This window comes from Salvelinus sp. IW2-2015, linkage group LG13 (genome assembly GCF_002910315.2).
Source record: "Salvelinus sp. IW2-2015 linkage group LG13, ASM291031v2, whole genome shotgun sequence".
Lineage (NCBI taxonomy): Eukaryota > Metazoa > Chordata > Actinopteri > Salmoniformes > Salmonidae > Salvelinus > Salvelinus sp. IW2-2015.
In genome coordinates, this window is record NC_036853.1 from 18,596,215 (window position 1) to 18,740,393 (window position 144,179).

The 144,179-nt window shown below is 42.3% G+C and overlaps 1 long non-coding RNA gene across 2 annotated transcripts; it reads left to right on the forward strand.

The window, feature by feature from the left end:
• Window positions 1–15,072: 15,072 nt before the first annotated feature.
• On the forward strand, window positions 15,073–19,422 carry LOC139028526 (uncharacterized). Of its 2 annotated transcripts, none has more exons than XR_011480779.1 (3): window positions 15,073–15,226; window positions 15,258–15,423; window positions 19,380–19,422. It is a non-coding gene; the product is annotated as an uncharacterized lncRNA (long non-coding RNA). The 2 variants fall into 2 exon arrangements; XR_011480778.1 differs by lacking the exon at window positions 19,380–19,422 and adding an exon at window positions 16,084–16,093.
• The last annotated feature ends 124,757 nt before the right edge of the window (window positions 19,423–144,179 follow it).

The following is a 144,179-nucleotide window of genomic DNA, read 5'->3' on the forward strand; positions in this document are numbered from 1 at the left end:
AATTGTGTTTGCTAACGTGGCAGTGGCGCTAGCTGCGCTAGCTGCAAGCTAGCTGTGAGGATCAGAAGTAGTGGCTCAGGGATTACGGCAGGAATCCGGTGTTGTTGTCGAGAGACAGTCCGATGCTGGTAAATTGGTGAGTAACATCCAGGCTAATAACAGGGCTGGTGTCTGTGCAGAAGTTAAAAGCTGCTAGCAGCGGCAAAAAATGGCTAAATTAGCTTGTAGCTGATTTAGACCAGTTGTGATGGATTGGCAGGGCTCTGTGTCGGCAAAAAAAGGTCCAGGCCAATTGGCAAAATATGTATTGTAGCACAAGAATTAGCCGGAGGACCTCTTCGGCTAGCCGGGAGATTGGCCTAGCTCGAGGCTAGCTCAAGGCTAACTGTTGCTTGCTTCGGGACAGAGACGTTAGCCAGGAGTAGGCACTCAGATTGCAGCTAGCTATCTGATCCGGTGTAAAGGTCCAGAGCTTGCGGTAGTAATCTGGAGATTTGGTAGAGAAAAAGCAGTCCGATATTCTCTGGGTTGATATCGCGCTGTGCAGACTGGCATGTATTGACCAAGCTGAGGCTGGCTGGTGTCCGAGTTAACGGTAAAGACCACTAGCAGTGAATAACTGATAACTAGCTAGTAGTTAGTTAGCTGGCTAGCTTCTGATGGGGGTTCCGGTTGTAAAGTATAAAAATAGCAGATCCGTACCACATTGGGTGTTGGGGGTTGCAGGAGAGTATATTCAGTCCGTAGATGGAAAGTGAGATTAAAATATAAACGGAAAAAACGAGGAAAACGATTATTTACACGGGACGAGACAAAAACACACGTCCGACTGCTACGCCATCTTGGATTATCCTTGTCTTGCTGACATTAGGGAGAGATTGTTGTCCTGGCCCCACACTGACAGTTCTCTGATCTCCTCCCTGTTTGATGATGTAATAAAATGAAATGTATGCACTCTACTGTAAGTCGCTCTGGATAAGAGCGTCTGCTAAATGACTAAAATGTAAAATGTAAATGTAATGATCAGGCCTACCACCGTTGTGTTATCAGCGAACTTGATGATGGTGTTAGAGTCATGCAAGGCCACACAGTCGTGGGTAAAGAGGGAGTATAGGAGGAGGCTAGTCACACACCCCTGGCAGGCCCCAGTGTTTAGGGTCAGCATGGTGGAGGTATTGTTACCAGTGGTGGAGAAAGTACCCAATTATCATTCTTGATTAAAAGTATAGATACCCTAATAGAAAGTTACTCAAGTAAAAGTGAAAGTCACCCAATTAAATAGTACTTGAGTTAAAGTCTAAAAGTTTTTGGTTTTAAATATACTTAACTATCAAAAGTAAATGTAATTTCTAAAATATACATAAGTATCAAAAGTAGAAGAAAAAGTATAAATAATTTCAAATTCCTTATATTAAGCAAAGCATACAGCACAATTGTATTGTTTTTAAAATGTACAGATAGCCAGGGGCACACTCCAACATTCAGACATTATTTACAAAATATGTTTTTGATGTTTAGGTGAGTCCGCCAGACTAGGCAGTAGGGATGACCACGTGTTCTCTTGATAAGTGCATCAATTTCACAATTTCTCTGTCCTGCTAAGCATTCAAAATGTAACAAGTACTTTGGGTTGTCAGGGAAAATGTATGGAGTAAAAAGTATAATATTTTCTTTAGGAATGTGGTGAAGTAAACATAAACGTTGTCAAAAATATGAATAGTATGAATAGTAATACTAAATATGTAAAGTACAGATAGGTAAAAATACTTCTTAAGTAGTTTTTAGTGACACTACCTACAGTGGTTCCTCCTTTCAAAGTTGCGTCATACTGTGGCACACCTTGTGTGCTGCCGCAGCATTCTGTGGCACGTCATTTAATTCTGTCATTTTTTTTCTGTTACTGCAAGTTATTGCTAGTTTGACCACCAGAGGGCATATTTGAGAAGCATTTGATGCTATTCCGTATTGGCATTACCAGAGAATTTGAAACTTTTTTTGTAATAGCATAGTATATGGGATTGATTTTAAGAAATTTTGCTTAATTAATTTGATTAATATTACGGTGTTTCTATACAGAGAAAAACGAAAAAACGAAACCCTCAGGGTTTCCATTAGGATGGAATGGAAAATATGCCGCTGTATAACGTGACATCGGGAGTAGGCTACAGGATTTGAGGATCCTAAATTGTTTGCCGTCATTAGACAACTTTGTTCCAATATTTCTGTAAATCAGTAATTTATTCCCATTGTAAATTGTTATGGATCCATAACTAAATCAACATCTGCATTTTGAAAGAGTATTTTTAATCATTATTTTCTTAACCAAATGTGTTTATTTGTTTATTAGGCTACTGTGCAGTATACAATACATACTATAGTAAACATGGGAAAGTGCCTAATTCCTTACATAAGCAAGAGCAGGCCATGTCTGTACTACAGAATGCGGGGCACACGGGAGATCGGGGTTCAAATCCCCGTTGGGGAGGAAGGAGTAGGCTGTCCTTGTAAATTAGTTATTTGTTCTTAACTGATTCCATATGTGTTATTTCATAGTTGTGATGTTTTCACTATTATTCTACAATGTAGAAACTAGTAAAAATATAGAAAAATCCTGGAATGAGTACGTGTGTTCAAACTTTTGACTGGTACTTGCTGGAATGGAAAATGATGGCAGTACAGTACTGGGCTATTTACGAGGAAGGAGTAGGCTGTCCTTCTAAATAAGAATTTGTTCTTAACTTCTCTAGGATAGGGGGCAGCATTTTCACGTTTGGATGAAAAGCATACCCAAATTCAACGGCCAGCTACTCATCCCCAGAAGATAAGATATGCATAGTATTAGTATATTTGGATAGAAAACACTCTGAAGTTTCTAAAACTGTTTGAATCATGTCGGTGCGTATAAAATTACTTATTTAGCAGGCGAAACCCAGAGGACAAACCATTCCGGATTTTTTTCTGAGGTCACTCTCTTTTCAATGAGGTTTCATTGGGAATACAGATTTCTAATTGACCTTCTTGCAGTTCCTACCACTTCCACTGGATGTCAACAGTCTTTAGAAATTGTTTGAGGGTTTTTTCTTTGTGTAATGAAGAAGTACGGCCATTTTGAATCAGGGTCACTTGTTGTGTCCTGTTTTTAGAATCGCATGACCAGAAGGCTAGCTACAGTTTGTTTTAATCCTGTATTGAACACAGATCATCCCGTCTTCAATTTTATCGATTATTTACGTTAAAAAATACCTAAAGTTGTATTACAAAAGTAGTTTGAAATGTTTTGGCAAAGTTTACAGGTAACTTTTGAGATATTTTGTAGTGAAGTTTCACAAGTTGGAACCGGTGTTTTTCTGGATCAAACGCGCCAAATAAATGGACATTTGGATAAAAATCGACGGAATTAATCGAACAAAAGGACCATTTGTGATGTTTATGGGACATATTTGAGTGCCAACAACAGAAGCTCGTCAAAGGTAAGGCATGAATTATATTTTTATTTCTGCTTTTTGTGTCGCTCCTGCAGGGTTGAAATATGCTTCTCTCTATTTGTTTACTATGGTGCTAACTCAGATAATAGCATCGTTTGCTGTCGCCGAAAAGCCTATTTGAATTCTGACATGTTGGCTGGATTCACAACCAGTGTAGCTTTAATTTGGTATCTTTCATGTGTGATTTAATGAAAGTTAGATTTTTATAGTAATTTATTTGAATATGGCGCTCTGCATTTTCTCTGGCTTTTGGCCAAGTGAGACAGTAGCATCCTGCCTAAACTCAGATTTTTGGATATAAATATGAACTTTACCGAACAAAACATACATGTATTGTGTAACATGAAGTCCTATGAGTGTCATCTGATGAAGATCATCAAAGGTTAGTGATTAATTTTATCTCTATTTCTGCTTTTTGTTACTCGTCTCTTTGGCTGGAAAAATGGCTGTGTTTTTCTGTGGCTATGTACTGACCGAACATAATCGTTTGGTGTGCTTTCGCCGTAAATCCTTTTTGAAATTGGACATGTTGGCTGGATTCACAACAAGTGTAGCTTTAATTTGGTGTTAATTTGCGTATATTCATGAAGATGATGAGCAATAGGCAAAGGCAATCTGTAATCTGCTGGCATCACGGCACGACATCAACATCACTCTAATTACAGTCAGAAGACAGTTGAAGAAACTTACGTGGACTTATGGAAAGGCTCGCTGAGAAATGTTTTTATATATATGTATATATATATATWTWTTTWTTTTTATTATAAGAACATTAACCATGTGTGATCGCTTGTTTTGTGCTGTTCCGTAGTTTCGACCCAATGATTTGTCTGACAAACAAAGAACTGTAGCCTTCACCTTGCGGACTGTGTTCCACAATAATTCACTCTTGCCTCCTTTTTCAGGTATCATGGCTCAAGATTTCTTTGAGGAAGAAATRATCAAGAGATATGCTGGACCCTATGTCAGAGAGGTMTTTCTGGGTACACATCGTTTCTTTCAAGGTAGGATTATAACAATATTTTCTTAAATTTAGGCCTATTTACATGTATATTTCTATCATTTTACCTAATTTTGTTTGTTTAGCTAAATATTTTTTTTTCTTCCCCAAATGCAGACAATGACCCAAAAAACACTGCCGCCCGGGTTTGCATTGCAAATGAGGGCATAAACTAGGTCAAGACGCCAGCAGAGTAAGTAGACCTTTATGTAGTAAAATAAAGTTCAAATAAAAATAAATGAATAAAAGCCCTACACCACCTTCGGTAGGCCTTCAGTATATCTATAAATATTTTTTCATCTCCATTTGTAGGTCTCCTAACTTAAACGCGATCGAATTTGTTTGGCATCAACTGAAAACATTCATCCATAACTCTGCCATGCTGACAAGCAAAGATGAACTGGTCAAGGCCATCAAGTTTTGGCTAGAGAAATTGAAGATACAACAATGCAACAAATACATTGATCATCTCAGCAAGGTTTTACCTGTGGTCGTGGAGCTGGGTGGAAGTGCGACTAAAATTTAGTTAATATAAACATCCGCATTTGAATGTGCTTTTTTCCCGCTATTTTATTAATGAAAGCAGGAAGATGTCGAATACATTGCAAGTTGAGGGATTTTCACAACAGTAGCGAGGCTATAAAAAGTCTATTGTCCTGCTAATAGGAAACATTTGCATGACGGGCTACATTCTTTATTGTAACCACAATGTTGCACATCATTTGTATCTACCTTTACAATTACTTGTAGAGTTTGTGAATTACAAATGTGCGCTTTCTTTTTAGTTACATTGTTTTAGTTCGAATGTGGAGACTTTTTCTTGAAATTATTGTTTTATGTAGGATGCCACATTTTTGACCAGTTGCAATTGTAAGTAGACCGAATAAAAAAAAATCCTACTTCTATTAGTCTGTTAAGCCTCATAACTGGCAGAGGTAGGCTAAGTTATTTTATATAGGTCTAGGCTCCGAAGAAATAGACTCCAATTAAGCCCTCTTGTTGTTTGTAAAGTCAAATAAAAAATTCTAAAGGCACTCGCACATCTGAGCTATCTTTTTTGCAGGTACATGGCAACAGACGGATAATATGAGGAAAAAGAAGAAGGATCCCGCACACTGCTCTTGATCGCATCACTGATCTTTAATAAGCTTTACGCATCGGCCTCACGGCCTTCGTCAGAGCTTTTGAGATTTAAAAAAAATTAGCACCCTTACGTAGACTTAGCCACAACCACATCCGTTCCATGAATCGAAAGGGGTTGGAGATTAAGGAAAAACAAATAACTGCTACCAAATATAACAATATGCATTTCATAAATATTCAAATAAAGTGTGTACATAAAACGTATTAAACACGTCTGTAAAACCACAATAAGGACATCGACCTACAAAGCAAGTTTCATAAATCATTGGTTGCAGTGTAAGAAAAAAATGACAGAGTAATCTGAAATAAGGGCATAATTCATGTTCAAATTTACAACATAACATACATAGGCATTTCATCATTAAGACCTTTAGGAAATAATGTCTGAAGGGTGAAAATCCCAAAACATTATTTTACTCAGAGTATTATTTATATCACCTCCCCTGTCTGATATCTTAACTTTCTCTATGCCACAAAATTTAAAGGTAGAAATGTCATGTTTTAGGTCATTAAAATGTACTGCGACTGGATAATCCCTGTCGCTTCTCCTAATTGAACCATTATGTTCACTGATTCACTGTTTGAGAGAATGAGAGGTTTTACCTACATAGCACAGCCCACATGGACATTTAATAATGTAGATAACATGGGTGGTGGAGCACGAAATAATGTCATTTATTTGGAACCGTTTTCCTGTATGTGGGTGGCAGAAATATTCACACACATCATATTGTTGCACTGTGTGCAACCTCTGCATTTATAGATACCATTTGGAAGAGGGCGTAAAAGAGCCTGGCTGATTTTCTTTTGTGGCTGGCAGTTGGCATGGACCAATTTATTGCGTACATTGCAACCTCTCCTATATACAATAAGTGGTGGATTCTTAAATTCAGCAGGCAAAGCTGGGTCCGATTATTAAACATGCCAGTGTTTCTTGACCGCATCTCCCACTTTTCGCGAGTTCAAAGTATTTGTAGTTGTGAACATTACAGAGTGTTCTTTAGCTTTAGCGGGTCTTTTTTGTAGCAGTTCATCTCGTGTTTTTCCCCAATGCCAAATTAAGAGCTTCATCCACACATTGTGGAGATTAGCCTCTTCTTAGAAAACTATTGCGCATCTCTGCTGCTTTTTCTAGATAGTCCTGAAAACGATTTGTTGCCACTCGATATGATTAGTCATATAAAATCCTTGGGACCCAAATGCATAATGAGTGCTCTAACTCCCCCTTGTGGCGGTCTGGAGCAAAGAAGCCATGACGCTGGGTACCTCTAAATCCCGCGGTGTAAACTCTCAACTTTTAAAGGAGGAACCACTGTACTACAACCACCTGGGGTCGGCCCGTCAGGAAGTCAAGGATAAAGTTGAAGAGGGAGGTGTTCAGTCCCAGTTTCCCGAGCTTGGTGACGAGCTTGGAGGGCACTATGGTGTTGAATACTGAGCTGTTGTCGATGAACAGCATTCTCACATAGGTATTCCTTTTGTCCAGGTGGGAGAAGGCAGTGTGGAGTGCAATTGAGATTGCATTGTCTGTAGATTTTTTGGGATGGTATGCAAATTGGAGTGGGTCTAGGGTGTCTGGGACGATGGAGGTGTGAGCCATGACCATACAGGGAGCACCCAATTGATCAATCATTCTGTCTTGAGATGATTGATGAGTTGGTCTGATCACAGTAGACATCTAGAACATGGCTCTCATGCCTGATGTGGAATTGTTTATCCAATCTGGTTTCATTTCAGGTTTCTCATGCAGAAGACGGATAAGGAGTTAGCATACATGTTCTGTTTTCCTGGCCTGTACATTAGACTAAAGTCATAGGTAGACAACGCAGCAAGCCAGTGATGGCCAGTAGCATCCAGTTTTGCTGATGTTAAGACTTATGTCAGGGGGTTGTTGTCATTTCTAACCTCGAACGTTGCTCTATTCAGGTAATCGTGCAGTTTATCAACAACAGCCCACTTCAAAGCTAGAAATTCCTACTTATGAGCAGGGTAGTTGCGTTCAGATGGGGATAAACTTCTACTGATTAATGCGACTGGACGCAGGTGTTGATCATGGTCTTCTTGGTACAATACTCCACCTAACCTTTCAACGCTTGCATCGCCATTTAGTACTGTTGAGGTTTTGCTAAAGCCAGGACCGAATCTCTAGTGAGGCTGTCCTTCTGTTTCTCAAAGGCCATTTCACACTTCTCATCCCACCTAGATCTGAAGGGTTCTGAGGGCTTGAAGAACACTGTCTTTTTCTTCATTCGTTTTTTCCCCTTTCTTGGCTGAGGGAAGGTACCCATGCAGGAGTTGATTCAACGGATAACTCAATTTTGATCAGTCTTTTACGAACTGTCTGCAAAACCCACAGAATCTGAGGGAAGAGCAAACAACAAACACAGTGTCTGGTCTTGGCCATGTGGTTCCTGCTTCAATCATTGATGGATCTGTAGCCACTCCATCCTGGAATACTACATGTCCAACATAGTTGACTGATGTTCAACAGAATTTACACTTTTCCAAAGACAACTTCAGTCCTTAACACTGAGAATCCTCCCTTCATATTCTTCTATTTTCTTCCCCCAGAAGACTATCAGGTTGTCTAAGTACATTAGAATTTGAGCAGTTTCATTTCTCCAACAGTCTTTTCCATGAAACTTGAAAAGTTGCCGGTGCTCCAGACACACCCTGAGGCATCCTCTCAAACTAATATAATCCAGCGGGACATATACAGGCAGTCTTCTCTTTGTCAGCTTCACTCATCAGAGTTTTATAATATCCACATCTGAGATCCAATACGATGAACCATTTGCTTCCATTCAAACTTGTCAGGGTGTCTTCAAATCCTTGGAGCTGCGTATTGGTAAGGAACTTTACGTCTGTTGAGTGTTGTGTAGTCCACACACATCCATATGGTTCTGTTTTTCTTCCTCAACCACTACAATCGGCGACACTTAGAGGCTTCTCGACAGAGATGATTTCAGCATTTTTCAGGTTCTTCAGATGTTTTTTTCACATCTTCCACATCAGCTGGGGTCAGACATCAGTGTCTCTAATTCTATGGTGCAGAGTGCGATTCACGGGGTAGCCAGGGGAGCTAAACTCCCCTGAATATGACATGAGCTCCTCTAAAGACAACAAAAATCAAACATATTTTTTGGGGGGTAGGGGGTCTTTAAATATTGATAATTTGACCGAGATTCGCGCCGCCAGACAAGATCATCTATGGCACCGGAATATGCATCCAAGTGTGCGAAACAGCAGCCCTCTGTACTATTTTTTGCCAAACAGCATCAGATACATGGTCTACACATACAGAGGGGCGCTGTTTRGCTTGTTCGGATGCTTTCTCCTCTGATGAGATGCTTGTTGACTTCAGATTTTATTCACCCTCACTGTCACTCGATGTCGCCGGTCTACTATCCACTGGTCCTGGCACCATCATTAGGCACACCTAATGATGTGTGCTGAGAGTCGGGAAGCAAGTTCAGAGAGTGAATACATTTAATAAATTAAACATGTAACACCAACAGCGCACTGACATGCAACAGAAACAGATACAATGACGACTAGGGAAGGAACCAAATGGAGTGACAAATATAGGGCAGGTAATCAAGGAGGAGATGGAGTCCAGGTGAGTGTCATAATGCGCAATTACACGTAACGATGGTGGCAGGTGTGTGCCATGATGAGCAGACTGGTGACCTAGAGGCCGGAGAGYGAGAACATGACATACTGTTAGCATCTGTGGTTGCAGCAGGAACTGTAGTGACATCTGATGACGTAACAATACTAGTGGGAACAGTCCTGTCTTTAATCATATCTTCGTCCACCAGTGCCCGAGCACCTGTCTTTTGCCCTCCTATGAAAAAGTGTCCTCGCAGCAGGGTGGAATATTCAAAAAATTTATGAATGACTTTTTAAACTTACTTTGAGTCTCTTTTCAATTTTTGCTTTAATGTTATGAATTGCACATCAAGCTAGCTATTTTTATAAACTGTTGAATCTCCGAAAGTTCCCCCACCAACCCGCCCTAAGATTGCACTCGTATGACTTGCGAGCAGTGGTCACTGGCTARGGGGGCGTCGGGTGAGGAGACCTGAATAACCTACTAATAGGAGACTACTTTTGAGTTTAATCTGTCATGGTCTCTCACTGTTAAGGACAAAGAATGGGGCAATTTTATCACTTGTTAGTAAGAGGCATTTTTCAGCAGCAAGACAAAATCAAGTAAAGTTGATAGCATAGCTGACTAGCTAGCTAGCAGATTCACTATGATAAACTGATAGCTACTCTTTTCCCAATGTCAATGATCTCCCGTCATCTCTAGGCCTAGGAGTCACTGGCACTACCTTGCTTACAATGTGTGATGAGTGACTGTAGAAAATAAATAGGTCTATACAGTGCCTTGCAAAAGTATTCACAGCTTTGGCTTTTTTCCTATTTTGTTGCATTACAACCTGTAATTTAAATACATTTTTATTTGGATTTCATGTAATCGACATACACAAAATAGTCCAAATTGGCGAAGTGAAATAATTTTTWTTTTTTTWAAGTAAAAAACGGAAAAGTGGTGCGTGCAAATGTATTCACCCCCTTTGCTATGAATTTTATTAKATTTTTTATTTCACCTATATTTAACCAGGTAGGCCAGTTGAGAACAAGTTCTCATTTAGAACTGCGACCTGGCCAAGATAAAGCAAAGCAGAGCGGCAAAAACAACAACACAGAGTTACACATGGGACAAACAAACGTACAGTTAATAACACAATAGAAAAATATATTGTATATTGTATGTATATTGTATGTGTGTGCAAATGTAGCAAGATTAGGGAGGTAAGGCAATAAATTGGCCATAGTGGCAAAATAATMATAATTTAGCATTAACACTGGAGTGATAGATGTGCAGATGATGATGTGCAAGTAGAGATACTGGGTGGCAAAGGAGCAAAATAAATAACAATATGGGGATGAGGTAGTTGGGTGGGCTATTTACAGATGGGCTGTGTACAGGTGCAGTGATCGGTAAGCTGTTCTGACAGCTGATGCTTAAAGATAGTGAGGGAGATATAGGTCTCCAGCTTCAGGGATTTTTGCAATTTGTTCCAGTCATTGGCAGCAGGGAACTGGAAGGATAGGTGGCCAAAGGAGGTGTTGGATTTGGGGATGACCAGTGAAATATACCTGCTGGAGCACGTGCTACGGGTGCGTGTTGCTATGGTGACCAGTTAGCTGAGATAAGGCAGGGATTTACCAAGCAAAGACTTAAAGATGACCTGGATCCAGTGGGTTTGGTGACAAATATGTCGCGAGGGCCAGCCAACGAGAGCATACAGGTCGCAGTGGTGGGTAGTATATGGGGCTTTGGTGAAAAAATGGATGGCACTGTGATAAACTACATCCAATTTGCTGAGTAGAGTGTTGGAGGCTATTTTGTAAATGTCATCCCCGAAGTCAACGATTGGTAGGATAGTCAGTRTAACGAGGGTATGTTTGGCAGCATGAGTGAAAGAGGCCTTGTAGCGAAATAGGAAGCTGATTCTAGATTACATTTTGGATTGGAGATGCTTAATGTGAGTGGAAGGAGAGTTTACAGTCTAACCAGACACCTAGGTATTTGTAGTTGTCCACATATTCTAAGTCAGAACCGTCCAGAGTAGTGATGCTAGTCGGGCAGATCGGTTGAAGAGCATGCATTTAGTTTTCCTAGCATTTAAGAGCAGTTGGAGGCCACGGAAGAAGTGTTGTATGGCATTGAAGCTCATTTGGAGGTTTGTTAACACAGTGTCCAAAGAAGGGCCAGATGTATACAGAATGGTGTTGTATGCGTAGAGGTGGATCAGAGAATCACCAGCAGCAAGAGCGACATCATTGATATATACAGAGAAAAGAGTCGGCCCGAGAATTGAGCCCTGTGGCACCTCCATAGACTACCAGAGGTCCAGACAACAGGCCCTCTGATTTAACACACTGAACTCTATCTGAGAAGTAGTTGGTGAACCAGGCGAGGCCGTCATTTGAGAAACCAAGGCTATTGAGTCTGCCGATAAGAATGCGTGATTGACAGAGTCGAAAGCCTTGGCCAGATCGATGAAGACGGCTGAAGACGGCTGCATAGTACTATCTTTTATCGATGGCACTTATGATATCGTTTAGGACCTTGAGCGTGGCTGAGGTGCACCCATGACCAGCTCGGAAACCAGATTGCATAGTGGAGAAGGCACTGTGGGATTCGAAATGGTCGGTGATCTGTTTCTTAAACTTGGCTTTCGAAGACTTTAGAAAGGCATCGCAGGATGGATATAGGTCTGTAACAGTTTAGGTCTAGAGTGTCTCGCCCTTTGAAGAGGGGGATGACCGTGGCAGCTTTCCAATCTTTAGGGATCTCAGACGATACGAAAGAGGTTGAACAGGCTATTATTAGGGGTTGCAATAATTGCTGCGGATAATTTTAGAGAGGGTCCAGATTGTCTAGCCCAGATGATTATTTCCAAGATAAATGTCTTGGAATGGCCTAGTCAAAGCCCAGACCTCAATCCAATTGAGAATCTGTGGTATGACAAAGATTGCTGTACACCAACGGAACCGGTCCAACTTGAAGGAGCTGGAGCWGTTTTGCCTTGAAGAATGGGCTAAAATCCCAGTGGCTAGATGTGCCATGCTTATAGAGACATACCCCAAGAGACTTGCAACTGTAATTGCTGCAAAAAATGGCTCTTCAAAGTATTGACTTTGGGGGGGTGAATAGTTATGCACACTCAAGTTTAATGTTTTTTTGTCTTATTGTTTGTTTCACAATTAAAACATATTTTGCATCTTCAAAGTGGTAATCATGTTGTGTAAATTAAATGATACAAACCCCCAAATAATCAATTTTAATTCCAGGTTATAAGCCAACAAAATAGGAAAAATGCCAAGGGGGGTGAATACTTTCGCAAGGCACTGTAAATGTGGACATTTTGGTTACAGAGATAGTTGGTATGTTGTGAATTTCGAATTATGAAAATTGTTTTTAAGGGGGGGGGGGGGGCTGGCCTTTTTTTTGAGAACCTGCCCTCCCAAAAGGTCTGTGCACGACCATGCTCTTCCGTTACCTCGTGAAGCAGCTCAGAAGGCATGTGGATCACGCAGCTTGTAGGTTATTCATATGCAAAGAGCAACCATGTCGTGTGCTAGTGCACCTCTCACAACCTGTTCAATGCATTTTCAATTAATCTCAGACAGTACAATTTCACTTTTGCGAACCACACTGTGCAGCAGTTTGTTCAACCTCAGCAGATATAAAGCTTCTCTCTCTCATTCTGCAATATGTTTCTGAACCTTCCCATCAGATCAGATGCGCTCTCAGTGGTTCCGAATGCAGTTTCAAMAGCTTTCATGTAATCAGTAGGAGTAGCTGTGGGATTTCTGATCTTAAAAAAKCTCAATGTCAGCAGCAGGACCCTTTAGACTTTCACCTATTCTCTGCTTCTTCACATGATCAGTACATTGCACAAAATCCCTTCAATTTTGTTAAGAAAGTAGTGCAAATTTCCAATATCCCTTCCTCATGAAAAGTCTGTCATAGGTATATGGAGGGATYTAAGTTGATGATCAGYGTGCATTCGATCATCAATCAATACTTGTTTTCACTTTTAGCCCCATAGAAAAGGATACCAGAAAAGAATCAATCGACTACCTCCTCCAAGTATATATCTTATGAGATCAGCCTCCAAATATGATTCAGTTATAACGGGTCCATAGTATTCATAATCTCTTTGTGTGCCAGAGGGTGATAGTTGGTAGTATGATTGCCTTTTCGGTCTATTGATATCCTTCAAATTTTGTTGCAGTCCCCTACCATTATAATATATATTTTTTAAATCCTGGAGACTAATTTGATTATTATAAATATTTTCTAATTAATTTAGATCGTCATTACTGGGTCCAAATAGATTCATAAACCTTCTGTTTATCATCAAGTAGTAGAGTGCACTCAAAATATTCAGACCCCTTTACTTTTTACACATTTTGTTACGTTACAGCCTCATTCTAAAATGGATTACGTCCCCCCCCATCAGAAAATCCGTCAGTATCTATTTTTGGCATAAATATTTCGGTTGTGCAAACCCACATACCCATCAGCTGTCCGAGTGGCTGGTCTCAGATGATCCTYCAGGCAAAGAAGCCGGATATGGAGGTCCTGCAGTTGTTAGGCCGGTTGGACGTACTGCCAAATTCTCTAAAATGATGTTTTTATGGTAGAGAAATTAACATTAAATTCTCTGGCAACAGCTCTGGTGGACATTCCTGCAACCAACAAGTCAATTGTACACTCCCTCAAAACTTGAGAAATCTGTGGCATTGTGTTGTGTGACAAAACTGCACATTTTAGAGTGGCCTTTTATTGTCCCCTACGTAAGGTGTACTTGTGTAATGATGGATTATGAGAGAACCTGTTACTCCTGAGAGAACCTGTTACTCCTGAGAACAAAGACAAATTGTCAGGCCTACATGTGTCAGTAGCTCAAACTTTAATTAATGTAAAATCCTTCTAGTTTTATAGTTATTTTAGCACGCTAAGCCTAGCAAAACCCACACTTTATGTATCTATTGATACATTTCTGGCATCTTTTATTTCAGCTCATGAAATATGGGACCAACACTTTACATGTTGAGTTTATATTTTTGTTCAGTGCAGTTAAGTGGATCGCTCATTAAAGAACTCAAACCAGCAGTGCCTCTGAAAGCGGAATCCTTAATGGTGAAACAGCCGTGACCGTTGTTACAACAACTATTATTTTATTACAACAACTATTACAACAACTACTGTAAACAACTAACACGGTGGTAGGGTTGCGGGGAATAATAATAAAGGTTAAAAAAAATCAACAAAAAAACACGCTGTGTTTTACAATCGGACATCATTGTAAGTGCAATAGAAGAGCACAAAACTGCCCTAACAAGCAAAAAGGCAGTAACTGCTCATAGCGTGGAACTGAGAAAAAATGATTTTATTTACCTTGGTTTCACAGTAATTTAGGCAGTTACTTTTAACATGACCCCCATTTTCTCCAACCACAATACAATAGAGGCAGGATACTAGTCCACATGATTAACCTGTTTGGGCTATAGGGGGCGAATTGGAAAAACTGAAAAATATGCGCACATTTTCAAACGGCCTTTTAATCAATTTCTGCTCTTACAATATGCATATTGTTAATAGTATTGGATAGAAAAGAGTCTCAAGTTTCTAAAACCGTTTAATTTTTTCTCTGAGTGGAACACAAGTCCTTTGGCAGCACTTTCCCGACCAGGAAGTAAAATGCAAGATGTTTATGCTCGCTTCAACGCTCTGCCTATACATGGTCATGCCCTTATGACCCGAAACACATCTCGTACGCCTTCCTCTGGTGTCAAGAGGACGTCAGAGGAGAAATCATGCGTTTATCTTGTTCTGACGTGAATAAGACCTTTTCTTTGACGTGACCGTCAATTTCAGGAAGTCAGAAGCGTGCGACTTGGGAGAGATATCATGTTTTGTTTTGCTGCCGTTTCGGATGTGAACTATCTCCAGCTCGGATTTGATTTGATAAATGAGACCATGTCATCGTAATGTATGTTTTTTCAATATGTTTATCAGATTATTTGAATTTTTTCGGGAGTTTTGCCGTGTTCCGTAATGTTTACTTTGTTTACGTTGGAGAGTTCCGTGCCACTCGACGAGTACCCCTGCTAAATGAAGATGGAAAGTTGCCATTCTGAATGGATTGAACGACTCTTCTGGACTAAGGACAACTTGATCAACATTCTGATGAAAGATCAGCCAAAGTAAGACCAAATTTATAATGTTATTTCATATATCTGTCGTGCATGTCAACTGGTCGCGCGCGCGCCAAGTGTGTCTGTCTGGCGTGGCTATGCTAATTTAGCGCTACATTTAGTTTTCGATGTAAAACATTTAATAAATCGGAAATGTTGTCTGGAATCACAAGAATCCTGTTTTTCAATTGCTGCACAGTATGTATTTCTCAGAAATGTTTTATGAGGAGTAATTAGGTATTTGATGTTGGTGTCTGTAAATGTTATGGCTGCTTTCTGATTGTAGCTGAAATGTAATTTATGATTTATACCATAAATATACACATTTTTCAAAAAAAAAATATGCTACACAATAAATATGTTATCAGACTGTGATCTTATGAAGTTGTTTCTTGGTTAGTGGCTATATATATCTTCATTTGGTCGAATTAGTGATAGCTAGTGACGGAGTAAAAAACTGATGCAGTTAGAAAAGTGCTCTCTTTTGCTGACGTGGTTAGCTAATAGATTTACATATTTTGTCTTCCCTGTAAAACATTTTAAAAATCGAACATGGTGGTTAGATTCACAAGATGTCTGCCTTTCATATGCTGTATTGGACTTGTTAATGTGTAAAAGTTAAATATTTAAAAAAAATGTTTTTTTGAATTTGCCGCTCTGCCTTTTCAGTGGAATGTGGAGAGTGCTAGCGGCACCCCTGGCTCAACAGGTTTTAAGCATGTATTAATGTAGCAAAAATGACATTAACTAATTTTCGACAAATGAGCAGTTACTGCCTTTGCTTGTAGGGCAGAATAATTCACACATTTTTTTTTCTACCATGCCGGCGCGACTCTCCTCAGATCAGCATCAATAACAATGGTGGTGTGACTGTTTCCCCCTACTGCGGATTCCATGTTAATTAATTTTGCAGATCTTGCAGGTGTCAACAAACCATAATGTTATTACTGAGAAGCCATTTTAGAACATAAGAAACGAGAAACAAGTCGGTGGTCATATTTGATGCACGTTTTTTATGAAAAATATAGATTTTAGCACAAAAAGAAAGAACGCAGTTACAACAGGACAAATAGCTACACAATAGGCATTAAAGATTTGTCATAAGTATCAACTGATAGTGGCCCTTTTAGGTTGGTGCTGCACTCTCATGGAAGCCGTACGAACTTATCTAAAATCCTTAGCTAATAGTTACCCAGGTTGGCATTTATTGTCATGAATCTTACCTGAGTTGCAGCTCTGCAAAGTGGTCACTAGCTGCGAAAGTCACACAAAGTCATAGAATTTTATTTGTGACCTGTATCAGAAAACCAGGCATATGTCGCGCGTCACTATTCACAGGAGAGCCGTTTGAAAGTAAACTTTATTTTTTTAAATCAAAATGCGTTTTTTGGCAGAAATGGCTGAACCATGTGGAACTTTCATGTGCCTTAAAAACTTCTTGGATATCAGGGGGTGCTTATTTTCGCATTGCATAATTTGCTCTACAGATTAAACTGCTCTTATTCAATTATTGCTCTTACTATATGCATTATAAAATACCATTGAAGAAAACAATCTCTAGTTTCTAAAACCGTTTCAATTTTGTCTCTGAGTGATACAGAAGTCATTTCACAGCACTTTCCATGACCAAGGAACATAAAATCAAGATGTGTTATGCTGGCTTCAAAGCTCTGCCTATATTGGTCGTGCCCCTATGACCAGAAACACACTTCATTCGCCTTCCTCTGGTTGTCAAGAGGACGTCAGAGGAGAAATTCTTTGTTTATCTGGGACTGACGTGAAATGGAGCCATTTCTTTGGCGTGACCGACAAACTCCGGTTTACTGAAATCGCTCGAATTGGAGCTGCGATTGTGTACTGTTTTGCTGGCGTTATGTATGAAAACTATCTCCGTGTCGATTTTGTTTGATACACATGTTGACCATATCATCGTAATGTATGTTTTTTCAATATAGTTTAATCAGATTATTTGAATTTTTCCGGGAGTTTGTGCGGTGTTCGTTGTCTGATTTTAGTATCGTTTGAGAAATCCGTGCCACTCGACCGGCTACCTGTGCTAAATGGAGTGGGAAAGGAACATGTCTGAACGGAACCAACGACTCATCTTGACAAAGGACACTTTGATCAACATTCTGATGAAAGATCAAGCCATAGTAAGACCGCAATTTACGATGTTAATCATATTTGTTTTGCATGTGAACTTGCCGTGGGCGCCCAGCCGAATCTGCCTGGTATAGCTATGCTAATTTGCGCTACATTTTGTTTCGTTATAAAACATTTATAAATCTGAAATATTGTTTGATTCACCAGTGTTGGGGCTTTCAATATCTGTACGCTGTGTTATTTTTCTGAAATGTTTTAAAATGAGTAATTAGTTATATGACGTTGGTCTCTGTAATTGTTCTGGCTTGGTCGGCACCTTTTCGAATTGCAGCTGCAATGTAGAACTGTGATTTATACCTGAAAAATGCACATTTAAAAAAAAAAAACTAGTGCTATACCATAAATATGTTATCAGACTGTCATCTTATGAAGTGTTTCTTGGTTAGTGGCTATATACTATTTTTATTTCGTCGAATTTTGATAGCTACTGACGCAGGAAAAAGCTGTTGGGAGTAAAAATATCGTGTCCTTTGCTAACGTGGTTAGCTAATAATTTACATATTGTGTCTTCCTGTAAAAACATTTTAAAAATCTGAAATTGGTGGCTTTACTTCACATACCTGTATCTTTCATCTGGTGTCTGTAGACTTGTGATTTAATGATATTAAGATGCTACAAGTTTACTTGTGACGCTGTTGCTAGCTATGCTACTCAGTGGGGTGGGGGGTGGGGGCTGCTACCGGATCAGGGTTGGTGATCGTGAGAAGTTAATAACACACTTGTAGTCATCTGTAAATATGAAATAAAATAGTTAAATTACGAGCCTAGTTGGTTTAGCCATAGAAAAAAGCCAGCAACCTTCCCGCTAGCCATGATTGGGCTCAGATAATGAGTGGGCTGGACATTGCCGAGAGATGAGTTTGGATTGGTCTGCATATAGCACGCTCTGTCTATTTGAACTGGTCAGTATTTCTTGGTAATCCTGTCTAACGGGCTTTAAAAATATATATATTGCGTATTAAAACTGCATAAACCTAATGTCAAGTTAAAGTGTACTGTTAGCTAGCTAACATTAGCTGTCTGGTCACTAGCTAAATGTTATGTGTATGCTCTCCACTTTCTGGACGACCGAGTTTGAAATCAGTGGAATTCGAATATGATAGCTAAGGAGATGGAGAAACACCTGTCTGTGGATTACATCTTTAAACTAAGGCAACCATGGCATCCGACAGGAGACACGTCCATCTAGGATGTATATGCGGGTAAGAAAGTCTTCCTAGCTACATTTTCAGATATTACCCATTTCTAATTTGACAGAAAGTTGTTTCATTTTAAGTTAAAGTGTACTGTAGCTAGCTACACTACGTGTATGATCATATTATTCATATCTCATATTATTCATCATCTCAGAGCCATTTCCTGACCCCTCCTGTCTCAGCTCCAGATTTATGCTGGCAGTAGTTTATGTGTCGGGGGCTAGGGTCAGTTGGTTATACTGGAGTACTTCTCCTATCTATCCAGTGTCCTGTGTGTTTAAAGTATCTCTCTCTTAATTCTCTCGTTCTCTCTTTCTTTCTCTCTTCCGGAGAACCTGAGCCAGGACCATACCTCACGGCAAACCGGGCATGATGACTCCTTGCTGTCCCCAGTCCGCCTGGCCTTGCGCTGCTATTCAGTTTCAGCTGTTCTGCTGTGGTTATGGAACCCTACCTGTCCCAGACCTGCTGTTTTCATACTTAACGATCGGCTATGAAAAGCCAACTGATATTTATTCCTGATTATTATTTGACCATGCTTGCATTTATGAACATTTTGAAAATCTTGGCTCTCTCTAATTCTCTCTTTCTTTCTCTCTCTCGGAGGACCTGAGCCCTAGGACCATACGTCAGGACTACCGGGCATGATGATCCTTGCTGTCCCAGTCCGCCGGCTTGCTGCTATTCCAGTTTCAGCTGTTCTGCCTGCGGTTATGGAACGCGCCACCTGTCCCAGACCTGCTATTTTCAACTCTTAATGATCGCTATGAAAAGCCAACTGAAAATTATTCATGATTATTATTGACCATGCTCGTCACTTATGAATATTTTGAACATCTTGGCATAGTTCTGTTATTATCTCCACCCGGCACAGCCAGAAGAGGGACTGGCAACCCTCATAGCCTGCGTTTCTCTCTAGGTTTCTTCCTAGGTTTTGGCCTTTCTAGGGAGTTTTTCCTAGCCACCGTGCTTCTACACCTGCATTGCTATGCTGTTTGGGGTTTTAGGCTGGGTTTCTGTACAGCACTTCGAGATATTAGCTGATGTACGAAGGGCTATATAAAATAAACTTGATTTGATTTGATTTGACTGGTTACAGCCTAATGTTAGTTAGCTAACATTGAACCTGGTTGGTTAGCTACCTGCAGATTCATGAAGGGTAGTAACATCATGAGTTGGGATTAGGGTTCATTGTTTAGCTAGCTAGCTAGCTATATTTCTTAACAAAAGACTCCACTATGCAAGTATCCATTTCAATAGAATGTCACTGCAACAACTGTTGATAGACGTACTAGCTGGTAAATTCGCTCTGGCTATCTACTCCGATTTCAGACCACGGGTAAGATAGTCTAGCTAGCTACATTTTCAGATATTACACGTTTCTAATTTTGACYAAATATTTTCATTTCAAGTTAAAGTGTACTGTTAGCTAGCAAGCTAACGTTAGCTGGCTGGCTCACTAGCTAACGTTATGTGTATGATGTTATTATTTGTATCTCAGAGCCATTTGCTTGACTATTTAGAGCCTAATGATAGCTAGCTAACATTTAACCTGGTGGTTAGCTACCTGCAGATTCATGCAGGGTAGTAACATCATGAGTTGGGATTATGGTTCATTGTTTACCTAGCTAGCTAGCTACATGTCTTAACAAAAAACTCTCGCAGAATAACTGATGAATTTACGAACGCTCAACACTCGTTGAATATGTCCGATGTCAGTAAACGTCWGCAAAAAAAATGTCATTCAATTGTTGCAAGCAGCACAGTTAGTCACCAATGCCCCGGATAACATCAAAACAGCCGTACCAGCTCTGTGAGGGCAAGTCAAATTGTTAGAGTGGGGTGTCCTCTTATTATGTGTCTGGAAGTAGSTAGCATCTAACCAATGTTAGCTTAGGTGCTTGACTGCCGTTGTGATGTCAGAGCATCCAGTGTGCACTCTGAACACTGCGAGAGCAAAACGCTCAGAATTTACAAACTGACATTCTGACACACAGTTGCAGTCTGTACTCTGGATAACATAACAGCCTAACCAGCTCRGCTAGGGTGAGTAAAGTTTAGTGAGCTGTTCTCTCATTAGTGTCTGGAAGTAGCTACTGTTGCAAGTTAGCTTGGATTCTTGACTGTTTTTATAATTTTTTTAATGTTTTATTATTATGAACAAAACAAATACAAAAACAGAAATATACAAACAAGATACATGTTCAATATGTCAAAAAGTTTAATGGTACATACATATCTTRTTATGGCTGAAGGGGCAGTATTGAGTAGCTTGGATGAAAGGTGCACAGAGGTGCCCAGAGTAAACGGCCTGCTCCTATGTCATAGTTGCTAATATATGCATATTATTAGTAGTATTGGATAGAAAACACTCTGAAGTTTCTAAAACGGTTTGAATTATGTCTGTGAGTATAACAGAACTCATATGGCAGGCAAAAACCTGAGAGGTTCCACTTCCTGTTTGGATTTTTTCTGGGGGTGGCAGATTTTCAACCAAGCTCTCGTTGAAATTACAGCGAGATATGGATGAGTTTTCACTTCCTACGGCTTCCACTAGATGTCAACAGTCAATGAAACTTTGTCGATGACTCTAATGTGAAGTTAGGCCGAAGGAGACAGGAATGAGTAATCATTGAACAGGCGCGTTCACGTGAGAGGGAGCTCCGTTCCATCGGTCAACTGAAGTCAATGTAATTTTCCGGTTGGAACGTTATTCAAGATGTAGTTAACAACATTCTAAAGATTGATTCAGTACATCGTTTGACATGTTTCACTGACTGTTACGGAACATTTGGACATTCGTCACGTTATAGTGGACGCGCTTTGTGACTTTGGTTAGCGCGTTTGGTAAACAATTCCAAAGTAGCTAATTGGACATAAATAACGGACATTATCGAACAAATCAAGCATTTATTGTGGACCTGGGATTCCTAGGACTGCATTCTGATGAATTTCATCAAAGGTAAGGAAACATTTATCATGTATTTTCTGGTTTCTGTTGAGTCCAACATGGCGGCTAATTTGGCTATTGTTCTGAGCTCCGTCTCAGATTATTGCATGGTTTATATTTCCGTAAAGTTTTTTTGAAATCTGACACAGCGGTTGCATTAAGGAGAGGTATATTCTATAATTCCATGTGTATAACTTGTATTATCATCTACATTTATGATGAGTATTTCTGTTGAAACGATGTGGCTATGCAAAATCACTTGATGTTTTTGGAACTAGTGAATGTAACGCGCCAATGTAAACTCAGATTTTTTTTATATAAATATGAACTTTATCAAACAAAACATGCATGTATTGTGTAACATGAAGTCCTATGAGTGTCATCTGATGAAGATAATCAAAGGTTAGTGATTAATTTTATCTCTATTTCTGCTTTTTGTGAAAGCGATCTTTCGCTGGAAAAATGGCTGTGCTTATTGTGGTTTTGTGGTGACCAACATAATTGTTTGCAGTGCTTTCGCTGAAAAGCATATTTGAAATCGGACACTTGGTGGGATTAACAACAAGATTATCTTTAAAATGATATAAGACACATGAATGTCTGAGGATTTTAATTATGAGATTTCTGTTGTTTGAATTTGGGCCCCTGCACTTTCACTGGCTGTTGTCATATCATCCCGGTGACGGGATTGCAGCCATAAGAAGATATTGCTTTTTGTGTTTAACACTTACTGATAATTTCAAAATAGAATTGAAATACTATCTTAAACAATGTGAAGAGGGGTTTGTTCTCCGGCCACTTCATTTTATGGATAAAGAATCTGCCGTGAAAAATAAACAAATAAAAAAGGAAAATGAAGTCCAGTTCCATATAATTTGGATCAAAATAAAACATAAATATCGGAGTCTTTCAATTAACTTAATAGTAGTTTATTTTAAAATAAAATATTCTAATTCACTCCAAAATCTTCTGATATAAGAACAGTTCTAAAATAAATGGTCAAGAATCTCTGGGTACAACCACAAAATACACATTTGTTATCAATAGCTATTTTGAATCTGTGTATAATAAAGGTTTTACAGGGGTGCTTGACTGCTGCTGTTAGTACAGAACGCTCTGATCAACCCTTAATTCTTGCAACTATAGGGGTGCTGTTCCGCATTAGCATATTTGTGTCTCCAAATTAAACTGCCTCGTGCTAAATTCTTGATCGTACAATATGCATATTATTGTTATTATTGGATAGAAAACACCTTCTAGTTTCTATAGAAGTTGGAATTTTGTCTCTGAGTGGTACAGAACAATTTCTACAGCACTTTTCATGACAGGGTTCAGATTTCAGAAAATTTTTACCCTGATCTGGGTCTGTTTTTAAGGCGACAGTGAATGCTATGAAGAAACCGACACTGCCTACGTCTTCCTCTGGGTGTCTGTACGTCATCACGTTTTGAATGAAATCGATGGACATTCACAGCCATTATAAAACCACAAAATGTTTAGGGACCGCCCTTTCTCGTCGTGCGCCTGAAGCGTGAAGGCCATCGGACTTGCCTCGTTCCAAATCGTTTCTAACCAGCAATATTTCTCCGGTCATGTTTTCAGTCGTTATAGTTGTTAAAAACATCATAATGTAGTTAATTTGAACCGTTTATAGCAATTTATATCCGTTTAGTGCGATTTTGAGGAATTTCTTTTTGGTGCACTCTGAAAGTTTGGACACGTTTGTGGGTGTCGGTCGTTGGTGGTGGACATTTCGAAGGACAGAGGACATCTATCGACCAAAAGACGTTTATAACATAGAAAGGATACATTGCCCAAGAATCTGATGGAAGAACAGCTCAAAGTAAGCAATATTTAATATGATAAATCGTGTTTCTGTCGAAATATTTTAAACGCATATTTCGCCATTTTGTTTGTATAGCTTCACTTGGCCAACCCTGTATTGAAAAGTAAGGATAATTTTAAAAATGTAAATCAGCGGTTGCATTAAGAACTAATTTGTCTTTCGATTGCTGTCAACCCTGTATTTTTTAGTCAAGTATATGATTAGCTTTCAATTAAACTAGATCACTCTGATAGATGACGTCAGACATATTGAGGCTTGATTTCCTAGTATTTTTATTGTGTAACCACGGTTTTGTATGGCTAAATATGCACCTTTTCGAACAAACTGTATATGTATATTGTAAAATGATTTACAGGAGTGTCATCGGAAGAATTCTGAGAAGGTTAGTGAAAAAATTAAATATTTTGGCGGTGATTACGTTATAGCGCTCTTTGGCTGGAATCGATGCTCTGGTAACGTTTGCACATGTGGTATGCTAACTTATCGATTTATTGTGTTTTCGCTGAAAAACGCTTAGAAAATCTGAAATATGGTCTGAAATCACAAGAACTGGGTCTTTCCATTGCTATGCTTTGTCTATTTTTATGAAAATGTTTTATGATGAGTAAATTGGTCATACACGTTGCTCTATCTAGTAATTCTAGTCGATTTGTGATGGTGGGTGCAATTGTAAACTGTGATTTCTACCTGAAATATGCACTTTTTTCTAACAAAAACTATCCTATACCATGAATATGTTATCAGACTGTCATCTGAAGAGGTTTTTTCTTGGTTAGTGGAATATCAATATCTTAGTTGGGCCGAATTGGTGATAGCACCTGAAGGAGTAAGAAACTGATGGAGTTAGAATAGTGGTGTATTTTGCTAACGTGTTTAGCTAATAGATTTACATATTTTGTTCTTCCCTGTAAAACATTTAAAAATCTGAAATGCTGGCTTTATTCACAAGATCTGTATCTTTCATCTGGTGTCTTGGACTTGTGATTTAATGATATTTAGATGCTACTATCTACTTGTGAAGCTATGCTAGCTATGCTAATCAGTGTGTGGGGGGGTGGGGGGTGCTCCCGGACCCGGGGTAGAGGCTCGTTAGAGGTTAAAGAGATGGGTGGGTCTACAGCTTGAGTGTGTGAACAATGCTGAATGGGTGTAGACAAAGGGCTCTCCAGTAGTAGTACCAAAAATATTCAAAGGTTTTTTTCTCAAAAGTGAGTTTAAGTTTAGCAACTTTCAAAGCAATATTGCATTCCCATTGTTCCTAAACTGTAGTGTATGATATACCATTTTGTAGCTCTGAGTCTCTACTTTTATCCAATGTAAAAAAACAAGGTTTCAAATTTTGACATAAGACCGATTTGAGCCGGTCGGTCACATATGCTAAATAATGTTTTTAAACGGTTGGGCTTATTGGTGTTAAAATACACCAGTTATCTATTTTGGACCACCAGGCTGCTGATGTCAAGCAGCCTGTCGTTTTTCTGTTATACTCCCTTTCAAAGCAGAATTACTTTCCCATTGTTCTTCAACTGTCGTGTTTGATATAACATTTTCTAGCTCTGAGTCTCTACTTTTATCCAATGTAAAAAACATAATTTCAAATGTTGCTACAGAAGACCGAATAGAGCCGGTCAGTCACATTTTAAACCTAACCCTAACCGTAARCACATTGCTAACCCTAATGCCTAAACATAACCTTAAATTAAGAKCAAAAAGCGATTTATTTTACAATATAGACAATTTTGACTTTGCAGCTGGCCTATCGAGCGGAAATCGCTCAGTTCTGCCCCAGGGCAAGATTCACAGTCAACCTGCAATAGTTACGATGCTTTACTATGCCTACACCATGAGAGCTGCCAACCTACCAAGCTGTGATGATCTAAAGACCATCTTATATACAGTACCTTATGAAAAAATTCAGACCCTTTGAATTTTTTCACATTTTGTTAAATTACAGCTTTATTCTAAAATGTGTTAAATTGTTTCTGAGCTCTTCGGACAATTCCTTCGGCCTCATGGCTTGGTTTTTGCATGCACGTTCAACTGTGGGACCTTATAAAGACGGGTGTGTGCCTTTCCAAATCATGTCCAATCAATTGAATTTTTCACAGGTGGACAATCAAGATGTAGAAACATCTCAAGGATGATCAATGGAAACAGGATGCACCCGACCTCAATTTCGTGTCTCATAGCAAAGAGTGTGAATACTTGTGTAAATAACGTTTTTCAGTTAAATAAATTTGCAAAACTGTCTAAACCTATTTTTGATTTGTCATTATGTGGTATTGTGTGTAGATTGCTGAYGATTTTTATTTATTTAATCAATTTTAGAATAAGGCTGTAACGTAACAAAATGTGGAAAAAGTCAAGGGGTCTGAATACTTTCCGGATGCACTGTAGATGTTCATTGCAAAAATATATGAGTTGTTTCGATCTAATGTAATTAAGACCTAGTGTGATCTCATTTTTACATACAGATTTAGGATCTTAATTTGAGACAGTTTGCTAAAGCAGGAAATTATTCCTGCAGGAACAGGAAATGTGATTTACTATGTGGATTATCAAGTCTGATATTTCAAAGTGGAAATTACAAACTTCAGAAGCCTTTTTAAAGCTAAAATATACTACAAGTGTTACATTTCCTGTTATCCAGCAAAAAGGTGATCAAATGAAGATCCTAGTTTGCTACTTGTTAACAATGTTTGACATTTTGTTTTTTCCCAGTAGTGCTTGCTATCGTACTGTAGACCTAATTAACCAAAATTATTTCCAAATAAGCAGGTTACAAAATGCTGAAATTAATTTGCACAAATACAAAGCCTTTTTTTGTAATGGAAATTGTTCAGATGTCCACCTTTTGATTTTCTTTTCTTTTTTCTATTCCAGTACACCTTTTTCCAGTCAAAGCTTCTTTCATGTGTTGTACATCTTTGATATGGAGGGGTGAGCATCCTTTATTCATTACTGTCAACAGCTTGATTTCCATGGTTATAGTTGACACATTACAAACACTGCACAATATAGGATGCTCCAGAACCCTCTTGATAAAAAGCATTTGCTCGAGGAGGCATACTCAGTGTTGTGTCATCTAAGAGATACTCAGTGTTGGGGAAGCTACTCTGAAAATATAGTTTACTTAAAGGACCAGTGCAGTCAAAAATGTGATATTCTTGTGTTTTAGTAATATTTCAACACTATGAGGTTGGAATAATGGTGTAAAAATTATGGTAATGCCCTTTTGGTGTAAGAGCCGTTTGAAAAACCTGCCTGAAATTTCAGCCTGTTTAGGTGGGATGGATTTTTGGCTTGCCTGGTGACATCACCAGTTGATAAATTAGTTAATAGACCAACAAGAAAGAGAGTACAAAACTGCTAGTTATAACAGCTAGTTTTCAGTTTTAGCTCAATTCTTGCATGAGAAATTGGTCTTTGCTAAGAAACTATATTTTATTTTATTGAAAACAATCACAGAAAGGTACTTAATTGTTACCCAGAAACAAATTGATATTGGCGTTAAAAATAACTGAATTGGACCTCTAAGTAAAGTTACTTTGAAAAAGTAGTTTACTACATCCAAACTCTGGAGTCAGATGTTGACAGAATATGTAATTTAGTCTATTAAACAGAAAAACTATGTATGGGGTGAGAATCAGGTAGGTGTGATGKCGAAAAATAAAATAAATTGTTGCCTAATTCGATCATATTTTATTTTAGAAAAAAAAGTACTGTGTAGTTCTAGTAGTTCGCGACACCGCTACATTGCAGAAAAGTAATTAACTACTGAAAATGCTCCCAATATTTGAATTTAGTTAAACTACCACCAAGCTACTGCAAAATGCAGTCAAACTACTAGTTGAACTACATGTAGTTCACTACTCCCCAACACTGGACATACCCATATTTTCTTTCTTTTCAGTCTCTCTGAATACACTTTAAAAAGTACACAGATTCAATGCAGTGAGGTTTGATTTGTTTTGGTTACCTASGGTTCATGAAAATGCCATGAAAATAACTGTAAACACTGCTCCCTCAAAAATGACTCTCTAAAAATGTATACCTGGACAGCTGCCCTATTCTGAACCTTCATGTATTTTAGAGATACATAGAGCAAAATTTTTTGTAAAATATTAGAATGACCTACCACAGCCACATACTGTCAGTGTTGAGACAGTGGTCAGACATGATAGAGTATTAACAAGCTGTAGAGGAGGGTGAATAGTGTGTAGGTCAATCTCACATAACCAGCTTTCCAAGGGTGTTCAATAAAACAAGGACTACTACAATGAGGATCAATACTGCCAACAACCTCCACGATAAGCATTTCATTACAAACAATGCCTAGAGCCCTATTTATTCCATATGGGCCTCTAGAGTCAAATGCAGTCAGCCATGTCAGAATAAAAAAACATTGCTGAGTTTACATGTCTGAATCTTGTGGAAACTCACAGTAACAGATGAATCTATTTCAAATGTGCGTTATGGTAGTTTGTCAACAGAGAATGTCAAACATGATATAATACATGTCTACTCTCTCCCTGCTACCATGACATTCGGTGTTCCAAAATTTGTTAAGTTAAATTAATGGGCTAAGAATCGTTGCAAGTTAGAAACATTAGAATGTGATGAAATAAGTAAACCGATAAACTCTGACAGATGCAGTCATTATATTGTCAATTGCATATTACAGATGGACAATATAAAGATGTATTCAGCACATACACTGAGTATACCAAACGTTAGGAACTCCTTCCTAATATTGAGTTGCACACCACCCCTCAGAACAGTCGTCTCAATTTGTCGGTGTATGCTGTTGAAAGCGTTCCAAAAGGATGCTGGCCCATGTTGACTCCAATGCTTCCCACAGTTGTGTCAACTTGACTGGATGTCCTGTGTGGTGGACCATTCTTGATACACAAAGGAAACTGTTAAGCATGAAAAACCAGCAGAGTTGCAGTTCTTTACACAAACCGGTGCGCCTGGAACCTACTACCCTACCCCGTTCAAAGGCACTTAAAAAAATGTCTTGCCCATTCACCCTCTGAATGGCACACATGCACAATCCATGTCTCAWTTGGCAGACACTCAGGACGATAAAATCGAGCCCTTTACATAGCCCTTTTCCCCTTGTCTATAGGAAGGATGCACACTGTCTAACTTCTCTTGGGTAGGGGTATATTATTAGTAGTTTTGGATAGAAAACACTCTAAAGTTTCTAAAACTGTTTGAATCATGTCTGTGAGTATAACAGAACTTATTTAGCAGGCGAAACCCCGAGGACAAACCATTCAGATTTCTTTTTTTTAGGTCACTCTCTTTTCAATGAGGTTTCATTGGGAAACCAGATTTCTAAGGGACCTTCTTGCAGATCCTACCGCTTCCACTGGATGTCAACAGTCTTTAGAAATTGGTTGAGGTTATTCCTTTGTGTAATGAAGAAGTACGGCCATTTTGAACGAGAGTCACTTGAAGTGTCCTGTTAGATAGAGGCACATGACCAGAAAGCTAGCTACAGTTGGTTTTAATCCTGTATTGAACACAGATCATCCACGTTAAAAAAATACCTAAAGTTGTATTACAAAAGTAGTTTGACATTTTTTGGCAAAGTTTACAGGTAACCTTTGAGATATTTTGTAATGACGTTTCACAATTTGGAACCGGTGTTTTTCTGGATCAAACGCGCCAAATAAATGGACATTTTGGATATATATCAACGGAATTAATCGAACAAAAGGACCATTTGTGATGTTTATGGGACATATTGGAGTGCCAACAACAGAAGCTCGTCAAAGGTAAGGCATGAATTATATTTTTATTTKTGCGTTTTGTGTCGCACCTGCAGGGTTGAAATATGCTTCTCTCTCTATGTTTACAATGGTGCTATCCTCAGATAATAGCATAGTTTGCTTTCGCCGAAAAGCCTATTTGAATTCTGACATGTTGGCTGGATTCACAACCAGTGTANATTTTTTGTAAAATATTAGAATGACCTACCACAGCCACATACTGTCAGTGTTGAGACAGTGGTCAGACATGATAGAGTATTAACAAGCTGTAGAGGAGGGTGAATAGTGTGTAGGTCAATCTCACATAACCAGCTTTCCAAGGGTGTTCAATAAAACAAGGACTACTACAATGAGGATCAATACTGCCAACAACCTCCACGATAAGCATTTCATTACAAACAATGCCTAGAGCCCTATTTATTCCATATGGGCCTCTAGAGTCAAATGCAGTCAGCCATGTCAGAATAAAAAAACATTGCTGAGTTTACATGTCTGAATCTTGTGGAAACTCACAGTAACAGATGAATCTATTTCAAATGTGCGTTATGGTAGTTTGTCAACAGAGAATGTCAAACATGATATAATACATGTCTACTCTCTCCCTGCTACCATGACATTCGGTGTTCCAAAATTTGTTAAGTTAAATTAATGGGCTAAGAATCGTTGCAAGTTAGAAACATTAGAATGTGATGAAATAAGTAAACCGATAAACTCTGACAGATGCAGTCATTATATTGTCAATTGCATATTACAGATGGACAATATAAAGATGTATTCAGCACATACACTGAGTATACCAAACGTTAGGAACTCCTTCCTAATATTGAGTTGCACACCACCCCTCAGAACAGTCGTCTCAATTTGTCGGTGTATGCTGTTGAAAGCGTTCCAAAAGGATGCTGGCCCATGTTGACTCCAATGCTTCCCACAGTTGTGTCAACTTGACTGGATGTCCTGTGTGGTGGACCATTCTTGATACACAAAGGAAACTGTTAAGCATGAAAAACCAGCAGAGTTGCAGTTCTTTACACAAACCGGTGCGCCTGGAACCTACTACCCTACCCCGTTCAAAGGCACTTAAAAAAATGTCTTGCCCATTCACCCTCTGAATGGCACACATGCACAATCCATGTCTCAWTTGGCAGACACTCAGGACGATAAAATCGAGCCCTTTACATAGCCCTTTTCCCCTTGTCTATAGGAAGGATGCACACTGTCTAACTTCTCTTGGGTAGGGGTATATTATTAGTAGTTTTGGATAGAAAACACTCTAAAGTTTCTAAAACTGTTTGAATCATGTCTGTGAGTATAACAGAACTTATTTAGCAGGCGAAACCCCGAGGACAAACCATTCAGATTTCTTTTTTTTAGGTCACTCTCTTTTCAATGAGGTTTCATTGGGAAACCAGATTTCTAAGGGACCTTCTTGCAGATCCTACCGCTTCCACTGGATGTCAACAGTCTTTAGAAATTGGTTGAGGTTATTCCTTTGTGTAATGAAGAAGTACGGCCATTTTGAACGAGAGTCACTTGAAGTGTCCTGTTAGATAGAGGCACATGACCAGAAAGCTAGCTACAGTTGGTTTTAATCCTGTATTGAACACAGATCATCCACGTTAAAAAAATACCTAAAGTTGTATTACAAAAGTAGTTTGACATTTTTTGGCAAAGTTTACAGGTAACCTTTGAGATATTTTGTAATGACGTTTCACAATTTGGAACCGGTGTTTTTCTGGATCAAACGCGCCAAATAAATGGACATTTTGGATATATATCAACGGAATTAATCGAACAAAAGGACCATTTGTGATGTTTATGGGACATATTGGAGTGCCAACAACAGAAGCTCGTCAAAGGTAAGGCATGAATTATATTTTTATTTCTGCGTTTTGTGTCGCGCCTGCAGGGTTGAAATATGCTTCTCTCTCTATGTTTACAATGGTGCTATCCTCAGATAATAGCATAGTTTGCTTTCGCCGAAAAGCCTATTTGAATTCTGACATGTTGGCTGGATTCACAACCAGTGTAGCTTTAATTTGGTATCTTTCATGTGTGATTTAATGAAAGGTTGATTTTTATAGTAATTCTTATAGTAATTTATTTGAATTTGGCGCTCTGCATTTTCTCTGGCTTTTTGCCAAGTGAGACAGTAGCGTCCCGCCTAAACTCAGATTTTTGGATATAAATATGAACAAAACATACATGTATTGTGTAACATGAAGTCCTATGAGTGTCATCTGATGAAGATCATCAAAGGTATCTCTATTTCTGCTTTTTGTTACTCCTCTCTTTGGCTGGAAAAATGGCTGTCTTTTTCTGTGACTTGGCTCTAACCTAATATAATTGTTTTGGTGTGCTTTCGTCGTAAAACCTTTTTGAAATCGGACACTTTGGCTCGATTTACAACAAGTGTATCTTTAAAATGGTGTAAAATACTTGTATGTTTGAGGAATTTAATTATGGGAWTTCTGTTGTTTTGAATTTGGCGCCCTGCAGTTTCACTGGCTGTTGACGAGGTGGGACGCTACCGTCCCACATACCCTAGTGAGGTTAAATGTTTATTTAGACGTTCACAAATCTTTTGACTATCACTAATGTCATGATATGTTTGGTAAAGTAATAAAGAACGTGAAATATTTGGGGTAAATGTTCCTTAAACAGATTATTATACGGACATGTTATAAAGTATGAAAAGGCTTATTCAAACAAAAAAAAACATCCATGTTTTATTATACTTTTATTGTGTACTAGATCATATGGGTTGAAAAGGTTTTTTTTCCAGACATTAGTAAACAATTCCAGGTGAAAGCAAAAGGTCATAGCTTTCTGGGGGGTGGGGTCAGGGCAGGCAGTATGGTCAGGTAGGCGGGTTCAGAGTCAAGGCAGGCAAGGGTCAAAACCGGGAGATTTAGCAAAAGAGATATGAAAAAGCAGGTGCACGGAAAAACACTCTGGTTGACTTAACAAGACGAACTGGCAACATACAAACAGGGAACACCGGAATAAACACCCAGGGACTAATGAGGAAAACGGGTGACACCTGGAGGTGGGTGGAGACAATCAAAGACAGGTGAAACAGATCAGGGCGTGACAATAGCGAAACAGTGCAAACGGCTGTCAGCTGAAACAGGTAGTCTTAGTCTTTTTGACTAAAATATTAGTCATTTGAATAATGATTTAGTATAGTTATTGTCAAAATGGCAATAACAGTGGGCCATTTTAGTCAACTAAATTCCCTTTCATTTTAGTCACATCACATTTGTATTGCGTCATTAACCAAAGGTAAACATAAATCACTGAATTCCATATGCACAAACATACATAGCCTTGTCTTACCAACACATTTTTCTGCATAACATCCTATTCTCTTCCCAACAGCAGAAATATGAAAAACATATATAAGAATATATACAAATTATCTGGCCAGTGCTCGAGTCCTGATCGATGCTCAAGACCGAGTCCCTGGGGTTGGGTGCTGATTAGTATTTCTACCTGTAATAAAGCCCTTTGTGCGGAAAAACTCATTCTGATTGGCTGGGGCCGGCTCCCCATTGGATGGGCCTGGCTCCCAAGTGGGTGGGCCTATGCCCTCCCAGGCCCACCCATGGTTGCGCCCTTGCCCAGTGTGAAATCCATAGAACCATAGAATTTCTTTCAATTGACTGATTTCCTTATATGAACTGTAACACAGTAAAGTCTTTGAAATTGTTGCATGTTTTGTTTATATTTTTGTTCAGTATATATTGCATTGCTGACTATCATGTGTAGGCTACATGCAACCTCTTTACACAGTTACTGAAGGCAATCTCCATCTCACATAGCCATTTTGAGCCTGTAATCGYACCCACAAATGCTGACGCTCCAGACACTCAACTAGTCTAAAGAAGGCCAGTTTTATTGCTTCTTTAATCAGAACAACAGTTTTCAGCTGTGCTAACATAATGCAAAAGGGGTTTCTAATGATCAATTAGCCTTTTAAAATTATAAACTTGGATTAGCTAACACAACTTGCCATTGGAACACAGGAGTGATGGTTGCTGATAATGGGCCTCTGTACACCTTTGTAGATATTCCATAAAAAATCTGCCGTTTCCAGCTACAATAGTCATTTACAACATTAACAATGTCTACATTGTATTTCTGATCAATTTGATGTGATTTTAATGGACAAATAATGTGCTTTCCTTTCAAAAACAAGGACATTTCTAAGTGACCCCAAACGTTTAAACGGTAGTGTACATCACAGAAAACTGAACTATAACAAGTATCTACCGTTTGACATAATTATAAAGTTATAAAAAATATTAATAACACTCAACCTTTGAGGCCAAAGAGGGCTTTTTTTGGTAATTGACCTCAGGAAAGGGCTACATCAATGTTGTTTCAATGTAATCTGCGACGTGGAATCAATGTGAAAAATACAGTACATTGGACTTGTAAAAGTCATTAACCAGTATTTTTTTCATCTCATTTTAACTATTTACATTTTACATTTAGTCATTTAGCAGACACTCTTATCCATAGRGATTTACAGTTTGTGCATTCATCTTATTACGATAGCTAGATGGGACAACCACATACGTATCACAGGCATATAGTAAGTACACTTTTTCTCAATAAAGTAGCAATGTCAAAGATAGAAAGTGCAAGTGTTGTAAAAATTGAAATAAGGGTAAAACGTCAACTTAAATACATTGACTTAACCTGAATAACAGGTTGTTACATCAATCTAATTTCAACATAATCATCAGAACTATGTATACACTGAAATTGCATTGAAAATTCCACGTATAAAATTAAAACAATATTTTTAATCCTATATTCTAATCAAATCAAATGTTATTTGTCACATACAAATGGTTAGCAGATGTTAATTGCGAGTATAGCGAAATGCTTGTGCTTCTAGTTCCGACAGTGCAGTAATATCTAACACGTAATCTATAAATTAACCAATAACTACCTAATACACACATCTAAAAGGGGTGAATGAAAAAATGTACATGTAAGTATGTGGATGAGCGATGGCCAAGGGGCATAGGCAAGGTGCAATCGATGGTATAAAAAACAGTATATACGTACGATATGAGTAATGTAAGATATGTAAAAAAATGTAAGTGCCATTATTTAGAGTGGCATTGTTTAAAGTGACTAGTGATCCATTTATTAAAGTAGCCAATGATTGCGTCTCAATGTAGGCAGCAGCCTCTCTGAGTTAGTGATTGCTGTTTAGCAGTCTGATGGCATTGAGATAGAAGCTGTTTTTCAGTCTCTCAGTACCAGCTTTGATGCACCTGTACTGACCTCGCCTTCTGGATGGTAGCGGTGTGAACAGGCAGTGGCTCAGATGGTTGATGTCCTTGATGATCTTTTTGMRCTTCCTGTGACATCGGGTACTGTAGGTGTCATGGAGGGCAGGTAGTTTGCCCCCAGTGATGCATTGTGCAGACCGCACCACCCTCTGGTGAGTCTTGCGATTGAGGGTGCAGTTGCCGTATCAGGCTTTGGTACAGCCCGACAGGATGCTCTCGAATGTGCATTTGTAAAAGTTGGTCAGGGTTTTGGATGACAAGCCAAATTTCTTCAGCCTCCTGAGGTTGAAGAGGGTTGTTGTCCCTTCGATATGGATAGGGTGGAGCTCCCTCTGCTGTTTCCTCAAGTCCACGATCATCTCCTTTGTTGACGTTGAGTGAGAGATTGCTTTCCTGACACCACACTATTAGTGCCCTCACCTCCTCACTGTAGGCTGTCTCGTCGTTGTTGGTAATCAAGCTCCTACTGTTGTGTCGTCTGCAAACTTGATGATTGCGTTGGAGGAGTGCATGGCCACGCAGTCGMGGGTGAACAGGGAGTACAGGACGGGGCTGAGCACGCCCCAGTGTTGAGGGTCAGCGAAGAGGAGATGTTGTTTCCTACCTTCACCACCTGGGGGCGACCTGTCAAAGTCCAGGACCCAGTTGCACAGGGCGGGGTTGAGACCCAGGGCATCCATCTTGATGATGAGCTTGGAGGGTACCATGGTGTTGAATGCTGAGCTGTAGTCAGTGAACTGCATTCTTACATAGGTATTCCTGTTGTCGAGATGTGATAGGGCATTGTGCATTATGATGGCGATTGCGTCGTCTGTGGACCTGTTGGGCGGTATGCAAACTGCAGTGGGTCTAGGGTGGCCAGTAAGGTGGAGGTGATATGATCCTTGACTAGTCTCTCTATGCATTTCATGATGACAGAAGTGAGTGCTACGGTGCGGTAGTCATTTAGTTCAGTTATCTTTGCCTTCTTGGATACAGGAACAATGGTAGCCATTATGAAGTATGTGGGGACAAGAGACTGGGATAGGGAGTGATTGAATATGTCCATTAACACACCAGCCAGCTGGTCAGCGCATGCTTTGAGAACGKGGCTATGGATCCCGTCTGGGCCAGCAGCCTTGCGAGGGTTAACACGTTTAAATGTTTTACACACGTCAGCCAAGGAGAAGGGGTGGGGGGGCGCAGTCTTTGATAGCGGCCTGCGACGGTGGCACTGTATTATCCTCAAAGCGGGCATTGAAGGTGTTTTGTTTGTCTGGAAGCGTGACGTCGGTTTCTTTTTGTAGTCCGTGATTTCCTGTAGACCCTGCCATGTACGTCTCGTGTCTGAGCCATTGAATTGCGACTCCACCTTGTCCCTGTACTGGCATTTTGCTTGTTTTATTGCCTTGCGGAGGGAATAGCTACACTGTTTATATTCAGACATATTCCCAGACCTCTTTCCATTTTTAAATGCGGTGGATCACGCTTACAGTTTTGCGCGAATGCCGCCATCCACCCATGGTTTCTGGTTAGGGTAAGTTTTAATAGTCACCGTGGGTACAACATCTCCAATGCACTTCTTTATAAACGCACTCACCGAGTCAGCGTATAGGTCGATATTGTTCTCTGAGGCTGACCGGAACATATTCCAGTCCGCGTGATCAAAACAATCTTGAAGCATGGCTGCTGAATGGTCGGACCAGCGTTGAATGGTTATCGTCACTGGCTCATCCTGTTTGAGTTTTTGCCTATAAGACGGAAAGAGCAAGATGGCGTCGTGGTCGGATTTGCCGAAGGGAGGGCGGGGGAGGGCTTTGTATGTATTGCGGAAGTTAGAGTAGCAGTGGTCGAGGGTGTTGCGCATGCGCGTAGCGGTATCAATATGCTGGAAGAATTTAAGTAGACTTGTTCTCAAATTTGCTTTGTTAAAATCCCCAACTTCAATAAATTCAGCCCCAGGATGTATGGTTTGCATATAGTCCAGTGATGTTCCTTGATGGCCGTCTTGTTGTCTGCTTGAGGGGGAATGTACACAGCTGTGACTATAACTGACGAGGATTCGGCCTGCACTTGATTGTAAGGAATTCTAGATCGGGTGAGCAGAAGGACTTGAGTTCCTGTATGTTGTTATGATTACACCAGGAGTCGTTAATCATGACGCATCCTTTCCTTTCCCAGAGAGGTGTTTATCTCTGTCGGCGCGATGCATGGAGAAGCCCTATAATAATAATAATAACGTCTAGACCCGATTTCGCCAAATGTTATTCCTCTCCCAAATATGTATTATTATGATCATTTATATGCACCATCATTTTACTTATACATATTCTCTTTTGCAGAAAGTGACTTGAACAATTGATTCCCAAGCAAAGTCCAATTTGTTTGACTCATCGGGTTTAGAAGGTTGTAGCTCAGCTTCTGAATCTCATAGAGACAAACCAAAGATATTCCGATGTGCATAAGAGTCTGCTCTTACTCGGGCATTCTACTGCTTGTTTTTACACCTCAAATCAAGGAAGGGCCGACAAAAATAATATTAATAATGAACTTTTACCTTCAGATATTATCAGGAATTGTTGGACTGTGGCTTCACATTTCATTTCAATATCTTTATTTAGGTTGATAGTATGATGTTGACCTAAAAAAAAACAAATCTGAATGGTTTGTCCTCAGGGTTTCGCCTGCTAAAGTTGTGTTATACTCACAGACATGATTCAAACAGTTTTAGAAACTTCAGAGTGTTTTCTATCCAAATCTACTAATAATATGCATATCTTATCTTCTGGGGATGAGCAGGTGGCAGTTGAATTTGGGTATGCTTTTCATCCAAARGTGAAAATGCTGCCCCCTATCCTAGAGAAGTTAAATTCTAAATAAATCACCATAGTGTCACCAGCAAAGCACCATCACACCTCCATGCTTCACGGTGGAACCTACACATGCGGAGATCATCCGTTCACCTCATCTGCGTCTTAAAAAGACATGCCGGTTGGAACCAAAAATCTCAAATTTGGACTCATCAGACTAAAGGGCAGATTTCCACCGGTATAATGTCCATTGCTTGTGTTTCTTTGTCCAAGAAAGCCTCTTCTTATTATTGGTGTCCTTTAGTAGTGGTTTCTTTGCAGCAATTTGACCATGAAGGCCTGGTTGTGCTCCTGAGGGGCGCAGCGGTCTAAGGCACAGCATCTCAGTGCTAGAGGCGTCACTGGTTGGAATCCAGGCTGTATCACAACCGGCCGTGATTGGGAATCCCATAGGGCGGCGCACAATTGGCCCAGCGTCATCCGAAAAGTTAAATAAAAATGTAAAACAATTTAAAAACACATAGTCTCCTCTGAACAGTTGATGTTGAGATGTGTCTCTTACTTGAACACTATGAAGCATTTATTTGGGCTGCAATTTCTGAGGCTGTAAATAACTTAAGCGCTAGGGTCCTTTTTTCAGAATTTCCGCCTGACTGACGTGCCCAAAGTAAACTGCCTCTTACTCAGGCCCAGAAGCCAGGATATGCATATAATTGTTCCATTGGATAGAAAACACTTTGAAGTTTTAAGAAATGTTTCATGTATGAGACTATAACACAATTGATATGGTAGGAGAAAATACAAAGTAAAACCAAACGGAAAATTATTATTTTTGAGATCCCATGCTCTTACAATGGAAAGCTATGGGTCCTATGCAATTCCAGCTCCCAGATTGCATTTCTTATGGCTTCCACTAGATGTCAACAGTCTTTGTTCAAGGTTTCCAACTTGTTTCTTCCAAAACGAGGAACAATTTTGAGTTATGGTACATGGAGACACAATTGGAAATCAGTCTGTGGACGTGTGTCACGCCCTGACCATAGAGAGCTTTTTATTCTCTATGTTGGTTAGGTCGGGGTGTGACTAGGGTGGGACATCTAGGTGATTATATTTCTGTTGGCCTGGTATGGTTCCCAATCAGAGGCAGCTGTTTATAGTTGTCTCTGATTGGGGATCATATTTAGGCAGCCATTTCCCCTTTGTGCTTTGTGGGATCTTGACTATGTATTGTRGCTTGTGAGAACTACAGTAGCTTCACGTTTCGTTTTGCGATTTATTGTTTTCTTTGAGTTTCACTACCTAATAAAGAGGATGGAACCATACCACGCTGCATCTTGGTTCACTCATTATAACGATGTGACAGCGTGCGACGAAGAGGAAGCGCACTTGCTAATTTTGCTTTTCTATTGAACATACTTCTTTCCGTATGAAATATTACAGTTTATTTACATTTTAGGGTACCTGAGGATTACATAGAAACGTAGTTTGACTTGTTTTAACAAAGTTTAGCTGTAGCGTTTTGGATTCCTTTGTCTGCATGTTGAACTCAAATGGCACCGACTAAAKTGACTTTTTTGGGATATAAAGAAGGATTTTATCTAACAAAAACGACCATGCATGTTGTAGCTGGGACCCTTTGGATTGCAAATCAYAGGAAGATTTTCAAAAAGTAAGTGATTATTTAATCGCTATTTGTGATTTTATGAAGCCTGTGCTGGTTGAAACATATGTTGTGGGGCGCCATCCTCAAACAATCGCATGGCATTCTTTCGCTGTTAAGCCTATTGTAAATCGGACAATGCAGTTAGATTTACAAGAATTTAAGCTTTTAGCCTTATATGTCACGACCGTTATATGACGAATGAGTGGACCAAGGCGCAGCGTGAAAGAAAGCCATCTTCCTTTTAATGAAGAAAAACAAACACTTACTAAACGAACAAAAAACAAACGATCGTGAAGCTAAAACGAACTAAGTGCACACATGCAACAMAGACAATTACCCACAATCACCTAAAGCCTATGGCTGCCTTAAATATGGCTCCCAATCAGAGACAACAATAAACATCTGTCTCTGATTGAGAACCAAACCAGGCAACCATAGACTTTCCTAAACCTCTCTACTGAACACAACCCCATACACTATACAAAACCCCCTAAACAATACACACACCCTAAACTAGACAAAACACACAAACATCCCATGTCACACCCTGACCTAACTAAACTAATAAAGAAAATCAATATAACAGAGGCCAGGGTGTGACAGTACCCCCCCAAAGGTGCGGACTCCGGCCGCAAAACCTGACACAGAAGGGGAGGGTCCGGGTGGGCTTCCTATGGCGGGGCTCGGGTGCGGGACGTGGACCCCCTCCACCATAGTCACTACCCGCCTCTGGTGGCGCCTCTGGAACGGCGAGTCCCGGACTGAATACCATCCCAGAGGGCGCCACTGGACTGAGGGGCAGCTCCGGACTGAGGGGAGCTCCGGACTGAGGGGCAGCTCCGGACTGAGGGGCAGCTCGGGACTGAGGGGCAGTCATGACTGGCAGATGGCTCTGGCGGATCCTGGCTGACTGACGGCTCTGGGGATCTGGCTGGCTGACGGCTTGGCTGATCTGGCTGGCGGGCGGCTCTGGCTGATCTGCGGCTTGGCTGTCTGTCTGGCGACGGCTCTGGCTGATCCGTCTGGGACGGCTCTGGCTGATCCTGTCTGGCGGACGGCTCTGGCTGATCCTGTCTGGCGGACGGCTCTGGCTGATCTGTCTGGCGGACGGCTCTGGTGATCCTGTCTGGCGGACGGCTCTGTTTGATCCTGTCTGGCGAGTGTCTAGCGCTCGGGACAGACGGGCAGCTCTGACGGCTCGGGACAGACGGGCAGCTCTGACGGCTCGGGACAGACGGGCAGCTCTGACGGCTCGGGACAGACGGGCAGCTCTGACGGCTCGGGACAGACGGGCAGCTCTGACGGTGGGACAGACGGGCAGCTCTGACGGCTCGGGACAGACGGTCAGCTCTGACGGCTCTGGGCAGATGGACAGTGCAGGCGGCACTGGGCAGACGGCAGACTCTGGCCGGCTGAGGCGCACAGTATGCCTGGTGCGTGGTACCGGAACTGGAGGTACCGGGCTGAGGACACGCACCTCAAGGCTAGTGCGGGGAGCAGCAACAGGACGCACAGGACTCTGGAGACACAATGGAAGCCTGGTGCGTGGTGTTGGCACTGGTGGTACTGGGCTGGGAGGTGGCGCCGGATATACCGGACCATGCAGGCGTACTGGCTCCCTTGAGCACTGAGCCTGCCCAACCTTACCTGGTTGTATGCTCCCCGTCGCCCGACCAATGCGGGGAGGTGGAATAACCCGCACTGGGCTGTGTAGGCGAACCGGGGACACCATGCGTAAGGCTGGTGCCATGTATGCCGGCCCGAGGAGACGCACTGGAGACCAGACGCGTTGAGCCGGCTTCATGGCACCTGGCTCAATACTCAATCTAGCCCTGCCAGTGCGGGGAGGTGGAATAACCCGCACCGGGCTATGCAKACGTACAGGAGACACCATGCGCTCTACCGCATAACACGGTGTCTGCCCGTACTCTCGCACTCCACGGTAAGCATAGGGAGTTGGCGCAGGTCTCCTACCTGACTTCGCCACACTCCCTTGTAGGCCCCCCCAAGAAATGTTTGGGTTTTACTCACGGGTTTCCAGCCTTGCTTCCGTGCTGCCTCCTCATATCGCCTCCTCTCGGCTTTAGCTGCCTCCAGCTCTTCACGAGGGAGGCGATATTCTCCCGGTTGTGCCCAAGGTCCCTTACCATCCAGTATCTCCTCCCAAGTCCAAGAATCCTGTGTATATAGCTCCTGCTGCTGCTTGACACGCTGCTTGGTCCTTTTTTGGTGGGTAATTCTGTCACGACCGTTATATGACGAATGAGTGGACCAAGGCGCAGCGTGAAAGAAAGCCATCTTCCTTTTAAAACCTCTTGTCACTACAGGGGGTGCTGTTTCAACTTCGACATTTAGCGTTCCCAAATTAAACTGCCTCGTACTCAATTCTTGCTCGTACAATATGCATATTATTATTACTATTGGATAGAAAACAATCTCTAGTTTCTAAAACCGTTTGAATTATTTCTCTGAGTGAAAGGGAAGTCATTCTGCAGCTCACTTCCTGTCAAGAAGTGAGATTTSTGAAATTGAGGTCTCTGTTCCAGGGTCGGTTTATAAATTCCCTTATAAGGTATGGGGCTACATGCACTGCATACGCCTTCCCCTAGATGTCAGTAAGCGGTGAGACTTTGAATGGAGCGGATAGCACCATCTGGTGGAGTATAAAACCTCTTGGAACGGAAGTATCGACCTTTTCGACGAGGCGCCTGACGCAGCAGGGACACCGGCATGGCTTCTTCAAAAGCTTTCGGTTTAGCAGTTCTTTATCTCCGGCTCTGATTTAATTTGTTTTTTTGTCTTAAATACTTCATAAGGTAGTTAATTTAAACCGACTTATAGCAGTTTATAGCAGTTTATTGCGATTTTCCTGGATTTCTTTGTGATGCACTTTCACGAGTTGGACACCTCTCCAGTGGGTGGCTAACGTTAGCGGCTATTTCGACAGGACAAGAGGACATCTTTCAACCCAAAGACGATTGTTCTGGAGAAAGGACACCTTGCCCAAGATTCTGATGGAAGCTCAGCTAATAGTAAGCAGTCTTTATGCTGTTAATTCGTAATTATGTTGACAAATGTCAAATAATAATTCCGCCATGAATTATGGGGCGGTCTCGCTTTAGCGCACGCTGTATTGCGCAGTAACGTTAATTTTAAAAATCTAACACAGCGATTGCATTAAGAACTAATTTATCTTTCATTTGCTGTCCAACTTGTATTTTTTAGTCAAGTTTATGAATAGTTTTCGATTAGAATAGGTGATTCTCCAAGATGGCGCCGGACAGATTGCTCTAAGTTTTGGCCACTATTCTCATTGTATAACCACGATTTGTGCCGCTAAATATGCACATTTTCGAACAAACTCTATATGCATTGTGTAATATGATGTTATAGGACTGTCATCTGAAGAATTCTGAGAAGGTTAGTGAAAAAATTAATATATTTTGGTGGCTTATACTTTTCGCAATGTTTTTGCTTGAATCAATGCTGTTGTGATGTTTGCTATTGTGGTAAGCTAATATAATGTTATATTGTGTTTTCGCTGTAAAACACTTAGAAAATCTGAAATATTGTCTGGATTCACAAGATCTGTGTCTTTCAATTGCTGTACGCTGTGTATTTTTAAGAAATGTTTTATGATGAGTAATTAGGTAATACACGTTGCTCTCTGTAGTTATTCTAGTCGCTTCGGTGAGAGTTGTGATGGTTCCTGCAATGGTAAACTATGATTTATACCTGAAATATGCACATTTTTCTAACAAAACATATGCTATACAATAAATATGTTATCAGACTGTCATCTGATGAAGTTTTTTCTTGGTTAGTGGCTATTTATATCTTTATTTGGTCGAATTTGTGATAGCTACTGATGGAGTAAAAAACTGGTGGAGTAAAAAAAAGTGGTGTCTTTTGCTAACGTGGTTAGCTAATAGATTMACATATTGTGTCTTCCCTGTAAAACATTTTAAAAATCAGAAATGATGGCTGGATTCACAAGATGTGTATCTTTCATCTGGTGTCTTGGACTTGTGATTTAATYATATTTAGATGCTAGGCTATGCTAGTCAGCTTTTTTACTGTGGGGGGTGCTCCCGGATCCGGGATGAGTACCAAGTAAAAGTTAAAGCAATAATGGACTTTGTTTCTCTTTGCTTATTGGAGTTATTCTTGCCAATACATGGACTTGGTCTTTTATCAAATAGGGTAATCTCATCCAACGGCATTGAGGAGTACACCACATCAGTCACTGGCTTCATCAATAAGTGCATCGATGACGTCGTACCCACAGTGACTGTACATGCATACCCCAACCAGAAGCCATGAGTTACAGGCAACATTCGCACTGAGCTAAAGGTTAGAGCTGCCACTTTCAAGGAGCGGGACTCAGACGAATCATCAAACAGGCAAAGCGTAAATACAGGACTAAGATTTAATCTTACTACACCGGCTCTGACGCTCGTCGGATGTGGCAGGGCTTGCAAACTCTTACGGACTACAAAGGGAAGCCCAGCCACGAGCTGCCCAGTGACACAACCCTACCTGACGAGCTAAATCACTTCTATGCGAGCATCGAGGCAAGCAACACTGAAGCATGCATGAGAGCACCAGCTGTTACGGATGACTGTGTGATCACGTTCACCGTCGCCGATGTGAGTAAGACCTTTAAACAGGTCAACATTTACAAGGCCGCAGACGGATTACCAGGACGTGTACTCCGAGCATGCGCTGACCAACTGGCAAGTGTCTTCACTGACATGTTCAACCTGTCCCTGGCTGAGTCTGTAATACCTACATGTTTCAAGCAGATCACCGTAGTCCCTGTGCCCAAGAACACCAAGGTAACCTGCCTAAATGACTTCATACCCGTAGCACTCACGTCTGTAGCCATGAAGTGCTTTGAAAGGCTTATAATGGTTCACTTCAACACCATCATCCCAGAAACCCTAGACCCACTCCAATTTGCATACCGTCCTTTTCAGATCTACAGATGTTGCAATATCTATTATACGCAACACTGCCCTTTCCCACCTAAACAAAAGGAACACCTACGTGAGAATACTGTTCATTGAATACAGCTCAGCGTTTAACACCATAGTGCCCTCAAAGCGCATCACTAAGCTAAAGACCCTGGGACTAAAATCTTCCCTGTGCAACTGGATCCTGGACTTCCTGACGGGCCACCCCCATGTGGTAATGGTAGGCAACAACACATCTGCTACGCTGATCACCAACATGGGGGCACCTCAGGGGTGCGTGCTTAGTCCCCTCCTGTACTCCCWYTTCACCCATGACTGCATGGCCAAGCATGACACAATGGTGGTAGGCCTGATCAATGACAACGATGAGACCCCCTATAGGGAGGAGGTCAGAGACCTGGCAATGTGGTGCCAGGACAACAACCTCTCCGTCAACAAGATCAAGACAAACCAGATGATCGTGGACTATAGGAAAAGGAGGGCCGAGCATGCCCCCATCGACGGTGCTGTAGTGGAGCAGGTTGAGAGCTTCATGTGTTTGGTGTCTGCATCACCAACAAACTATCATGGTCCAAACACACCAAGACAATCGTGAAGAGGGCATAACAACGTCTTTATTTCTATCAGGAGACTGAAAAGATTTGGCAAGGTGCATTGTTAGTTAAGGGCATGTAAGTAAGCATTTCARGATAAGGGTTAGGGTAAGCTATACCTGTTTTATTCGGTGCGTGTGACAAATGACATTTTATTTGATTTAAATCAATTAAATGCTTTTATATACCATTTCCGGTTTGAACGGGAATACCGGGATGGTTACAATTTTATGGGGAAGGAAAACTATTTTCCTAATCGGCAGTATTTCCACCACATCTGGAAACAAAGGTCCTTTAAGTTAAGCTAAACTAGGTACTTTAACACCTTAGCAGAGACAGTTAAATTACATAGTTGAATTTACTTTAATTGTGTTTTGATGCACATGTGATGCAATATCACCAGACCTGGGGAATTTGAGAATCTTCACTTAATGATGATGGCACTTTAATGATAGCTTAATGACACCCCGCCACCCCCACCCACCCACACAATATGTGGTATAGTATTTCTACATTCCACTTCAATGAATTTAAACTAGCTTACCTAGCACAGCAATTATTTGAAATATCAACTATATATAATTGATGATATAGAAATGATAAAAAAGAGGTCAAGACACAAGTTCTTACTTCCACTTCAGTGGAAATGTTAACATAAAGGAAGTTATTGAGGATATGATTGGATGTTCTCAATTGTGTCACCCATTCAGTCATATACCTGTGTCCTCTGACAACTCTCTGCAGGATTTGGGGGCTTTGTCACAGTGTGGCTACAGTAGTGTTGACATGTGTGGTTGGCCTCCCTGCCTCAGGGCTACACAGCCTGAAGTTTGCCATGCTGTACAGTATGCTCAGAGAGAGAGAGAGAGCACCTCAGAGTAAAAGCCACAGCATTTTGAAGAGGAGGAGGGGGCCTCAGCACTGTCTGGCACGCAGAGTATCCCCAGGCAGAGTGGATGAGAGGGGGAAACGAGTGGTGCGGTGTGGTGCTCATGCCAGTGCTGAGAATAGTGGTGACCTTTCTTAAGGCGGGTTGATAACTCATGGGCTTCTTTTTCTCCCAATCATTAAATGCACCACAAGACCACAGCATGTATGAAGAAATTCAGATTTATATCAGGAGATGATCTCCTTCCAAGATGCGGATGAGCAGTACATAGTGAACAGCTTATGTCTGTCTATTTCTGTCTATCTCCCTGGGACAGCTATTCAGTCCCACACAGAAGCTACTGCTCAAACCCCTCTGGACACGGCACTAATACATACAGACGTAGAATCTTAATTTGACCACTCTTTTGTTGCTGAGAATTTTCCTGCACTACCACTCAAAAAAAAGGTACATCAGTTCACATTATTTAATAATTTTACTTTGGAAAATTAACCTCCACCTCCAACAACCACCCATCCCATTCCCCCAACCTGACCCATCAAACCACCCACCCACCCCCCTTCCTTCCCGCTCACCACTTATCCCCCTAAACCTCCAAGGTTACTTGTCAATCAAGAATGCTTTTACATCCACCTCCCCCCTCCCGGCGACCAGAGAACCCCGTCATACTATCCCTCCAGCATGGGCCTGTTTTGTTTGTATGTATGTGTTGGGCTTTATGGATTGTTTATTTGTATGTGTTGGGCTTTAGCTGGGATTATTCAGACTCAAGTGTATTTGTCCAGGCCACAATTGTTCCTTGACTAGCACCATTAATTCTTGCTGTCAATAATTCTAGTGTTATAACTTCTAATAGTAAATGTATCCACTGGCGAATTGGGAGAGTGAGTTGATTACCATCTAAAAGCCAACATATTTTTTGTGTCAGTGCTGCCAGCAGTAATTGTCTCTGATTGAGAGACTCAAGAACCAATCATTGTAACATAGTAGATGCAAAGTATTGAATATTTACTGTACATTCATGCACTTCTAAATTATTTTTGTTACTTTGTCCCAGAAGTAGTCTGATATCACTTCCGGGTTATATTTTCTCAGGTTTTTTCTGCAGAATCCATTTTGTTATACTCACAGACAATATTTTGACCGTTTTGGAAACTTTGGAGTGTTTCTATCCTAATCTGTAAATTATATGCATATTCTACGATCTGGACCTGAGAAATTTGACCCCTAGTGTCAAGAAGTTAAGTCTTGGTTTCATCAGACCAGAGAATCTTGTTTCTCACGGTCTGAGTCCTTTAGGTGTCTTTTGGCAAATTCCAAGAGAGTAGTCATGTGCCTTTTACTGAGGAGTGGCTTCCGTCTGGCCATTCTACCATAAAGGCCTGGTTGGTGGAGTGCGGCAGAGATGGTTGTCCTTCTGGAAAGTTCTCCCATCTCCACAGAGGAACTCTGGAGCTCTGTCAGAGTGACCATCGGAATCTTGCTCACCTCCCTGACGGCCAGCTCTAGGAAGAGTCTTGGTGATTCCAAACTTCTTCCATTTAACAGTGATGGAGGCCACTGTATTTTTGGGAACTTCAATGCTGCAGACATTTTTTGGTACCCTTCCCCAGAACTGTGCCTCGACACAATCCTGTCTCGGAGCTCTACGGACAATTCCTTCAACCTCATGGTTTGGTTTTTGCTCTGACATGCACTGTCAACTGTGGGACCTTATATGGACAGGTGTGTGCCTTTCCAAATCATGTCTAATCAATTGAATTTATCACAGGTGGACTCCAATCAAGTTGTAGAAACATCTCAAGGATGATCAATGGAAACAGGATGCCCCTGAGCTCCATTTCCAGTCTCATAGCAAAGGGCCTGAATAGTTATGTAAATGAGGTATTTATGTTTTTTAATAAAACGTGCAAACATTTCTTAAAACCTTTTTTTCACTTTGTCATTATGGGGTATTGTGTGAAGATTCATGAGGGAAAAACATTATTTTAATACATTTTATAATAAGGCTGTGACGTCAAGGGGTCTGAATACTTTCCGAATGCACTGTATATACACTGAAGTATTCACTGTGTTTTTGCAGACATGACTGTAGTATAATGCAGTATTTACTATGTTTTTGCGGACATGACTAGTATTTACTGTAGTGTTTTGACGTACATGACTGTCGTAACACCTGACTAGGGTTAGCTAAAACTACCAGACTACGCCAGTTACTGTTTAATGAGTTGAACACCTCAACAAGAACATGAGACAGGTTCGTGACAGGCCACCTATTGAGTTGGGTCAACAGTTCTAAGTATTGCAACGGACCAGACATCTCCTTAGCAAAAATTCTAAAATGTCTTTACAATTGTAACATTAGTGTCATGGAGCGCATGTCCACGACTTGTAGACAATGACACTGAAACAAATTATTGGTTGAAGAAAGAATCTTTATTGTATCTCTTCAATTTAAAGTCAAGAATCCTGAAACCAAAGAGAATGTTGGATTGAGTAGCGCATTCCGTTTTGCCAAAAACAATTTGACATAAGGTGCCAAAGTCGGGTGTTTGTTGTGCACGCCAGTTACTAAAACAATGTGACTTGTTAAATGTTTCTACCGTGTATAAAGCTACCCATTTAAAAAGTACATGCTCTTGTAATGTGAAATATATTATTACAATAACAATCAAAGTGTTGGTAGAGTATAATTATAGCATTTAACCTACCTCATGTCTTTGTCTGAAGCGCCCTGTTGTTTCCTTGAAGTGCAGGTGTACATTACGCATGAGGCTTATTAGTCTCATCGAGGAACATTTATTGGTTGACGGGAATAATCAAAGTGATTAATTATCGCAGGGTGAATTTCTTCATGAATGTGTATTGTGGCAGGTAGCCTAGTGGTTAGAGCACTGGACTAGTAACTGAAAGGTTGCAAGATTGAATCCCTGAGCTGAGAAGGTAAAAATCTGTCGTTCTTCCCCTGATCAAGGCAGTAGCTTTTCCCCCTCTCATCCACTCTGCCTGGGGATACTCTGCGTGCCAGACAGTGCTGAGGCCCCCTCCTCCTCTTCAAAATGATGTGGCTAACCCACTGTTCCTAGGCTGTAATTGAAAATAAGAAGTTGTTCTTAACTGACTTGCCTAGTTAAATAAAGGTGTAATTAAATAATATATTTAAAAAATGTGACTRAAAGTAGAAGTTATGGCACAAGTTATTGAAGTGTGTGTGTGTTAGTGAAAACTGTTGTTTATGATATGTCCATGGGAAATTACACATTTATGGTAGAAATGTGTTTTGGGGCTATCATGATGGAACATTCCTAGCTGAAGGGAATTCCGGGAAAGAGTACTTAGGCTTTCCCTGGGGGAGAGCAGGCTGCGCAGGTAACAGGTTGGCTAGAGTAGAGTTTTACCTGAGTTTTGTTATAGGCAAAGAGTTGTTGCAGGAATAGTTTATACTGAGAATGTTTGATTTATTCAAGTCTTTGTCAATGTTCTGTTTGTCATTTTCTGTACATAGTTTATTGGCTAGTTAGTCCTGCACCTGTTAATATTGCAAATAAAGGCCTCTAAGAGAGGTGAGCACCAGAACATTCTGTCTGACAACTCACTGTTCGATCCGTCGCTTCAGTTACTGCTTCACAATTAGACAGGTTCTTGGCCCATTAAAGGGAAACCGTAGAGAGGCAGATATAAAGAACAAGCAAAGTTTAGACGATTAGGTTTGCTTGTTTGACAGATAGCACACATTAAGAGTACACAAAATGACTTAGATCAAGAGGTAGGACCAAGTCAAGATTATTCGGGTCACAAGCAAGTCTCAAGGTCCAAGTCTCAAGTCGAGTCCTAAGTAGAACGGGTCAAGGCTCGAGTCAAGTCCAAGTCGTGCATTTTAAGAGCAAGTCAAGTCAAGTCACAAGTTTTCAAGTCAAAACAATTATTATACTTTTTTGCCAACGTTTACTGACACCGGTCATATTCAACGGGTGTTGAGCGTTCGTAAATTCGTCAGTTATTCTGCGCTCTGGCACATTCAGACGAGAGTCCTTTGAAATCGGAGTAGATAACCAGCGCAAATTTACCAGCTACATCTATCAACCATTCTATTGAAACGGTTACTTGCATAGTGGAGGCTTTTGTTAAGACATGTAGCTAGCTAGCTAGGTAAACAATGAACCATAATCCCAACTGATGATGTTACTACCCTGCATGAATCTGCAGGTAGCTAACCAACCAGGTCCAATGTTAGCTAGCTAAAATTAGGCTATAGCTAGCAAAGCAAATGGCTCTGAGGTACAAATAATAAGATAATACACATAACGTTAGCTAGCGAGCCAGCCAGCTAACATTAGCTAAGAGTACACTTTAACTTGAAATGAAAACGACTTTCTGTCAAAATTAGAAATGTGTAATGTTCCTCCAGAAATTGGAAAGCAACAGTTATGCAGATCTACTACAAGATATATTTATGAAAGCTGCGTTAGACAGGATTACCTACACATACTGACCAGCTCAAATAGACAGAAGCGTGTTCGGACCAATACGAACTCATCTTTCGGCATGTCCAGCCCACTCATTATCTCAGCCAATCATGGCTAGTGGGAAGGTTGCTAGCTTTTTCTGTGCCTAAACCAATTAGGCTCATAATTTAACAATTGGATTCGTATTTACCGATGGCATACAAGTTTGTTATTAAGACACATGAAAGTTCAAATGTTCCAGAAGGCATTTTGCCAAAAAACGCATTTTGATTTATTCTTTTTAAGTTTCAGTTCAAATGGCTCTCCTGTGAAGTAGTGACCTGCAACATATGCCAAGTTTCCTGAAACGAGTCACAAATGATCATTTTCAAGTAATTGTTAGATACCAAAATACCAGTAGGTCTATGCTAGTCATTGCTGATGAGCTTGCAAAGTACAGTAAACAGTTATTATTCTTTATCACCAAACCCTTTTTGGAGCTGCCTATTTATTTATTATGGTAATTCTCTCTTCCTATAATTAGTTCGCTAGCTCACCATCCAACTTGTGTTAATTGACAGTTTGCTGGTCTAATCAGAGTACCGTGTGTGTGTGTGTAACGCTCTTCTACTCTGTAACGCTCTTCTACTTCGTCCTCCTCATCAGACGAGGAGAGGCGAGAAGGATCGGATGACCAAAACGCAGCGTGGTAATTTGACATTATATTTATTTAAAGAAAAGACGAAAAAACACGGAAACACTTTAACCCACTACAAAACAACAAACGAAGTAGACAGACCTTGACTTACGAACTTACATACAACGAAGAACGCACGAACAAGTACAGACTACAAATAAATGAACGAACGAACGATACAGTCCCGTATGGTGCAATAACGACACAGACACAGGAGACAACCACCCACAACAAACAATGTGAAACCACCTACCTTAATATGGTTCTCAATCAGAGGAGATGAAAACCACCTGCCTCTAATTGAGAACCATATCAGGTCACCCACCCACACTCACGCCTTGACCGACTAACACATACAAAAACAACAGAAAACAGGTCAGGAACGTGACAGTGTGTGTGTGTTTCACTAGCCAATCGGTTGCAGTTTTTTTTTTACAAGGGCGATGCTGTGGTTACTGTTTTTGGCTGCGTGTAGATTAATCCACATAGACTCTGTGCCACAAAATGAGTGACAAAACATGAAAATACCTGGCCATATAAATTCAAATAAAATAAAAATGTATTAGTTACATGCACCGAATACAACCTTACAGTGAAATGCTTACTTACGAGCCCCTAAACAACAATGCAGTTTAAAAAAAATATGAGTAAGAAAAATAAATAAAAGTAACAAGTAATTTAAAGAGCAGCAGTAAAATAATAATAGCGAGACTATACACAGGGGGGTACCGGTACATAATCAATGTGCGGGGGCACTGGTTAGTTGAGGTAATATGTACATGTAATTAGAGTTATTAAAGTGACTATGCATAGATGAAAACAACAGAGTAGCAGTGGTGTAAAAGGGGGGGGGGGGATGTAATGCAAATACTCTGGGTAGCCATTTGATTAGAGGTTCAAGTGTATTATGGCTTGGGGGTAGAAGCTGTTTAGAAGGCACTTGGACCTCGACTAGGTGCTCCGGTACCACTTGCTGGGCGGTAGCAGAGAAAATAATCTATGACTAGGCTGGCTGGCTGGAGTCTTTGACAATTTGTAGGTTCTTCCTCTGACACCGCCTGGTATAGAGGTCCTGGATGGCAGGAAGCTTAGCCCCAGTGATACCAAAGCCCCATATACTACCCACCACTGCGACCTGTATGCTCTCGTTGGCTGGCCCTCGCGACATATTCGTCGCCAAACCTACTGGATCCAGGTCATCTGTAAGTCTTTGCTAGGTAAAGCCCTGCCTCATCTCAGCTCACTGGACACCATAGCAACACCCACCTGTAGCATGCGCTCCAGCAGGTATATTTCACTGGTCATCCCCAAAGCCAACACCCKCTTTGGCCGCCTTTCCTTCCAGTTCTCTGCTGCCAATGACTGGAACGAATTGCAAAAATCACTGAAGCTGGAGACCTATATCTCCCTCTCTAACTTTAAGCATCAGCTGTCAGAGCAGCTTACCGATCGCTGTACCTGTACACAGCCCATCTGTAAATAGCACTCAACTACCTCATCACAATATTATTATTTATTTTTGCTCTTTTGCGCCCCAATATCTCTACTTGCACATCATCATCTGCACATCTATCACTCCAGCGTAAATGCTAAATTATAATTATTTAGGTTCTATGGCCTATTTATTGCCTTACCTCCCTAATCTTCTACGTTTGCACACACTGTACATAGATTTTACTATTGTGTTATTAACTGTACGTTTGTTTATGTGTAACTCTATGTTGTTTTTGTCGCACTGCTTTGCTCTTTCTTGGGTTGGTTTGCATTTGTAAATGAGAACTTGTTCTCAACTGGCCTACCTGTTTAAATAAAGGTGAAATAAAAATAAATAAAAAGTGATGTACTGGGCCTACCCTTTGTAGGGCCTTGCAGTCGGAGTCCGAGCAGTTGCCATACCAGGCAGTGATGCAACCAGTCAGGATTTAAGTCATCAGTCTCAAGTCAAAGTTGAGTCCAGAGTCTTGAGGCTCCAAGTCAAGTCTCAAGTTATTTCATTTTCTATTAAATCAAGACTTTAGTCATCAAATTTGTGACTCGAGTCAAAGTTATGTAACTCGATTCCACAACTCTGCTTAGATCTGTTACTTTCACTAGATAACCTTCTGAAATATAACAGTGCTTTCACAGAGATTCAGCTGACCAAATTCACAAGAACAGTGAAGAAAAAAAACAGTGAAACAATAATGTACAGTCGTGGCCAAAAGCTTTGAATGACACAAATTTAATTTTCACAAAGTCTGCTGCCTCAGTTTGTATGARGGCAATTTCCATATACTCCAGAATGTTATGAAGAGTGATCAGATGAATTGCGATTAATTGCAAAGTCCCTCTTTGCCATACAAATGAACTGAATCCCCCAAAAACCTTTCCACTGCATTTCAGCCCTGCCACAAAAGGACCAGCTGACATCATGTCAGTGATGCTCTCGTTAACACAGGTCTGAGTGTTGACGAGGAAAAGGCTGGAGATCACTCTGTCATGCTGATTGAGTTTGAATAACAGACTGGAAGCTTCAAAAGGAGGGTGGTGGTTGGAATCATTGTTCTTCCTCTGTCAATCATGGTTACCTGCAAGGAAACACGTGCCGTCATCATTTCTTTGCACAAAAAAGGCTTCACAGGCAAGGATATTGCTGCCAGTAAGATTGCACCTAAATCAACCATTTATCGGATCATCAAGAACTTCAAGGAGAGCAGTTCAATTGTTGTGAAGAAGGCTTCAGGGCGCCCAAGAAAGTCCAGCAAGTGCCAGGACCGTCTCCTAAAGTTGATTCAGCTGCGGGATCGGAGCCCCACCAGTACAGAGCTTGCTCAGGAATGGCAGCTGGCAGGTGTGAGTGCATCTGCACGCACAGTGAGGCGAAGACTTTTGGAGGATGGCCTGGTGTCAAGAAGGGCAGCAAAGAAGCCAGGAAAAACATCAGGGACAGACTGATATTCTGCAAAAGGTACAGGGATTGGACTGCTGAGGACTGGGGTAAAGTCATTTTCTCTGATGAACCCCCTTTCCGATTGTTTGGGGCATCCGGAAAAAAGCTTGTCCGGAGAAGACAAGGTGAGCGCTACCATCAGTCCTGTGTCATGCCAACATTAAAGCATTCTGAGACCATTCATATGTGGGGTTGCTTCTCAGCCAAGGGAGTGGAGTCACTCACAATTTTGCCTAAGAAATAAAGAATGGTACCAACACATCCCCCGAGAGCCACTTCTCCCAACCATCCAGGAACAGTTTGGTGACGAACAATGCCTTTTCCAGCATGATGGAGCACCTTGCCGTAAGGCAAGAGTGACAACTAAGTGGCCCGTGGAACAAAACATCAACATTTTGGGTCCATGGCCAGGAAACTCCCCAGACCTTAATCCCATTGAGAACTTGTGGTCAATCCCCAAGAGGCGGGTGGACAAACAAAAACCCACAAATTCTGTCAAACTCCAAGCATTGATTATGCAAGAATGGGCTGCCATCAGTCAGGATGTGGCCCAGAAGTTACTTGACAGCATGCCAGGGCGGATTGCAGCGGTCTTGAAAAAGAAGGGTCAACACTGCAAATATTGACTCTTTGCATCAACTTCATGTAATTGTCAATAAAAGCCTTTGACTTATGAAATGCTTGTAATTATACTTCAGTATTCCATAGTAACATCTGACAAAAATATCTAAAGACACGAAAGCAGCAAACTTTGTGGAAATTAACATTTGTGTCATTCTCAAAACTTTTGGCCACGACTGTACTTCTGATGGTAGAAAATAACAGTTAACCACTGCATTTACATAAATAGATATTTTAGAATTACAAATTACTTTCCTTAAAATTTGGTACGTGCTGACAGTAAACTGCCTGGAACTCAAACCAAAAAAGTCTCTACAAACCAACCAACTAAAAACAAAAGGACATTATTGCAGTGGCTTTACATAATGAACATCTTGAATATTGTCACACATGAGTAACCCATAGCAGTCTAAGCCCTGTCTACACTGGGGGGGGAGTTCTACTAAGCTACTGTATATGGATGACATGTATGGGTTTATGAGAGTCTCACTTTTCCACAGAGGGGTCATATTAGTGTGTAGCCCAAACGGTTTGGATGCTACAGATATTTTTGTGAGAAGACGTTCCACCACGATGCGGAAGGCCACAATAGGTGGATGCAGCAGACTGAGATGCAGCACATGAAAACAACATATCTCAAGCTTAAACCTCTAACGAGTCACAAACCCGGATCCGGGATCCCCCCCATCAAAAAAGCTGACTAGCATAGCCTAGCCTAAAGCCACAGGGATATCATATAATAAAATGTTCATGAAATCACAAGTCCAAGACACCAAATGAAAGATACAGATCTTGTGAATCCAGCCATAAWTTCAGATTTTTTAAATGTTTTACAGGGAAGACACAATATGTATTTCTATTAGCTAACCACCATAGCAAGACACAACTTTCTTTTCTCCACCATTTTTTTCCTGCATAGGTAGCTATCACAATTTCGACCAAATAAAGATATAAATAGTCACTAACCAAGAAACAACTTCATCAGATGACAGTCTGATAACATATTTATTGTATAGCATATGTTTTGTTAGAAAAATTTGCATATTTCAGGTATAAATCACAGTTCTACATTGCAGCTGCAATCTGAAATAGCGCCGAAGCAGCCAGAATAATTACAGAGACCAACGTCAAATACCTAAATACTCATCATAAAACATTTCTGAAAAATATATGGTGTACAGCAAATGAAAGACAAACATCTTGTGAATCCAGCCAATATTTCCGATTTTTTAAGTGTTTTACAGGCAGATTTTAATTGTGATTTTTTAAATGTTGCTTAGATTGATGCACGGGTGCGTCAATATACTTTTTTGCAATTAAAATTAATGGACGCGTTAATAATTATTGCACTTTTTACACTGCCTTTGTTAAGCTAACTAGACTTGCTTTAAATCAAATCAAATTGTATTTCTCACATGCGCCGAATACAAAAGCATTACAGTGAAATGCTTACATACAAGCCCTTAACCAACAATGCAGTTTTAAGAAAAATAAGTGTAGAGTAAAAAATAAGTAAAAAATMTAAAATAAAAGTAACATGATTAAACAGCAGCAGTAAAAGTAACAATAGCGAGAATATATACAGGGGGTACCGGTACATAGTCAATGTGCAGGGGCACCGGTAAGTCTACCTAAATGTACATGTAGGTAGAGTTAAAGTGACTATACATAGACAATAAATAGAGAGTAGCAGCAGCGTGAAAGGGGGGGGCAATACAAATAGTCTGGGTAGCCCCTTGATTAGCTGTTCAGGAGTCTTATGGCTTGGGAGTAGAATCTGGTAAGAAACCTTTTGGACCTAGACTTGGCGCTCCGGTACCGCTTGCCGTGCGGTAGCAGAGAGAACAACAGTCTCTGACTAGGGTGTCATTGAAGCACTTATTGATGAAGCCAGTGACTGATGTGATGTACTCGGAAGAATCCCGGAACATATTCCAGTCTGTGCTAGCAAAAAAGTCCTGTAGCTTAGCATCTGCTTCATCTAACCACTTTTTTATTGACCGAGTCACTGGTGCTTCCCGCTTTAGTTTATGCTTGTAAGCAGGAATCAGGAGAATATAATTATGGTCAGATTTGCCAAATAGAGGGCGAGGYAGAGCTTTGTACGGGTCTCTGTATGTGGAGTAAAGGTGGTCAAGAGCCTCTGGATGAGCGTCTTCTTGTTTGCTTATGGCCGTACACAGCTCGTTGAGTGCGGTCTTAGTGTCAGCATTGGTTTGTGGTGGTAAATAGACTGCTACGAAGTATATAGATGATAACTCTCTTAGTAAATAGAATGGTGTACAGCTTATCATGAGATGCTCTACCTCAGGTAAGGAAAACCTTAAGACTTCCCTAGATTTCGTGCACCAGCTGTTGTTTACAAATATACATAGACCGCCCCCACTTGCCTTACCAGAGGCCACTGTTCTATCCTGCTGAAAAAGTGGCAAACCCGCCAGCTGTATGTTATTCATGTCGTCGTTCAGCCGCGACTCGGTGAAACATAAGACATTGCAGTTTTTAATGTCACATTGGTAGGATATACATGATTGTAGTTCGTCTATTTTATTATCCATTGATTGTACGTTGGCTAATAGGACCAATGGTAAAGGGAGATTACCCACTTGCCATCGGATCCTTACAAGGCACCCAGACCCTCGTCCCCCTTTCTCCGGAAAATGACTTGGATGAGGGCCTTGTCAAGAGTCTGAAGTAAATCCTTCCCGTCCGACTCGTCACAGAAAAAGTATTCCTCCAGTTTGGGGTGAGTATTCGCTGTTTTGATATCTAGAAGCTCTTTTCGGTAATAAGACACGGTGGCAGAAACATTATGTACAAAATAAGTTACAAATAACGAAAAAACACACAAAATAGTACAATTGGTTTATTGGGCCGTAAAACGGCAGCCATCTCCTCCGGCGCAATTATACCAGTACAGTGACGGCTTTATGGCTATGATTGCTGCTTTTGTTAGCTTTATAATGTGTGTTTGCTTGCCATGCCATGCTATGTAGCTATGGAAAAGTGTGCCTTCTATAGCTTTGGCCTACCATAGCTTTGGCAGCATGCTATTGCATCCCCTTTCTGCCAGGAGCAAACCACCCTGTATCCCCCTGCTGACTTGCCTCTGAAGTTGGTTCTGGTCGGTCCCTGGATGGGAGACCAGATGCTGCTGAAAGTGGTGTTGGAGGGCCAGTAGGAAGCACTCTTTTCTCTTGTCTAAAAATATCCCAATTCCCCATGGCAGTGATTGGGGAAATTAACCTGTGTAGTGTGCCGTTTTTTTGGATGAGATGTTAAACCGGATTGCTGACTTTCTGTGGCCAGTAAAGATCCCATGGCACTTATTATAAGAATAGGGTGTTAACCCCAGTGTTCTGTCAAAATTCCCAATCTGGCCCTCATACCATCATGGCCACCTAATCATCCCCAGCTTCCAAATGGCTCATTCAACCCCCCTCCTCTCCCCCCTAACTATTCCCCAGATCGTTGCTGTAAATGAGAACATGTTCTCAGTCAACTTACCTGGTAAAATACATTAATTCATTTCTGGTCATTCATTGTTAACTGCAGGCCATATTTAGGCATAACTTTACCCATTTCTATGCTTATTGTATTTGCATACTTTTTTTATATATGTATTTTATTTAACTAGGCAAGTCAGTTAAGAACAAATTCTTATTTAGAATGACGGCCTACACCGGCCAAACTCGGACGAAACTGGGCCAATTGTGTGCCGCCCTATGTGACTTCCAATCACGGCCGGTTGTGATACGACCTGGATTCTAACCAGGGTCCGTAGTATCGCCCCTAGCACTGAGATGCAGTACCTTAGACCGCTGCGCCACTTAAATATTGCCATTAAATTAACAGACGATGAATTATGTACAATGCATTTGGAAACTTTTCAGACCCCTTGACTTTATCCACATTTTGTTACGTTACAGCCTTATTATCAAATGGATCAAGTCAAATGAATTCCTCATCAATCTACACACAATAACCCATAATGACAAAGCGAAGAAAAAAATAACAGAAGTACCTTATTTACATAACTATTCAGCCCCTTTGCTATGAGACTCTAAATTGAGCTCAGATGCATCCTGTTGCCATTTATCAGCCTTGAGATATTTCTGCAACTTGATTGGAGTCCACCTGTGGTAAATTCAATTGATGGGACATGATTTGGAAAGGCGCACACATCTGTCTATATAAGGTCCCACAGTTGACAGTGCATGTCAGAGCAAAAACCAAGCAATGAGGTCGAAGGAAATGTCAGTAGAGCGCCAAGACAGGATTATTTCGAGGCACAGATCTGGGGGAGAAAAGGTAACAAAAAATGTCTACAGCATTGAAGGTCCCCATAAACACCGTGGCCTCCATCATTCTTAAATGGAAGAAGTTTGGAACGACCAAGACTCTTCCTAGAGCTGGCCGCCTGGCCAAACTGASCAATTGAGGGAGAAGGGCTTTGGTCAAGGAGGTGATCAAGAACCCGATGGTCACTCTCACAGAGTTCCTCTGTAGAGATAGGAGAACCTTCTAGAAGGACAACCATCTCTGCAGAACTCCACCAATCAGGCCTTTATGGTAGAGTGGCCAGACGGAACCCACTCCTCAGTAAAAGGCACATGAATGCCTGCTTGGAGTTTGCCAAAAGGCACCTAAAGACTCTCAGACCATGAGAAACAAGATTCTCTGGTCTGATGAAACCAAGATTGAACTTTGGCCTGAATGCCAAGCATCACGTCTGGAGGAAACCTGGCACCATGAAGCATGGTGGTGTTATCATCCTGTTGTGGGGATGTTCTTCAGCGGCAGGGACTGGGAGACTGGTCAGGATTGAGGGAAAGATGAAAGGAGCAAAGTACAGAGATCCTTGATGAAAACCAGCTCCAGAGCACTCAGGACRTRAGACTAGGGTAAAGGTTTACCTTCCAACAGGACAACAACCCTAAGCACACAGCCGAGACAATGCAGGAGTGGCTTCTGGACAAGTCTCTGAATGTCCTTGAGTGGCCCAGCAAGAGCCCGGACTTAAACCTGATAAAACATCTCTGGAGAGACCTGAAAATAGCTGTGCAGCGATGCTCCCCATCCAACCTGACATACCTTGAGAGGATCTGCAGAGAAGAATGGGAGAAACTCCTCAAATACAGGTGTGCCAAGCTTGCCGCGTCACACCTAAGAATACTCGAGGCTGTAATCGCTGCCTACTTTGCTTCAACAAAGTACTGAGAAAAGGGTCTGAATATTTATGTAAATGTGATATTTCAGTTTTGTATTTTTAATAAATTGGCAAAATGTCTAAAAACTGCTTTTGCTTTGTTATTAGATTGATGAGGGAAAAAATACAATTTAATCAATTTTAGGATAAGGCTGCAAAATAACCAAATGTATAAAAAGTCAAGGGGTCTGAATACTTTCCCGAATGCATTGCAGTTATTGCCCGTTACCTTTCTGTGTCTGTTTTTAAATTAATCATACTCCATACAAAACTATCCAAGTCAAGTCTCATGCTAACAATTGTCAGTCATTCCCTGCCATGTATCATCTCCATTGCCTGATTCTATTAATACCCTTAAACTGAACTTCATCTGCTCTTTAACTTGAGTCCCACAGTAGAAAGACATCACAATGCTGTCTTTTTTGTGTTATTATTTTACCTTTATTTTACTAGACAAGTCAGTTAAGAACAATTTATTATTTTCAATGATGGCCTAGGAACAGTCGGTTAACTGCCTTGTTCAGGGGCAGAACGACAGATTTCTTACCCTGTCAGCTCAGGGATTCAATCTAGCAACCTTCCAGTTACTAGTGCAATGTTCTAACCACTAGMCTACCTGCCGCCCCACATTCAAGACGGCTACCTGCCGTCTTGAATAAATGTTGAATAAATGATTGTTCTAAATGTTGTTGAGTATGACCATCAGTGAGTTTATTCATGTCTGACAATATTCAAGATCTTCACTATGTAAAGCCACTGCAATGATGTCTTTTTGCTTTCAGTTGGTTTGTTTGGAGAGGCTTTGTTGATTTGAGGTACAGGCAGTTTACTGGCAACACCCTCTAAGGTGACTGTTTTTAAGTAAAGTAATTGGTATTTCTAAAATATCTATTGTTTACGTAAATGCAGAGGGTAACGGTATTTTCTTTCTACAATCAGAAGTACAGTATTGCTTGACACTGTTTTTGGTAATCTTGTGAGCTTGGTCATCTGAATCTATGGAAAAGCACTGTTGGATTTCAGAAAGCTATCTAGTGGAAGTAACATATCTAAGTAATTTTGATGCAGGAATCGCCCCTCCCTTCTGTTTGAACGCAAGTCTTATCATGGAATTACCCTAGAGTGCTCACATACTGTACATGTTGAATGTACTGTATACACATTGTGTTTATGTAATACTGGACCAAAGCGGTGCTGTATGTGTTTTTCCCTGGTGAAGCAACATTACCTGGTTTAATAGGAGGTCAAAAATATTTACTCACTCTGTGTTTACCTCAGCTCTCCACCACAGTAGAAAAACATGGCTTTCTGTCAGCCTTCAAGGATTCCCAAGAAAATATATCACAAAAATAACTTCTGACATTACTCCTCCAACAAACCATCTAAGGGACAGATCAGCCCATCATTAATTAKATTTTCCTGGCAGTAATTATGCCCCTTAGGGGTCTGCGGTCTTACTGCAGGGGTCCACAAAAACATATTTTGAAAAAGGGGATTTCTTTTCAATGAAATGAATATCGCTATCAACATTTTTAATGGCATACCTACAGTAGATAAGAGGGGAATATCTTCTTTCTAATGATGTCAACTGTATTTCTCAACTCCTAATATTGAGCCAATTATACTCACTGGAGTATCTGATTTTTAAAATGTCCATTAATTTTCCTTGCCGTTGTCATTCACCTGATGATAAGACAAGACTTGAGAATTATTATTTTTTGCTAACGTATGATGGTATCCCTGGGTTGCCGGTTTGTCTGGAAGGAGGCAAGAAAAAGTAGAAGATCCCTGTCTTAGAAGGCAATCTGGACTAAAAATCATGGACTTTATGGCAATATTATTGAAAAATGCTACCACAGGCATTTAAAAAAAAAATGCCATGGAGTATGCCTACCATCTCAACCAATGTGTAAGTTATGCTGTGCAATATCCTGTTTGTGTCAATGTACATTTTATCCGGAGGGATACCAATGTCAGGCATAATATAATCAAACAAATACGTTTGACGTCATTTACTATTCTGTACACATTCATCACCATGATTTTGATAAGACCTTAATGAGGATTTAGATGCTGCATAGATCCTATGTATTGTATTCCAGAGCTGAAGCACTAAGCTGTGCTGTGTTGTTGCAGGAGAACCGTATGATGTTGCAGAGCCATGCTATAGCCTTCGTCAGCCTCCACAGTCCTGTCAGGGGGACCGATACCCTGCGTTCCACTGCCTCTTTCTCACCTCTGATATCCAGACGGTACAATACTATACTCCTACCTTTTAGACAGGTGATTAATAATAGACCGTGTCATCACCATATTCTCTTCGAGGACATGAGGAATCCTCACAGAAAAAGCAAATTAAGTGATGATCAGTCAAGTGGTCAAAGTCCATCGCTTCAACCTGAGATGCATTGCAAATTACTGTATTTTAGAGTTCGTTTTTTTCTGTGGGGAATGAGACCTATATCTGCTGGTTGCTACCCTGAATAACTGTACCTTGTGATGGAGTGTTGAAAGGGTAAACTTAGTTAAACGTTGTCAGTGTTTCCTTGTCTCTGGTAAGCAAAGCTACATGGGAGTCAGAAGAAGGTGGACTCTCATGGCAGAATGCTCCATTATTTCCCCTCTGGCCATAATCCTGTTAATTAACCTAAATGCCAGTCCACCGGTGACATTTGGGGAGTAATAAAGTGAGCACACCTGCCATGGCATAATAGAGCTTAATCACACAGTAGTGTAAACTCAGCCAAAAAAGAAACGTCCCTTTTTCAGGACTCTGTCTTTCAAAGATAATTCGTAAGAATCGAAATAACTTCACAGATCTTCATTGTAAAAGGTTTAAACACTGTTTCCCATGCTTGTTCAATGAACCATAACCAATTATGACCTATTAATTAACCTGTGGAACGGTCGTTAAGACACTAACAGCTTACAGATGGTAGGCAATTAAGGTCATAGTTATGAAAACTTAGGACACTAAAGAGGCCTTTCTACTGACTCTGAAAAACACCAAAAGAAAGATGCCCAGGGTCCCTGCTCATCTGCGTGAACGTGCTTTAGGCATGCTGCAAGGAGGCATGAGGACTGCAGATTTGTCCAGAGCAATAAATTGCAATGTCCGTACTGTGAGACGCCTAAGACAGCGCTTCAGGGAGACAGGACGTACAGCTGATTGTCCTCGCAGTGGAAGACCACGTGTAACAACACCTGCACAGGATCGGTAAATCCGAACATCACACCTGCGGGACAGGTACAGGATAGCAACAACACCTGCCCGAGTTACACCAGGAACGACCATCCTTCCATCAGTGCTCAGACTGTCCGCAATAGGCTGAGAGAGGCTGGACTGAGGGCTTGTAGGCCTGTTGTAAGGCAGGTCCTCACCAGACAGCACCCGGCAACAACGTCACCTATGGGCACAAACCCACCGTCGCTGGACCAGACAGGACTGGCAAAAAGTGCTCTTCTCTGACGAGTTGCAATTTTGTCTCTGATTTTGACCCCCCCCTCCCCTTTGTTCAGGGACACATTATTCAATTTATGTTAGTCACATGTCTGTGGAACTTGTTCAGTTTGTCTGTTTTTGAATCTTGTTATGTTCATACAAATATTTACACGAGTCGCAGTTTTGTCTCACCAGGGGTGATGGTCAGATTTGTGTTTATCGTCGAAGGAATGAGCGTTACACCGAGGCCTGTACTCTGGATCGATTTGGAGGTGGAGGGTCCGTCATGGTCTGGGGCGGTGTGTCACAGCATCATCGGACTGAGCTTGTTGTCATTGCAGGCAATCTCAACGCTGTGCGTTACAAGGAAGACATCCTCCTCCCTCATGTGGTACCCTTCCTGCAGGCTCATTCTGACATGACGTTCTGTGCGTGATTTCCTGCAAGACAGGAATGTCAGTGTTCTGCCATGGCCAGCGAAGAGCCCCGATCTCAATCCCATTGAGCACGTCTGGGACTTTGATTGGAGGGTGAGGGCTAGGGCCATTCCCCCCAGAAATGTTCGTGAACTTGCAGTTGCCTTGATGGAAGAGTGGGGTAACATCTCACAGCAAGACCTGGCAAATCTGGCGAAGTCCATGAGGAGGAGATGTACTGCAGTACTTAATGCAGCTGGTGGCCACACCAGATACTGACTGTTWCTTTTMWTTTTGDVCCCCCCCCCCCCCCCCTTTGTTCAGGGACACATTATTCAATTTATGTTAGTCACATGTCTGTGGAACTTGTTCAGTTTATGTCTGTTGTTGAATCTTGTTATGTTCAAACAAATATTTACACATGTTAAGTTTGCTGAAAATAAACGCAGTTGACAGTGAGAGGACATTTCTTTTTTTACTGAGTTTCTATCTCACAGAGAGAGGAAATTGCCTCTACATATAGTGCATAGCAATATATTTATCTTTCTTCCTGGAAATGTGTGAATAAATAAAGGTTGAAAAAAAGAATACACTCACAGGCCAGTTTATTAGGTACAGCCATCTAGTACCAGATCGGACCCCTCTTTGCCTCTAGAACAGCCTTAATTCTTCAGAGCATTCTACAAGTTGTCGGAAATATTCCACAGGGCTTTTGGTCCTTGCTGATGCAATAGCCCAGTCAACACCTTACCACTCCTCAATTGTCGTTGTTGGTGATTGCGTGCCCACTAGAGCCACTTCTTCTTGTTTTTAGCTGATAGGAGTGGAACCCAGTGTGGTAGTCTGCTGCAATAGCCCATCCGTGACAAGGATCGATGTTGTGCGTTCCGAGATGTCGTTCTGCATGTCACGGTTGTACTGCGCCGTTATTTGTCTGTTTGGTGCCCGCCTGTTAACTTACACAATTCCTGCCATTCTCCTTTGACCTCTCATCATCGAGCTGTTTTCGCCCACAGGACTGCCGCTGACTGGATGTATTTTGTTTGTCGCACCATTGTCAGTAAACCAAAGACACGGTCGTGCTTGAAAAGCCCTAGAGGGCGGTCGTTTCTGAGATACTAGATCCGGCTTGTCTGGCATCGACGATCATTTCACGCTCAGAGTCGCTTATGTCACTCGTTTTTCCCATTCTAATGTTCAATCGAACAGTAACAATGTCTCTAAACCTGTCTGCCTGCTTTATATAGCAAGCCACAGCCACGTGACTCACTGTCTTAAGGAGCGATCAATTTTCGTGAACGCGGTGGTTTACATAATAATCTGGCCAGTGATTGTATGTTAATCCTTTTTAAATGAAGCCAGGTTTTCAAAGTTATTTTTGTCCCAGATAGGATACTGTAACTTGTTTGTGGAATGTTTGTTTTTGGTCTTACACTCCTGATTACTACTTTGTTCTTGCCCTCTGGAATCAGCAAAAGCAACTACACTGTGTATTAGTCTTTCAATCTTTCATACATACAACTAATTACCTGTATAATGTGTTCTTATTGTAGTCTGTTCCTTCAGAAAACTGTAATCACTTATGGTAACAGTAGACTGCCAATCAGAGCAAGATAATATTACTGTCCTTATTATCATGCTAAAAGAAAGAAATCCCATCAAAACAACGTTGGCAGGTCATCTCTATATGGTTACTGTGTGCTAATGTCCATTGACTAATTAGAGGCTACAATTCCAAGGATTGAAATGTGTAGCATTAGATGCAGCAACAATAGGGATTTGGGAAACTACAAACTAGTCTTTCTTCTCCATCTTTTTTTCATGGGAAGAGCTGCGAACTCCAGGATGGCTTGTTTGCTCATCATGCCACACACATACATCCACGTGCTCCGTGTCTCTTTGTCCTTATTGTGCATTCAGTTGCAGCTGAGTCTGAATAGCTCCTATCACACTATTAATCTTTTCAAGTAGCACTCTTGAGAGGCACCAGGTAGGCTCACTGGTCTCAATATTTTGAGACACTTTAACCACATAATAAATCATGTTTGGGCTAGCGCTGTAACACTTTCTACTTATCTTACTTTGCAGCTGTCTTCAAAGCAGAGATGCCACTGTGTTGATGTGTTTCGAATGGGTGCTTTGGGAACCAATTATAGTACAACATATACTTCTTTGGGGATTACGGAGCCAAGCATACCAATTTTTTTGTTGACTTTCATCATTTAATTGGGTATTGTTATAGCAATGTGTGTGTTTCGTTCTATTTTAAACTGAAGGTTCGCAGCGGATTGGCCGTTGCTGGAATGAAAGAGGAGCAGTGTCACCTTCGTCAAATATTCCTTCCAAGCAGAATCATCCACCACTCTGAGCTGGAATTCTCCAGAGTTCTGTTGTTTGTTGTGGGATGTTTAATTCACCACTTGCAGTGTTCGTGTCTTTAAAGTATATAGATTAGGGTCATCGGGATATAACCAAATATTTTTCATGGAGTCCACAAGGCTGTTTTTCCGGCAGATCAGTGGATCTCCTAAAGGAACCCATTTACTTTTATCTGTTGCRGTGATTGTGCTCTGTGAACATTGGAGCAACACAATAAAATGTCCCTGTCTCTGCATATTGTCTGTGATTCTAGATTCCTATTCAATATAGGCTTTGCTAAACCCTGTTAAGCCTTAATAATCCACTTTAAAGTTCTCATCTATTGCATTTTACCAGTGAACAAGAGATTGTGTCGGAATTTATTCACTGTATGTTGTGGCCAGTGAGCGCTCAACTTATTCATGGACAAACAGGCCAGGAATAATTAGATCACAGATCCTTTTTCACCAGAGCTGATCTGATATCGAAATACTTGTTGCCATAAAAGTCTCTCTACGCTGGGATTCAGGAATAGACCACAATGGAATAAATKATTTCAATTACAATTGGCAACAAAAGCCATTATCCATAAATGTTGCCTGAAATATACATGATATTCTGATGCATGCATTTTTTATATTTAGTGGCAAGGGACACCATGTTTCACTACTGAGTGGTGCTGCACCTTAGGATTCAAATATCTCTGACTCTCTCTCTCTCTCCCTCTCTTTCTTTCTCTGTCTTGCATTAGGCAGTACATAAGTGACCTATATAAACCTTGACATTCTGATAGTATTCTGATAGACTGCTTTTCTAAATGGATTTTCCATCTTGTAATCCTTTCAGAGTAGTCACTTCTGATTAAAACGGGTATAGCAGTACATAAGCTTTCAAAATGTGTTTGTCAAAGCAGAACTCAACTGTGGAGATTCAGATTGGAAACAGTTCATACATTTTGGGCTGTAAGATCCACTCTTCCCTTCTACAAGTTCAATCTAGCCGGAGAGAGGTTACACTATTGCAAATAACTTGTGTAGATAAGGATAAGTATTATCTCTCACATTCACTCTGCTCAACATAATAGTATTAAATGGAATATATAGATTGCAGAACTTAGAAGCTGCAAGGAAGAGTGATCCATTTGTTTGTTTTGCATAAATCTATCTTAAAATGTAGAGTTCATAGAAAAATAATTTGGATAAGATGTGTTTGTGAGTTTATAGCCATTGTATCAGTTTGGTGTGGATTAAAAACAGCATGCCTCTGAATTAGTGGTGCTATTAAAAGGACATTTAAAACATTTTCAACTTCATATTCATCATCTCCAGCACCACCTCAACATCAACGTACGTGAAAATGGCTCTATTCTATTTTTGTAGTGAAAAAGATAGAGGAAGATAAGTGTTTCCAAGGACATCATCAACCGATTAGTAGACAATTAGAAGGCAATGTTTACACATAATTGGTTAAAATCACATGATACACACCAATGTCATTGGAAACACCTATCTTTTTTACTACAAAACATAGAAAAACACGGCATTTTCACATATGTTGATGTTGGGGTGGTGCTGGAGATGATGAACATAAAGTTGAACATTTTCAACATTTTCCTTTAAGGAAAACCTTGTTCAGGAAACTCAAAGAGAGTTTTAGCATCATCTTCTGTATGTATCTCCGTCAATGGGTGTATTTCTAGGCTATGTCACATCTGCTGCAAATCCTAAGCACAGTATTGCAGATGATAATATCTGTCATGAAAGGAGAATAAATACGGTTAATACTCTCCCCCAACAGTATTCATGTCCAGGGTCCATATTCATAAAGTGCCTCGGAGTAGTAGTGCTGATCTAGGATTAGGTCTTCACTGTCCATGTAATGTACTGAAATCTTATTATTATCTAAAAGACAAAACAGATCCTAGATCATCAGTCCTACTCAGATAAGTTTTGTGACTTAAACCTTGAGTTGAGTGCATGTTCTAAACGTCTTAATGGTAGCTAGAACTGTAGCGTAGTATCCAAAGCTCGAATTCCCCACCCACTTTGTCATTTCTCCCGAGCTATTTCCTCAGCTTCCCTAACCAGAGTGTGTGGATGTTGCAGAATAGATTTGGAGGTGTTTGTGTAGACACTGATTACCCTTGACTCAATTAGCCAATGTATTGTCACACTGCACAGACAGGGTCACCCCAGGGATGTTCCCATAAAGGAAGTTATGTGATCACATCTGTCTGCTGGGCTGGAACTGTTCTGGAACTGTCTGTTCTTTCTGCACGTAGGTGGCTGTCAGTCTCTCAGTCATGACATCAAAGCTGAAGCCGATGACACAGCAGAATATCATCCTCCTCCTCACTCCTACACATTATACTGTAGTGTAGAGAATAATACGTTTCACTTGGACTCTAGAGAGAGAATACTTCTTTATTGCACAGACTGTGACACAGCAATTATTAGCCATTAGAGAAAGGCGTAATATATGAGAATGGAATTCTGCATGACATCGCTTGAATGATTCCAATTCCAATCTCATTCCATTTCATTTCAATACCTTTATGGCTCGACGCCCATAGACAAATGTCTTTCATTTACCCTTATTGCGAAGAAAACTCCTAGTTGAGAGGGTCAAGTCCGTGCCACCATTCTCACTCCTATTCTATTCCTCTCATTAGAGGTTCACATCTATTTACAGTATATCAATCACATTCTCACAAATGCACACGGGCAGCTGCCTACTGTGCCATCTTTCACAGACAAGATTACACAGTGGAATAGAGTGCAGCGAGCGATCATAGTTCACTCTCTACATACAAGATTAATCACAGTGTTCTGCCTGGAGATTTACTAGTTTACTCCCATATTTATCAGAGCGGGATAAGGATGATGAGCATTATTTCACTAGTATTCAGAGCACTCAGACATCCTTTTATCTGTAACACAGCACCATGTCTGTCTGGAAATGTTTTTCAAGCTTCAAGGTTTAGAGGAAATGTGTACAGCGTCTGTGTTGTGGCAAAGGTTTATGGCAAAGAGTTGGCGATACCGATCTTGATTTCATAAAAACAAATATATTTAATCAATAAGGTCTGAGGAGGTTTGGTATATGGCTAACATACCACGGCTAAGTTGGGTCGTGCCTGGATACAGCCCTTAACCGTGGTATTTTGGCCATATACCACAAACCCCCCGAGGTGCGTTTTTGCTATTATAAACTGGTTACCAACGTAATTAGAGTAGTAAAAATAAAGGTTTTGTCATAACCGTTGTATACAGTCTGATATACCACGTCTGTCAGCCAATCAGTATTCAGGGCTTGAACCACCCAGTTTAAATATATATATATATATATATATATATATATATATATATATATATATATATATATATATAAACTGTCTGGTTCATATATATAGCGCTCTGGTTCGCTCAACAAACCAGTTATTTGTTGTTACTTGTTATCTTTTTATTTTATTTATGGTGTTATGATTTTGAGTTAGGCTTGTAATGGTTGTAGCATGTGACTATAAGAGATCCAACACACCAGCAGTATGCCTGCCCAATAGAGACGGCCCTCTTGGAAGGCAGCACCATGTCATGTTTTATAATCTATGTTGGTCATCAATTAGTGCACAATCAATAAACCCTCGCTAGTAAACTAGCTTGTCTGACACATTTGAACAGGGCCTCCTCTCTTTTTCTCTCTCTCCCACTCTCTCGATCTTGCTCCCGCTCTCTCTCTTACCTCGCTCTCGCTCTTTCCTTCTATCTCAATGTTGCTCTCTCTCTTTAATTTCCCTCTACCTTTTATGCTCATAGAGTTTGAATGCTTTGTAACTCACCAGTTCAACAGAACCTTGAAGAAAATATACTAAATAAATGGTGGACATTAAACCCTTTTGTTATGATGTTCTTAGAAACGCAGTTGCGTACAGTATATACTGGTACCTACTACTGTATACAAAACATTAAGAACACCTTCCTAATATTGAGTTGCCATACCCCCATACATAATTCATGTCTCAAGGCTTAACAATTCTCCCCTTCATCTACACAGATGTACACTCAGTGTATAACCTTACAGAAATTCCACATGATTTCACACGTGGAAAATCACATGATTTTACGTGAAATTTCACGTGAAAACATGTGTTTTTGGAACTTCATGTGATCACATTTTGACATGTGTAGTTTAGTTATCATATTAACTTCCACAAAAGATCACATGTTTTTGGAACACTTCACATGAAATTCATAAGGGTAGGATCAATAGATAAAGGCAAGAATCAATCTGTAAGGGAACAAATATTCCTGCATTATATGCAATTTGCCCAAGATTGATATGATTTTAAGATACAGTATGTTTAGCTAATGTTAACATGTTCTTCTAATAACACAATGTTGAACATAGCATACAAGTTGAAGAGCATAATCATTAGCCCTCAGCAAAAAAAATTTTTTTTAAATCTTTACAATTCTTTGTATACAACCATAAGACTTGAGTCTATTTTATCTACCTAGAAAGAAGTACAGTTCAATTTGTTATTTCGATAGAAAGAAAGAAAACAGACTAGAAAAATGGTCGTGCTTTGCAGAACAAAATCATACTGCTATTATTTCTTTCTTGTTACTAATATTAGCTTTGCACAAAGATGATGCTTTATATTGAGCCGGGGAGAGTGGATTCATTGTGCAGGGCAGGAAACGACATGCAGCATCACACAGCCTGTGCTTATGAGGCTCTAGCACGCCACTAACTGGCTAGGTGGAGCTTTTCACTCATGCATATTGATGCCTGTTCTTATTCACTTAAAAAAACTCCCTCAGCCTCTCTTTGGTTTTCATCTCTTTTTTAAAAGTGTGATGTATGCTTTTCTACTCAAAAGATGCAAATATAATCACCATTGACCACCCTCTGGTAATGAACTGTCTACACAATGCAAGGCCATTTCTGTCTCTCACATTTTGAATAGATGGCATTGAGTTTCTGTTTGAACAATAGTTATGTATTTTTCCAATGAAAACACATCCTTTGAAGAACTCCAGTTTCAAAAATGTTCCCACTTTTCCTTGAATTCAGAACTTGGCCAATGATTTTGCTTTTACTTACCTACAACATATTTAAAATATGCATGTGTATACAGCTGGCTTGCATTATCTGCTACACTAACTGTGACATGATTATACTGCTCATTTCTTTATTATGTTCCCCCCCGCTGTCTGTTCAGTCAGACAGCATGTCAGTATGCAATACTGTGAACCAGTTAAGTTTAAGGATCAATTGATCAGTTAGCCCCTGAGGCCTGGTGTCACACACAGCAGATCATTCCCCAGTCTCTATGAATTGATTAGAGGTGGACTGCAGAACATACACCACCATTAGAAGATTTACAGCACCTGCAGGGGGTGAAAGCTTATCGAATTTCTATTTACATACAGGGATAATTTAACAGCGTGAATTTCCATCATTACCAGAATCCTGTTATGAGACGGAGTCAGCAGTTTTGGGGTTTTTCTATCGCTGGACTGAGAAGCACTCTATAACAACTACTGCAGGGCAGGATAGTGTACTGTGAGCATTGTGAATTGATAAAAGCCTGGCTAGCTGATGGTTGCAGGCAGTGCTTCTGCTGTTACTGTGTGGTCTAATGAATGGTCTGGGTAGTGTAGTACAGAGGAGTGAGCGCTGCATAATATTAATAAGAGTTTTATGTAGTCTTCTTTCCTGCTGCAAATGGTAGACTCTTCATTTGACATTTATGATAGAGGACAGAGATTTAACTATGGGAGTGTTTTTTTGTTCAATGGTTTAAAGGCAAAGAGTAGAGATTAGACTCTGTTTTTTGCCAAGCAAAACTCTTAAAGATGTTGGACATTTCCTCTCTGATTCTTGTTTCTGTTTGTGTATTGTTTGTCATGTTGGTGCTGCATAATCCACGGTGGGTCAGCTGGTATTAGCATGCTGTCAATGGTCAAATTGAGATCCCATTTCTACATGCTCATTCTGTGTGTACAGTAAGTATTTCTTTACTAGTTTAGATTCCTGTATGTTCCTATATAGTAAGCTATATTTCTCTAGCTTCCATTCCTCCCGTGACGGTAGGCAGAATGACTGATTCCCACTCAGGCCAGCACTGATCTTGAATAATGAAAATCAGCTAAAAATCATGGGTGTTCAGTAATACAGTAATAGTGTGATGTGTTTATCTGTAGTTTTTGTTTGCAGTACTTTTAGTGTACTTTTAGGATTGACCTCCTTGACAGGGAGTGGATATTAGCTACTCCACCTTTGTGGGTGACCATTTTTTACCAATGAAACTGTCCACACAAAATCAATGGTTGGTACAAACACTGAAACATTTTCCGTAGAGCAATCAAAGAACGACTACTTTGAAAATGCAAGCTAATCATCTCCCCTTTTGCTTTTCAAATTTCTAGAAGCCCATATTTATTCCAAACTACCTTCCTCATCCTCCCACACTACATCTAGGGGGACTGCTACACCAAGCCAGAGTAAACCAAAATATGTTTAAATAAAAACCCAGAAAAAATTCTTTAATCTTTAAAATACATCTCAGCTTTTTCCCACTTTGAAACATTTATTAGAAACTGTTCCCCACAGCTTATTTATAAAGTGCTCTGTTTCAAAGCCCTCAGCCTCTCCTACCATAGAATACTGCCACAGTTATCTGTCTGTTTCTCGGACTGTTTCTCTGTCTGTCTTCTGTCTATATTCTGTCTGCATTCTGAACGAGTACTGCTATTTTAGCATTGTAGTTTCAGCCTTTCCCTTCCCCCCTAGTCCTTATATTCCGCTAAGCTCATTACTCTTCTCTATTTAACGACACATCTTTCTCTCTGTCTCTCACCCCCCCTTTTGCTCTCCTCTCTTTCTCTTTAATCCCTCTCTCTCTCTCACTCTGTCTGTTGTTACATTTCAGAGACAGCTGCTGAGCTGTATTTGAGGTGGAAACTGCTCCGGACCAAATGTCAGCTCCCTACAGATCCCTGGGGACATGAGCATCTTTGCCTAGCACCTCGCTGTTCCTACTATGGAGTTTGCAGTTGAACAGACCAAAGCAGAAGAGGTACTGAGACCATGCAGAAACAGACACTTAATCGATAACACATTATGGTAGGGTTCAGTAGTAATAGATTATTATACTAAACATTATAGGCAAATTAAATATTTTCCTCCTTACTGACTAGTTTGTTAAAAATCCAGTGTTATTGTCTATTGCAATGTCTATGACACCTGGTTTAGAGGTATTATCCTGAATTGGGTTGTGCTAAAATTGAGGGCATTTATTTTAGAGGAAACGTGTATCACTGTAGGATCTCCTACAGGCAAACGTAGATGTTAGGTACACTGGTGCTAGCTAATGTGTTTGGAAACGAGCAGATGTTCTGTACCAGAATAACTGGGATTGTGACAAGAACATGGTCCAGTGCTAATTTTGTACTCCCATTTAACATCTGTTGCCTTGCCTCATGCAGTTTCCTCAAGTACACACTCATTACATACTCAATATTTAAGCCTGTTGAGTCTGCCTCCTGTTATACAGCTCTTTCCAAAGTTTACACGATGATCTGTCTCAAAAGTTTCCTCAGAAATGTTTGTCTCTTGTTATTTGGAGGAGGAATACATTTGGCATGTTTTCATATGAAAGTCAGATAATGCACCAACCACATGCGGATAGATGGCGCCGGAGAAGATGGCAGAAGTTTTAAGAGCCCCCAACCGATTGTGTATTTTTGTTAGTTTATTTGCGTTATTTGTAACTTATTTTGTACATAATGTTGCCGCTACCGTCTCTTATGACTGAAAATACAGTTGAAGTCGGAAGTTTACATACACCTTAGCCAAATACATTTAACCTCAGTTTTTCACAATTCCTGACATTTAATCCTGATAAAGAGTCCCTGTTTTAGGTCCGTTAGGATCACCACTTTATTTTAAGAATGTGAAATGTCAGAATAATAGTAGAGAATTATTTATTTCAGATTTTCTTTCTTTCATCACATTCCCAGTGAGTCAGAAGTTTACATACACTCAATTAGTATTTGGTAGCATTGCCTTTAAATTGTTTAACTGGGGTCAAACATTTTGGGTAGCCTTCCACAATCTTCCTACGATAAGTTGGGTGAATTTTGGCACATTCGTCCTGACAGAGCTGGTGTAACTGAATCAGGTTTGTAGGCCTCCTTGCTCGTACACGCTTTTTCAGTTCTGACAACAAATTTTCTTTAGGATTGAGGTCAGGGCTTTGTGATGGCCACTCCAATACCTTAATACCTTAGGACCTTAGGACCAATACCTTAGGACCTTGTTGTCCTTAAGCCATTTTGCCACAACTTTGGAAGTGTGCTTGGGGTCATTGTCCATTTGGAAGACCCATTTGTGATCAAGCTTTAACTTCCTGACTGATGTCTTGACATGTTGCTTCAATATTCCCACATAAGTTTCCTCCCTCATGATGCCATCTATTTTGTGAAGTGCACCAGTCCCTCCTGCAGCAAAGCACCCCCACAACATGATGCTGCCACCCCCGTGCTTCACGGTTGGGATGGTGTTCTTCGGCTTGCAAGCATACCCCTTTTTTCCCCTCCAAACATAATGATGGTCATTATGGCCAAACAGTTATATTTTTGTTTCATCAGACCTGTCACGTTCCTGACCTGTTTTCTGTTGTTTTGTATGTGTTTAGTTGGTCAGGACGTGAGCTGGGTGGGAATTCTATGTTGTGTGTCTAGTTTGTCTGTTTCTATGGTCCAGCCTAATATGGTTCTCAATCAGAGGCAATGGTAATCGTTGTCCCTGATTGAGAATCATATATAGGAGGCTTGTTTTGTGTTGGGATTTTGTGGGTGTTTGTTACCTGTCTCTGTGTTTGTGTTCTGCACCAAGTAGGTCTGTATCGGTTTTGCACATTTGTTATTTTGTATTGTTGTTTGTAGTGTTTCACTTGTTCTGTATTAAACATGTTGAACTAGCCGCGCTGCACTTTGGTCCAATCCTTGCTACTCCTCTTCGGATGAAGAGATGGAGGAAAGCCGTTACAGAAACACCACCAAACCGGACCAAGCAGCGTGGAAATGGGCAGCAGCAACAGAAGCAGCGGTACAAGGGGAATGGTCTTGGGAGCAAATATTCAACGGAGAAGGACCCTGGGCTAAGGTTGGAGAGAATCGCCGCTCTCGGAGGAGAAGGAGGCAGCCACAGCCCAGGAGCGGTGGATTGAGGAGCAGCACGTAAGAGAGGCTGGAAGCCCGAGAGGCTCACCCAAAAATTTCTTGGGGGGGGGCTAAAGGGGAGTGTGGCGAAGCCGGGTTGGATACCTGAGCCAACTCCCCGGGCTTACCGTGGAGTGAGAGGGCGTCGTACTGGTCAGACACCGTGTTATGCGGTGGAGCGCACGGTGTCCCCAGTACGCGTGCTTAGCCCAGTGCGGGCTATTCCACCTTGCCGCACTGGTGGGCTAGGTTGGGCATCGAGCCGGGTGCCATGAAGCAGGCCCAACATATCTGGCATCCAGTACGTCTCCTCGGCCGGCGTACATGGCACCAGCCTTACAGGTGGTGTCCCCGGTTCGCCTGCATAGCCCAGTGCGGCATTTCCACCTCGCCGCACTGGCAGGGCTACGGGACCATTCAACCTGGTAAGGTGGAGAGGCTCGGTGCTCAAGAGCGCGTGTCCTCTTCACGGTCCGGTATATCCGGCGCCACCTTCCCCCCCAGCCCAGTACCACCAGTGCCTACACCACGAACCAGGCTTCCAGTGCATCTCCAGAGCCCTGTTCCTCCTCCCCGCACTCGCCCTGAGGTGCGTGCCCTCAGCCCGGTACCTCCAGTTCCGCATCACGCATCAGGCCTATAGTGCGTCTCAGCCGGCAGAGTCTGCCGTCTGCCCAGCGGTGCCTGAACTGCCCGTCTGCCCAACGCCGTCTGAACTGCCGTCTGCCAACGCCGTCTGAACTGTCCGTCTGTCAAGCCGTCTGAACTGTCCGTCTACTCAACGCCGTCTGAACTGTCGCGTCTGCTCAACGCCGTCAGAGCTGGCGTCGCCAAGCGCATCGAGCCATCCGTCTCCCCAGTGCCATCTGAGCATCCGTTCCCCAGCGCCATCTGACATCCGTCTCCCCAGCGCCGTCTGAGCCATCCGTCTGTCCCGAGCCGTTAGAGCCGCCCGTCTGTCCCGAGCCATCAGAGCCGTTCGTCAGTCAGGAGCGCGCTAGAGCCATTCGTCAGTCAGGATCTGCCAGGGCCGCCAACGCGACAGGATCTGCAGAGACGGGTCGAGCCGGTCGCAGACCGCAACAACAGGCAGACGATCTGCCAGAGCCGCCAACCAGACAGGATCTGCCGGAGTCGTCAGTCAGCCATGAGCGTCCAGAGCGTCAGCCAGTCATGAGCTGCCCTACAGTCATGAGCTGCCCCTAAGTCATGAGCTGCCCTCCAGTCATGAGCTGCCCTCCAGTCATGAGCTGCCCTCCAGTCATGAGCTGCCCTCCAGTATGAGCTGCCTCCAGTCATGAGCTGCCCTCCAGTCATGAGTGCCCTCCAGTCATGAGCTGCCCTCCAGTCATGAGCTGCCTCCAGTCAAGAGCTGCCCTCCAGTCAAGAGCTGCCCTCCAGTCATGAGCTGCCATTCAGTCATGAGCGTCATTCAGTCCGGAGCGGCCACCCAGTCCGGAGCTGCCACTCAGTCCGGAGCTGCCACTTCAGTCCGGAGCTGCCACGTCAGCGCCGGAGCTGCCACTCAGTCCGGAGTTGCCATTAGTCCGGAGTTGCCCCTCTGTTGAGTACCTTCTGTCCTGAGCTACCTCTCTGTCCTGAGCTACCTCTCTGTCCTGAGCTACCTCTCTGTCCTGAGCTACCTCTCTGTCCTGAGCTACCTCTCTGTCCTGAGCTACCTCCTAATCATGTGGGGGCCTTGGGAGGATTCTTAGGCCAAGGTCGTGGGCGAGGGTCGCCACTCAAAGACGCTAAGGAGGGGACAAAGACAGTGGTGGAGTGGTGTCCTCGTCCTGCGCCGGAGCCGCCACCGCGGACAGATGCCCACCCAGACCCTCCCCTTGAGTTTTAGGGGTGCGCCCGGAGTTCGCACCTTGAGGGGGGTTCTGTCATGTTCCTGACCTGTTTTCTGTTGTTTTGTATGTGTTTAGTTGGTCAGGACGTGAGCTGGGTGGGAATTCTATGTTGTGTGTCTAGTTTGTCTGTTTCTATGRCCAGCCTAATATGGTTCTCAATCAGAGGCAGATGGTAATCGTTGTCCCTGATTGAGAATCATATATAGGAGGCTTGTTTTGTGTTGGGATTTTGTGGGTGTTTGTTACCTGTCTCTGTGTTTGTGTTCTGCACCAGATAGGTCTGTATCGGTTTTGCACATTTGTTATTTTGTATTGTTTGTAGTGTTTCACTTGTTCTGTATTAAACATGTTGAACACTAGCCGCGCTGCACTTTGGTCCAATCCTTGCTACTCCTCTTCGGATGAAGAGATGGAGGAAAGCCGTTACAAGACCAGAGTACATTCCTCCAAAAAGAACAATCTTTGTCCCCATGAGCAGTTGCAAACCGTAGTCTGGCTTTTTTATGGTGGTTTTGGAGCAGTGGCTCCTTCCTTGCTGAGCGGCCTTTCAGGTTATGTCGACATAGGACTCGTTTTACTGTGGKTATAGATACTTTTGTACCTGTTTCCTCCAGCATCTTCACAAGGTCATTTGCTGTTCTGGGATTGATTTGCACTTTTCGCACCAAGGTACGTTCATCTCTAGGAGACAGAACGCGTCTCTTTCCTGAGCGGTATGATGGCTGTGTGGTCCCATGGTGTTTATACTTGCGTACTATTGTTTGTACAGATGAACGTGGTACCTTCAGGCATTTGGAAATTGCTCCAAAAGATGAGCCAGACTTGTGGAGGTCCACAATTGTTTCTGAGGTCTTGGCTGATTTCTTTTGATTTTCCCATGAGGTCAAGCAAAGAGGCACTGAGTTTGAAGGTAGGCCTTGAAATACATCCACAGGTACACCTCCAATTGACTCAAATGATGTCAATTAGCCTATCAGAAGCTTCTAAAGCCATGACATCATTTTCTGGAATTTTCCAACCTGTTTAAAGGCACAGTCAACTTAGTGTATGTAAACTTCTGACCCACTGGAATTGTGATAAGTGAAATAATCTGTCTGTAAACAATTGCTGGAAAAATGTATTGTGTCATGCACAAAGTAGATGTCCTAACCGACTTGCCAAAACTATAGTTTGTTAACAAGACATTTGTTGAGTGGTTGAAAAACGAGTTTTAATGACTCCAAACTTAGTGTATGTCAACTTCCAACTTCAACTGCTTCTGGACATCAGGACTGCGATTGCTCACCACGGACTGGCAGAATCCTTTTTTTCCTTTAACGAGTCTGACGAAGCCGATGCGGACGATATACTGCTTTCTCGGGAACAGGTCAAGATCCCCATGATTTGCGTGAAGAGGAGGCGGAGAAAAAGGGGCCGGAGGGTAGGCTGCCTTCTGAGAATTCGTAGGCGATTGAATAAACCTCGTCTTCCTTCCATTCTGCTAGCAAACATGCAATCTTTGGACAATAAAATAGATGACCTACGCGGAAGATTAAACTACCAACTGGACAGACGTTCAAACTGTAATATCTTACGCTTCACGGAGTCGTGGCTGAACGACGACAATAACAACATACTTGTTGGCTTGTTGGCTTGTTATACGCTGCAGCGGCAGGATAGTTAAAAACAAGTTTTAATGACTCCAACCTTAGTGTATGTAATCTTCCAACTTCAACTGTACTTCTATGCTCACTTCGAGGCAAATAACACTGAAACATGCATGAGAGCACCAGCTGTTCCGGAAGACTGTGATCACGCTTTCCGCAGCCGATGTGAGTAAGACCTTTAAAAAGGGCAACATTCACAACGCTGCAGGACCAGATGGATTATCAGGACATGTACTGCGAGCATGCGCTGACCAACTGGAAAGGGTCTCACTGACATTTTCAACCTCTCTCTGTCCGAGTCTGTAATACCAACATGTTTTAAGCAGACCACCACATTGCCTGTGCCTAAGAACACTAAGGTAACTTGCCTAAATGACTATCAACCCAGCGTTCAACACCATAGTGCCCTCAAAACTCATCACCAAGCTAAGGACCCTGGGACTTAACACCTCCCTCTGCAACTGGATCCTGGACTTCCTGACAGGCCGCCCCCAGGTGGTAAGGGTAGGTAACTGTAGTATCCTTAAAGGCTTCTTAGAATGACGACTCATGAGACTTACATACGGTTTAGTATTTAATTGTAACTTAGATTTACATTATCTTATGCACCTGGCTTAAACTACCTGAAGCTTTCTTAATCATAGTTAAATAGGCAGACATAGGAAATAGCTACGGATAGCGGGAAGCAAACCCCCGTCTTGAGTCAATACTGCCATCTATTGGTAAACATAAATATACCAGGTTACTACAGTAACAAAACATCTACCACACTGATCCTCAACACGGGGGGCCCTCAGGGGTGCGTGCTAAGTCCCCTCCTGTACTCTCTGTTCACTCATGACTGCATGGCCAGGCACGACTCCAACACCATCATTAAGTTTGTCGATGACACAACAGTGGTCGTCCTGATCACCGACAATGACGAGATAGCCTATAGGGAGGAGGTCAGAGACCTGGCCTTGTGGTGGCAGGACAACAATCTCCACTCAACATGATCAAGACAAAGGAGATGATTGTGGACCACAGGAAAAAAAGGACCGAGCACGCCCCCATTCTCATCGACGAGGCTGCAGTGGAGCAGGTTGAGAGCTTCAAGTACCTTGGTGTCCACATCACAAACAAACTAACTTGGTCCAAGCCCACCAAGACAGTCATGAAGATTTGGCATGGGTCCTCAGATCCTCAAAAGGTTATACAGATGCACCATCGAAAGCATCCTGCCTGGTTGCGTCACTGCCTGGTATGGCAACTGCTCATTCCTCTGACCGCAAGGCACTACAGAGGGTAGTGCCAACGGCCCACTACATCACTGGGGCTAAGCTTCCTGCCATCCAGGACCTCTATATCAGGCAGTGTCAGAGGAAGGCCCTAAAAATTGTCGAAGACTCCAGCCACCCTAGTCATAGACTGTTCTCTCTGCTACCACACAGCAAGCGGTACCGGAGCACCAAATCTAGGTCCAAGTGCCTTCTAAACAGCTTTTACCCCTATACCATAAGGCTCCTGAACACCTAATCAAATGGCTACCCGGACTATTTGCATTTCCCCTCCCCCTTTACACTGCTGCTACTCTCTGTTGTTATCATCTATGCATAGTCATTTTAATAACTCTACTCCCCTGTGTATAATTTCGCTATTGTTATTTTACTGCTGCTCTTTAATTACTTGTTACTTTTATTTCTTATTCTTATCCGTATTTTTTCAAACTGCATTGTTGGTTAGGGGCTCGTAATTAAGCATTTCACTGTGACACCTGTTGTATTCAGCTCATGTGACTAAAATCTGATTTGATCTCTCTGTGGTCAGTCTGTCTGGTAGTGATACTGACATTGTCAGAACAAAAAGAACATACTTAATTTGTTCCACTTTGTTGTTGTTTAGCAGGTACTCTGTTTAGCTGCTTCAGAAATAGAGTGTGGTTTTATTGTTTGAAACAGCACACTCTGTCCCGGCAGCTGACCCAGTCTGCAGATAGAATGTGATAGATACAATCTAGTCTAGTGTAGACTCTCCAYATATTCTATATACCGTATGGATCCTCTACAGCAGTGGTCATCAACTTTTTCTGAGTAAAGATCACTTTCTCAGGCTAAAAGCAAGCCGAGATCTACCGCTCAGATTTGTTTTAAAACATGACTTAAGTTTTAACAGTTCCGTGGGAATGAGGTTTGTGCAGTAGGCATGCTTACTACATTATCACAGTATATTGGCTATATGCCTGGCCTGCCAATACTTTTCTTCTCAGACCATATTATATCTCAGAACTCGAGCTTTGATAACAACATAGATCAAAAGATGAGGATGCAAATCAGCATTGAAATATTTCCCTTTTATTTTACTGGACTGATGGTACCTGCATTTGATGGTGATGGTGTTTTCAAGAACTATGAGCTCGGGGAAAAAAATTGAGGTACAATCACGACATCAGCGATGTTCAGGTCTGAAAGTCAGGGTTCTGGAAAGATGCCAGAGTTTCCGACTTGGAATTTCCCGAGTTGGATGACCGTTCCAATTTCCCGAGTTGGATGACCGTTCTTTTTTTTCCCAGTCGGATCTTATTTTTTTCCGAGTTCCTAGTTGTTTTGAACACGATATTAGTCTTAGGGGAGGGAGAGAGCAGTAGAGGGTCAACCTCTTGCAGTCCCTGCTCTCTCCTTCCTTTCCAGAGAGAGGGGACACCGTCTTCCACCTGATGACCGAACACGAGTAGCACCACATCTGCCTCATGCACAAATTCATGTTGTTCCTATTATCAGAGAAAGTGAAATATTCCTCAATATTAAAATACACACGACGAGCTGTTAATAATAATAAAAATGCAGTGCTAATTATTCATTGCAGCGCAAGTGGAAGTAGGAAGAAAGCATTTAATGTTTTGTAATAGTGTTGAATAAAAACAGTTTTGACAGTGCTGAACATGTAACATGAACTCACTCATGCTGCAAATGTAACATGAACTCATAAAAACAGCAGCTCATTGCTGTATTCTTTGACGGTTTCTCTGGTCATGATTTTAAAAGTTATGAAATCTCATGTTGGCTAGTATCAAACATGTAGGCATGGTGATTTGAGCTATCCGATTTGCTAGCGCATTAGCACTCGATTTAGCGACAGATATCCTGGTCCGCAGGGTAAATGGAGTTTGTCTTTTCAGACAAATTAAATGAAAAATGTTGCATACCCTGTGCGCAGGGCTTCTGAATCAAGTGTACCTAGCTCCAACAGCGCTACAAAAATAATAAACAAAAGTAGCGCAAGCCTTTATCATTGGCTTATCTACAGAAATGTTTGGTGTTCAACTAGGAATGCCTTGAAGATCGACCAGTCTATCCCGATCGAACGGTTGGTGACCACTGCTCTACAGACTATTCCTCTACAGCAAACTCGGTCCTGGGGCCCCCTGTGTGCACGTTTTGGTTTTTGCCCTAGCACTACACAGCTGATTCAATAATCAATGATTGATGATGAGTTGTTTATTTGAATCAGCTGTGTAGTGCTAGGGAAAAAACCAATGCATGCACCCAGGGGGCAGAACCGACTTTGGGAAACCATGCTCTACAGAAGGACTACTCTACTCTGATGGAGATTTAGTTAATTTAATACAATAAGCAGCGCCTTAGTGTAGAACAGACCAGTGTCTGAAGCACAGATCAAACCAGGAAGTGAGTTGTGGATGCTTGTCATGTTGTGATTGTATGCTATAGTTTATGAAATAAGGTTTAGGCAAGACCTGGAGTAGGACTTAGGAATTAAACTGCTGTGAGAGATAGACCACCACTGACAATTACAGGTTGAAGGATTCAGGCCAGTCATGATTTGTTCTTTTTATTTTTCTGAGGGTGCATAACTAATTGAGACTGATTGCCTAAACTAGAGATAAGCCGAAATCGACTCACTAACCTGACTCACTAACCTTCCAACCTATGAATAATGCGCTCTGTAAAACAGTAGAGGGATATACCTGTGTCCCCCAACCAAAATGCAGGCAAATGTTGTCTGGTATGTATCCTTTGGCATTGCAATATTGGACTTTATTACAAGAGAAAAACATGCTTCGGCCATGCCATCTGTATTGGAAATATAATGAAGCATTTTTGTTGTTGCTAGAAGACCATTTCCCTCCGTATGTTATTCTGTTTATGTGGGCATCATTATTCAACATGCATTTTTGCCTATTTTACAACGTCATTTCCCCATCCAAATTATGCAAGGTACTGTATCTAAATTCAGCCAGATAGGCTACATGTCTATGTGACTGTGTGTCGCCATACCCTGACAGTATGACACCTGCCACTAGACCTCATCTTGCCTTCATTTCACGGATGCTGTTGATGAGTGGAGGTGAAATCATTTGCATCCTCGGATCACATATCTGGTAGATGCAGGCCTCTGGTGCTTTACATGTTAATGATGCATACTCCTCGCCGTCTGAACACACCTCACCTGAAATAACTTCCAACTTTAGAAAGGGAATACGGTATCTTGTTAAATGTCTGCCACTGGCGAAACTGATTTAAGTCAGCTAAGCTTTGAAGGTCTTGAAATCACTGAATAATGTGTCTCTGTGCTGTGTAGATTTGGGCAAAATAATATATTTAACATCTTAATCAACCTCAGAGTTCAAATACACATCTAGTATCTGCTTATGTTTTAGTCCTCTGCTGTTTTTAACTAGTTTATAGTTGATGTTAGGGTTTGAATACAATTGTTCACACTCACTGTAAAACATACTACTGAATGGCGCTGGAGAGGATGGCCGAAGTTTTACGTGCTCCTAACCAACTGTGGGATTTTGTTCATTTTTTTGCGTTGTTTGAAACTTATTTTTTACTTATTTTGTACATAATGTTGCTGCTACCGTCTCTTATGACTGAAAATAACATCTGGACATGAGAACAGCGATTACTCACCACGAACTGGTAGAAGATTTTTCCTTTAACGAGTCCGACGTGAAGGATATACTGCTTTCCCGGGAACAGGCCCAAATCCCTGTCATTTGCGTGAAGAGAAGATGGAGAAAGATGGGGCGAAGGTCGGGGCTGCCTTCTGAGAATTTGTAGGCAAGCGAGTAAACCCCCACTGCCATCCGTTCTTTTGGAAAACATGAAAATCGATGACCTACGAGCAAGATTAAACTACCAATGGGACATTAAAAACTGTAATATCTTGTGTTTCACCGAGTCGTGGCTGAACGACGATATGAACAACATACAGCTGGTGGGTTTTATACTGTATCGACAGGATAGAACAGAAGACAAGGGAGTGGCGGTCTATGTATATTCGTAAACAACAGCTGGTGCACGATATCTAAGGAAGTCTCGATGTTTTGCTCGCCTGTAGTATAGTATCTCATGATAAGCTGTAGACCACACTATCTACCAAGAGATTTTTCATCTGTATTTTTCGTAGCTGTCTACATACCACCACAGACCGATGCTGGCACTAAGACCACACTCAAAGAGCTGTATACCACCATAAGCAAACAGGAAAACGCTCATCCAGAGGCAGCGCTCCTAGTGGCCGGGGACTTTAATGCAGGGAAACTTAAATCCGTTTTACAAAATTTCCACCAGCATGGTAAATGTGCAACCAGAGGGAAAATAAACTCTAGACCACCTTTACTTCACTTACAGAGACGCGTACAAAGCTCTCCCTCGCCCTCCATTTGGCTAATCTGACCATATTTCTATCCTCCGGATTCCTGCTTACACGCAAAAATTAAAGCAGGAAGAACCAGTGACTCAGTCAATAAAAAAGTGGTCAGATGAAGCAGATGCTAAGCTACAGGACTGTTTTGCTAGCACAGACTGGAAAATGTTCCGGGATTCTTCCGATGGCATTGAGGAGTACACCACATCATTCATTGACTTCATCAATAAGTGCAGACGGAATCATCCCCACAGTAACTGTACGTACATACCCAAACCAGAGGCCATGGATTACAGGCAACATCTGCACTGAGCTAACGGGTAGAGCTTCCGCTTTCAAGGAGTGGGACTCTAACCCGGAAGCTGATCAGAAACATCGCTATACCCTCCGACGAACCAACAAACAGGCAAAGCTTCAATACAGGACTAAGATCGAATCGTACCACACCGGCTCCGACGCTCGTCGGATGTGGCAGGGCTTGCAAACTATTACAGACTACAAAGGGAAGCACAGCTGTGAGCTGCCCAGTGACACAAGCCTCCCAGACAAGCTAAATTCACAAGGCCGTGGGGCCAGACGCATTATCAGGACATGTACTCTGAGCATGCACTGACCAACTGGCAACTGGCAATTTGCATACCGCCGTAACAGATCCACAGATGATGCAATCTCTATTGCACTCCACACTGCCCTTTCCAACCTGGTCAAAAGGAACAACTATGTGAGAATGCCATTTATTGACTACAGTTCAGCGTTCAACACCATAGCGCCCTCAAAACTCATCAATATTTAAGTCCCTGGGACTAAACACCTCCCTCTGCAACTGGATCCTGGACTTCCTAATGGGAAGGTGGTAAGGGTAGGTAACAACACATCCGCCACGCTGATTCTCAACACTGGGGGCCTCCTCAGGGGTGCATGCTCAGTACTCCTGTACTCCCTGTTCACTCATGACTGCACGGCCAAGCACGACTCCAACACCATCATTAAGTTTGCCAATGACACAACAGTGGTAGGCCTGATCACCGACAATGACGAGACAGCCTATAGGGAGTGGGTCAGAGACCTGGGCGTTTGGTGGCAGGACAACAACCTCTCCCTCCATTGATGGGGCTGTAGTGCAGGAGGTTGAGAGCTTCAAGTTCCTTGGTGTCCACATCACCAACAAACTAACATGGTCCAAGCACACCAAGACAGTTGTGAGAGGGCACGACAATACCTATTCCCCCTTAGGAGACTGAAAAGATTTAGCATGGGTCCTCAGATCCTCACAAGGTTCTACAGCTGCACCATCAAGAGCATCCTGACTGGTATCAACACTGCCTGGTATGGCAACTGCTCGGCCTCCAACCCCAAAGCACTACAGAGGGTAGTGTGTACGGCACAGTACATCACTGGGGCCAAGCTTCCTGCCATCCAGGACCTCTATACCAGGCGGTGTCAGAGGAAGGCCCTAAAAATTGTTAATGACTCCAGCCACCTTAGTCATAGACTGTTCTCTCTGCTACCGCAGGGCAAGCGCCAAGTCTAGGTCTAAGAGGCTTCTAAATAACTTTTACACTGCTGCTACTCTCTGTTATTATCTATGCGTAGTCACTTTAATAACTCTACCTACATGTACATATTACCTCAAGTACCTCGACTAACCGGTGCCCCCGCACATTGACTCTGTACCGGTACACCCTGTATATAGCCTCGCTATTGTTAATTATTTGTTACTTTTATTTATTTATTTTTTTTGTTGTATTTTTTATTTTGTACACTGCATTGTTGGTTAGGGCCTGTAAGTAAGCATTTCACTAAGTTCTATACCTGTTGTATTCGGCGCATGTGACAAATACAATTTGATTTAATTTGATATTATATAATTTTCTCCTGTTTAACTGTGCATTTAGAGTGCTGAGTAAGGAAGAGTAGTTTACAAACAAATGGAGTGCCAAACTTTCCCTCTGTTAGCAAGGGAGTGCAGCTGTGCACACTGCACAGTAATGACATTTCCTCCATACTCGTTTCTACATCTGTCTCTTCGATCCAACATGCCTGGCTAAACTTTATCCCAGCGACACTGGTGTGCCTTAAACTGTGAAAGTAACCTTTTCCTGGCATTCAACACATCGGGCTAAATTAGAGTGTGGGGCTGTGAGACTGTTGGGAGTAAAGATCCCTGAACCACAGTATGCAGTGTGGGGCCAGGTTCCTCACAAAGCTCTCCTGTGCAGCTAATAGCTTAATGATGCATTTGAGTCAAAGCCCCCAGATATGAAATGACACACTAGCTCAAGGTTTCCCAAACTCGGTCCTGACCTAGTAGTACACAGCTGATTCAAATAATCAATGCTTAATCATACGAGTTTATTATTTCAATCAGCTGTGTAGTGCTAGGGCAAAAACCAAAACGTGCAGCCCTTGGGGTCCCCAGGACCAAGTTTGAGAAACAGTAGTTTAAAGGCTCTCCTTACCTTAATTGTGTTTGTGTGTTATTAGTGTGTGTGTGTGAGATTGTGTGTTCATGTGTACCTCCTGCATTCCCTACACACACGGTGTTTCTCAGTATGCATACTACCATGCTCCACCCTCTCATGCTCCAAGTGCATTCTCCAAGGACGTTCTCTTGAGTGCGTTCTTGTGAGGACGAGAGTGTGGAGAATGCATAAAACATTACATTTGAGAAGCTTTCATCTCTCCATTCGCTGAACCTTCTTCTAGCCAGAACAATGGAAACAATAGAGATGAAACAAGATATACACAAGGCAAACGTTTTACTTCATAATTATCAGCTAGATATATGTGAATCATAGTAATGTAGCTAACCAGTTAGTATATTAGGCAAAAATTACCTAAAACTGATGTTTCCCAAGGTACTGTAGATGTCAATTTTTCGTGGCTAGCTAGCTAGCCAGTTAGCCCTATTTACTTACTATGGCCTCACTTACCCATTCACTGAACATTCCTTGTTCTAGCCAGGACAATAGAGACGAAACAAGATATACACAAAGAAGGTCACTATCGATCACAGTCCAGAGGTGTTGCATGGCAAAATGGACAATATTTTTTGTATCTCGGATTGTTTGGGCAATTCTCACATAGAAACTTCATTGGGAGGAAGGATGTTTGAAATGTTTTTTTTTTTACATTTGTACCAGAAACCGTTTATTCCATTCCAATCATTACAATGAGCCCGTCCTCCTATAGCTCCTCACCAGCCTCCACTGGTACGGTTCACAGATCATAGGTCTTACAGGGTACTGTGTTTTTTTTTCCTGGTTAACATTCTGCAGGTTTTACTATATAATGTCTTCCATCCAAATTTCCTCATCTGCTTGCATGTGCCTCCCCTACATCAAGGTGTTTTGGTACTTCCCTTATGCAATATGCTTTTCCATGCTCTAACTTTTACTATACCACAGGTCAGGATAGTCTACCAGTCTAACAGTCTATCCTGCCCTCTATCCACCATTCATAGTGACAATAGTGGTAGGTGTATCGTTTGTCCAGATCTGCAATAGGCTAACTAGCAATCATACCACACATAAAATTATTCAAGGCTGCATACATTGTCAATATGAATCAACAAGAACAAATAGGGAATAGCTAATAGGCAGTGGACAGGCCAAGTGCATCAATGCGCAAGAAAGAACAGTGAAAACATGAAACACAGCTCAAAAATCTCCCCTATTGATCTTTTTTAAGGACAATACAATTATCCTAAAAGACTATAGCAGCCTACAATGCAATGAATAATTCTTGTTTTCAGGTGAGTACAAATTCTACTCTAGGCTGCAGTGAAAAGGTTATTTGAATATCGGCACAAAAGCCCTGTGATTTGAATGTTTCATTCGATTTAGATCAGTAGTGGGTCTACTCTCGGCAGTTTATAAGGTCTAGAGTACTTCTGATACTGAATGCGCTGTCTGTTTCAGATCAGCATTCTCTGAAGTCATCCAATAATAATGTGTACACATATGCTCCCGGATGAGCCCAGTTATTCAGGAAAGCTTAACTTCCTCTACAAAATTTAGCATTTATTAACTTTAAATGTATTACCTTTTATATGTGGCATGAACACAACCAGTCACAATGTTTTCATCTGATTAGGCTACTTCAAAAGTCTCCTATAGGCATGCGCACGTTCATCCAAAATATACACTGAACAAAAATATAAATGCAACATATTACTGAGTTACAGTTCATATAAGGAAATCAATCAATTTTAATGCATTCTTTAGGCCCTAATCTATGGATTTCACATTACTGGGAATACAGATATGCATATGTTGGTCATAGATAACTTTTTTTTTAAAGTAGGGGCATGAATCAGAAAACCAGTCAGTATCCGGTGTGACCACCATTTGCCTCGTGCAGCGAGACACATCTCGTTTACTTAGAGTTAATCAGACTGTTGATTGTGGCCTGTGGAATGTGGTCCCACTCCTATTCAATGGCTGTGTGAATTTGCTGGATATTGTCAGGAACTGGAACACGTCAGATATTGACTGGTTTTCAGATACACACACCCCTACCTTAATTTTTAAGGTATCTGTGACCAACAGATGCATATCTGAACACATTGATCCAGAGCATCCCAAAGTTGCTCAATGGGTGACATGGCTGGTGAGTATACAGGCCATGGAAGAACTGGGGCATATTCAGCTCCCTGGAATTGTGTACAGATTGTGACATGAGGCCATGCAGTGTCATGCTTAAACATGAGGTGATGGCAGTGGATGAATGGCATGACAATGTGCCTCAGGATCTCATCACGATATTTCTGTTTATTCAGATTGCCATAGATAAAATGCAATTGTGTTCATTGTCCGTAGCTTATGCCTGCCCATACCATAACCCCACCGCCACCATGGGGCACTCTGTTCACAATGTTGACATCGCCCACACAACGCTATCTGCCCGGTACAGTTGAAACCAGGATTCATCTGTGAAAAGCACACTTCGCCGGCATGCCAGAGGCTGTCGAATGTGAGCATTTGCCCACTGAAGACGGTTACGAAGCCAAACTGCAGTAAGGTAAGACCCTGGTGAGGATGACGAGCACGCAGATGAGCATCCCTAAGACTGTATCTGATAGTTTGTGCAGAAAATCTTTGGTTGTCTTCACCCCCCTCCAGGTGTCGCCCATCTTCTCCATGATCCCCTGGGTACTTATACCTGTGTTCTTTGTTTGTCTGTTGGCAGTTCGTCTTGTTTGTCAAGTCAACCAGCATTTTCTCAGCTCCTGCTTTTCTCCAGTCTCTTTTTCTCACCCTTCTGGTTTTGACCCTAACCTGTCCTGACTCTGAGCCCGCTTGCCTGACCATTCTGCCTGCCCCTGAGCCTGCTTGCCGTCCTTTACCTTTGCCCCTACTCTGGATTACCGACCCCTGACTGCCTTGACCTGTAGTTTGCCTGCCCCTGTTGCTGTAATAAACATTGTTACTTTAAAACAGTCTGCATTTGGATAAAATGCAATTGTGTTCATTGTGTTCATCCTGAAACCTGTTAATTTTAGAGAATGTGGTAGTCAGTCCAACCTGCATTACAACCGCAGACCATGTCTAACAATGCCAGCCCAGGACATCCAGCTTCTTTACCTGCAGGATCATATTAGACCAGCCACCTGGACAGCTGATGAAACTGGTTTTGCACAAGCACAAGGACAGATGAAACAGATCAGGGCATGACAAAAAGGACATTGACGCATTGAACATTCAATTATCTGGCAACAGCTCTGGTGAACATTCCTGCAGTCAACATGCCAATTGCATGCTTCCTCAAAACTTGAGATAACTGTGTGACATACAGCTGAAGTCGGAAGTTTACATACACTTAGGTTGGAGTCATTAAAACTCGTTTTTCAACCACTCCACAAATTTCTTGTTAACAAACTATAGTTTTGGCAAGTCGGTTAGGATATTTACTTTGTGCATGACACAATTAATTTTTCCAACAATTGTTTACAGACAGATTATTTCACTTATAATTCACTGTATCACAACTCCAGTGGGTCAGAAGTTTACATACACTAAGTTGACTGTGCCTTTTAACAGCTTGGAAAATTCCAGAAAATTATGTCATGGCTTTAGAAGCTTCTGATAGGCTAATTGACATCATTGGAGGTGTACCTGTGGATTTATTTCAAGGCCTACCTTCAAATTCCGTGCCTCTTTGCTTGACATCATGGGAAAATCAAAAGAAATCAGCCAAGACCTCAGAAAAAAATTGTAGACCTCCACAAGTCTGGTTCATCTTTGGGAGCAATTTCCAAATGCCTGAAGGTACCACTTTCATCTGTACAAACAATAGTACGCAAGTATAAACACCATGGGACCACGCAGCCATCATACCGCTCAGGAAGGAGACACGTTCCGTCTCCTAGAGATGAACATACTTTGGTGCGAAAAGTGCAAATCAATCCCAGAACAACAGCAAAGGACCTTGTGAAGATGCTGGAGGAAACCGGTACAAAAGTATCTATATCCACAGTAAAACGAGTCCTATATCGACATAACCTGAAAGGCCACTCAGCAAGGATGAAGCCACTGCTCCAAAACCTCCATTAAAATGCCAGACTACTGTTTGCAACTGCACATGGGGACAAAGATTGTTATTTTTGGAGAAATGTACTCTGGTCTGATGAAACAAAAATATAACTGTTTGGCCATTATGTTTGGAGGAAAAAGAGGGAGGCTTGCAAGCCGAAGACACCATCCCAACCGTGAAGCACAGGGGTGGCACCATCGTGTTGTAGGGTGCTTTCCTGCAGGAGGGACTGGTGCACTTCACAAAATAGATGGCATCATGAGGAAAGGAAAATTGTTTGGATATATTGAAGCAACATCTCAAGACATCAGTCAGGAAGTTAAAGTTTGGTCGCAAATGGGTCTTGACCCCAAGCACACTTCCAAAGTTGTGGCAAAATGGCTTAAGGACAACAAGGTCTAGGTATTGGAGTGGCCATCACAAAGCCCTGACACCATCCTATAGAACATTTGTGGGCAGAACTGAAAAAGCGTGTGCGAGCAAGGAGGCCTACAAACCTGACTGAGTTATACCAGCTCTGTCAGGAGGAATGTGCCAAAATTCACCCAACTTATCGTAGGAAGATTGTGGAAGGCTACCTGAAACATTTGACCCAAGTTAAACAATTTAAAGGCAATGCTACTAAATACTAATTGAGTGTATGTAAACTTCTGACCCACTGGGAATGTGATGAAAGAAATAGAAGCTGAAATAAATCATTCTCTGTAGAATTATTCTGACATTTCACATTCTTAAAATGAAGTGGTGATCCTAACTGACCTAAGACAGGTAATCTTTACTAGGATTAAAATTCAGGAATTGTGAAAAACTGAGTTTAAATGTATTTGGCTAAGGTGTATGTAATCTTCCGACTTTGTTGTGTGACAAACTGCACATTTTAAATTGGCCTTTTATTGACCCCGGTACAAGGAACATGTGTCTCAAATCAAATCAAACTTTATTTGTCACATGCGCCAAATAAAACCTTACTGTGAAATGCTTACTTACAAGCCCTTAACCAACAGTGCAGTTTAAGAAAGAGTTAAGAAAACATTTACCAAATAAATTAAAGTAAAACGTAACACAATAATGTAACAATAACGAGGCTATATACAGGGGGGTACCAGTACCGAGTCAATGTGCGGTGGTACAGGTTAGTCATGGTAATTTGTACTTGAAGGTCAGGGTGAAATGACTATGCATAGATAATAAACACCGAGTAGCAGCAGTGTAAAAAGAAATTGGGGGGTGTTAATGTAAATAATCCAGTGTCCATTTGATCAATTGTTCAGCAGTCTTATGGCTTGGGGGTAGAAGCTGTTAAGGAGCCTTTTGGTCCTAGACTTGGCGCTCCAGTTCCGCTTGCCGTAGCAGAGAAAACCGTCTATGACTTGGGTGACTGGAGTCTTTGACAATTTTGGGGTCTTTCCTGACACAATCTAGTATATAGGTCCTGGATGGCAGGAAGCTTGGCCCCAGTGATGTACTGGGCCATACGCACTACCCTCTGTAGCGCCTTACGGTCAGATGCCGAGCAGTTACCATACCAGGCGTTGAAACAACCAGTTAGGATGCTCTCGATGGTGCAGCTGCATAACATTTTGAGTATCTGGGGACCCACGCCAAATCTTTTCAGTCTCCTGAGGGGGAAAAGCCACTGGCGTGCCATCTTCATGACTTTCTTGGTGTGTTTGGATAAAGATGGGTGATATGGGGAGGGAGGCTACCCCCCGTTGTCTGCTGATCAGACGCCCTACCGCTGCTCCATCCCAGTCCATCCGCTGCTTTACCTATTGTGTTGACCAGAGACTGGGCTGGGCTTGGCTCTCTGTGTCCTGCCATATGGCTCTCACATGGAGGTGAACCTGTTATGGAACACAAGTTTCTGTTGTGAAACACATGTTTATGACTTTTTAGATGAAACATCATGCCTCATCACAATTTTTTTCATGAGCATTATCATATTATAATGCCATTAGGGGTTATGGTTTTACAAAGTGGTTTATCTAATTTTTCGGACTCTTAATAGGATTTTGGATACCAATCAATACAGTAGACATTGTATTTAAAGCACGCTTAGGAAAAGGGCAAAAGGGAAGGGAAATCAATGGGGTCTGGGCAATTCAAACTGATATTGGACAATTAATGAATAATCGAAGAGCAATCTAAAGTAACCTATTGTTATAAGCAGCCGCTTAATGAGTCTGTATTTTTTACTTAATAATGAGAACGGAGTGTGTGAGGTGCAAAGATGCAAAAGAGATTCCAAATACCTGTTTAGGAATACAATGCAATCTTTAAACAACAGATGTATTTATGTATTATTATTTATGTATACATGTGTCTAAAACAATAGGTTTTACTGAATTAATCTTCCTATTGTTCTTACCACAGGAAAGCATACAACCTCCTGTACTACTAAAGAAAATGTGTTCTCCTACTGTAATGGCTTTCGTCGGTAGAAGGAGAGGAGGACCAAAGTGCAGCGTGGTGCGTATCCATAATTTATTTGAATACTTCTCAATATGAACAAAAACAATAAACAGACGAAAAACCAACGATGCTACAGTCCCGAACTAGTGAACACAGAAAAAACCAGGAACACACGAACAGGAACAATCACCCACAAACCAACAGTGAAAACAGGCTACCTTAATATGGTTCCCAATCAGAGACAACGTAAAACACCTGCCTCTGATTGAGAACCATATCAGGCCAATAAGACAAACCTAAACAAAGAAACACATAACATAGACTACACCCACCCAGCTCACGTCCTGACCAACTAAACAAAGACTAGACAAAGGAAATAAGGTCAGGAATGTGACACCTACACAAAATGCAATTACCTGTTGGTTCCATGAAAGAGGACTCGCTGGGCACACCACATTTTTCAATTTGGATCATTGAGTAAAATTTGTTTGATAAATTGATCAATGAGATTACAACCTATAATACAAACTATATTTTGCTTTGTTTAACAATTTTTCGGTTACTACATAATTCCATATGTGTTATTTCATAGTTTTGATGTCTTCACTATTATTCTACAATGTATAAAATAGTAAAAATAAAGAAAAACCCTTGAATGAGTAGGTGTCCAAACGTTTGACTGGTACTGTGCATATATTTATCTATTTTTTGGGGGGGTGGATGGGTGGCCATGCGTATAATGGTAACGTCGCGCAAATCTAAAGATTGTGTGTTCAAATCTCATAATGGACAACTTTAGCATTTTAGGTAATTAGCAACTTTGCAGCTACATACTACTTTATAACTACTTAGCATGTTAGCTAATCCTTCCCCTAACCTTAACCCTTTAAATCCTAATCTTAACCTAACCTTAATCCTTTATCCCTAAAACCTAGCCTAGCTAAAGTTAGCCACCTAGCTAATATTAGCGTTAGCCAGTTAGCCACCTAGATAACATTAACCACACATTTTTTTAATTCGTAACATATCATATGTATTGCAAATTCGTAACATATCATGTGTATTGCAAATTCGGAACTTATTGTGCGAATTGCAATTTGTAACATATTGTACAAATTGCCATTCGTAACATATCATACAAATTGCAATACTTAACATATCACATGAAATGGATGATGGACATCCACAAATGAATACATACGATACAAAACATAACACATCATACTAAATGGAGTGTCTCGGATGTACATACAGAATAATACGAAATGCTCCGAGACCAGGTTGAGTGGGGAGAAGAGCATTTCGGTGCTCTCATTTGTACCCAGTGGGGAGAAAAGCATTTATATGCTCTCTTTTCAAGGTCTAGCATATCTTGAAGGTTTGTAAGAGTAAATGCTACCTTTTTTTCTTGGGGCCATCTCTGGAAATGGGAGAGTTGTTCCACTGGGATGTGAATACTCTCTGGAGAAATACACAATTTGTCCTTATTTGTGGAAATGAGTCATAGCGTGTCCCTTTTTAAAGGGAAGTTTCAAAGGAGACAAAACAGCCATGTCAGTTGTTTCACGGTTTTCTACATTTTATCTGATCCTACTTGTTCTTGTTGTTATTTTTCAAGCTGTTGAATATGATTACCATCTTTGTTTTTGAGAGTCCTTTGTTCCTGACATTTGGAGTGTGTTTGGCTGAAGCTAGAATCATACTCCGTCATGTATAACCTTTCACCCCAGTCACAGCCTGCTCTGAAGTTGTCTTTTTGGGTATTTTCTCTGTTGGTATGCTGCTGATTCTTCAAAAGCACTTGTCCTCACTGTTTGCTAGCTAAACCCAGAGTAGGCACAATGGATATAATAAGATCATACATGAGAGATGGCATGCAAAACACCCCAGCTTCCATGTTGTCTATGTATGGCAACATCACAAAGCAGAATTAAAGGATGGCATGCATATGTACATCTGTTGTGTTACATTGTGTTTTAGCCTGTCTTAGCTAAGACACACACACACACACACACACACACACACACACACACACACACACACACACACACACACACACACACACACACACACACACACACACACACACACACAAAAAGACACTGTGTCTGAACATTTGGCTGAGTGGAGGTGCTACAAGTCGGATGCTAATATTGAAGAATCGTTTGTTCTTCAATAAAGGGGTCAGGACTACCCAGGGGAGTACTGTTCCTATTAGGACTACCAGTGGTTTGAGCCTCTCACCACCGTGTACTCATGCGAATTCCTCTCTTTCTCCTCCATCTTGCTGTTGAGATGTCAGTGTTTCCTCCTTGCAAAGACTCTTCAGGTATGATGCCTTCATTGATATAGAATGCATGCCACTAGAACCCTGTAGACGTGTGATGCTGGAGCTACTTATGTCACCCTCAAATTAATATGGACGCAGGCAGCCAAGCCATTCTCAGAGGGGAGTTGAGGAAGATGGGGCCTGGCATGCCTCACTACTCCAACAGGACAGACAGGCCCTCAGACTGACAGTCAGTCACATTCCCCAGACAGACTGCAGTACAGAGACACTAGGATTTTCTCATCTCCTGCACACCCAGTGGCAATCTCTGTTTCAACCAGAAAAATTCCGACCAGTTTCCTCTAATCCCAACCCATCTCAGTGGGAGCTTTGGCAGAGTCGAACACAGCACCAGCAGACCTGTTCTATTGATCCAGAGGTTCCCTCTGATTCTCTCTCTGAGTCTGTTTAAAACAGCATTCATGTACGTGCATAGACCTTTTGGGGCATGTGCTCAAACCAAAAAAGGGCACTCCAAAAAACTTTTGTGGCAACTGCGGTCACAGACTTGTTGAGCAAATATTACAAGAAGAGGGGAAAGCAGCATAATCTGATGAGTAAAGTATTTTGCTGAACTATTTTTAATAAACCACACACTAGTATTGAATGGTGGGAACCCAGTTATCGAGATTTACCGGGATTTACCAGTCAAAATCACTATTTTCCAGGGATAAATAACTGCGAGAAACCATTAAATTATAGTAAATTATTTATATGAACAGCATGGTGTGAAATAGAACTGTTAAATTATATGCAATGTCTAAATCTGGCTTTTCCACGGCCTCTGCATAATGAATCATCAATGCTCAGGGTGGGGACAGCCAGCCCATGTCAGTATGGAGCGCAGTTCCCAATGCATGTAGACCTATCATCTCATCATGTTAACTTTTTTTCTTGTGACAGGAAGGCATACATTTGCTGCAGCATAGGCTATGCTACAGTAATATAAACACCGAATGCCCGTCTAATTTATCCATCTCCATCTGGCTTTCGGGGGTCACCTTGTTTTTTAATTGTAAAGATTTCATTTTTATTTTATTGCAGCTGCAGGATTTTAATACAGCCTATAACTCGAATATTGCTGCTTTAAATCAGTGTTGTTTTTAAATCAGTCCAGCAGGAGCACTCTCTAAGTCTTTCTCTCTCACCATCAACTCCATTCAAATTGCATCCAAAATAGATCATCCTGTTCTAGATTGATATACAGCCCTATATATAGATTGAGACCCTACCTCTATCAGATAATAAATTAAATGCAGTATTAGCCTTATATTTAGCTAATTCATTATGGGTTATGCATAATAAGCTTCTAACTTGTAGCAGCTGTATCTTGCGCAATATGCACACACCTGTCATCTGCTGGCCTTTCCTTAAAAAACACTCCTTAGCTCTTGGACTACAATAGCTTGCTGGACATTATTTATTTTCAGAATTTCTTATACCAATAGACTATTTGAAGTGGGATGCAAACTATTTTTTTGCTGAATGTTAAATACAGCAGCCAATGGAACTCACGGGTAGTTTGAAAGAAGAGCGAACATGCGATTCAGGTAGGCTATAGCAGTTATTTATTCAGACCCATAAACATTCAATCTTCTTGAAGAGAAGTGAAAGCCTTCTGCATCTAATTCTAGTCCTATATTATTCAAGGATGTCATTAGAATGATGAAGATAAGGACAACAAAAAGTATTTCTGTTGAACGAAAGGAAGGAATGAGGCAACAATAGAGAAAGAGGTCAGCTAATAACGTTAGGGGAAATATTATGAAAGGTGTGTACATACGTCAGATTACTAATTATACAAATAGGACAAATTATACTTCAAAAGTAATATCAAATTCGCTAGCCTAACTTCGTAGGCCGCATGAGATGGTTGCCTTGCTTCGAGTCCTTAGGAAACAGTGCAGTATTTTGTTTTTTTATGTATTATTTCTTACATTGTTACCCCAGGAAATCTTAAGTCTATGTAATACAGCCGGGAAGAACTATTGGGTATAAGAGCAACGTCAACTTACCAACATTACGACCAGGAATACGATTTTCCCGAAGCGGATCCTCTGTTTGGACCACCACCCAGGACAATGGATCTAATCCCAGAAGCCGACCCAAGACAACGGCGCCGCAGAAGAGGCAGACGGAGCGGCCTCCTGGTCAGACTCCGTAGACGTACACATCGCCCACTGCTCCCGAGTATACTACTCGCCAATGTCCAGTGTCTTGACAATAAGGTAGACGAAATTCAAGCAAGGGTTGCCTTCCAGAGAGACATCAGAAATTGTAACATTCTCTGTTTCACAGAAGCATGCCTCTCTCGGGATATGTTGTCGAAATCGGTTCAGCCACCGGGCTTCTCCATGCATCGCACCGACAGTGATAAACACCCCTCTGGGAAGAGGAAGGGTGGGGTGTATGCTTCATGATTAACGACTCATCATGTAATCTTAACAACATACAGGAATTCAAGTCCTTCTGCTCACCTGACCTAGAATTCCTCACAATCAAATGCCGGCCATATTACCTTCCAAGAGAATTATTGTCAATTATCGTCCCAGCTGTGTACATTTCCCCTCAAGCAGACACCAAGATGGCCCTAAAGGAACTTCACTGGACTCCATATAAACTGGAAACCATATCCTGAGGCAGCATTTATTGTAGCTGGGGATTTTAACAAGGCAAATTAGAGAACAAGGCTACCTAAATTCTATCAGCACATTGTTTTCACTACGCGCGGGGGTAATACACTCGAGCACTGCAACTTCCGCGATGCATACAAAGCCCCCCCCCCGCCCTCCCTTCGGCAAGTCCGAACACGACGCCATCTTGCTCCTACCGTCTTATAGGCAGAAACTCAAACAGGATGAACCAGTGACTAGAACGCTGGTCTGACCAATCGGAATCCACGCTTCATGATTGTTTTGATCACGTGGACTGGGATATGTTCTGGTCAGCCTCAGAGAATAACATTGACCTATACGCTGACTCGGTGAGTGGATTTATAAAGAAGTGCATTGGAGATGTTGTACCCACTGTGACTATTAAAACATACCCTAACCAGAAACCGTGGATGCATTGCGGCATTAGCGCAAAACTGAAAGTGCAAATTACCGCATTTAACCATGGAAAGAGGTCTGGGAATATGGCTGAATATAAACAGTGCAGTTATTCCCTCCACAAGGCAATAAAACAAGCGAAATGCCTGTACAGCGACAAAGTGGAGTCGCAATTCAACGGCTCAGACACGAGACGTATTTGGAGGGTCTACTGGAAATCACGGACTACAAAAAGAACCAGCCACGTCACGGACACCGACGTCACGCTTCCAGACAAACTAAACAACATCTTTGCCCGCTTTGAGGATAATACAGTGCCACTGTCACGGCGCTAACAAGAACTGCACAACCCCGCTCCTTCTTCGTGGCCGACGTAAGTAAAACATTTAAATGTGTTAACCCTCGCAAGGCTGCTGGCCCAGACGGCATCCCTAGCTGCGTCCTCAGAGCATGCACAGACCAGCTGGCTGGTGTGTTTACGGACATATTCAATCACTCCATATCACAGTCTGCTGTCCCCACATGCTTCAAGAAGACCACCATTGTTCCTGTACCCAAGAAGGCAAAGATAATTAAATGACTACCGCCACGTAGCACTCATTTCTGTCATCATGAAGTGCACTGCACACTACCCTATCCCATCTGGACAAGAGGAATACCTATGTAAGAATGCTGTTCATTGACTACAGCTCAGCATTCAACACCATAGTACCCTCCAAGCTCATCATCAAGCTGGAGGCCCTGGGTCTCAACCCCGCCCTGTGCAATTGGGTCCTGGACTTTCTAACGGGACGCTCCAGTTGGTGAAGGTAGGAAACAACATTTTCACCTTGCTGACCCTCAACACTGGGGCCCCACAAGGGTGAGTTCTCAGCGCCTCCTGTACCACTTTAATAAATAGATCACTAGTCACTTTAAACAATGCCACTTTAAATAATGCCACTTTATTAATGTTTATATATTTTACATTACTCATATCATATGTATATACTGTATTTTATACCATCTATTGCACCTTGCCTATGTCGCTCAGCCATCGCTCATCCATATATTTATATGTACATATTTTCATTCACCCCTTTTAGATTTGTGTGTATTTGGTAGTTGTTGGGGAAATGTTAGATTACTTGTTAGATATTACTGCACTGTCGGAACCAGAATCACAAGTATCTTGCTACACTCGAATTATCATCTGCTAACCATATGTATGTGACAAATGAAAATGTATTTTATTTGATGTGCTGCACCAGAATCGCATGTTCTCTACCTGCTTTATCATGGTTTGAACGATGTGCGTAATTCCAGTACAATACAATACACTAATACAGTTCATGCTCACAAATATTAGCCTACTGAAGCTAGTTTAATTTATTTACCGAAGAGAGCAGGTAGCTAGCTACAGTATGTGCGCCAATGTTGATGACTGGTCATTCATTGGTCAACAATAAAGACGCAAAACTTTTTGGTTCTGAAGCATAGATGAGAATTTAATGACGACTTGCGGGCAGTGGGTTCAGAACAACAACAAAAAAACATTTGGGGGAAATTATTCCAGAACCGAAAAGGGCACTTTGGAGACAGGGCTCTACCCCTTTGTCCTTCCTATCTGTGCCTGCCTTCCTCCCACCACTGTGTCTCCACTTGGCCCAGGCTTTCCTGGGACTGATCAGATTGTGGGCACTGAAGGGGAGTGCTTGTGTCAGGGGACAGAAAGATCATTAACTCAGCTCAGCTTGGCTCTTCTGCCTAATCACCAACTAACACTTCCCAGCCATGCGTGGAACAGTGGTAAGGGAGCTCCTCACGGCAGGTGGCAATGGACTCATYGGATGTGGATTTACTGTAGAACTGTCAACAGACTTTCAGTTGGCATTGGTTTTGTGTTGTATAGATGGGAATGTATGGCACAAGTGTTTAGAAGCTCCCCAGTCTCTGCAGTGTATGTTTTCCTGCTGGGTACACACTGTGTACACACTGGGACAAGAATTTGGGCAGTGGCATTTTATCCACACCAGCCCATATCACAATGTGCCATACACATTCACCCTGCCCATACGCACCCTTAAATACAGGCAGTATTCCTGACACATAACATTGGCATTAGAGTACAGTGTTTCTCAATTATTTCTGTAGCAGTGACTGGCGAGACATGGCCCTCCGACTCTTTTTTTTATCCAGACCATGCGCAGACCAGCTGGCTGGTGTGTTTACGGACATACTCAATCAATCCCTATCCCAGTCTGCTGTTCCCACATGCTTCAAGAGGGCCACCATTGTTTCTGTTCCCAAGTAAGCTAACGGAGCTAAACAACCATCGCCCCGTAGCACTCACTTCCATCATCATGAAGTGCTTTGAGAGACTAGTCAAGGATCATATCACCTCCACCCTACCTGACACCCTAGACCTACTCCAATTTGCTTACCGCCCCAATAGGTCCACAAACAACGCAATCGCAAACTCACTGCACACTGCCCTAACCCATCTGGACAAGAGGAATACCTATGTAAAAATGCTGTTCATCGACTACAGCTCAGCATTTAACACCATAGTACCCTCCAAACTCACCCTGGGTCTCGACCCCTCCCTGTGCAACTGAGTCCTGGACTTTCTGACAGGCCGCCCCCAGGTGGTGAGGGTAGGAAACAACATCTCCACCCCGCTGATCCTCAATACTGGGGCCCCACAAGGGTGCGTTTTCAGCGAAACAGCGCCTCTTCAACCTCAGGAGGCTGAAGAAATGTGGCTTGTCACCGAAAACACTCACAAATTTTTACAGATGCACAATCAAGAGTATCCTGTCGGGTTGTATCAACGCCTGGTACGGCAACTGCTCCGCCCACAACATTAAGGCTCTCCAGAGGGTAGTGAGGTCTGCACAACGCATCACCGGGGGCAAACTACCTGCCCTACAGGACACCTACACCATCCGATGTCACAGGAAGGCCAAAAAGTTCATCAAGGACAACAATCACCCGAGCCACTACCTGTTCACCCCGCTATCATTTAGAAGGCGAGGTCAGTACAGGTGCATCAAAGCTGGGACTGAGAGACTGAAAAACAGCTTCTATCTCAAGGCCATCAGAATGTTAAACAGCCATCACTAACATTTAGTGGCTGCTGCCAACATGCTGACTCAAGTCTCTAGCCACTTTAATAATTAAAAATTGGATGTAATAAATGTATCACTAGTCACTTTAAACAATGCCACTGTATATAATGTTTACATACCCTACATTACTCATCTCATATGTATATACTGTACTCTATACCATCTACTGCGTCTTGCCTATGCCACATGGCCATTGCTCATCCATATATATTTATATGTACATATTCTTATTCATTCCTTTCCAGTTGTGTGTATAAGGTAGTTGTTGTGAAATTGTTACATTATTTGTTAGATATTACTGCACGGTCGGAACTAGAAGCACAAGCATTTCGCTACACTCGCATTAACATCTGCTAACCATGTGTATGTGAGCAATAACATTTGATTTGACTTACTGTAAATCATTGGATATAACTCTGCCTCTGCTCTAGCCATTTTGTTTTCCTCCTTGTTGTGCTGTCTGTCTCAGCATCTTCTGTCTGTCTGCCTGTCTGCTTAGGCCATATACATTATAAAATCCAACCTAACGACTTGGGCTATATTACAAATTAGTCCCTGTCATATAGTGTATTCAGAAAGTATTCAGACCCCTTCCCTTTTTCCACATTTTGTTACGTTACAGCCTTATTCTGAAAATACATTTAAAAAATCCTCATCAATCTACAGGGACTGGGAAACAGGTCAGGATCGAGGGAAATATGAATGGAGAAAAGTACAGAGAGATCCTTGATGAAAACTTGCTCCAGAGCARGCAGGACGTCAGACTGGGGTGAGGTTCACCTTCCAACAGGACAACGACCCTAAGCACACAGTCAAGACAATGCAGTAGTGGCTTCGGGACAAGTCTCTGAATGTCATTGAGTTCCCCGGCAAGAGCCCGGACTTGAACCCGATTGAACATCTCTAGAAAGACTTGAAAAAAGCTGTGCAGTGATGCTCCCCATCCAACCTGACAGAGCTTGAGAGCATCTGCAGATAATGGGAGAAACTCCCCAAATACAGGTGTGCCAAGCTTGTAGCGTCATACCTAAGATTACTTGAGGCTGTAATCGCTGCCAAAGGTGCTTCAACAAAGTACTGAGTAAGTGGTCTGAATACTTATGTAAATGTGAAATTTCAGTTTTGTATTTTTTATACATTTGCTATACATTTTTTTTATACATTTTGCTTTGTCATTATGGGCTATTATGTGTAGATTGATGATGAAAAACAACAATTTAATCAATTTTACACTAAGGCTTTAAAGAGACAACATTTTGCAAAAGCGAAGGGGTCTGAGTACTCTCTGAAAGCACTGTATATGTTCCCCTAAATCAACACCTATCCTAAGTCTTAATTACTATTATAGGGCTTCAGACTAACATTTTCCCTGGTGTCACTGATTCCACAAACCTTTACAGTTGGTGGCACCAGCCCATGATTTGGTCTGACCCAAATCATGAGTAATCATCCTATAAAGTAATTCATGGTGCTTTATTAAGTATAATAAATAGACTACTGTGGTATTCAAGAAATAAATTGAGTCATGCAGGAATGTATGTTGACTCAAGATATTTTGATGTACAATCTAATCCAGATTGTCATGAATTTTGACAATTAGGCTATTGTTGCTATATTTTTTTAAATAGGACTCCAGAATGTTTTTATAGAGATGAATTAATTATATACATATCTATGTGCACTTACTAATATCATAGGCTAATTAATTTGTTGTTCAACACTTGAGGAAGTGGAAGCTCAAAACACATTAACTAGATCGCTATCTCTAAATATAATACCCACTGCTACTAGCCATGTATGTAACGGCTCTCGTTGGTGGTAGAAGGAGACCAAAGCGCAGCGTGGAAAGTGTTCATGATTCTTTTTATTCAAAAAACACTTCATCAAAATAACAAAAGCGAAAACGAAAGCGCACAGTTCTGTCAGGCTAAGACACTAAACAAAAAACAAGATCCCACAACCTAATGGTGGGAAAAAGGACTGCCTAAGTATGATCCCCAATCAGAGACAACGATAGACAGCTGCCTCTGATTGGGAAACACACTCGGCCAAAAACAAAGAAACAGAAGACATAGAATTTCCCACCTGAGTCACATGACAGTACATGACCCCCCCCCCAAAGGTGCAGACTCCGGCCGCAAACCTGAACCTATAAGGGAGGGTCCGGGTGGCCATCTACTCTCGGTGGAGGCTCCGTCGCTGGAGGCTCCGGACCGCAGATTGTCGCTGGAGGCTCCGGGCTGCGGATCGGCGCTGGAGGCTTCGTGCCGTGGATCATCACAGGTCTCACCGGACTGAGGAGACGTACTAGAAGCCTGGTGCGGGGAGCTGCCACAACGCGTCCTGGCTGGATACCCACTTTAGCTCGGTGAGTGTGGAGAGCTGGCACAGGACGCACTGGGCTATGAAGGCACACTGGAGGCATAGTGCGTAGAGCCGGCGCAGGATATACTGGGCCGTGGAGGCGCACTGGAGGTCTGGAGCGTAGAGCTGGCACAACGCGTCCTGGCTGAATACCCCCTGTAGCACGGCAAGTGCGGGGAGCTTGCGCACTAGCTGCACTGGGTTGTGCTGGCGAACTGGGGATACCGTGCGTAGAGCTGGTGCAGGATATCCTGGGCCGAAGAGACGCACTGGAGACCAGGACGCTGAGCCGGCAAAATCCGTCCTGGCTGGATGCCCACTCTAGCACGGCAAATGCGAGGAGCTGGCACAGAGCGCACCGGGCTGTGAATGCGCACTGTGTCTCCAGTGCGCATTCACCGCATACACGGTGCCTGACCAGTCACACTCTCCCCACGGTAAGCACGGGGAGTTGGCTCAGGTCTAAATCCTGACTGCGCAATCTCCGGATTGCCCAGAAAATAGGACGTTTTGAGTGATGTGACTGTAACGCGCTTCCTCCTTCTCCTAATCCGAAGAGGAGTAGCAGGGATTTGACAAATGCAGCGGGTTGTGAATACATATTGATTTAATAGACAAAACGGAAAACACGACACAAACTTGAATAATTACAAAACAAATAAACGAATGTAGACGGACCTGGACACGAACTTACATACAACGTGAAGAACGCATGAACCAGGAACAGACTACATAAAACGAACTAACTAACAAAAACCGGAACAGTCCCGTGTGGCGTAACATACAGACACTGACACAGGAGACAATCACCCACAACAAACAGTGAGAACAACCTACTTAATATGACTCTCAATTAGAGGAAAACGCAAAACACCTGCCTCTAATTAAGAGCCATACCAGGCAACCCAAAACCAACATGAAACGCAAACATAGACTGCCCACCCAAAACTCACGCCCTGACCATCACACACATACAAAACAACAGAAAACAGGTCAGGAACGTGACAGAACCCCCCCTCAAGGTGCGAACGCCGGGCGCACCAGCACAAAATCCAGGGGAGGGTCTGGGTGGGCATCTGACCACGGTGGTGGCTCAGGCTCCGGACGCTGTCCCAACACCACCATAGTCACTCCCCGCTTCTGTATCCCCCTCCAATGACCACCTCCAACTAAAACCACCTAATGAAGGGGCAGCACCGGGATAAGGGGCAGCACCGGGCTGAGGGACTCTGGCAGGTCCTGGCTGAGGGACTCTGGCAGGTCCTGGCTGAGGGACTCTGGCAGGTCCTGGCTGAGGGACTCTGGCAGGTCCTGGCTGAGGGACTCTGGCAGATCCTGGCTGAGGGACTCTGGCAGATCCTGGCTGAGGGACTTGGCAGATCCTGGCTGAGGGACTCTGGCAGGTCCTGGCTGAGGGACTCTGGCAGGTCCTGGCTGAGGGACTCTGGCAGGTCCTGGCTGAGGGACTCTGGCAGGTCCTGGCTGAGGGACTCTGGCAGGTCCTGGCTGGACGGCTCTGGCAGGTCCTGGCTGGACGGCTCTGGCAGGTCCTGGCTGGACGGCTCTGGCTGATCCGGTCTGGCGTGGCGAAGCTCTGGCTGATCCGGTCTGGCGGAAGGCTCTGGCTGATCCGGTCTGGCGGAAGGCTCTGGCTGATCCGGTCTGGCGGAAGGCTCTGGCTGATCCGGTCTGGCGGAAGGCTCTGTAGGCTCTTGGCAGACGGGCGGCTTTGCAGGCTCATGGCAGACGGGCAGCTTTGCAGGCTCATGGAGACGGGCAGTTCAGGCGCCGTTGGGCAGACGGGCAGTTCAGGGAGCGGCCGCTGGGCAGACGCGGCAGTTCAGGTGCGCTGGGCAGACGGGCAGTTCAGGCGCCGCTGGGCAGACGGGCAGTTCAAGCAGTGCAGCAGGCGTTGGGCAGACGGCCGACTCTGCCCTGCTGAGGCGCACAGTAGGCCTGGTGCGTGGTATAGGCACTGGCTGCGCTGGAGAGGAGGAAAGCTCTGACGCGCTGGACAGGTGGGAGCAGCTGGGAGAGAGAACCCGGAGAGACAGCCTGGTGCGGGGGTGCCACCGGTGGACTGGTCTTGGAGGTGGCACGGGTATAACCGGACCGTGAAGGAGGACACGTGCTCTTGAGCACGAGCCTGCTGCCACACCTTACCAGGTTGAATGGTGCCCGTAGCCCTGCCAGTGCGGCGAGGTGGAATAGCCCGCACTGGGCTATGCTGGCGAACCGGGGACACCATTCGTAAGGCTGGTGCCATGTATGCCGGCCCGAGGAGACGTACTGGAGACCAGATACGTTGGGCCGGCTTCATGACATCTGGCTCGATGCCCAACCTAGCCTCCCAGTGCGGCAAGGTGGAATAGCCCGCACTGGGCTAAGCACGCGTACTGGGGACACCGTGCGCTTTACCGCATAACACGGTGTCTGACCAGTACGACGCTCTCTCACTCCACGGTAAGCACGGGGAGTTGGCTCAGGTATCCTACCGGCTTTGCACACTCCTCGTGTGCCCCCCCAAGAAATTTTTGGGTCTGACTCTCGGGCTCCCAACTGCGTCGCTGCGCTGCCTCCTCATACCAGCGCTCCTGGGCTGTGGCTGCCTCCTTCTCCTCCCGAGAGCGGCGATTCTCTCCACTTGCCCAGGGTCCTTCTCCGTTGAATACTTGCTCCCAAGACCATAAATCCTGCTTCGTGCGCTGTCGTTGCTGTCCATTAACCCGCTGCTTGATCTGGGTTTGGTGGGTGATTCTGTAACGAGCTTCCTCCTTCTCCTCATCGCGAAGAGGAGTAGCAGGGATTTGACCAAAATGCAGCGGGTTGTGAATACATATTGATTTAATAGACAAAACGGAAAAACACGACAAACACTTGAATAATTACAAAACAAATAAACGAATGTAGACAGACCTGGACACGAACTTACATACAACGTGAAGAACGCATGAACCAGGAAAACAGACTACATAAAACGAACGAACTAACAAAAACCGGAACAGTCCCGTGTGGCGTAACATACAGACACTGACACAGGAGACAATCACCTACAAACAAACAGTGAGAACAACCTACCTTAATATGACTCTCAATTAGAGGAAAACGCAAAACACCTGCCTCTAATTAAGAGCCATACCAGGCAACCCAAAACCAACATAGAAACAGCAAACATAGACTGCCCACCCAAAACTCACGCCCTGACCATCACACACATACAAAACAACAGAAAACAGGTCAGGAACGTGACAGTGACAATGTACAATGTTCTCTTTCTATGTTTATATTCACCACAGGAGGTTGGTGGCACCTTAATTGGGGAGGACGGGCACGTGGTAAAGGCTGAACGTGGAATAGATAGTTGAATTGATGTCTGTGCCCAGTGGGTTGTAATGTCTGCGTGACAATGTCACAGTGGCACAGCTTACTTTGTACTACATCTCAATCGTTTAACGAGTCTTTGCTTCGGTTAATGTAACTGTGTGCTTTTGTTGGCACGACAACACAACAGCCTGTGCTCGACTCTAAAATATTAAGATGAGCATACAGTAGTTGGTGCTTGTTTTCCTTGCCAAGGACATCCTCACACAGATATCTAATGCTACCAGGTGCTCCCACAATGCTTAAACACCCGCCTTAGAGTTCAATAACCTAGAGGAGTTGTAATATCAAACCCCTTAGCTCTGCATTGATTATCATTTACTGTATCTTGAGTCCAGTCTATACATAATGAATCATTTTATTTGATGATCTCTCCTCTGAATAATGCCTGCAATCCTTTATCAACTTTTAAAATGTATAACCTCCCATTAACTTTAGTCACTATGGAGATTCTAATAAAGGGTGATTCTAATAAAGCAATAAGTAATCCTCTTGGAAGAGTATCAGAAACAGCCATAGTAAACCCTCTATAAAACAAGCATAGGCCTACTAAATCAACTGTACTGTCTTCATGGGCATATCAAAGCTTATGAGCATTACTGCAGAACCGTTTTCTCTGCTGTATTCGTATCACCCATTACATGGAGTTTAAAAATCCCAATTTAATTTGCAGGGTTCAGTACTTATTGCTCTTGCCCAAAGGAAAAGAACAAAGAAATCAATGAGAATGCAGCTGGAGTGGAAATCAAAAATGACGATTTCTTTCTCCTTTTCTCTTGTGAAAAGGTTCACCACTTTTTATGTGGTTGGCACTGTCCTTATAATGGAATCCTTATTTCACTTGAACTCACTACATTAACTTGAACTCTCAAGTCCCTGGTTGATGAAATTAGTGATAGCTGTATAAAACAACAGGTGATCCCACTCTCCTCCCTTGCCTCGCCGCTTTAACGCCTCTGATTTTTCCCTTCTCTTTGTGGATGAATATTCATGAGCTTGTTGCCAACAAAAGACCATTAGTTATGGTTTCTGGGAAATGATGTTGCACTAAACTGTTTAAAGCACTCCCAGCCACAGTATCCCTCGCTTCAAAGCCTGGGACTTTTGGAGAGGGTGATCTACAGTATCAGGCTGATTACTCCATTCAAAGCTTCCTTTTCCAGCTTATAGTCCATTCCTATCAGTGGGTAAGTCTAAATGCCAGCGCCCCAATAACCTTAACCAAAACTGAACAATCCCCTTGTGGTACGGTCAGGATAGAAGCAAGTTGTCTTGTTGCTCTTGGTTCTCACTCCTGACCTCCAGCCCTCCTGCTAGTTTTGTGTTTGTTTTCACTGTGGGGGATTCAGAGGTGGAGTTGCTGAATAGAATTACAGCCGTCAGCAGAACAGATCAACCACTTGACTCTAGCACCCCTGTCCGTCCCCCACCTTCCATCCCCTGCTCCCCTTTCTGCATCTACCTTCCTACCACCAGTTGGCAGGCAGGCAGGCCCCTGCTAACAGGTCGGGAACACCGACCCCACGGTGTGCCCACCGTCCAGACATGTTATTGTACTCTCCTGGTCTAACCCTGGTATGTATCATGGCTTTCTGTCACTCTGCAGTAGGCCAGTCTATTTTCTGGTCGGACGTTCAAAGCTGGGGGTCTAAGCAGACACACTGAACTTTACATTAAGCTGCACCTCAACACCTACAAAACCACAGGGAATTGTGACACCTAGTACATCTGTTAAAATGTGGCTACCCAGGGACACACAGTCRTGCTAGTTTCAAGCATACATATTCATGATAACTACTCAAACGAGGTACAATTTGAATCCAGCCTTTGGTCCATACTCATGAACAAATTTGTATGACACTGCTTCGTGAAGAAAACGATTGAATGAACAATCAGACACACTCAGAGGATCAAAGTGGATGTCGTTGTTGTTGTCATTCCATAGGCACCTTGCAGTATATAGCATATCACCTATAATGTAAAGGTAAAGGGAAGTGTCGTGATGGTCACTTTACAGAGTAAAATAAAGGACTGTAACTAAAGTAGACAGAAGTGTTGTCTTTAATGGCAGAACATCTCATCTACTACTCTGGAATGCTACTCAGCTTCACATTGCACACTTTCTTGCAACATGTTTTGACCCTCAAGGTATTTGTACAATGTCCTTTAAGTGTATTTCCTGAATGGTGTATTGTCTGACCAGCATTTTTTGTAATTGTGTGTGGGTGCATGTTTGTGAGTATGTACTTGTATATCTGCACATCTCCTGTGTTGTTCTCTATGTAGCCTAGCTTATGTGTCACATTAGCGGGGGGCTGCTACTTCCATTATTTCTTTAATCTGTCAGTGAGTAGTGCCATGGCTGAGGGGGAGAGAGCCAGGCTCTGTTCTGGCTGATGACTCATGTGTGACTCCCCCTTTTCTCCCCCATAACCCGGGGATCCTGCCTTAGATGGCTGGGACTGGAGACCGTGCTGTGTTTTATATTCCTCCACTTTTGGCCGCCTCCTCATGCTGCAAAGTGGTTTGAAATATTTAGATGTTGGATCAGAGATGCTGGTGATGCTGTTTGGAGAGGCTGAGGCTCTCTGTCAGGTATTATTTGAGTGCCCCTTCTGCGTATGTGTCTGACAGCAGAACAAAAAGACCTGACAGCGGCGTGTCCCCGGAAGGGTTTGGTGTTGTCTTGGAATTAATGGCCCTATGAATTGTAGTGCGAAATAAGATAAAATACTTTAGCGTCTGCCTCAGATCATTACAGCCAGGAAGGGAGATCCATGTGGATGTTTAAAGTGGTTTGCTGACTAGCATATAATAGTCTCAGAATATGCTCCACCATGTTCACGAGACTAAGTCACGTTAACACCCTATGCTATGAAACTGCTCTAACATACTGTAATATCAAAATCAAATCAAAATCAATAATAGTCTGATATTAGTTGTTTTCTCTCTGACACCCTTCTTTTTGCTGAGTCACCGGAGACCTTGGATCCCCTCTTCAAATTCCAAGAGACTATCGCTAAGGTAAGAGACCATCTCTGAACTCACAGCATGACTCTCTTGAGGCACCATTATCCTTACAAGGGCTCTGTAGAAAAAAAAGAACAATTCATTAATTCATGGAGTGGAGTAAGGAGAGAAGCTTAATTGGGACTGGCAGGTAGTATGGATGTGGAATATGGTTTTAGAAGCCTTTTCATGTGTTGTCAGACTATTCTGTCTTTTTTAGATCTCTAACAGGCTGACTACACCGCTCGCGTCACGTGTGCGAGCGTTGCAAAATTAATTTTGAAATCTATGTTATTCAATTATTGCACCCACATTGCTCGCGCGCACCAACGAGCGTCTGCATTGCCAGGGGCTAAAATAGAAGTCAGTTCTATTTCTGACGCAGATCGCGCTGKAAGTCCTGTCCCCTCCATCTCCTCATTGGTTTATAGAAGCAGGTACCCACATGCCATCTCCTCATTGATTATACCCACGTGGGTGACTGAAAGACTAACGAGGTCAGTGGCGGTAATGCACCTAATTTACGAAAGTAACAACTCAACGTTTATATCCCAGGACAAATTAGCTAGCAACAGCAAGCTAGCTAAAAAGGACAAATTAGCTCGCAAGTGCAAGCTAGCTAGCTAAATTGCCATAAATGTCTAATGCTTTTCGACCTGTCCCCAAATTAATATAGTTGGTTCAGAGTTTGTTTTGATATTTTAACCTGCGTGTCGTGATTGCGTTTGGWGTAGGGGGACAAAATAAATTTATGCACGATGGCGCACTCGCGCAGCCGGTTTGGGTTCCGTGTTAGACGAGCCTAGAGGCGGAAGCTAGTTAGGAACTAACATTGATATACAGTGTGCATCCTGCTTACCGTTCAGCTCTCCATTTAAATGCAAAGAAGTAATTAGGCTTAAGCCTGAATTGCTCTCCCGTCACGCTCACAGACCCTCATTCATCATCCCAAAGTGTCAAACTAATGTGCTGTTAGTATACTTCAGTATAAATGTATTATACAAACATTTCCCTCCCATCTTTTTATTTTGAACAAATGTTGTATCTGTTAGAACAAGAGAAAAACGTTAAGATACTGCAGGGGAAAGTTGTCTAAAGGAGTTTGACTCAGTATCCAAAACACATAAATCTGTGTTGTCAATCTTATGCTCCCATATCCCTTCCATCTTCCTTTTAATTCAATTCAAATGGCTTTATTGGCATGGGAAACATATGTGAAATAGATAATAAACATTTCTTTCTCTACTCACTCTCTCATTCTTAGTAGAATATAACCCCCCTATATATACACACACACACACACACACACACACACACACACACACACACACACACACACACACACACACACACACACACACACACACACACACACACACACACACACACACACACACACACACACACACACACACACACACACACACACACACACACACACACAGTCACACTCGTTGATGGAAGAATCAGACCAAGGTGCAGTGTGGTAAGCGTACGTCATTTATTTTGATGAACACGAAAAAACAATAAACGACAACCGAACGTGAAGCTACATGCAGTGCAGAAAGCAACTACACACAAACAAGATCCCACGAACTAAAGGTGGAAAAAAGGTTGCCTAAGTATGATCCCCAATCAGAGACAACGATAGACAGCTGCCTCTGATTGGGAACCATACCCGGCCAACAAAGAAATAGAAAAACTAGAATGCCCACCCAAATCACACCCTGACCTAACCAAATAGAGAAATAAAAAGGCTCTCTAAGGTCAGGGCGTGACACACACACAGATAAAGTGAACTACTACACACACACACACACACACACACAGCATACCATCTTTAGCTTATGTGCCGACTGACAGACATCCTGTGGACAGACTGACTTGCAGAACTCTGTGTGACCCAATCCCCCAAGTTGTCACCTCAGGCCAATCTCCATATGAAAGACTGTCTAAGACTGGCTATATGTCTCTAAGTGTGTCTTTGTTTGTGTCTCTCTCTCTCTGTGTGTGTGTTTGTTTGTTTGTTGTCTGAAGGTGGCCGAAGGATGAGTGGCCCAATGTAGTGGCGTGTTGCTTTATTAGAAGCCAGCAGTCAGTCGTTCTTGTCTTGGCCAGACACTGATGACTCGGCTAAAGGCTGGCTCCTGACGGCTAATTTTTCTCCTTTTGTCTTCAGGAGGACAGGTTGATGTTTTGGTAGGGGTGAAAGCCCCCCCCCCCCCCCCCCACACACACACACAAAAAAAAAGCAGAGGCTTTTATAAATATTTTTGTCTCCAGCAAGGAAGGCCACAAATATGAAGGCAGAAACAAATACGGGTGTTGTTAGAGCTCCTCATCACAGCCTTGGAGATAATGTAATGTGCCACACACTATTTACAGTATGTGGAGGGTTAAGAGCTGAGGAAAACAAAACAGCAATGACATAAAACATTCAGCAATGGTAGTACAATGGAAAGTGATAAAGGGGAGAGTGCAAATTAAAAGAGGCATGTTATTCTCAAGTTTAAATATTCACATGGTGAAGGATGAGCATTCTATAACTCCAGTGTAAATTGGTCGTTGGGCCTATTTGAGTGCACTGGGGTTTGAGTGCAAGAGCCATCGGCTGTGATTAAGAATTCAGAGGACAGGGTTGAGATGTCAAAATATAATATTATTCAGCTGTACGGCAGAAGATTGAGAAACTTTACTGAATAACAAAGAGAAAAGATCTCTGGCTGGTGACTGTAACACACACACACCACACACACACACACACACACACACACACACCACACACACACACACACACACAACACACACACACAAACACACACACACACACACACACACACACCACACACACACACACACAAAGAGACAGAGACAGACAGCACAGCACAGCCAGCACAGCCACAGTAGTGTCAGAAAGTCTTTGAAGAGGCAAGATTTTCTTACTTTTCCTGATCTCGGGGATTACACAGTGTGTGATACACAGCTGCCGGATTCACACAGCCACAGATAAGAAAGCAAAACTTCTCTATGAAAACTGCTAGTCCACATCCTTAACCATGTACTACATAGATTTATGTAGATTAGCTAACTAATCTCCAGGTGAGACCAACACGTTAATCTTACTGTAATCATGGTAGAAGATGTCTGTGCCTCCCTTCAGCAAATGCATAAAACTCATAAAACGGCATCTAGAATTTCACACATTTATGCTGGCTTTTGTTTTTCAAATTGCCACAAATGACAATCTAGCCAATCCCTTGTTGTATCATTGGAAGTGTGCCCACGAGAAGAATGGGATCTTTCACCATCCAAATGTGTGTCACAATAATCTTATAGTTATGTGGCCACTGTTTCCCATTTGTGAAATGTACCAGTCAAAAGTTTGGACACACCTACTCATTCAAGGTTTTTCTTATTTTTTTTATATTTTCTACATTGAATAATAATAGTGAACATCAAAACATATGAAATAACACATATGGAATCATGTAGTAACCAAAAAAGTGTTAAACAAATCAAAATATATTTTATATTTGAGATTCTTCAAAGTAGCTACCCTTTGCCTTGATGACAGCTTGCACACTCTTGGAATTCTCTCAACCAGCTTCATGAGGTAGTCACCTGGAATGCATTTCAATTAACAAGTGCGTCTTGTTAAAAGTTTGTTTGTGGAATTTCTTCTTGTCACTACAGGGGTGCTGTTTCAACTTCGACATTTTGCGTCTCCAAATTAAACTGCCTCGTACTCAATTCTTGCTCGTACAATATGCATATTATTATTACTATTGGATAGAAAACAATCTCTAGTTTCTAAAACCGTTTGAATTATTGTCTGGGTGAACCAGAACTCTTTCTACAGCGAAAATCATGACAGGACATGCGAAGGTCAGAAAAATAGTCTCTGTTCTCAGATCAGTTTAAAGCTCTGTGTGTGCCTATGGATCGAAATGAACTGCACCCGCCTTCCCCTGGATGTCAGTAACCAATGAGAAGTGGAATGGTGTTTCTACGTATTCTCAAGCTTATAAAAGGGCAAGGAACGAAGTCGCCTCTCTTTCGACTTCCGCCATTACGCAACGCAAACCTCAGGATAGCATTTTGAAACGCTCAATTATCGGCCTTAGATATGTCCGTCTGTAATTTAATTCGATATAGTGTTAGAAACATAATAACGAAGTTATTTGAAACCGATTTATATCAGTTTATGCGAGTATATTGCTATTTTCGGAATTTTCGTAGTATTGCGTTTGAGGATTTGGACATGTGTGTGCCACGTAGCTAATGTTACTGCTAGTTCCGAAGTTGAAGTGGACGTTTTACAACAAAGCAACGATTCTTTTGGACAAAAGGACACCTTGCCCAAGATTCTGATGGAAGCTCGTCCAAAAGTAAGAGCTATTTATGATTTTATTCCGTATTTATGTGGAAAAATGTAAACGCATTTTTCGCCATTATTGCGGCACTAGTCTGCTGTAACGCACACTGTATGTCTAGTAACGTTAATTTTTTAAATCTAAATCAGCGGTTGCATTAATAACCAATGCATCTTTCATTAGCTGTCCAACCTGTATTTTTTTAGTCAATCTAATCGATAAATAATCGTAAACTTAGGTGCCCTTCCAAGATGGCGCGGGCCAGAATGCATGCCATGTTTGACTGATTACATAGCATAACCACGATTTGTGATGCTAAATATGCACATTTTCGAACAAACTCTATATGCATTGTGTAATATGATGTTACAGGACTGTCATCTGAGAAATCTGAGAAGGTTAGTGAAAAAATTAATAATTTTGGTGGTGATAACGTTATCGCGCTTTTTGCCTTGAATCAATGCTGGGGTGATGTTAGCTCTGTGGTATGCTAATATAACGATATATTGTGTTTTCGCTGTAAAACACTTAGAAAATCTGAAATATTTTCTGGATTCACAAGATGTTGGCTTTCATTTGCTGTACTGTCACGCCTGGCCTTAGTATTCTTGTTTCTTATTATTTTAGTTAGGTCAGGGTGACATGGGTATGTTTGTGTTTTGGGTGTTTATTATGGTTAAAGGGGTGTTGGTTTTAGTGTATGGTTGTGTTGATGTATGTCAGGATTGTCTATGTTGAGTGTAGTGTTTAGGAAAGTCTATGGTTGCCTGATTTGGTTCTCAATCAGAGACAGCTGTTATTGTTGTCTCTGATTGGGAGCCATATTTAAGGTAGCCATAGGCTTTAGGTGTTTGTGGGTAATTGTCTAGTTGAACGTTTGTAGCCTGTGTGTGGCACTACGTTTATAGCTTCACGGTCGGTCGTTTGTTTGTTGGTGTATAGTGTTTGTTTTGTGTTTTCTCTCTCTTCTAAATAAAAGAAGATGTTCTTTCACGCGCTGCGCCTTGTCCTCACTCTTCTCAGTAGCGATCGTGACATATACCCACCAACGGACCAAGCAGCTGACAAGCGGCAACAGGAGCAAGGCATCAAGGATTCTTGGACATGGGAGGAGATATTGGAAGGAAGGGACCTTGGGCACAACCGGAGAATATCGCCTCCCTCGTGAAGAGCGAGCAGCGAAAGCCGAGAGGAGGCGATATGAGAGGCAGCACGGAGGCAAGGCTGGAAGCCCGTGAGTACTACCCAAACATTCTTGGGGGGGGCTAGAGGTAGTGGGCCGAGGGCAGGTAGGAGACCTGCGCCCACTTCCCAGGCTACCGTGGAGAGCGAGAGTACGTCAGACCACCGTGTTACGCAGTAGAGCGCACGGTGTCTCCTGTACGTGTGCATAGCCCGTGCGGGTTATTCCACCTCCCCGCACTGTGAGGCTATGATTGGGCATTAGCCAGGTGCCCTGTTCCTCCTCCACGCACTCGTCCAATGGTGCGTGTCTCCAGCCCATTACCACCAGTGCCTACGCCACGCACCAAGCCTCCTGTGCGTCTCCAGAGTCCTGTGCATCTGTTTCTGCTCCCCGCACTAGCCTTGAGGCGTGTCCCCAGCCCCGGTACCCACCAGTGGGCACCAGCACTAGGCCTAATGTGCGTATCCAGGGTCCAGTATGCCCTGTTCCTGCTCCCCGCACTAGCCTTGAAGTGCGTGGTCGCGCGCAGCTCCCGTGAGATGGCGTTTAACACACCTCATAAAGTTCCGTCATCCACGCACTAGGCTCTGAAATCTGTGCCTTACCTAGCCCCTGGTCCTTTTCCGCTTCTTTTCCTCTGTGCGTAGCCCTCGCCAATGCCTCGCTTCGTGTACTACTATGTCGCGATGTGCGACCACACTCTTCCAGATGAGAGTACCTGTGATGAGACACGCGGACGTGACGCATGACCAATTTCGAAGAAGAGAGAGAAGTGACCGAATGCACCAGGTACTACAGTGCGCCTGAGTGATGCCGGACCGAGAAGCCATACACGTCTCCCGCAGCGCACAGTTACTGAGCGCGAATCCGATTCTCCCCAGCGGATCCAGTATCTGAGCGCGATAGCACGTCATCCCCAGCACCAGTCCTGAGAGCCAGATCGCATCTCCGCAGAGAGACGAAGCGCGAATCTAGAGACCATTCCGTCTCGCCGAGCGCCATCTGACCATTCCGTCTGCCCAAGTTGCCGTTAGGAGACCGCCCGAGAGTCTGTCCGAGCCGTCGAAGGATGAGACCGGATCACGTAGCGAGAGACGAGAGGATACCAGACGAGTGAGAGCCGAGTATGCGTCTCGAGTGCAAGGAAGTCTGCCGAGGAAGACGCCCAAAGCTAGAGACAGGACAGAATGCTGCCGAGACGCCAAAGACTCGACAGACAAGATCTGCCAGAGAGCGCGGACCAGAACCAGAGACAGAATCTGCCAGAGAGCCGACCAAGACGCGAGACAGAATGCGTCACAGAGCCGGAGCTCCACCAAAGGACGAGGGAGATAGCTAGCCAAGAAGAGCGAGGCGCAAGCGCAAGAACAGATGCTTGACCGAGAAGCCGACCAAGAGCAAGGAGACAGGGAAGATCTGAGCAGCACAGGAAGAACAGCTCCAACCAGACAGGATCTGAGCGGCAGAGCCGTCCACCAGACAGATGCATGCACAGAAGCGCCAAAGCCAGATCACAGAATCTGCTAAGAGCCGAACCAGCTAGCCATTGAGCGTCCAGAGCCGGTACAAGGTCTAGTCCCGATGAGCTCTCAGACCGGTCAGCCAGCGCATGACGTCCAAAGCCGTCAGCAGCCATGGCGTCCAGAGCCGTCAAGCCAGCCATGAGCGTCCAGTGAGCCGTTCAGCCAGCCTTTATGAGCGTCCAGGAGCCGTCAGCCAGCCCATGAGCAGCCAGACGTCAGCCAGCCTAGAGCAGCCAGATCCGCTCCAGGCCAGCCAGAGCAGCCAGATCCGATCATGCACAGCCATGAGCAGCCAGATCCGTCAGCCAGCCATGACCGTTACAGCCAGGATCGCCAAGAGCCGAGTGCGCACCAGGAATCCGAGATGTCCTCCAGTCGCGAGTGCCCCTACTTAGCGCCTGAGATAGGCTGCCACCTCATATCCTCGATGAGCCCCCATAGTATCCTGTGACTGCCCCTTATCCCCTCGGTCCGGCTGCCCCACTGTGTTTTGATTCCTGTGCTGCCCCTGTATCCTGGTGGCTGCTTCCCTTGATCCTGTGCTTCCCTGACAGATCCTGTGCTGTCCCTTACCTCTGGTGCGTGCTCCCTTATTCACTCTTAGGTTGCTGTCTCTCGTTTTACTCCTGGTTGAAGCAAGTCCCTATCGCTAGGTGCTGAGCCCCTTATTCCTGGTGTGCTGCCCCTTATCCTGGGTGCTGTGCCCTTATCCTGGTGCTGCCCCTTAGTTCTTATTGGTTGATTGTCCCCTTAGTCCGGTTCTTGCTTGCCCCTTATTCCAGGGTTTAAGAAAGCGGGTAGTGACTATTGGTGTCGTCGACTTTACGTCATCCTAGTTCTCGACCTGTCCCTGTGTTTTTACGGTTATCTGTCTTTCCACCGGATCCCTCCCCTTTTTAGGGACTATGTGCTGAATGTCCGCTCCCGAGATGTTCGCACCTTAAGGGGGGGTGTATTGTCACCCCTGCCTTAGTATTCTATTGTTTTCTTCTACTTATATTAGTTAGTTCAGCAGGTGTGACATGTGGGGTATGTTGTATGTTTTTGGGTGTTTATTATGGTAAAGGGCGGTGTGGTCTTTAGTGTATGTGTTTGTGTTGAGGTTAATTGTCTAGGATTGTCTAATGTTGAGTGTAGGTGTTTATGGAAAAGTCTATGGGTTGCCTGTCATTTGGTTCCTCAATCAGAGACAGCTGTATTGTTGTCTCTGATTGGGAGCCATATTTAAGTCTGCCATTTAGCTTTAGGTGTTGTGTGCGTAACTTGTCTATGTGAACGTTTGTAGCTGTCTTTGTGTGCACTACGTTATAGCTTCACGGTTCGCGTCGTTTGTTTTGTTTGGTTGATAGTTTTGTTTGTGTTTTCTCTCTCTTCTAAATAAAGATGATTCTTTTCACGCGCTGCGCCTTGGTCCTCACTCTCTTCAGTAGACGATCGTGACATGTACGCTGTGTATTTTTTCAGAAATGTTTTAAGATGAGAATTAGGTAATACACGTTGCTCCTGTAGTTATTCTAGCGCTTTGGTGAGTTTGTAGATAGTGGCTGCAATGGTAAACTGTGATTTATACCTGAAAAAGCACATTTTTCTAAAAAAAAACATATGCTATACCATAAATATGTTATCAGACTGTCATCTTTTGAAGTTTTTTTGTTAGTGGCTATATATATCTTTATTTAGTCGAATTAGTGATAGCTACTGATGGAGTAAAAAACTGGTGGAGTAAAAAAAGTGGTGTCTTTTGCTATCGTGGTTAGCTAATAGATTTACATATTGTGTCTTCCCTGTAAAACATTTTAAAAACAGAAAATGATGGCTGGATTTCACAAGATCTGTATCTTTCATTCTGGTGTCTTGGACTTGTGATTTAATGATATTTAGATGCTTGTATTTACTTGTGACGCTATGCTAGGCTATGCTAGTCAGCTTTTTTACTGTGGGGGGTGCTCCCGGATCCGGGTTTGGTAGCAGTGAAAGGTTAATGCGTTTGTGACAAGGTGGGGGGTATACAGAAGATAGCCCTATTTGGTAAAAGACCAAGTCCATATTTTAGCAAGAACAGCTCAAATAAGCAAAGAGAAACAACAGGCCATCCTTACTTTAAGACATGAAGGTCAGTCAATCAAGAATATTTCAAGAACTTTGAAAGTTACTTCAAGTGCAGTCGCAAAAACCATCAAGCGCTATGATGAAACTGGCTCTCACGAGGACCATCGAAGGAAAGGAAGACCCAGAGTTAACTTCACTAGGGTAGGGGACAGCATTCGGAATTTTGGATGAAAAGCATGCCCAAATMAAACTGCCTGCTACTCAGGTCCAGAAGATAGGATATGCATGTAATTAGTAGATTTGGATAGAAAACACTCTAAAGTTTACAAAACTGTTAAAATAATGTCCGTGAGTATAACAGAACTGATATGGCAGGCGAAAACCCGTGTAAAATCCAACCAGGAAGTACTATTATTTTGAAAGGCTGTTTTTCCATTGAAAGCCTATCCACCATACAAAGACTTAGAACCCAGTTCATGAGCTCTGTGGCTTCCTCTACATGTGGCCAGTCTTTAGGCATTGTTTCAGGCTTTTACTCTGAAAAATTAGTGAGATACAGCACTTTCAATCAGTGGCCAGTGGAAATTTCCATTCATCAGCCATGCGCCTGATCGGGGACGCGCCTTTCTTGTTTCTCCTTTCCTATTGAGGAAGCTTTTGTCCGGTTGAAATATTATTGATTATTTATGACAAAAACAACCAGAGGATTGATTTGAAACATCGCTTGGCATGTTTCTACWAACTTTTATTTTACTTAAAAAAAAAGTTTTAGTCTGAACTTAGTGCACGCGCCTTAAGCATTCGGATTACTGGACCAAACGCGCAAACAAAAAGGAGGTATTTGGTCATAAAGAGGGACATTATTGAACAAAACAAACATTTATTGTCTAACATGGAGACCTGGGAGTGCCACCAGATGAAGATCATCAAAGGTAAGTGATTAATGTTAATGCTATTTCTGACTTTTGTGACACTCTCCATTTCTGGAAAATGGCTGTATGAGTTTCTGTGGCTAGGTGCTGACCTAACATAATCGCAAAGTGTGCTTTCTCCGTAAAGCCTTTTTGAAATCTGACACAGCAGTTGCATTAAGGAGAAGTTTATCTTTATTCGTATGTTTAACACTTGTATCTTTTATCAATGTTTATGATGAGTATTTCTGTAATTTGATGTGGCTCTGCACTTTCACCCGGATGTTTGTTTGAGACAATGCATTTCTGACCATAACGCGCCAATGTAAACTGAGATTTTTGGATATATATATGAACTTTATCGAACAAAACATACATGTATTGTGTAACATGAAGTCCTATGAGTGCCATCTGATGAAGATCATCAAAGGTTAGTGATAAATTTTATCTCTATTTCTGCTTTTTGTGACTCCTCTCTTTGGCTGGAAAAATGGCTGTATGGTTTTCTGTGACTGCTGACCTAACATAATCGCATGGTGTGCTTTCGCAGTAAAGCCTTTTTGAAATTGGACACTGTGGTTGGATTTACAAGAAGTTTATATATAAAATGGTGGATAATACTTGTATGTTTGAGGAATTTTAATTATGGGATTTCTGTTGTTTTGAATTTGGCGCCCTGCAATTTCACTGGCTGTTGTCGAGGTGGGACGCTAGCGTTCCACTTTTACCAGATAGGTTAACTCTGCTGCAGAGGATACGTTCATTAGAGTTATCAGCCTCAGAAATTGCAGCCCAAATAAATACTTCACAGAGTTCAAGTAACAGACACATCTCAACATCAACTGTTCAGAGCAGACTGTGTGAATCAGGCCTTCATGGTCGAATTGCTGCAAAGAAACCACTACTAAAGGACATCAATAAGAAGGAGACTTACTTGGACCAAGAAACACATCTAAATTTGAGATTTTTGGTTCCAACCGCCTTGTCTTTGTGAGACACAGAGTAGGTGAACGGAGGATCTCCGCATGTGTGGTTCCCACTGTGAAGCATGGAGGAGGATGTGTGATTGTGTGGCGGTGCTTTGCTGGTGACACTGGTAGAGATTTTTTGGGAATTCAAGGCACACTTAACCAGCATAGCTACGACAGCATTCTGCAGCGATATGCCCTCCCATCTGGTTTGTGCTTAGTGGGACTATAAATAGTTTTTCAACAGGACAATGACCCAACACACCTCCAGGCTGTGTAAGGGCTATTTGACCAAGAAGGAGAGTGATGGAGTGCTGCATCAGATGACCTGGCCTCCACAATCACCCGACTTCAACCCAATTGAGATGGTTTAGAAAATAGTAAAAATAAAGAAAAACCCTTGAATGAGTAGGTGTGTCCAAACTTTTGACTGTTAATGTATGTCAGTGTGTATTGTTTAGGATCGTGTTCAGTCATGGGGGCATAGCTGCCAGTGACTTTCTTTTTGAAAGTTATCTTACTTTTCCATAACATAAAGATGTTTCAGTACAATTGACTTTGTATTATTCAAGATGTCTGATGAATGCATGGACAACAGTATAAAACAACTATTTATGATATGCCATTCAGCCAATGAAATAATTACTGTACGTAAAATGCACTGTGGCTTTGCTACTGAGCAACAATGCTGAAACACATCAAACTCATGGCCTTTATAGGCTACTACAGTGCCTTTAGAAAGTATTCACACCTTTGACTTTTTCAACATTTTCTTGAATTTAAAATAGTTTAAATTTAGATTTTCTTTGGTCACTGGTCTACACACAATACCACATCATGTCAAAGTGGAATTACACTACCGTTCAAAAGTTTGGGGTCACTTAGAAATGTCCTTGTTTTCCATGAAAACATACATGAAATTAGTTGCAAAATGAATAGGAAATATAGTCAAGATGTTGACAAGGTTATAAATAATGATTTTTAATGGAAATAATAATTGTGTCCTTCAAACTTTGCTTTCGTCAAAGAATCCTCCATTTGCAGCAATTACAGACTTGCAGACCTTTGGCATTCTAGTTGTCAATGTGTTGAGGTAATCTGAAGAGATTTCACCCCATGCTTCCTGAAGCACCTCCCACAAGTTAGATTGGCTTGATGGGCACGTTTTATGTACCATATGGTCAAGCTGCTCCCACAACAGCTCAATAGGGTTGAGATCCGTTGACTGTGCTGGCCACTCCATTATAGACAGAATACCAGCTGACTGCTTCTTCCCTAAATAGTTATTGCATAGTTTGGAGCTGTGCTTTGGGTCATTGTCCTGTTTTAGGAGATAATTGGCTCCAATTAAGTGCCGTCCACAGGGTATGGCATTGCAAAATGGAGTGATAGCCTTCCTTCTTCAAGATCCCTTTTACCCTGTACAAATCTCCCACTTTACCACCAAAGCACCCCCAGACCATCACATTGCCTCCACCATGCTTGACAGATGGCGTCATGCACTCCTCCAGCATCTTTTCATTTTTTCTGGGTCTCATGAATGTTCTTCTTTGTGATCCGAACACCTTAAACTTAAACTGTCCATAACACTTTTTTCCAATCTTCCTCTGTCCAGTGTCTGTGTTCTTTTGCCCGTCTCATTCTTTTCTATTTTGTTTCAGTCTGAGATATGACTTTTTCTTTGCAACTCTGCATAGAAGGTACACCGGGGCCTCCCACTCCTCTTTCTATTCTGTTTAGAACCAGTTTGCGCTGTTCTGTGAAGGGAGAAGTACACAGCGTTGTACAAGATCTTCAGTTTCTTGGCAATTTCTCACATGGAATAGCCTTCATTTCTCAGAACAAGAATTGACTGACGAGTTTCAGAAGAACATTCTTTGTTTCTGGCCATTTTGAGCCTGTAATCGAACCCACAAATGCTGATGATCCAGACACTCAACTAGTCTAAAGAAGGCCAGTTTTATTGCTTCTTTAATCAGACAACAGTTTTCAGCTGTGCTAACATAATTGCAAAAGGGTTTTCTAATGATCAATTAGCCTTTTATAATGATAGACTTGTATTAGCTAACACAACGTGCCATTGGAACACAGGAGTGATGGTTGCTGATAATGGGCCTCTGTACGCCTATGTAGATATTCCATTAAAAATCAGCCGTTTCCAGCTACAATAGTCATTTATAACATTAACAATGTCTACACTGTATTTCTGATAAATTTGATGTTATTTTAATGGCCAAAAAAGTGCTTTTATTTTTTTTATTTTATGAKATTTCAAAGTGACCCCAAACTTTTGAACAGTAGTGTYTGTTTTTAGAAATGTATTCAAAATGAATAGTTGAAATGTCTTTAGTCAGTAAGTATTTAACCCCTTTGTTATGGCAAGCCTAAATACGTTCAGGTTTCAAATGTGCTTAAGTCACATAATGCGTTGCAAGGACTCATTCTATGGGCAATAATAAGGTTTAGCATGATTTTTGAATGACTACCTCATCACTGTACCCCACACATATACTGTATTTATCTGTAAGGTCCCTCAGTTAAGCAGTGAATTTCAAACACATATTCAACCACAAAGACCGGGGAGGTTTTCCAATGCCTCGCAAAGAAAGGCACCTACAGATTTGGGTCATTAATCTATACGGTCCAAATAATTATGATCCATGCTTCTTTGAAATATATATAATAATTTATCAAGCTTACAAGCAATACATGACTCAGTTATTATTGTGGGAAATTATAGTACCTCAATGGACCATAAAGGAAGTCCCACCACAAACTGTCACCCTCATGCACTTAAGGAAATAACAAACATTATGGATATATTGGAACTAGTGGATAAATGGAGACTTAAATATCCTGACCTAMGAAGATATACATGCTGGCGGCTCAAAGCATGTGTCCATGTATGCTGATGATTAAACCACATACTTATCCGCAACCACAGCTAATGAAGTCACTGAAACCTTTAACAAAGAGTTGCAGTCTGTTTTTGAATGGGTGGCCTGTAATAAATTGGTCCTGAAGATCTCTAAAACTAAGAGCATTGTATTTGGTASAAATCATTCCCTATGTTATAGACCTCAGCTGAATCTGGTAATGAATGGTGTGGCTGTTGAACAAGTTGAGGAGACTAAATTACTTGGTGTTACCTTAGTTTGTAAACTGTCATGGTCAAAACATAAGGATTCAATTATTGTAAAGACGGGGAGAGGTCTGTCCATAATAAAGATATTATCTGTTTTTTTGAAACCACACTCCACAAAGAAAGTCCTACAAGCTCTAGGTTGAGCTTATCTTGATTATTGTTCAGTCATATGGCCAAGTGCTGCAAATAAAGACCTACTTAAGCTGCAGCTGGCCCAGACCAGAGCCACACGTCTTGCTCTTCATTGTAATAAGAGGGTTAATATTAATGCTATGCATGCCAGTCTCTCTTGGCTAAGAATTAAAGAAAGACCGACTGCGTCACTTCTTACAGACTCACAGCTGTAATCACTGCCAAAGGTGTATAGATTGTGTTGATCGTTGACAATTAAATCCACAACAAAATGTGGGAAAAGTCAAGGGGTGTGAAAAATGTCTGTATATGCATGATGCTCAAAGAAGGCAAGTATATTACAGGTGAAGGCAAATTACTTGTGGTGATTCTTATGTGCACGTTCTACTATCTCCATTTCCTATGAGCTTCCTGTGGCTGGGGCTCATTCCCTGTTGCATAAGCCCCAGACAGTTCTACCTCATTCTCTATGTATCCAATGAGCTTTCTCGTATTGTTCGCCAGGTAGCCAGGGGATTCTGTGCATAGCTTACTGGTCTCTTGTCCTCATTTGTCTTATGTGGATTTGGCTCCAGCTGGGGAAGGGGTGGCAGCAGGACTCTGTGCAGATCATTTTTAAAGTATGAGGTGTGTTTGAGTCTGCTCCCTTCGAGTTGGCATGGTGAGCTGGCATCGATCACACAGGCCCCAAATGCATTTACACTCCATCACCCCTGCCAGTGTGTTTACACTGTAGGCTGCACAGCATAGCACAGCCACCTCAGGGCTGGAGAGACCAGAGGAACAGCTCTGGGCCACTGGGGCTCTCTCTACATAGGCTGGGTCAGCTTGGGAATGCAAGAGTATCTTTATGGGTACAGCAAAGAGATACAAGATTGGGCTAAAATGCCTCAGTATTTCTCAATTAGAAGAACCAGTTTATTAGAATCAGAACTATAAATTGTGCTATTTTTATCAGCATAAGTATAGAATTGTCCTCGGCTCCATAAAAGACTGTCACAGTGCCAAGGGAGGAAGAAAAGCATTGCATGAGTAAACATGTGAATGCAGAGAGATAGAGACTAACTGCCATGGCTCCTTTCTCTCAGAGAGGGCCAGATTGATGGAGACAGGGAAAGGCTCAGGGAGCTGAAGATTAGTGGAGCATGCAGATTCCCCCAAGGACCCTCAGGTGCTCTGGCCCCTCACTACAGGACAGACGCTGCACTTATATCATGTCACATTCCCCTCTGTGTTGTGTGAGCAACTGATATGTACCTGAGACCTCCAGAAAGCACAGTGTCCTCTCCTGCTGTAATAGCATGTCATCCCATGCATCCTCTGTGGGAGCAGAGACAGAGGAATGGAAAGAGAATAATTATTTCATACATAAAATAAAATATGCAATTGTATTTGTGACATGTGCTGAATACAACAGGTGTAGACCTTACCGTGAAATGCTTACTTATGAGCCCTTAACCAACAAAGCATAGTTTTAAAAAGTAAGTAAGAATAAACATTTTCTAACTAAACTAAAGGAAAAATAGTAACACAATATATAGCAATAACGAGGCTGTATACAAGGGTTACCGGTGCAGTAATATATGGGTAATTGAGGTAATATGTACATGTCGGTAGGAGTATGCATTGATAATAAACAGAGAGTAGCAGCAGCGTATGTGAAGACTGTGAAGGAATGTGTGTGTGCTGTGTGTGCTGTGTGTGTGTGGTGTGGTGTGTGTGTGTGTGTGTGTGTGTGTGTGGTGTGTTGTGTGTGTTGTGTGTGTGTGTGTGTGTGTGTGTGTTGTGAGTGTCAGTTAGTATGTGTGTATCAGGTATGAAGGTAACGACCCAGATGCAGACACGTCGAATTGACAATGGTTTAATAATCCAACAGGGGCAGGCAATAGACAGGTCAAGGCAGGCAGGGGTCAGTAAACCAGAGGTGGGGCAACGGTACCGGACGGCAGGCAGGCTCAGGGTCAGGGTAGGCAGAGGTCAACAATCCTGAGGTGTGGCAAAGGTACAGGTTGGCAGTCAGGGTCAGGGGCAGGCAGAGTGGTCAGGCAGGCGGGCTCAGTCAGGACAGGCAAGGGTCAAAATCAGGAGGACGAGAAAAAGAGAGACTGGGAAAAGCAGGAGCTGAGACAAAAACACTGGTTGACTTGACAAACGAGACGAACTGGCAACAGACAAACAGAGAACACAGTATAAATACACAGGGTATAATGGGGAAGATGGGCGACACCTGGAGGGGGGTGGGGACAATCACAAAGACAGGTGAAACAGATTAGGGTGTGACAGTGTGAGTGTGTGGTTAGAGTCCAGTGAGTGTACATCGAGTCTGTTCAAGAGAGAATAAATAATAATAATAAAATAAGGGGGTCAATGGAAATAGTCCAGGTGGCCATTTGATTAACTGTTCAGCAGTCTTATGGCTTGGGGGTAGAAGCTGTTAAGGAGCCTTTTGGTCCCAGACTTGGCACTCCAGTACCGCTTGCCATGCGGCAGCAAAGAGAACAGGGCCTTCCTCTGACACCGCCTGGTATAGAGGTCCTGGATGGTAGGAGGCTTGGCCCCAATGATGCACTGGGCCGTACGCACTACCCTCTGTAGCGCCTTGCGGTCAGATGCCGAGCAGTTACCATACCAAGCGGTGATGGAACCAGTCAGGATGCTCTGTGTGTTGCAGCTGTAGAACTTTTCGAGGATCTGAGGACCCATGCTAAATCTTTTCAGACAAGAAAGGAAATAACTGACCTGGTAGCTGAAATGGAACAGGACAGACTTGATGATTAATCTGGGCCATGGGTAAAGAACCCCACAGCCTTTGTGGGACTGGGTTTACTGAGAGGGGAGAAAAGAGGAGGCAGTGGAAGAGGTGGCGGACACAGAGACAGAGTGAGATGGAGTCATTCTTGTGGGTGACMTGTTTAAAGGAAGCTGCCATTGACTCTCGGGCAGCCTGGCCCTCTGAGGGGAATCGAACATCCTAGCAAGGCAGAGTGGAGCGGGATGTACAGTCAGTGTGTCACTCAAGAGACGGGCTATCGGGCTGCCTGGGGATGTGGGATGAGGGGAGGAGGAAGTGAAGGAGGTGGACTACTAGGCACATTCTCTACTAAGCCAGCCAAAAGTGAAGGCTCTGCATTGTGCATAGACAGACTAAGTGACATGTATTGGAGGGGGAACAGGGAGAAGTGGTTGGTAGCCTTAAGTCAGCAGTAACAGGTTTAAGGTTGACTGCTTGAAGGACATCTCCATCATCCATGTCCTAACCCCCTGTATGGGACCCTTCCTGAAATCTATCCCATCATACGTTAAGTGAGATGGCACAGTCAGAGATGGTTTGGTCATGCATTTAAAAGTGACATCAGAATATGAATCTGATGATTCTGACAATGCGTGGGTTCGTTTCTAACCCAGTGAAACAGTGGTATAGTATGGAAGAGAGGCATTGGATAAAGAGTGTGTAGGCATTGAATAGAGAACTGGAAATGAGTTTATCGTTTTCATCACTAAATACAGTTACTATATTGCTTTGCTCCTCTCATGCACCTCTCACCTTGAGGTTATAGCAGGAAACTGAGAGTCAATTGGACGAGGGAGAGAGGAATTGTCACTGAGTTAGGCTAATCCGTTCAAGCACCATTCTGGTTGAAGTGGGATAGCATGCAGCTCTGCCAAGGTGATGTAATGGCAGGAGACAAAGTGCCATCTTGATTTCTCACCCTCTGGCTACCAGACACTGCGGCACACTGAGACCGCCACTAGCATGCCACGCCTTCCTCCGTCACTCCTTTCCCCACTGTATGCAGCTCGACACTTACTGTTTGCCCCCAGATCAACTGGGGAGTAGTGGTATGTGTTAGGAGGGATATAGAGAGCTTACCATGGCAGGTATACTAAGCTGTGACTAAAGCCATGTGATCGAAATGCCAAGCTCATCTACAGTATGTCCTGGTGTGTGAAGCTGACACACTATGGCTGGACAACATTGAAAGAAACTCAATATTATCATATCAAATTACCCTTGAAGATACCTAAGAGGATAAATGTGAAGAAGAAATAGGATAATGGCCAGTTTTTCCCCCCATTTGGATCAAACCATATTTTATGTGTTGATAGCCCCAGTTATCAGCATAAACTGTTGTGTTTTCTTAAAGGTGGCGATAAGAAAGTCACACTTGAATGTCCTACCATATAACCTCTCTCTCTCATACCATAAAGGCTTCTTCAAGCAGGTCAATATATATACTGAACAAAAATATAAATGCATCATGCAACAATTTCAAAGATTTTACTGCGTTACAGTTCATATAAGGAAATCAGTCGATTGAAATAAATGAATCAYTCCCTCATCTATGAATTTCTCATGAATGAGAATACAGATATGCATCTGTTGGTCACAGATACCTTAAAAAAAGGTAGGGGTGTGGATCAGAAAACCAGTCAGTATCAGATGTGACCACACATCTCCTTTGCATATAGTTGATCAGGCTGTTGATTGTGGCCTGTGGAATGTTGTCCCACTCCTCTTCAATGCTGGATATTGGAGAGAACTGGAACACACTGTCGTACACAGATCCAGCACATGCCAAACATGCTCAATGTGTGACATATCTGATGAGTATGCAGGCCATGGAAGAACTGGGACAATTTCAGCTTTCAGGAATTATCTACATATCCTTGCGACAGACATTGGGCCGTGCATTATCATGCTGAAACATGAAGTGATGTTTGCGGATGAATTGCACAACAATGTGCCTCAGGATCTCGTTGGGGTATCTCTGTGCATTCAAATTGCCATCGATAAAATTCGTTGTCCGTAGCTTATGCCTGCCCATATCATAACCCCACCGCCCCCATGGGGCACTCTGTTCACAACGTTGACATCAGCAAACCGCTCGCTCAGACGACGCCATACACGTGGTCTGCAGACGTACTGCCAAATTCTCTGAAGAAACGTTGGAGGAGGCTTATGGTAGAAAAAATGTATATTCAATTCTCTGATAACAGCTGTGGTGGACATTCCTGCAGAGTCAGCATGCCAATTGTACGCTCCCTCAAAACTTGAGATATCTGTGTTGTGTGACAAGACTGCACATTTTAGAGTGGCCTTTTATTGTCCTAAGCACAAGGTGCACCTGGTGTAATGATCGTGCTGTTTAATCAGCTTCTTGATATGCCACACCTATCAGCTGGATGGATTATCTTGGCAAAGGAGAAAGGCTCACTAACAGAGATGTAAACAAATGTGTGCACAAAACTTGAGAGAAATAAGATTTTTGTGCATATGGACATTTTCTGGGTTCTTTTATTTAAGCTCAGGAAACATGGAACTTCACATGTTTCTTTTATATTTTTGTTCAGAGCTTATTTCATATAATGAAATTGCCATCTTATTTCCGTTGTTGCTCCTAGACGTTTCCACTTCACAATAACAGCACTTACTGTTGACCGGGGCAACTCAGAAATTTGACGGAAATTGACGCTTTTTTCATATAATGAATTAAATCAATTGAAATAAATTCATCAGGCCCTGATCTATGGATTTCACTTGACTGGGCAGGGGTGCAGCCATGGGTGGGCCTTGGAGGGCATATGCCCACCCATTTGGCAGCCAGGCCCAGCCAATCAAAATGTTTTTTGATGTTTTTTATTACAGACAGAAATACTCTTCAGTTTACGTTAGAGAAATTAACATTCAATTATATACACTACATGTCCAAAAGTATGTGGAAACCTACTCATCGAACTTCTCATTCCAAAATCGTAATTAATATGGAGTTGGTCCCCCCTCCACTCTTCTGTGAATGCTTTCCACTAGATGTTGGAACACTGCTGTGAGGACTTTCTTCCATTCAGCCACAAGAGCATTAGGCACTGATGTTGAGCGATTAGGCCTGGCTCGCAGTTGGCGTTCCAATTCATCCCAAAGGTGTTCGATGGGGTTGAGGCCAGTCAAGTTCTTCCACACTGATTTCAACAAACCACTTCTGTATGGACCTTGCTTTGAGCATGGGGGAATTGTCATGCTGAAACGGGAAAGGTCCTTCCTCAAACTGTTGCCACAAAGTTTGAAGCACAGAATTGTCTCAAATGTCATTGTATGTTGTAGTGTTAAGATTCCCCTTCACTGGAACGAAGGGGCCTAGCCCGAACTATGAAAAACAGCCACAGACCATTATTCCTGCTCCACCAAACTTTACAGTTGGCATTATGCAATCGGGCAGGTAGAGTTTTCCTGGCATCCGCCAAACACCGATTCGTCCATCGGACTGCCAGATGGTGAAGCGTGATTCATCACCCCAGAGAACGTGTTTCCACAGCTCCAGAGTCCAATGGCGGCGAGCTTTACACCACTCCAGCCGACACTTGGCATTTCGCATGGTGATCTGAGGCTTATGTGCCACTGCTCGGCCATGGGAACCCATTTCATGAAGCTCACGGCGAACAGTTGTTGTGCTGACATTTCTTCCCGAGGCAGTTTGAAACTCGGTAGTGAGTGATGCAAACCGAGGACAGATGATTTTTATGCACAACGCGCTTCAGCACTCGACGGTCCCATTCTGTGAGCTTGTGTGACCAATCACTTTGTGGCTGAGCCGTTGTTGCTCCTAGACGTTTCCACTTCACAATAACAGCACTTACTGTTGACCGGGGAAACTCAGAAATATAATGGAACGGACTTGTTGGAAAGGTGGCATCCTATGACGGTGCCATGTTGAAAGTCACTGAGCTCTTCAGCAAAGGTCATTCTACTGCCAATGTTTGTCTATGGAGATTGCATGGCTGTGTGCTTGATTTTATACGCATGTCAGCAACGGGTCTGGCTGAAATATCCAAATCTACTAATTTGAAGGGATCTCCACATACTTTTTTACCTGTCACGCCCTGTCACGCCCTATTACCTGTCACGCCCTGGCCTTAGTATTCTTTGTTTTCTTAATTATTTTGGTTAGGTCAGGGTGTGACATGGGGAATGTATGTGGTTTTTGTAGTGTCTAGGGTGGTTGTAAGGTTTAGGGGGTTTATTAGAGTAGTTGGGTTTATGTTTAGTATAGTAGTCTAGCTGTGTCTATGGTTGAGTGTAGGTATCTAGGAAAGTCTATGGTTGCCTGAATTGGGTCTCAATTAGAGACAGCTGGTTATTGTTGTCTCTGATTGGGAGCCATATTTAAGGCAACCATAGGCTTTAGCTGGTTGTGGGGAATTGTCTATGTTGAACGTAAGTAGTTTGTGTGTGCACTTGCGTTTGTAGCTTCACGGTCGTTTGTTGTTTTTGTATAGTTTGTATAAGTGTTTCGTTTCATGTTCATCTTCGTTGTTATAATAAAAGAAGATGGCTTATTTTCCACATGCTGCGTTTTGGTCCGTCTCTCCTCCACACGATTGTGACATTACCAGTCAACAGTTTGGACACACCTACTCATTCCAGGGTTTTTCTTTATTTTTACTATTTTCTACATTGTAGAATAATAGTGCAGACATCAAATCTATTGAAAACACATATAGGATCATGTAGTAACAAAAAAATCCTAATATATTTTATATTTGAGATTCTTCAAAGTAGCCACCCTTTGCCTTGACAGCTTTGCACACTCTTGGCATTCTCTCAACTAGGTAGTCACCTGGAATGCATTTCAATTAACAGGTGTGCTTTGTTAAAAGTTCATTTCTTTCCTTAATGCGTTTCAGCCAAGCCAATCAAGAACCTTGAAAGTTCCTTCAAGTGCGGTCGCAAAAACCATCAAGCACTATGATGAAACTGGCTCTCATGAGGACCGCCACAGGAAAGGAAGACACAGAGTTACATCTGCTGCAGAGGATAAGTTCATTAGAGTTACCAGCCTCAGAAATAGCAGCCCAAATAAATGCTTCACAGATTTCAAGTAACAGACACATCTCAACATCAACTGTTCAGAGGAGATTTGCTTGGGCCAAGAAACACGAGCAATGGACAATAGACCAGTGGAACCATCTGTCCTTTGGTCTGATGAGTCCAAATTTGAGATTTTTGGATACAACTGTGTCTTTGTGAGATGCAGAGTAGGTGAACGGAGGATCTCTGCATGTGTAGCTCCCACCGTGAAGCATGGAGGAGGAAGTGTTATGGTGTGGGGGTTCTTTGCTGGTGACATTGTCTGTGATTTATGTATATATCACTTAACCAGCATGGCTTCCAGAGCATTCTGCAGTGATACACCATCCCATCTGGTTTGCGCTTAGTGGGACTATAATTTGTTTTTCATCAGGACACTGACACAACACACCTCCAGGCTGTGTAAAGGCTATTTGACCAAGAAGGAGAGTAATGGAGTACTGCATCAGATGACCTGGCCTCCACAATCACCCGACCTCAACCCAATTGAGATGGTTTGGGATGAGTTGGACCGCAGAGTGAAGGAAAAGCAGCCAACAAGTGCTCAGCACATGTGGGAACTCCTTCAAGACTGTTGGAAAAGCATTCCAGTTGAAAATGGTTGAGAGAATGCCAAGAGTGTGCGAAGATGTCATCAGGGCAAAGGGTTGCTACTTTGAAGAATCTCAAATATAAAATATATTTTGATTTGTTTAACACTTCTTTGGTTACTACATGATTCCATGTGTTATTTTATAGTTTTGATGTCTTCACTATTATTCGACCATATAGAAAATAGTAAAAKATTTAGAAAAACCCTGGAATGAGTAGGTGTGTCCAAACTATTGTTAGGTTCTCATTCTCAGAGTAAATAACTCAACAGACACTATGAAAGCTTAACCAAGTTTAATTCTTCCCAGAGGATCAATAGAGCTGCATTAGACAAAAACATGTTCACACAAGCACTGACATTGAACCGTTCCTCATAGGCTGAGTCTCCTCCTACCCATCTGTACAAACATCGTTCTTTACTGCTAGACAGAACACTAGTGATACAGGCCATAAACTTTTATTTCTCCCTTAAGGTGACCTGACCTAACCTCAACCCCCCTCCATCACTAATCCATGTCTCTCCCCTTATCAATGCCTGCCACATGTAATCACTTCCCTGCACTCAACACATTCCAAGCTTAATTGCACACTGTCACGATTGTTGTTGGGAGAAGGAGAGGAGGACCAAGGTGCAGCATGGTAAGTGTTCATATTTTTTATAAAACAACTGAACACTGAACAAAACAACAAAAACGACAAACGAACAGTCCTGTAAGGTGACGAAAAAACACTAAACAGAAAATAATCACCCACAACTCAAAATGGGAAAACAGGCTACCTAAGTATAGCTCCCAATCAGAGACAACGATAGACAGCTGCCTCTGATTGGGAACCACACCAGGCCAAACACAGAAACACAACAACATAGAAAAAAGAACATAGACTGACCACCCTAGTCACACCCTGGCCTAACCAAAATAGAGAATAAAAAGCCTCTCTATAGCCAGGGCGTGACACACACACTATATAACTTCCTTCTATAACCATTAACTTCTTGTGTAGACCCTCTAAACCTCAGCACTCCATCAGTGACATAAATAACAATATTTTCATATTCTCAGAACCCAACACTATTGACTGGTACATAATATATATATTTTTTGAAATATCACATTTAAATAAGTATTCAGACCCTTTACTCAGTACTTTGTTGAAGCACCTTTGGCAGCAATTACAGCCTCAAGTCTTCAWTGGGTATGACGCTACACATTTGGCACACCTGTATTTGGGCAGTTTCTCCCATTCTTCTCTGCAGTTCCTCTCAAGCTCTGTCAGGTTGGATGGGGAGTGTCTCTGAACAGCTATTTTCTGGTCTCTCCAGATATGTTCGATCAGGTTCAAGTCCAGGCTCTGGCTGGCCCACTCAAGGACATTCTGCAACTTGTCCCGAAACCACTCCTGRGTTGTCTTTGCTGTTTGCTTAGGGTGTTTGTCCTGTTGGTACAATAGGTGAACCTTCTCCCCAGTCTGAGGTCCTGAGCGCTCTGGAGAAGGTTTTCATCAAGGATCTTTCTGTACTTTGCTCCGTTCATCTTTCCCTCTATCCCTCTTTCTGGTCTCCCAGTCCCTGCCGCTGAAATCCATCCCCACAGTATGATGCTGCCACCACCATGCTTCACCGTAGGGATGGTGCCAGGTTTCTTCCAGACGTGACGCTTGGCATTCAGACCAAAGAGTTCATCTTGGTTTCATCATACCAGAGAATCTTGTTTCTCATTGTCTGAGAGTCCTTTAGGGGCCTGTTGTGGGCAGTCATGTGCACTTCTCCCCCGATTGCTCAGTTTGGCCAGGCGGCCAGCTATAGGAGTCTTGGTGGTACCCAACTTTTTCCATGTAAGAACGATGGAGGCTACTGTGTTCTTAGGGACTTTCAAGGCTGCAGACATTTTTTGGACCCTTCTCCCAGATCTGTGCCTCGACATAATTCTGTCTCGGAGCTCTACAGAGAATTCCTATGACCTCATGGCTTAATTTAATTTACCACAGGTGTACTCCAATCAAGTTGTAGAAACAACTCAACAATGATAATTGGACACCGAATGCACCTGAGCTCAATTTTGAGTCTCATAGCAAATGGTGTGAAWACTTACGTAAATATAAACTGTATATATATTTTTATACATTTGCAATTTCTAAAACCTGTTTTCGCTTCGTCATTATGTGGGACATTTTCTTATTTAATCAATTTTAGAATAAGCCTGTAACCTAACAAAAGGGGTCTGAATACTTTCCAAATGCACTGTATGGATCTAGCAGCCTGTCAAGGCTACAATATTTATTGTCCTGGCTTCTGCCTTGTAAGTGCAGCTTTGTTGTTAATGTCAGGAAATCACATGCATACCCACTTTATTTCAGCTCCATTTTGGCAGACAGGTGCAATGAAGTATGAAGCCAGTTTCTCTCACTATTATAAAGTCAATATTAATATGTGTCAGGGGTGCTCTGTCAGACTCTCCTAATTGTCATGTATTGGTTTATTTGTTAGTGCTGCCATGTGTAACTCTCCAAGATGTTCTTTAGACTGGGAAGGAGAAGTCAAAAAAGCTTCACTGAATTATACATTTGACCGTGTACTGCGTTTTCCTCCACAAGTAGTCAATGGAAATATTCACCATTTTTAAATTAATGTGCTGTATAGTCAAACATGAGTCTGAAATAGCCCCATTTACCATTGAATAAAATGTGCCATTTTTGAAGTTGTGTTTATGTGAAATACATTTTTACATATGCCTTTTAAAACATTTCCACTTTCAAAATGGAGCTGAATATTCAGTTCTATCCTGATGAATGTAGATTAATTCGATGACTTCTGATTTATTTATGAAAATATCTGCTGTACAATGAAAGTGCTTGCAGCAGCAGTATTATCAAATGTTAGCCTCTGTTCACTCATGTAGGCTACAGTAGATACAGGGTAAATAGTGGGCAAAGGAGAAACCATGGAGGAATTGACTCCTTAATCAAACCACTTGCCTGGCTTACCTCTTTAATGTCAAAAAGAAGCAGGAGTTCAAAGAGTTCCAGGTAGCTGAAGACTGGGCTGATCGGTGCCTGTGGTGAATTCTCTTCACTCTACCTCGCAACCTGCAACCTAAATGGTGAGTTTATTGCACCCTAATATATAACATGACGAGGTGTCAAGAAGTAATTTTCCCTGACACACTGGGGTTTTACTCTCTGTTTTGATGGCAGTCTTGCCGACGTGCTCCTTTATCACCTGGCTAACACAACTGGCGTCTCATTGTATGAGAACTGACACAGGCCCATTTGACGTGCATTGTAATGGAGGAGTTTAATTTGTCGGCAGATCCGAGGCTGTCCAGACGTCTCTCTCTCTCAGCAGAGTGCAGTGGCAGCTCCCTGGGCAAACCAACCTGGCCTCGCTGCTCATCCATCACAGCTCCTGATTAAACCCCCCCTGCTCTCGGCTCTGCTGAGGCCTCTTCACATCCTCACACTGAAAGCAAAAAAATCAAGATGATACAAACGAGTTAGCCTAGAATATTTTGAAGCTTGAAATTTCTTCAACATTTCCCAAAGTCGTTTTTGTTAGGACTGTTCTTGTTTGAAATACTGGTGTGCACACCTCAAGACAAGGTGCAAGAACAAAAGAGCTGTAATTTGTACCCACTGGATCTGTTATTAAATAATATTTGTTAAACAAATGAGAACTAAGACTGTGGAAAGAGATGTCTTGTGGCTGTGGGGCATTTGGCTTCAGGGTATCAACATACAATACATCAAAATAAAGATGATTGTCTTTAATGACCAAGCTGATTTACAGTCAAATCTATGGTATTTATTGTGGTAATACATAAAACAAAGCTTTCGTTTGATGCATCTTTTTATTCATGTTAATTATTCTTTAAAATTGGAACTGGGGTTCTTTGATGCAAGCAAATGTCTTTATTTTCTCACACTTTAAATTCTTCTCCTTTCTCTGCTCCCTCTGTATCAGCTGTATTAGTCACTTCAGTGATGGACCCGGCAGTGTTTTTAGAAGTCCCACAAAAGCCAATTAAGAGAGCCTAAACCGCATTTGTAATTATGCAAAATGGCACTTAAATTGAAATTGTTAAAGATATATGCAGACCTAAATCCTCATCATGAGTTCACCCTCTGCCTTTGCTCCTGAGGGGGAAGCAGTGTCTGTGCTCTCAGATTGGGCGAGATGCACTGGAATCGGCTCACAGGCATGTAATGCCTTCAAAAACCCATCAGTGATTAATAATTAACTAAACATAAAGCAAATCCTCTCAATCGTGTCCATGCACACCATTGGATGAATATATAAAAACAGCCCATTGCTTTTATAAGTCGAGCCCCCTCTTTGTTAGTGTGGCTTTGTGATGTTTTCTTCCTGTTTGTTTCTCTGAATTTTCAGTTTTCTTTATCATCATGAATCTTCAAAATATCCAGTCCTAAGACATTGCATACACAAGTTAAACAAAATAAAATATTTATGGTTATTACCATGCAATCAATACCTCAGTATCTCAGCCAAATAAACAATGGCTGCTGTTCAGAAGTTAAACGTGATCAGGCTGGTTCCACCAAGCCCACATCCGGCGCCGACAGAGATGTTCGTCTCGCTTCGCGTTCTTAGGAAACTATGCAGTTTTTTGTTTTTTTATGTATTATTTCTTACACTGCTACCCCAGGAAAACTTAAGTCTTATTACATACAGCCGGGAGGAACTATTGGATATAAGAGCAACGCCAACTTACGAACATTACGACCAGGAATACAACTTTCCCGAAGCGGTTCCTCTGTTTGGTCCACCACACAGGACAATGGATCGGATGCCAGCAGGCAACCCAAAACAACGGCGCCGCAGACAGAGCGGTTTTCTGGTCAGGCTCTGTAGACGGGCACATCGCCCACTGCTCCCGAGTATACTACTAGCCAATGTCCAGTTTTGTCAAGGTAGACAAAATCCGAGCAAGGGTTGCCTTCCAGAGAGACATCAGAGATTGTAAAATTATCTGTTCCACGGACACATGGCTCACTCGGGATACGTTATCAGGGTCAGTACAGCCACCTGGTTTCTTCATGCATCGCGCCGACAGTAACAAACATCTCTCTGGTAAGAAGAAGGGCGGGGTTGTATGCCTTATGATTAACGAGTCGTGGTGTGATCATAACAACATACAGGAACTCAAGTCCTTTTGTTCACCTGATCAAGAATTCCTTACAATCAAATGCCGACCGCATTATCTACCAAGAGAATTCTCTTCGATTATTATCACAGTCGTGTACATCCCCCCCAAGCAGACACCTGGACGGCCCTGAAAGAACTTCATTGGACTCTATGTAAACTGGAAACCACATATCCTGAGACTGCATTTATTGTAGCTGGGGATTTTAACAAGTCTAATCTGAAAACAAGGCTCCCTAAATTTTATCAGCATATCGAATGCGCGAACCAGGTTCATTGTTAATCTAACTTCCGCGATGCATACAAAGCCCTCCCTCGCCCTCCTTTCGGCAAATCTGACCACGACTACATTTTGTTGCTCCCAGCCTATAGACAGAAACTGAAACAGGAAACGCCCGTGCTCAGGTCTATTCAATGCTGGTCCGACCAATCTGATTCCACGCTTTAAGATTGCTTCGATCACGTGGACTGGGATATGTTCCGGATAGTGTCGAACAACAACATTGATGTATACGCTGATTCGGTGAAAGAGTTTATTAGTAAGTGCATCGGTGATGTTGTAAACATGGCGACAATTAAAACCTTCCCCAACCAGAAACCGTGGATTGATGGCAGCATTTGCGCAAAACTGAAAGCGTGAACCACTGCTTTTAATCAGGGAAAGGCGACCGAAAACATGACCGAATACAAACAGTGCAGCTATTCCCTCCATAAGGCAATCAAACAAGCTAAGCGTCAGTATAGATACAAAGTAGAGTCGCAATTCAACGGCTCAGACACGAGAGGTATGTGGCAGTCAATCACGGATTACAAAAAGAAAACCAGCCCCGTCGCGGACCACAATGTCTTGCTCCCAGACAAACTAAACAACTTCTTTGCTTGCTTTGAGGACAATACAGTGCCACCAACACGGCTCGCTACCAAAACCTGCGGACTCTCCTTCACCACAGCCAACGTGAGTTAAACATTTGAATGTGTTAACCCTCGCAAGGCTGCTGGCCCAGACGGCATCCCTAGCCGCGTCCTCAGAGCATGCGCAGACCAACTGGCTMGTGTGTTTACGGACATATTCGTTCAATCCCTATCCCAGTCTACTGTTCCCACATGCTTCAAGAGGGCCACCATTGTTCCTGTTCCCAAGAAAGCTAAGGTAACTGAGCTAAACGACTATCGCCCCATAGCACTCACTTCCGTCATCATGAAGTGCTTTGAGAGACTAGTCAAGGATCATATCACCTCCACCACCTGACACCCTAGACCCACTCCAATTTGCTTACCGCCCCAATAGGTCCACAGACGACGCAATCGCAATCTCACTGCACACTGTCCTAACCCATCTGGACATGAGGAATACCTATGTAAGAATGCTGTTCATCGACTACAGCTCAGCATTTAACACCATAGTACCCTCCAAACTCATCATTAAGCTCGAAGCCCTGGGTGTCGACCCCGCCCTGTGCAACTGGGTCCTGTACTTTCTGACGGGTCGCCCCCAGGTGGTGAGTGTAGGAAACAACATCTCCACCCCGCTGATCCTCAATACTGGGGCCAAACAAGGGTGCATTCTCAGCCCTCTCCTGTACTCCCTGTTCACCCACGACTGCGTGGCCATGCACGCCTCCAACTCAATCATCAAGTTTGCAGACGTCACTACAGTGGTAGCCTTGATTACCAACAACGACGAGACGGCCTACAGGGAYGAGGTGAGGGCCCTCGGAGTGTGGTTTCAGGAAAATAACCTCACACTCAACGGCAACAAAACAAAGGAGATGATTGGGGACTTCAGGAAACAGCAGAGGGAGCACCCCCCTATCCACATTGACGGGACAGTAATGGAGAAGGTGGAAAGTTTTAAGTTCCTCGGRGTACACATCACGGACAAACTGAAATYGTCCACCCACACAGACAGCATGGTGAAGAAGGCGCAACAGTGCCTCTTCAACCTCAGGAGGCTGAAGAAATTTGGCTTTTCACCAAAAACACTCACAAACTTTTACAGATGCACAATCGAGAGCATCCTGTCGGGCTGTATCACTGCCTGGTCCTGCAACTGCTCCGCCCACAACCGCAAGGCTCTCCAGAGGGTAGTGAGGTCTGCACAACGCATCACCGGGGGCAAACTACCTGCCCTCTAGGACACCTACACCACCCGATATCACAGGAAGGCCAAAAAGATCATCAAGGACAACAACCACCCGAGCCACTGCCTGTTTACCCCGCTATCATCCAGAAGGCGAGGTCAGTACAGGTGCATCAAAGCTGGGACCGAGAGACTAAAAAACAGCTTCTATCTCAAAGCCATCAGACTGTTAAACAGAGATCACTAACGTTGAGTGGCTGCTGCCAACATATTAACTCAAGTCTCTAGCCACTTTAATAATAAAAAATTGGATGTAATAAATGTATCACTAGTCACTTCAAACAATGCCACTGATCTAATGTTTACATACCCTACATTACTCTTCTCATATGTATATACTGTACTCTATACCATCTACTGCATCTTGCCTATGCCGTTCGGCCATTGCTCATCCATATATATATATATGTACATATTCTTATTCATTCCTTTACACTTGTGTGTATAAGGTAGTTGTTGTGAAATTGTTACATTACTTGTTAGATATTACTGCACAGTCGGAACTAGAAGCACAACTATTTCGCTACACTCGCATTAACATCTGCTAACCATGTGTATGTGACCAATAAAGTTGTATTTTATTTTATTTGCTGCCTACTACCATCCCTGTTGGTCAAACCAACTCTGATAATGATGGGGAATGGAACACGTGATTGTGTGAGGAGGATGATAGCAGATCTACCACTGACTTAGCAATGGACGATTAATCAAATGAAACCCTGGCCTCTCCTGATTGGCTCATCCATCACAATTGTGTCTGGGGGCTGCGATGTGATGAGGTGAGGTGTGATGGGTGGGTGAATGGAAAAGGAGGCTTGGACTCTGAATCAAAAAGCGAGGCAATCGGGCACGGATGATTGGCAGCAGTCAAAGAGGTGCCATTTTATTGTGTTTTTAGGAAATTATATTTGAGATTGGGTCCTGCCACTTCTCAGGGACCTGTCAGCTATGTTTATTAAAGAGTTCTGTCATCCCGGATCCTCCTGCTCTCTTGATAGCTCATGATTGTAAATGACAGGGGCAGTGGCATGCAGACCCTTTCTCTTAAGGAGATACACACAGGTGCACACCAATGGCCACCTCACTACTTCCACACTCACATACTCCTCTGATGTGTACAGTAGAGACTTGCATTAAAGTCATTGTTCCCCAAATGCTGTTTAGCCTCATGCACAGAAATGTTCTCATCCAGAGCCGCCATTGTTCTTCATCCACTTCCCTATGGCTTTAAAGATATTAGTCTATGCACTAGTTTGGGCACAGCGTTTAGAGACAACAATTAGCATAGTCGTCTTTGCTGTGCTAGCAACACACTTTGAGTTTCCTGGGCAACCATATGGTTCTGGGAACCACAAAGTGCATTTGATCCTTTTAATAGCAACCTTTCCTCTGCAGCGGGAAGAAAAAAAGAGACTTGGATTATGGTCCTGGCTTAAARCCAACTCTTTGCATTTTAAAGCCTGCATGCTCTTCACAGTCTTTCTTTAGCAGGAGCTTGAATAATTCATATTCATTCTACAGTACACTTTTACTGCTGTTAAATCTGCTCTGAGATTCTGTCCTGCTTTTTAGAGTTTGCTAACAAATGAAAGACCATTTATAGAAAATTGGTTAGCCTTTTCTTGAACCCTCTGTTATAAGGTCTTCATAATGCTACCCTGGGAGAGTATAGATCTCATTTAAGAGGAGGATATTAGTTGAAGTTGGATAGCAGAAATTAATTAATGATCCTGTCATTGTGTTTTAGTGACAGGTTTCGCTTATAATTAATAAATTGTGAAGTTGTACAAAGTTATTGTTTTTCTGTTATAAATTAACTTTGTTAGGTCTTGCGTATTTAACAAACCTATAGAGTAATCTGAAATACTCTCTACACTTCAATTAGACTGGCCCAGGTTGGCCTATGCTTGTATTCAAAACGTCTTAGCATGCACAGGTAGCAGTGACATAAACACTGCACACCAGCTCTCAGAAACACACTCATGTCACCCCCAATCTGTCTACTTTGTTATTTGGTTGTCTTTAACCCTTAACAAKCCCTGTGCCATCTGCTATCTTAATGAAGGGAGCAGAAGGCTGCCAACGTAGAATCAATGTTGCTGGAATTAACACATGCATAGACAAGGATCTGTAATGGTCGTCAAAGTGTTAATTAATTAAATGCTGCTTCTGTGAGCCCTTTACTTTAAAGACCCCCCAATAGGTTCCATTGAGTGATCTAAAAGGACTCGCCATACACCATCACTGGCTCACCCAAGTCTGCATTCCAGCGCATGACCAGACTAATGATTAGGTTGTCTTGGGGACTGTAGAACATGATGTGAGAAATGCTAGTGGTACTGGAAGTGTGTGTCAGTCTATGCCAGTCTATTGGTGCTATTGGTGGAAGTAAAGGTAATTTACCTTAAATGTATGTTTATGTTTATCCTTATGTTTTCCTGTCATTTCGTCTAATTTAATTATGGCAAAATTAATTTGCAGAGGGTATAAGCTGTTTGACTACTGCTTAAATGTGTCTGTGCATTTCTCTGCAGAAACCTTGTCCTCAAGCTGTTCTGGTCTCCACACTTAACTGAAGGAAACTGTACATTACTAGTATCTACCATCTGTTCAGCCATCAGCATAATGCAGCTGTTTGAAGATATCCTCAGTCTGAGACCCTTCATCAGGGAACTGATTTAGCATTCACACACAAACCCAGATACCGAGCACCTAAAGACTGTGTTAGCCCACTGAGCCCACTGTGCCAGTGTACTTCACACAACCAACTCCGGTAGCAATTGTTCAGTTGCTTGGATACTAATTGATACAGCACTGGTAATGAGAATGGCTTAAACCTTTTCAACTTTTGTTGTTGTTTTAATTTCATGAAATACAGTGGGGTCTGGAATTACTGGATCCCTTGATAAAGATGAGCAAAAAATACTGTATAAAATAAATAATACAATTACTGAGCTATATTGTATTGAGCCCCTTAGGGGTCATGATGGATAAAGAAAAAAACAGCCAGGCTAATCTCTTCCCTCAGTTTATTTGATCCATTCCCTCAGATTTGTATCTGTTCCCTCAGATTTTTTATTCGTTCCCTTGTATTTTCTTTATCCGTTCCCTCAGATTGTTTTATTTGTTCCCTCTCCTTATGTAGGCTACCATGAAGTCCACTTAGCCGATAACATATTGCAGCCTAATGTCACTCCCTGACCTTAGAGAGCCTTTTTATTTCTCTATTTGGTTAGGTCAGGGTGTGATTTGGGTGGACATTCTAGTTTTCTATTTCTTTGTTGGCCGGGTATGGTTCCCAATCAGAGGCAGCTGTCTATCGTTGTCTCTGATTGGGAATCATACTTAGGCAGCCTGTTTTCCACCCTAGTTTGTGGAATCTTGTCTTTGTATAGTTGCTGTTTAGCGCTACAGAGCTTTATGTTCGTTCCGTTTTTTTTTTGTGTGTGTCATTTGAAAATAAAGTAAAATGTACGCCTACCACGCTGCACCTTGGTCTCCTTCCATCGATGGACGTGACACCTAAATGTAATTCTATTTAGTTTAAGGTCCCAAACAGTGAAAATCTGGTTTTTCATCAAATTGAATGAGATTTGGATGAAACCAGTTTAAAGTAGGTGACCCAAGTATGAAAAATGACTGTAGCTGGGATATTGGTAAAGTTTGATCACAAAATTACTGGTCCCCTTCCCATGTGTTAAAGACTTCGATTCAGGAGGCAGGCATTACCAAAGATTTACTTCCAACTTTATGCAGCGTCACATAACGCTTGAAATGTAATACACCAATGGTAGTGTCTTATCATCTTTACTAATATAAAACTGTCATTACATGGGCCTACATGTACAGTGGTTCTTCCTTTAAAAGTTGTCATACTGCAGCAC